Below are 144,179 nucleotides of genomic sequence, written 5' to 3'. Positions count from 1 at the left end.
AGAAAATTTGGGCGTTATCAAGAATATCTTACGATCTAGAATACAATGTTTGTGTAAAGGAACTACTATACCATCTTGCTACCAACTACAGGTCAAGAGTGGAGGAACCATGGAATGATTCAACAGGTGGTAGTATGAGCACACCTGAGCCATCGATTTTGTAGATAATAATAATAATAATTAGAAACTTGTTCATCAGTCATAGAGCAGGAAATCGTCCAAAAAATTACAAGATCCCTCGACAAGTAGCGACAGATTTGATGTGAATTGTCATGGCGTATGTAGAGTTGTGATGTAAAGGTGACATACGAAAGGTGACTGTACTGTTTTTGGTGCGTATTATGTGGGTTAGGTTAAGCTGGGTTGGGTTGGGTTGGGTTGATTTGGGTTGGGTTGGGTTGGGTTGGGTTGGGTTGGGTTGGGTTGGGTTGGGTTAGGTTAGGTTAGGTTTCCCATACATAACTGACACCTAGATTTCGTTCTTAGAAAACAAACTGCTTTTGGTATTATAATATTTAGTATATATTAGCCACTGTATCCCTGTATCGGTACAAAATACAGGTAGCTTCCCCCTCCCCTCCCCCAAGAGTCCTGTTTACCAGTTAGTTTGGTTGTTTGGCCGCTGTTTTAATTACCTTCTTCATTCTCAAGAGAAAGTTTATAATTAAGCTTCAATGGTGCAGAAGTGAAGCTTGATCTAACCTTAACTATTATTTATATTACTAATTAATGTGTGTAAGTATGTGTGTGTGTGTGTGTGTGTGTGTGTGTGTGTGTGTGTGTGTGTGTGTGTGTGTGCGTGCGTGTGTGTTTAATGAGTTATAACATATCATCAATTATTTTCTGTAAGGTGAAACGCATAGTCCATCGGAAAGGACACACACTCACACACACACACACACACACACACACAGAGTGGTCTTTCTTCAGTCTTCAATTAGATAGTTTTTGTGTGTGAATTCCTCCTTGGGGAAAATCTCAGGACCCGCCCATGACTCGTTAGCTGTCACCGCCCGCACCAGCATTAACATGAATATAGCAGTGATAGTGAAGAAGACGTGTCAACCAGGAACACCTCCCAGGCTACACCAGGAAGACGAGGATCACTAACAAGGAGTAATTTTGTGGTAGGAACTGGTGTATAGGTTTGACCCTGGTGGAGTGATAACCTCGGCCGGGCTGTAGTAACGCTTCCGCCAACAAAGACCCGTAAACCACGAACCAAAAACCACGAACCACCACCACGAACCATAAACCACGAACCACCACGAACCAAAAACCACGAACCACCACGAACCTTAAGCCAGGACCCGTCAATAGCGTCCGAGTACAATAACAACATGAGTGACGGTTTGTTGACATGAGGAGGCGAAAGGCGAGTGAGGTGACCTGCTGGGGACTCCTGCAAACAACACCAGTACATTATATCCACCTAAAATTAAAGTGTATTACCCAAGTTAACATGATACACATTACACACCCAGGATGGTAAGGGTACACATTACACCCAGCAGACAAGGAACACTGAGAAAATTACCAATCGTTTGTCCACAGTGAGTCAGTGTGTAGTGTCCCAGACCTTCCACCACAGGGTTTAAGGTGTGTGTGGACGGCCCTACCTGGTACACCACACAGAGGGGGGGGAGGGGGCTAGACCTTGGCGACACATGATGCTGCCCTCCACCACCACCATCACCATCACCATCACCAACAACCACCGCCACACACCACCACCACCACACACCTGACATCCATTAAATAATGTTGGTATTTCCAGAAGAAATTGCTCTACTCATTACACCCAACCCAACCCAACCTGACCTGACCCAACCTGACCTGACCCAACCTGACCTAACCAAACCTAACGAAACGCAACCTAACCTAACTGAGGGGCTTTTGTCCGGATCCCATATTCCGCTGATTGAAATAAGTTTTGCGTATGTAATCCGTGTCAGCATGAGAGCTTAATAAATCATTAAGGATGGTAGTGTGTGTGTGTGTGTGTGTGTGTGTGTGTGTGTGTGTGTATGTATGTATGTATATATGTATGTATGTGTTTGTGTATGAATGTATGTATGTATATGTGTGTGTATGTATGTGGATGTATGTGAGTATGTGCACTTGTGTATATGAGTGTAATAATAAATAATAATAATAATAATTAACGGTTTATTGAAAGAGCATGGCAGTCGGAAGGCTGAAAATATACAGTTACATAATTGGGGAATGGGTCTCTTGATTTACAAATAATATACAAGTAACATAAGTGATACAAATATGATATATAATAACTAGGTGGGGAGAAGCTCAAACTACAGGGCATTTCAACATAGTGACAGTGCAAAACGGTAAGATTGACTGGGAGTGAATACACTGGTTGATTACAAGTTATTGATAATTTTTACAATGGTTGGGACTGGGCTGTTCTTATAGCGATCAGTTCGTGCACGTATGGGCTGGATGCGGTTGTGGTGTCGAACAGCAATTCTCTGACGACGGGTCTCGGGTGGTAGTAGGAGCCGGTGTCGAGGATGGTGTAGAAGCTTCTCACCAAATTTGCAGATGAGGTCGTGGTGATAGTCAGTGAGAGTCGAAAGGGTCAGTGTGTTGCGCGCTTCTTGATATGTGGAGTAGGAAGGGGAGAGAATAATCTTGCATGCCCTCTTTTGCACTTTTTCTAGGTGTTTAAGTTGTGTGGCATTTAGGGAGGAAGACCAGGTAGGGGAGGCATAGGTGAGCTTGGGAAGTATGAATGTTGAGTAAACACTGAGGAGCTCGGGTGCAGGAACTCCGAGGGACTTGAGTCGGCGGAGGAGGTGGAGACGGAAACTGGAGGATTTGACAACTTCACTGACGTGTGGTTTCCAATTTGGTTTGTTGTCTATGGTGACGCTGAGGAGCTTAGTGTATGCGTATATGTAATGCAATAGTAATAATCCTTTCTAATTATCTTATAAAAGAATAACCTCAACAATTACATTAGTTTATCATCATCGCGTAATACGCACATCACCGCCTCGTGTAATGATCTATATTATATATATACAACAAAGAAGTATGTCTGTGTGTGTGTGTGTGTGTGTGTGTGTGTGTGTGTGTGTCCGCACGAGAATCTCGGAAACTACTTTACCGATCTGTAGTGATGATGGATGGTGTTATATATAGTGATGATGGATGGTGTTATATGTAGTGATGATGGGTGGTGTTATATATAGTGATGATGGATGGTGTTATATGTAGTGATGATGGATGGTATTATATGTAGTGATGATGGATGGTGTTATATGTAGTGATGATGGATGGTGTTATATGTAGTGATGATGGATGGTGTTATATGTAGTGATGATGGATGGTGTTATATGTAGCGATGATGTATGGTGTTATATATAGTGATGATGGATGGTGTTATATGTAGTGATAATGGATGGTATTATATGTAGTGATGATGGATGTTGTTATATGTAGTGATGATGGATTGTGTTATATGTAGTGATGATGGATGATGATATTATATGTAGTGATGATGGATGTTGTTATATGTAGTGATGATGATGGATGGTGTTATATGTAGTGATGATGGATGATGATATTATATGTAGTGATGATGGATGTTGTTATATGTAGTGATGATGATGGATGGTGTTATATGTAGTGATGATGGATGGTGTTATATGTGGTGATGATGGGAGGTGTTATATGTAGTGATGATGGATGGAGTTATATGTAGTGATGACGGATGATGTTATATGTTATATGTTATATAATACCATCCATCATCACTACAGATCGGTAAAGTATACGGTGCCTTTCGTTCCTATATTATTTTGCCACAAGATTAAAATATATCAAAGTATATTATTATCATCAAATATATTTCGCTCTTGAGGTACATGGGAGGAGGAAGAGGAAAGAAGTAAGGAAGGAATGAGTGGTGGGAGAAAGACGAAAGAAAAAGGAGTGAGAAGAAGTGAAGACTGTAGGACGACCTCCACCCACTCACGGGGAGGTCGTCCAGGTCTACCCTACGACGCCAGGAGCCTCCTCCTGGTCGTCAGAGACCTCCCTGCTTCACGTCAGCAGGGACCTCCTGTTGCACCTCGGCAGGGACTTCCTGTTGCACCTCGGCAGAGGCCTCCTGCTGCACCTCAGCAGGGACCTCCTGTTGCACCTCGGCAGGGACCTCCTGTTGCACCTCGGCAGAGGCCTCCTGCTGCACCTCAGCAGGGACCTCCTGTTGCACCTCGGCAGGGACCTCCTGTTGCACCTCGGCAGAGGCCTCCTGCTGCACCTCAGCAGGGACCTCCTGCTGCACCTCAGCAGGGACCTCCTGTTGCACCTCGGCAGGGACCTCCTGTTGCACCTCGGCAGAGGCCTCCTGCTGCACCTCGGCAGGGACCTCCTGTTGCACCTCGGCAGAGGCCTCCTGCTGCACCTCGGCAGAGGACCTCCTGTTGCACCTCGGCAGAGGCCTCCTGCTGCACCTCGGCAGAGGCCTCCTGCTGCACCTCGGCAGAGGCTTCGTGCTGCACCTCGGCAGAGGCCTCCTGTTGCACCTCGGCAGAGGCTTCGTGCTGCACCTCGGCAGAGGCCTCCTGCTGCACCTCGGTAGAGGTCTCCTGTTGCACCTCGGCAGAGGCCTCGTGCTGCACGTCGGCAGAGGCCTCCTGTTGCACCTCGGCAGAGGCCTCTTGCTGCACCTCGGTAGAGGCCTCCTGTTGCACCTCGGCAGAGGTCTCCTGTTGCACCTCGGCAGAGGCCTCCTGTTGCACCTCGGCAGAGGCCTCCTGCTGCACCTCGGTAGAGGTCTCCTGTTGCACCTCGGCAGAGGCCTCGTGCTGCACGTCGGCAGAGGCCTCCTGCTGCACCTCGGTAGAGGCCTCCTGTTGCACCTCGGCAGGGACCTCCTGTTGCACCTCGGCAGAGGCCTGCTGTTGCACCTGGGCAGGGACCTCCTGTTGCACCTCGGAAGAGGCCTCGTGCTGCACCTCGGCAGAGGCCTCGTGCTGCACCTCGGCAGAGGCCTCGTGCTGCACCTCGGCAGAGGCCTGCTGTTGCACCTGGGCAGGGACCTCCTGTTGCACCTCGGCAGAGGTCTCGTGCTGCACCTCGGCAGAGGCCTCCTGCTGCACCTCGGCAGAGGCCTCCTGTTGCACCTCGGCAGAGGCCTGCTGTTGCACCTGGGCAGGGACCTCCTGTTGCACCTCGGCAGAGGCCTCCTGCTGCACCTCGGCAGAGGCCTCGTGCTGCACCTCGGCAGAGGCTGTTGCACCTCGGCAGGGACCTCCTGTTGCACCTCGGCAGGGACCTCCTGTTGCACCTCGGCAGAGGCCTCCTGTTGCACCTCGGCAGAGGCCTCGTGCTGCACCTCGGTACAGGCCTCGTGCTGCACCTCGGCAGAGGCCTCGTGCTGCACCTCGGCAGAGGCTTCGTGCTGCACCTCGGCAGAGGTCTCCTGTTGCACCTCGGCAGAGGCCTCCTGTTGCACCTCGGCAGAGGCTTCGTGCTGCACCTCGGCAGAGGTCTCGTGCTGCACCTCGGCAGAGGCCTCGTGCTGCACCTCGGCAGAGGCTTCGTGCTGCATCTCGGTAGAGGCCTCCTGTTGCACCTCGGCAAAGGCCTCCTGCTGGACCTCGGCATTAACCCGGGATCTCATGAGCTTATACGCGATGGCTAAGCACATGATCATATAGGTGACGATGGCGAAAACGTTCGCCTCAAAGGATGGCCATAAGGGCTTAACCTCAAGGGGAACCCGCCCATGCTTCAAGAGTTGTTCGCGGATCCCCTGTATGGTTAACAGGTGTTTTGACACTAGCGTTAGCGAGCCTACAAAGGGGATCTTATCCGCTATTTTTAGGTCGTCGTCCACCATCAGGGTGAGGTCAGCTCCTTGAGGGGGCTCAATGACCCCTAGCTCTGCCAGGATCCTCCTGTACCCGGGGACGTCTTGGAGGTCGTGGTCAGTCTCGAGCAGCTGGTGCCGCAAATTGGCGACCTGTCCAGCGATGATCGTGCACCGCACGGTGGCCAGCTGCCACAAAGAGAGCGAGCAGGCAGTCACAAATATAATTATGCTGAGAATATTAATTTTTGACATAATGGTTTACAATTAATAGTAAATATAAATTTATAGTAAATAAATATAAATATAAATATAGTAAATATAAATTTATATATTAAACTAAGATTGTGAAGAAGAGAAAGTATGACACGTACATATTATCATTCTTTTAATTTTCCTGTGTATATATTTCCTGTACAGTATTAGTTATTATTATTAGCGTTGTTGTGACCCAGCCAAGGTGTTGATGGTAGTGTGACCCAGCCAAGGTGTTGATGGTAGTGTGTGACCCAGCCAAGGTGTTGATGGTAGTGTGTGACCCAGCCAAGGTGTTGATGGTAGTGTGTGACCCAGCCAAGGTGTTGATGGTAGTGTGTGACCCAGCCAAGGTGTTGATGGTAGTGTGTGACCCAGCCAAGGTGTTGATGGTAGTGTGTGACCCAGCCAAGGTGTTGATGGTAGTGTGTGACCCAGCCAAGGTGTTGATGGTAGTGTGTGACCCAGCCAAGGTGTTGATGGTAGTGTGTGACCCAGCCAAGGTGTTGATGGTAGTGTGTGACCCAGCCAAGGTGTTGATGGTAGTGTGTGACCCAGCCAAGGTGTTGATGGTAGTGTGTGACCCAGCCAAGGTGTTGATGGTAGTGTGTGACCCAGCCAAGGTGTTGATGGTAGTGTGTGACCCAGCCAAGGTGTTGATGGTAGTGTGTGACCCAGCCAAGGTGTTGATGGTAGTGTGTGACCCAGCCAAGGTGTTGATGGTAGTTTTTTTTGCACAGGTCAGCGACCCACATCGGGGCCGGGGAGGCATATATTGAACCATAAATAAATATATAAATGGAAAAAATATGTTACAACCCTCCAGCTCCTTTGATCAATTAATCAGGAGGACCCTGAAATATCAGCCCTGGTTAACAGTGAAATAAGTAGATTCTGATTACGTACCATAGACCGACCATCACCTAAAAACTGTTCTCTGCACTTTTCCTGTATCTGGCTGGCAGCAAAGATCATGTCACTGGTGCGACGTAATGGTCTAATCTAAAGGCACAGTGTGATTCTGGGAGGAAGTTATCCGCCTCAGGAAGAAGTCTTGTTTAGGAGGACTCGGGGTGATAATCTTGCCAGCTACGGACAGCAGCGAAATCCCACTGTAGTTGCCACAGTCTGGCCGGTCTCCCTTGTTCTTATAAATAGTGACGGATGTTGTTATATGTAGTGATGATGGGTGGTGTTATATGTAGTAGTGATGATGGATGGTGTTATATGTAGTGATGATGGGTGGTGTTATATGTAGTAGTGATGATGGATGGTGTTATATGTAGTGATGATGGGTGGTGTTATATGTAGTAGTGATGATGGATGGTGCTATATGTAGTGATGATGGATGGTGTTATATGTAGTGATGATGGATGATGTTATATGTAGTGATGATGGGTGGTGTTATATATAGTGATGATGGATGGTGTTATATGTAGTGATGATGAGTGGTGTTATATATAGTGATGATGGATGGTGTTATATGTAGTGATGATGAGTGGTGTTATATGTAGTGATGATGGATGTTGTTATATGTAATGATGATGGATGATGTTATATGTAGTGATGATGGATGTTGTTATGTGTTATATGGGTGGTCCCCTACAATCCTCTTTTGAGTAAAGCATTCAATGCGCACATCAATGTGGAGTTCTGTAATTCAGTCAAGTCCATCAAGTATGTTTGCAGATACGTCAACAAAGGCTCTGACCAAGCGATCTTTGCATTGGAAAAGGATGGAAATCATGATGAGGTGACACAGTTTCAGCAGGGCCGTTATATATGCAGCAATGAAGCCCTATGGAGAATTTTTAGTTTTCCCATACACGAACGACGTCCAACAGTAGTTCATCTGGCGGTTCACCTGGAAAATGGACAAAGAGTATACTTCACAGAAGAGTCTCTACAAAATCAAATGGCAAATCCTGCTGATACGAATCTCACTGCATTCTTCAAGCTTTCACAGGAAGATGAGTTTGCTCAAATACTTCTGTATGTTGACGTACCCAAGTTCTACATATGGCAGGCTTCAATGAAAAAGTTCCAGAGAAGAGCTCAAGGATCCGATGTTGAAGGATATCCAGGGATAAAGTCAGGCAATGCTTTGGGACGTGTCTACACGGTTCACCCCAACAACTTTGAATGCTATTGTTTGAGACTACTTTTGCACCACATCCGTGGCCCAACATCATATGCAGCACTCAAGACAGTGAATGGACAAGTCTGCAGAACCTATCAGGAAGCGTGCAATGTCCTTGGCCTACTGGAAGATGATGGTCACTGGAATGACACATTAGAAGAGGCAGCAGCTACTCAATGAGAATGAGGAACCTGTTTGCCATCATGACTGCTACATGTGGACTTTCCAACCCAAGCCAGCTCTGGGAAAACCAAGAAAGTCTTTCAGAGGATCACACAGCTGGTGGCCAAAAAGCCTTCTCCATAACCCTCAAGAGCCAGAACTATTGTACACTAAACAGTGATCAAAAGATGAGAGTATTCTACTAGTTACACAAGGACCTAGCAGACCTCTCCAACTTACACAATTATACACCACAGCATAAAAAAACTTCCTGACGCCAATAAGATAAAAGATGAGAGTTTTCTACTAGTTACACAAGGACCTAGTAGACCTCTCCAACTAACACAATAACAAACAACCCCTTGCTAGCTAGCTTAGCCTCCCCCCCCCCTGTTCCCTCGAGCTCAGGCGACCTCTTAGTGCAGCCTTCACCACAGCCAATCAAATCGTCTCTGCTAGGTGGATACCCCACCTCCTCTTATTCTCTACTACTTTACTTCCGTTTCATAACTTTCCTTCTACCTTACCTCTTCTCTCCCTTCCCATGGCAAGCCATTGCCATTTTATCTCCATTATCATCATCAGGGAGACCTTTCTACTCTGACCTGCAGGACCAGCAAGATCTATCTCCAGCACCTCACTACCCAGCTTCCTCAGAGAGCTCCTCGCCCTACAGGAACTCTGAGCAAGCTACACCTCACCTAGTAACTCCTTAGCACTACTCTGTACAACAATATATATATATACAGAAAACGCATTGTGAGTTTCTATTCTACCTCATTCCTGAGTGTGAGATATCTACATGTACGTACGTTGTGTGGCCATACAAAGAGACAATAGACATCTAAAGATAATTGACTACTGGCCACAATACAGTACGCTGCAGTCCTACCGTGGCTTAGCGGAGGGCAGCGATTCCGCTGGTACAATATATTCAGCGCTGTCGTACACTGCCCCTTCGCCATGTCGCCTTCGGGTGTTCCCAAGATATGACCCCCCTGTAGTAGGTGCTCAGTGCTGTTCTCTGTTAAGTGTATGTTTGTTCTCCTGGCTGGTGACATCTCGGCGGTGTTATCAATTCTGAAACTAATGCTTTGACAAAAAAAAAAATCTACCTTTTCGCTAAAATTTTATTCATGGCGTGACAGTGAGCGGTGTACACTAACTGAATTTTGTACTTACTTGTATTAATAAGATTAGCTGATACTAGGTGGGTAATATTAAGTTCTTCTTGATGTTCCATAAATGTCGATGAATAAAGCATATTAATCCACCTGAGTTGTTTGGCTGTATCCATGATCCACCTCACACTGCTGTACCAGACGAGTCCAGATAACACTCGGAGATGCAACTTTAGGCCTGTACTATATACCCGGTACATGACAACCTATTTTATGTAATTTGGCTTCGGTAATAAAGTAACTTCAGCAGGTGTCGTGGCTGTACAGGTAACGACGTGTTTGCTGAAGTGATCATTATGGTGGTGTGTGTAGCGCCCATAGTGGCTGTTCTTATCTAATTTCCTGTCATCTTGTAACAAACTTTGTCTCTTTTGCTCCTCGTGAGCTTGGTGGGCCATCAATGCGACGATAGACTGCTAGAGAGCGTACGTGAAAGTAGCAGCAGTACACAGGTAACAGCAGAACACAGGCCAGAAACACTTCTCGTACCAACACAGGGTCACGACGCAGGCATACACCGTCGCCTATGGTGGTTGTGTAAGTGCAGTGCTTTCTAAGTTTGTGGTGTTCCGTCATCATGTTCGCTCTGGGCACTAATGATCAGCGTGTGGTTGTGAGTGTCAGGCGTGCAGAGTCATAGGGTAGGTGTTGGTACTGGAGTGAGGTGGGGTTCTAACTTGTGGTCGTATAGTATATATACTTTATTTCCCCATTTGTTTTGATTCAGGCCGTCCAATCACAGCTCTCTCAGATTATGACATGTCTAGCATAGTTATCAGGTTTTGATTTATATATATATATATATATATATATATATATATATATATATATATATATATATATATATAGATAAGTAAATAGAATATACTGAAAAAATCAAGTAATACCACATCATAACACTGAAATACTATAGATGTAGAAGATAAAGCATTAAAAACAACACTATACTTCGACTGCATGTTACGGTCCAAATATACAGTGATGTCGATTTTCGGTGTTTTATCTTCTACAGGCTACAGTGGAAATTTAGTGATATATACTGTACTAACCTCTACACTCGCCTCTATGGTTACACAGTTGAGGTCGTGGTGCTGGGAGGGAGGGTGTGTGTACAGTAGGAACCCTGGTGGTGGCCTCTAAAACATGTCTGGAAAATAGTAGAAGATATGACAAACAAGAAGAGTTGTTTGATTTAACTGATATTACTCCATACTTTTTCTTTTTATCTTTATTTACAGCCAACGATACCTGATTGTATTTTTACCACTCAGCCACTCCCAACAACTCGGTAAAACGCATTGATTGTATTGCTACATAAATTTTTACCTTTATCAAAACAGTAAAGAAATTAGATTACTTTCCTCTGGTGAATTTGTTAGATATAAACTAAGTTATTCCATATTTATGTGAATATGTTGCATTATGTTTTGTGTTAGTTGTGGAATAAAGCGCCACTTTGAATGCGCATGTTATACTGGAAAGAGCAACATCGTTTGTGTCATTGTCTGAGCCTCTCGCATCATATTTCGTTGATATCCACCAAAAATGAACACTGTAACTTTAACAGAATTGATGTGATCATTTATGTTTGAAAGATGAGCAAAATAATAATTAGTGTTTAGTGTGGGGAACTGTCAAGTCACACAGCGTCGTAGCAGTCATTCTGTTTACTGTTTATCTTATTTCATAACCTGTGCTTAGACAAGTTATCACTGTGTACTCAACTGTACCAGCGACGGAAATATTTATGTTCATGGACAATTTTTTATATGGACAAAAAGTAGCGTAAATAAACAGATTCTTTAGCAGTGACGCCAAATATGCCACATCAGATTGCAAATTGCCAATGTCCGGATGACCAACCCGAGAAAAAAATTGCCGTCGCGATTTCACGTACAGTGAAGAAGAGGAACATCAAGCTATCATCATCACTCGTCCCGTTGTTCAAATTACGTTGGCGGTTATCTCTCGGAAGCGGCCGTTGGCATCTCTGCCATCATTCTCAAATGTGTAATACAGAAGAATAATGGGAGAAGCCTCCATAATGCTGGAGGTCCTCAGCCACCATGCACCACCGTGGCCAACACACCCACTCGTTAGATTACAAACGCTCTCAAGTCCCAACTTCTCAGCTTCTGATGATCAATATTTCCCTACAATTTCCCCGGACTTGTTAGCCACAACACACTCCAAAAGTTAACGTTATCTAGTCAGCATATAAACGAAAGCCATACATCACTAAGGGCTGCAACGTGACAACGTCGCGGTAAAGTGAAACAGGTCGACGAAAAATATATACCACAAGTGTCCTGAGGGATAAAACAGCCAACGTGTTACCTCATACCTAAAAACATAGGGGTTAAGACGCTCAAAACACTGGACTCCACGCTGTAACAGATGTTTGATATGCAGCTGAATGATTCGAGGAAGTAGAGGAAGTAAATAAACGATTTCTGGTGACGTTTAGATTAGGCTGGAAGCTGATAGCGTAGCGTAGGTTAGGTTAGACAAGTACAGTACATCAGTGTATATACTACCAAGCTAAATTGTTTAATAAAGTGTACACAAATGAGACTGGTAAAAAAATTCTTAATCTGTTTGGAGAATTCCCCACAAGCGTCATGTAGTCAAGGTCAGAAAATATGCTTTATAATATCTAATTTGGTACAGTTTACCACTATGCATATTATTGTACTTATAGCATGGGTATAATAGCTAGATTTTTTTACATATTAGTTTACATTATCACACTTGGTGCAAAGTAAACAATGAACTACGCGTGGTGTTGGCGAGAACTACGGTCATCCAGTACGAACTACGAAGAAGAAACTAGTCTAAGGTGTGTATTTGTCTAGTGCTAGTCGCTTTATAGAATGTTCTCACTGATAATTGGGAATCAGATATAACAGCACCTTACTACAATCACAAAAGCTGGTGTAACGCTCTTCACAATCCCCGTTCTGGAGCCTGAAGTGGTTGCGGTGGTGACCAAAACTGTCCTCACCAACAGTTCTCTCCTAAGTTAAATTTGTAATTACCAAATGTGTGAATATAAGCTCCGGTAATGCTAAAGAAAACGGTGAAACAGGTCGAAGAGAATTGTTAAAATGAACTTACTTTATAAAGAGGTAAATGAAAACGTTGCTATTTAAATCATGTTCGACTATTATGTTGCCTTCGTCTGTCTCGGCTTTAGAATCCACAATGGTCATGCGACTTTGCTACAGTATTCTATCGCCACACAATTCAAGTGAAACTGAATCGCATTACTCGCACATCCTGGCTCTGCGGGGACCTGGAGGGAGTGTTGGTGGTGCTTCTCATGTTATCTTTAGGTACACTTTCTATGTATCTATCAAGAAGTAAATTAACTACGGTATTTCAAAGATAATAACAGAAGGAAAAATAATTAACAAAGTCATATATTGAATAAACACTATCGAATAACCAACAACTTGAATTCAAGTTTGAAACTTTAAATTCGTGTACGTATATGAAAAATTACTCCTAAAATGTAAGTGCGTGTGAAGTATGTGTGTTGGTAGATCTGTAATTCTTCAACAAGTAATGTAACTCCCGCCCAAGAGCAGGTGATCCCTGCAGCCTATTACTGTAGTGTAAACGTCTTCACATCCCGTACAAATTCACAACTTACTTTCCTTTCATTTATCTTTCTTCCTTATTATATTTTACAAGACTTACATCATAAAACAGTTACATTTTTTAAGTACATATGAAAGTGAGCATGTAAGGCCAGTGCGTGAGTTAAGAGACAATAAGGTGACTTTCACAGCGAACAACAGATGGCGTTAGCAGTCTTTGCATGTGGTCAGCCAGTGTCACTTTTGTCACCACTAAAAAATTGCTGGAAGTCACATAGTTACGTCGCCAGCAAACATACACAATACTCTAGTTACCCGGAGTCTAGTGCAAAAGACTAATATGGATAAAATTTAATGATGTCACAGCGTAAGGAGTGACCACCTACCTAAAGAAATACAGTATGGGATAGCAGTGGCTCCATTGCAGCCAGGTCGGATAATCTCCAGTTTCTGTTTATGAAATACAACTTAATCCTCTGCTCACCTCTCAATCACCGCTTCGTGTACCCAAGACCTCTCACCATCTGGTTTAGGTGTCTCACATAACCGAAAAGAAAGTTGGTCACTGAAGATGTATTTATTGATTCTTGGTTCAGTTTTGATTTTTTTTTAAGTTTTATTAATATTGTTCATGTCAACAGTTATTAATATTTTTTCCCTAAAGATACATTAATAATAGGTAATTATTAATGTATGTTTAGGACAACAATATTCAGAATTATTGTTTAATAGTGCTGCTCGTATCATCAGTTAGACACGATTGGTGTTTAATGTCATCACTGCGGCCCACACAAGATGAGTTTCTCGAATGGAATAAGGCTATCAACTCAACGAGACATACTGCCATTTTTCTGATTTCTCTTCACACACCCACAACACAAAGAGTACACTAAAGATCCAATTCTGTGTCACGTCTTTGAAATTGCAGAGTTGGAGTAAATTTGAGGTTAAATTGGCATAATCATGGAGGCAACATCATCGTAACTTTCCTTAAGATTCGCCCTCATGGAACAGCCTCACGCTATGGATCCGCTAGGCTAGATCTTTGGAAATTCCTCACAGTCATCAACTAACCGCGCTCTAACACAACAATAGTCAGGAATACTAGAATCAGTCCACAACAACAGCCGCCAGATCATCATCACAGTAATGGTGCGCTACAATGACTTCTTGATGTACACCAGAGGAGCTTTATCTACAGACAACTGGCAGCTGATGTCTGGTTGCCTCGTCATCGTCATAGGTACAGTTGAGGAGGAAGGTAGCTTGGTGAAGAAGGGGGGTTAGATAGCTTGGCTACTGCTATTTTTTTTTTTTTTGGAACGTGGCCTCCATCCTCCCCTAATGCCCACACCTTCGCCGCCATTTTATTACCTTAAAATACAACAACCACACCCTAAGTTAACGAACTGCATGACCCAGTGTCAAGGAATAGTCCGAGAAGACAACTCGCCAACTGCACTGGCTAACCATTACCCCAGGAACACGATCCGCAAATCGATTAACATACAGGTTCCCAATTACTGCTGGGTAGACAGAGGAAAATGGCGTAAAGAATTTTGCCCAGTTTCACCCTACCCGGGAATCGAACCTGGGTCCGTTCGCTTGCGAGACGAGCTTGTGGAACATTACTTTTTTACTTCTATCCTCTTCACCACTGATCGGCTCGTTAGCCACTTGGGCGATCGGTCACGTCTCTGTTGGCAAGTACTGGGCATGCACCGGCTTCTGAATGTACCTGAACCTGCTCCAGTGTTGGTTAAGTCTGGTCTTGAAAGAACTCACACTCGGTGCCGTCACAACACTTTCTGGTAGATTGTTCCAAGAGTTCACAACTGTCATTAGACCACAGGTCGCCACCAATAACATGGTGTTATCGCACAATATAATATCAGGCGCAATGGGCTAAACGTGTTTTGGTTTCGTTGTTTTATTTTCCGGCCGCTTGGCAAAGTCACTGTCGCGGAAGGGTAGAAAATTAATATTGAGTGAGCTATCCTCTTCTAGTCTTATAATCCTTGGTATTAAAGTTTAGATTCACAACATACAGGTACTTAAATTTACGAAATACAAGTAGTATTTTTGTTTCTGAACCAGATGAAAAGTTGAAATTTGTTGACCAGTGTAAAAGGCTTGACCCAAACTAGAATAATGTTCATACGGTTGCACAAATACCTAGCAAATAGAATAATAAATGGTCAACAATGAAGAGGATGAAAACATTTATCAGAGGAAATTATCATCAGTGTGCGCCACTAAGAGACGCCAAGGAACTAAGCAAGCTGGGTTGGAGCGTCTTAGGAAAACTAGATGAAACTCAGCAGTAACACGGCCCTTGATAAAAAAGAAGGTATCGACAGCGGCATCCTTGCTAAATATTATTACGGACAACAAAAGACGTTACACACTAGACCTGGGAAGATGTTTGCTAGACACGGCATTAAAAATAGGAAAAAACGAATGGAGGAGATCTCTAACCCCAGTGTGAAATGTTATTACCAGGTGAAAGAAGTTAAGTGACAGTAAGCAGGTTATAAGGCAACACACATGCATACACACACACCCAATGTATATAAACAGTAAAACTTGTTGAGATTAGAAGGTGAGGTAGAGAGGAAGGAAAATGACACAAGGGGTGAGAGTGTGGGGGAGTGCTGGAAGCCATCATTACACCTTTCACTAAATGCCTCACCCTACACTACCCCAGACAGGAGGGTGGGTGGGGCACTGCGGTAGAGAGGGAAAAACTATCTACGTATCATACCTATCTGTCTATCTACGTGTGTATTTATGTATCTATCTATTTATCTATATACACAAATAAATGTGATCATGAACTTAGTAAAGCCACCCAGATGTTCTTGCGTGATGGATGAACGTGTGGATGTGGGGTGTAGTGCGGGTGTCGGTGGTGAAGGATGGCCTCTGGGTGTGAGGTAACGTCCGTGACGATGGTTGACTGAAGTGCAAATCAACACCCACCTACTGTACTGTTCTCTTAGTCTTTATGCTTATTTTAGTCTTTTATCATCTTACTATTTCTTCAGGCTTAAATGTCTCTCGTCTTTACTAATTATTTTGTTTTGCTAATTTTCTTTTATATGTATTTTGTATCATTTGTCAATTCATCCTGTAAATTTTTGTACCGCTGTGAATCTTTGTTTTGTAATACAAGTATAAGAACCAAGTGAGAAGATCCAGGGAGCACAGTACATGCAACACATCCAAAATATACTCGACGTACCAACTCGGTCGTCGCCTGTCAAGAAGAACGATTTTCCATGTTACTTTACACAGTTCAGTGGGAAATATTCGTAACCGAGTAATTCAGATTTCCGACATACCCGAATGTCTATAAAGCAATTAATTTTTCTCTTTAATATTTCTTGTCCGTTCTCAAAGCCAAAACTGACCTTCGGGATACATACAGTATGACGCCATCCAGCTTTAGCTTACACAACAAATGTTTTTTTGCAATTCTATTCTACCTTTTTTACTAATATTTAACTTACTTAGCAATTTACTGGTAGAACAGCGAGGTAATATTTCACGTCAATCCAATTCACCTACGTAAACCTATAATCTCATTCATTGTATTTTCATTTAAAGTATTAAAAGCAAATTCCTGCTCCAGTACAATTAGAGAAGCTTCTCCCGGAGGCACATCAGCTGCAACTTTCGGGAAGAGGAAGCCTCGTGTGTCATCCAGGGTCTTGCATAACTTACTTACCCAACACGACATAAATTACCAGGTTGAAGTGTGTTGGTGGGACGTGTGGCCAGCAGGGCTGACTAATGAGCCGCGTCTCAGCCACACCACGACACCTCCCGGCAAAATGTTTCCTCGCTCACTCTCACACATGACGTCTGGCTGGGAACGGTATTGGTAAATGTTGCGTTTTTTACGAGTGAAGGTGGCTGGCGTACCTTCACTAGGTCCATCCCTTCACACCAACAATGACGACTTCTGTGCCCTCACTCTGGCGTAATGAATAGATTGTGTAGAGAAAGGGCTGCTTTCTTTAACTTGAATCAAATAACTTTCCGGTAGAGATGAATGCTATTTATTCAACTCCATGCAGCGGACGAGTTTTGTAAATGAGACTTTATCTCCAGTTCAGTATAAGCTATACTGTATAGCCAAACACTTGCACATTAATAAAACAAATATGGCAAAGACACCACGTGAGTACATGGAACATCCTACAAAAACTGTGAAAGTGCTTGGCGGGGGCTCAACCAACACTGGTACGCACTAGTAGTATGTCCAAGTGTCACAACCTCTTACCAATGCCATTTTTCTTTTTCTTTTTATTCCATTTATTGTTATAGATCCGAGCTTCATTGGAGTTTATAACCCCTCCCCATCTGTTTTTCGCCAATATCTTGTTTGTCGCCTCTGTCTCACTGCTACTGTTTTTTTTATTTGTTACTCTCCATGATTTTGTTCCAAGATAGATAAAATACTACTGGATGGCAGCCTTTGGTTCGACACAAAAACGACAGTCTACAGCGAAATAATACTGCATACAACGAGAACAATTCGGCTATTGGCGTGCAGAAGGAATATAACAAAAGGCATCACATACGACTTACGAAGAGTTCTCAAGTTACAACTCCAACTGCAGATTTAACACATCGGACAAAGTGAAGTTATGTAAACAAAACAATAAGTTGTAATGTCGGTGTTTTGGAATGTAATTTTTTCAAAGGACGCCAAAACTATATATCAAGGTACCAAATAAACCTAAATATCAAGGTACTTAATAAACACGAATATCAAGGGACTTTGTAAACACCCATCACTCTACTATGCGCAATGGCGAAGCAAGATTCTAATCTACATACCACTCACTGATAAAATAAATACGCATTGTTCGTGCCGAGGGATTTTCTATGACGTCAAAAAGGTCTATTCATCATTATTTTCACCGCATAAGATGCTTACGCAACACCATTCTCTATTCTATTTCCGCCCATTCCATCTTATTCATCATCCATCCTCTCTTTCTATTGTCTATTTATTATTTCTCTCTTGTCTCTCCTTACATTTTCATCAACCTTTTCTTTTCCTTTCACTAACTTAAAGGCGACTGGAATGTTACCCGACTCACTATAAAAAAAAAATCTGATCTCGGATTTTTATGCCGTATTTTTTTTTTTTTTTTTAACGATTAGCCCACACGGGCACAGGTCACTAACCCATATCAGGGCCTGGGAGATGTAATAATAATATTAATAATTCACAGGGCCGAATTCAGGAGTGGGCAAAGTGGGCAGCTGCCCAGGGGCCTCCACATATTACAATATTTTATTTATTTATTTATTCATTTGGATTATTTTTATTTTCATTCTTTAAAATTCATGTTTATCTATCACTTTTGTGTGTGTGTGTGTTGGGAATTTGTACACTATCAATAAATATAGTTAATTAAAAATTTCTCAATGTTCTAATTTCCCCAATATAACTTCAAAATTCTCCAAAGAAGATGTTTAGGCTCGCTTCACTCGCCACCCCACCCTCTTGGGTAGTTATGAGGGGGGCCTCCACAAAGAGGCTGCCCATGGGCCTCCACAGGTCTAAATCCAGCACTGATAATTCATATTAAATAAAAAATTTAATAAAAATAATAAATTAAAAATAAAATAATAATTCACAGTAAATAAAATGTATAATAAAAAATACAAAATTAAAAATAAAATAATAATGATAACAATAATAATAATAACCACTAATAACAATAATAATGATAAAGAACAGTAAAGAAATGCAAAAATGAAAAAATGAATAGTGAGAAACAATATATGTATGTTGTGTTGTCATGAGTAAGAGAAACAATTGAGACCCTGCAATTGTGTAAATGAGACAGAAAGTCAGATCAGCAACCTGTGACTTGGTCATATATGGCAGCAGGGTCTACCATTAGACAACACATTATGCTTCCAATATCTTCCCAGGCGGTAGTACCTCCCTGTTTAGTAGCTGCCTACAACCTACACACTTAAGTTCAGTTACATACAGACTGACGATACACTTAAGTGAATCTCAAATACAAAGTTAATAGCCAAAATATACCCGAAAATATTATGATAAAACTACAGTACTGTTTAACTAAATGTGCTCTCTTAATTTCAGTTACAAAGGGATATTAATTAACAAAAAGTACTAAATGCAGAGTTTGGTGAGCATCTGGTACATAATGACTATGCACAGTATATATGTAAACTTTTAATTCAGACTTGATTACTTTCTACTTTATAAAATACATTAGTTCAATTAGATATTACCTGTTGGAATAAAAGATAATAAGGCAAGATGTAAAAAAAAACAAAAAACTAAACGTGTCCATTCCTTCTCGAGACTTTACCGTCCATTGTTATGTTGCCATGAGTGAGAGAAATGATATAATGTCATTCAAATTTTTGCTCAGCCTTTTCTACATAAACAAAACTGGGTGTATGTGTGTATGTAGGTGTGGTTGGTCGATTTTGCAAACCATTTGGTACTTAAGTGTAAAATCCAGCATTGACAGAAAAGATGTTGGCACTAACTCTGTGATAACATACCTGGGCATGTGTAAGCTACATCAGGCCAGTTGCTCAGTTTTCAGTCGCAGCGTAAATATAACGTGACAATTAATGATTTTTATAAGTACGAATTCTTCTATTTGGGGGGAAGGTTGGGTTAGAATAGGTTAGATAAGGATATGTTAGGTTAGAATAGGTTAGGGTAGGATAGGTAATATTGGGTTAGGTTACATTAGGTTGGTTAACCTTTAGGTGAAATAAGCTGGGGAGGAGATCCTTCAGGTGATCCAATACCTGTATTCCAAATAATCCAAAACAGAGTTGATTGAGATCCACCCCAGGGAAGAATAGCTTCACAAGATTAAAATTAAAGAACAGATATTTAATTTAAAGTCTTGCCATTTTCATTAAGTTGCTAGTCTTTAATCAGCCTTAGTATCTGCAATAGTCATTAATACTAAATATTACTAAAATTAAGAAGTAAAAGTAGACACCATGGGATATTAATTATCTAAAATAGCTAGATAATTATGATATTACAGTATAATAGCCTAAACTATATTGGACACCGAGCAACAGATAGCAACTCTTCCACTGCGGTAAAAATGCTCTTCTGAAATCTGAGAGCAAACTAAACTGTATGAGCAGACAAAATTGTACAGTGCAGAGGGAAAATGCATTCAGGTTTGTTTACAGAACTTCATGGAAACAAATCTGAACAAAGATTGAGCTTATGTGGCCGGCTGTACTTGGTCGGTCGGTGTCTTTGTTATCACCTTCAATGTCCAGTGTTAGTGTTGAATTTACTTGTATACAACAACAATTATAGCCTTATCTTCACTATGATGTTCCATATATTTGAGGCTAATAAGTACCTGTAGTTCCATTGCTGACGATTCTAATTTCATGGAGACCAGAAAACGTCATCTATTAGTTCAAACAAAATATATATCAGACACCAATTTTCATTATAAAGTCTTAATCTTATAATGACAAGGGGTTAAAAACCATGATCCCAAAGGGTTAAAACCATTGTCTTCAAAGGGTTTAAAACCATCATCATGAAAGGGGATAAAGGGGCAAGTGTCTGACAGTATAATCTAACGACAAGGAAATATTCTCGGTGAACGGAAACCCCAAAACAAAATGTTCGTACTAAATCCGTGTGGTCTGACTTTAACCCAACATTTAAATTGTAAAGTTAAAGGTAAAAATGAACTCTTCTGAAATTTTATATTGCATTTCCTTCTGTATTTTTGGTTGTATAACTGGAAGTGATGTTGTCAGTGCCTCTTATTGTTTAGAAGTTTCTTATGGGGCAAGTAGATCATACTTGCTTGAGTATAAATAAGGAAAGGAAAAGTTAACTTTAACTCTGGGAACTTACCTTATACTGCATTGTATAAAATACAGTACTATTTACATTATTGATAAATATTAGAAGAATACAGTGAGTCCTGTATCAAAACTATGTTATTTACCTTAAATGTCAATAAACATTTAAAAAATATAAGACATAACAACAGAACAATTTTTCTTAAAAAATTACTAGTCACCATTTCCCGTTACACTACATAAAATAGTATTAAAAATGAGAAGAGGAAATGAATGAACATAAAATGGGCAAGAGCTCCTGAGGCCAACTGAACGGGTCAGTTTCAGAGTCACACTGTTGATCTCTGAGACTACTGCAGTAATTAATTTATTGCAGATGACACGACCAAACAAAACTATCCCATCACAATCAAAATACTTTATAACATATAAAGGTCAGGTTAAGTTAATACAAGTTGGTTTTAGTACAGTATTCTTACATACATATATTATTTAATATGAATCACCTGAAGAATTTCCACCCCAGCTTATTTCACCTAAAAATTAAATACCCTAAATAAATTTTGGAGGATGAGGTTAGGTTAGCATTAGGGTGGTCAATCTTTAGGTGAAATAAGCTGGGGTGGAAATTCTTCATGTGATCTGTTTTCTTAATCTCTGACACCTGTACTATTTTCTACAATGTTTAATAATTTTACAAGAAACAACAGAGATACAGTACCATACCTAAATACTACCACTGTGCAAGAAGGCTTCAGTACAGATTTACTTTACAGTTTTTCTAATAAGTTGTCAGTAAATCATTGCACCAAAAATAATCACCTTCACTCATTACAGGATGCAACACACAAACATACCCACGTTTAGCATGGAAAATAGCCACCGGGTACAGCAGAGGAAACTGTGTCTAGAGGCTGCTCAAACTAGCGATGGTGTTCAGTGAATTGTGATTTAAAAAAACAAAATGAAACTGAAGCGATGCATTTTAAATTGGTATCTCTTCCCTCATGTGTTAGCGAAGGGTAAGAGAACTAATGGAAACAGGATTTACTGAATAGGTTTACCTTTAACACACTTTAATAACTAATTTTATTGACCATTATTTTGTACTAGAGTTTCTTAAATTGGCCAATTTATCCAGGTTTACTTATATCTTTAATTGATGAAAATATTGTACTGTTTTATTTTGAATTATTCCTGAGGATGGTGAAAGGTTACCAAAACATCAACACAACAAAGATGCTTAGAAATAATAAGTGTGTCCTGTCATCCCTGCAAGTACACCCACTACAGGAAGTATCTACAAGGTGGGGTCCAGTGGATGTCAAAATGAACACTGACTCCTGTTGTCTCAGTAGGGTTGTCAAAATACTTCAGCCGTTGTGTCATATTTTCAAACACAAAGTCCTAAAGATGTGGGCGGTTACATATTGTATATATTTATTGGTCTTAACTCATCTTTTCCCACTACAAATAATATTTAGAATCAAAGACTTAAATATGACTCAGGTTTACCCCACTTACAGGTCCTGAAGTACCATTCAGGTTTACCACACTTACAGGTCCTGAAGTACCAATCAGGTTTACCACACTTACAGGTCCTAAAGCATCATCAGGTTTACTCCACACACAGGTACTAAAGTATCAATATAGTTTACCCATTGCTTTACATTACACAGTATAAGCCATCAGTTGCTCATCCTTCCCAAGAACTCCTTGATCCACTTAAACTACCTACATCCTCCACCTCAACCTTCCATCTCCACCCATAATTATACTCCTCACTACAATACTCACGATTAATTATGTCCTACATTACCTTCAACTTAAACTACTGTAACTACCAAGTACATAAGACCCTGTAACAGCACTACTTACCCGTATAAACTTCTCTTCCTGTTTACTCAATAGTGGTTACCATCTGAAATTACAGTACAGAACTTTCTTTGTAATACAAGTTGAATTTTTTTTTAAAGATCAAAGGTGAAATTAAATGTCATTTTTATTAAATACATTTTTTTAATATTCTGTGGTTATATTCATAAAAGAAAGGGTAAATTTACTAGCAGTTTTAAATGGAAAATTACATCCCGTATTATAAAAATATCTGTGTAGACTGTACTCACCAGATGTACTTCCAAAAACTTGTTCTCTTTTTCTTCTTGAATATAATACTGTTGTTCATTATAAAAAAAACTTAAAGATATGATAAAGCAAAATATAGCTGACTTTCTCAAAAATCTAATTAATTTACAAATTCTCACGAGACCACTTTTAAGGCGGAGGGCAAGATTTCCGTTCATTTCTTAAAATTATTGCACTCTTCCAGACTTCAGGGGTAAGAGTGTTCTGTCCACAACTCACTGCCAACAGCCTGAAATATAATAATAAGTATCTAAGAGAAGAAGAACACTATACTTGTTCAGCAGAAGAGGGAAATGAAAGACTGAAGAACAAGAAGCAATAACAATGAGCAGTAATCACCACATAATGAAATAGGGGGAACACTCTCAACCCAGTACAGTATACTACTTTGGTCATGAGAAAAGGATGTATACAGTACCAGAATGCTAGACAATAATACCAATAAAAGAGGAGAGTGTGGAGGAGTAAAAAAAAAAATAAATAAATAATCGAGAGAAGGCACTAGTCCAGACCCCCTCCCCCCTCCTCTCCACTGCCTTGGATAGGAACCGTACCTCCATAATATTACAAGACAATTGACCGACGACAATCAAATACTGTACTAGGACAATTAACATATTTTTTATTAGAATTTTCCCCTACACCGATGCTATCTCTCTATATATAGTATCAAATAGGCTCGAAGATGATATTTTCAGAAACGTATTTAAGAGGTTACCTGGCTAGAACCAAGAGACTGTGAAGGTCGTACGCTGATATAGTATCGTCATTCTTCCGGGTGTCAACAAAGTCTTCCTGCACCATCTAAAAATATAAACAGCACATGAAATCGAGACCAATTAATCTTATTACAAATACACACATAAAAAGATAATTATTTATTTAAAGGGGAACAAACTATGTACTTCACGTGGCTGAATAAAATGTAGGTTCGCTTTTCTGTATAAAGAACTTAACACAAACTGAAGATCTGGTAACATTGTATTACCAGATCACCTGCCTCATATCATGCAGGTTATCTGGTTTATCTGGTAACACTGTATTACCAGATCACTTAACCTAACATTATGTAGGTTATCTCACGACAAACTTTCTGCTGTTGATTTGTACCTAAATAAAAAATTCTACGAGGGACAAAAGCAATAATCTTGAAACAGAACTGGGAACTGCAGATCATTAAGTTGGATTATACATTCATAACCTAAAAGTACATATCATAACTAATTCAGTTTTGTAAAGATTTTTTTCAATCTATTGACAAAAAATGAACTTCATGATCCCTCTATTCTGTGGTGGGGATAAAATAAGGAGGAATAAGACTTTAAATAATGTGAAGGTTTTGACTCCATTTGCTTAACTTTCTGAGTTGAGGATAGATGGGTTGTTGAAGTTTCTTGTAAGGAACACTTGATGGACCAGTTACATACCAATTAGCTGAGATATAAATTTACATTCTACTTTCTGATCCACAAAATCTTCTCGGTAAACATTCCTTTCCTTGGTAACTTGAATCTTTTACCTTCTGCATGTCCTCTAACAGTGTGTAGTCCATGAGGCGGGCGGCAGTGAGGTACGACCGTATCCTCTGAAGCAGGTCAGGAGTCAACATGGCCTCAACCCGGCTGAAGGCTGCCGACACATCTGAGTGTTTTGGTTCAAGTCTTACTCCAATATCACTGTAAAACATTTAAAACTTTTCATTACAATCACGACACATGGGTAAAATATAACAGCCATACCCAAGCTAAAGTACATAGTAAATAACAAATTGTACTTCACCATAAAATCAAATTATAGACATCTTTAGTGTTAATGAAGGGTGAAGTTGAAACAAACACACATCCCCTCTGAAACATTAAAATAACAACTTATAACTTTTAAAGTACTACAGTATATATATATATATCTCTTATTATAAACTATGAACAGTATTAGTCATGTATTACCTTTATTTTTAATGAAGATATTGAGGAGATATGAGACTCATTCTTTATCGTTACTCATTGTCTTTTATGGTACTGTTTCCTTTTAGTTGTCATTAACCTCTTGTATATGGGGTCCCCTCTGAGCTGAATAAAACCATCTAGCATTAGCCAAATATATTGAGAGAGGCACGTCCCCACAGTGAAAGGGTCAAAGATGAAGAAAACCCCCAACCCTCACCTGGTCATCATGGTTTGTTCCTCTGACACAATGAGAACCGGAATGTTGGTCTTCTGTTCAATCTTGTGATACTCAAAGTCATAATCAATGGTCTGGCCCCTGATAACGTTGCACATAGCTGTCAGGTTCTCAACCCCCTTCGTTTCCAGTTTACCGGCTGTGAGTGCTGTCTCGTCAACTACCAGGTGAGTGTGTTGGTTTAACTGCAGCAATCCACTCACCAATCGGTTTGCTTTGTAATCCTGTGAAGGTGAAGAAACAAGTTCACACAATAATAATAATAATAATAATAATTTCTGCTTTTTGTTTCATAAAAGCACCAGATCTTCTGAAGAATTCACAATTGTAAAAAACACTACAAAGTCAAGGATCTGAGAATAAAAAAATACTAAAAAAAAAATACACAATGAAATTCTAAGGATTAATCATCTTCATATCATCAGGGGTTATAGATACAAAGTAGAGGTACATGTATTCATGAACAGACATTGTCAAACAGGGAAAAAATATCCACTCTTGTTATGTACAGGAGTCAAGATGTAAAATATTCAGAGGCTATTGAGGAGACTTAAATAATAAGTGATGAAAAAAATTTACCAGTCTAGGAAATTTCAATGTAATACACAAAATTTAAAAGGAACAAACCTTTTTGGGGATGAAATTTATGGTATTCATATTGCTTAGGGTCATGGGTAAGATGTGGGACTGAGTGACGAGACTGCTGATCAGTTTGTAAAGCTGAGTGGTGTACTGCTGTTCTTGCAAGGACCTGTTTATACCCTTGAGGTTCAGGCTGAACTTCCCAAGAACATGTACGTCCTGCAATTGCCAAAAAATAATTAAATGCGTACACTATCATATTTTCTCTCGAGTAACCCCCCCCCCCTCCAGCCACACCCCACGATGACAGGGAGCAAAAGCAACACAGACACACATATTCACCGCCTCTCTTCACCAGTTGATGTGTTCTGTTTTGCTGGTGTACTATAACTAAAAAACATCCATCTTTTCCCATATTCCTCACTGCTTGACACATTTTTTTTTAACTTCTGAATCTCTTTTTTCTTATTCTCTGCATCCTATTTACTGCACATATTGATCTCGTGCACATCATTTGCCACTTCTACGGTACTCTTCCCTCTAGCATCCAGAGTCCAGGGGTTTACAATGAAGAAGGTTTGGCACAACTTGCACAGACCACAGACACGACTGAATGAACAGAACACGTCAAGGTGGTAAACAGTCCACACGTGTGTTGGGGTGTTTAAAGCAATATAGAGTAGCTGGCTATTTTAGGGCCTTAATGTGGAAGAGGAACAACAAAATAGAACACATCTCTTAGGGCAGAGGATGATTGAGAGAGACTGTACAGTATGCCACAGTGGGAAGGAGCTTACAAGAGTGAAGGAAAATATAAGACATTCTCCCACATAAACTCTTATATACCTTCATAATACTAACCTGTCTCCGGAACACAGAGGACACTAAATGGCAGATTAATAGTTCTGCAGCAAGTTCATCTCCAAGCAGAGCCTCCTGCAGCACCTGACGGAGCGACTCCCGTGTTTCTCTCATACTTCCCGTTAATGCTAAGACATCATCGGAGGAGTCCAGTTCACAAGGGAGGAGTGGGTTGGTGTGGGACAGTTTGTGTGCTGTAATAACATGCAATCTGAAATGGAAAAAAATTACCATTCATTTCTGAGTACAGTAGTTATATATAATTACAGTACAGGGACACAGATGTTAACCATGTTGTAGTATTTCCCTTTTACAGGTAAATAAAACTTAGTTCATAAAAAAAGTCAAGGGGTAAAATGGTTTGAGTCAAAATAAGATAAAAGAGTAATGTACAGTTGCCGCCACATGAACGTACCACGGCCTAGGAGTATGTGAGGGCAAATGTGGCAACACAGCGTCGTTGTCATGGGCGTGAAACCGCGGATTACCCTGTTTGTCAGTTCCCCATAGTTCAATCCGTCACTCGGTCGTGGCTACACAACAATGCTGCATAACATACACAAATAAAGCATCCATGTGATAAGTGTTCTTCAGCCTTGATGTGTGGTCAGGCAAACTGGGTTTTAATGTTTCATATCACACGACTATGGTGCTGCAGTGCCACATCTCGTACCAGAGCCCCCACACACTCCCAGGATGTGGAGGCAACTGTACACCAGAAAACACGTAACACTGTATACTGTAGCATCTTTAACGGGGATACAAGATATGGGCTAGAAATATGTAAGTGCAGTACAGTACTATTTTACGAACTGGGTAAAAATATATAAATAATCTTTTGAAAATAACAACACTTGCTCACTGATTACTGTACAGTATTATATTCTTGTGGTTTAGGGTTCATCATGATTAATATAACCTCTTCAATAACTGAGAAAAAGTCAATATATAATTTGACTTGAAAATAAAAGAATAAGTTGTATTGGAAGGTATTCACTCAGGATGGAATTGTGCGAGAGCTTTTAGCAGACCAGCTTACAACAGGATCACTATAAGACACTGTATAGTATTTGATATGAAGAAAACTTCCTAACAACATTATTTACTACCTTTGAATAATACATGATGGCTCGATTTGGCTACATTTACACTAAAGACAACTGATTAATGAATAAAGCAAGGTACGTATGTGGCAGTTGTGTGCAGCAGTGGTGGTCCGGTAGTTATGGGTCGCCTGAACCACCGCCGTGGACTGTACGTGCGCGGCAGAGTTCAGGTGTTGGCGTAGGATGAGGTAGGCACCAGACAGCTCACAGCCGGCTACACCACCTTCGATTCACCCCACACAGACGGTCTGGCCTCTCGAGTCCGTTGTGTGGAGCAAACTTGCCTACCTGCACCGTGGAGACAAGTCCCCGCCTCGCCTCTTACGATTCATGTGATTAATTGAACATTGTTGTTCTCACTTTTAGTGAAGTTTATGTGTGTTGTACTTTCTGTTTTTAACTTGTCATTTTAGTGTTTAAATTTAATAAAGTGCCCTGTACAAGAAAACCTAGTTCCTGCCTGTCATTTATATCTAGTGGGAAAAACACCACAAGATAATATTACTAATCAACCGGGCACATGAACCTAAATGATATGAGAATTATGGTGAAATTTCATAGACATGTTCAAGAGATCTTGTGGGAGAGGGACACCCCCCCCCCAGGCCACTCTCATCTCCCACACAATATAACACTACCCTCTTATTTTTATCTTTATAGTACTGTACAGTAAACAGTTTTCTCTTTAGTCATAAGACAAATTCTGTGATTACTTACATATACAGTACTGTAACACTTTACAGTGCATAAAAATCATCTGGGTGAAACAGTTGCTGACATCCAAACATACTGTCAGATTTTCAACTTTGAAATTTAGGTTTCATATTTGTTGATGTATTATTGTTTTAATAATCTTGTTACTGTATGCATTTAAAGACCTTAGTTCTTGAATTGCAATAATAACATTATAACAACTGGTTTTCTTTAAACAGTCCCAGATAACCCCCACCCCCCATAGATTTGCTTTTGTCGGACTGGGGTCTACCCCAATTAGTCCGATTTATCGAAGTATCGAAGTTCTACTATACTGTACACTACAGTTTGTGCCAAGTTTTGTGAAAATCTGCTGGACATATGATTTTACAAATTTATAATTAGACAAACTGATTCCTATACTGTGCTTCCTTGCATAAGGTGGATAATAGAATTTAATTTATGTTTTATCCAATCACTTTAAAACACAAATTACTTTTACAACTAAAGATGAACATAAATTATTATAATCTTGTGACCTTGGCACCAGAGAGGGTGGTGGGCAGTGTGCAGCTTCTTCCTCTACCTCCATGGCTGCTGTGTTCATCAATGACTCTCCCTCTGAGTGATCACCGCTTCGAGCCGCCAGTGATGGATCAACTGACAATATACCAACCACTTCAATGATGTCATTCAGGGAGAAGTTTTGATTATCATATAACTGAAAAAAAAAGTTATAGAAAAAATTAAAAACCAAATTACATATAACATTCAAATGACCTATCAACAGAATGAGAGCTTTAACTGCATAATACCAAATCCAATTCCAGATTCTATTCTTTAAGTTGAGGCCAGACAATAAACCTGCCCTGAAGAAGTACACCCAGGAGGAGGAAACAGATACTTGTATTCCCTCTCCTATGATTTGAAAACAATTTTACATCACTAATAGTGTCACCTCAAGATTGTCAGCCTTTCTAGGTGAGTTCCTGTATCCAATTACAGTATGCCATGTGACTGGTACAGGTAATGTTATTAGTTTTCATTATATTGTGCAGCTCACCTTCACAAGACATGGTGTGCCCTTCATTCCTGTGATGGGGAAGTTGAGGTCAAGTGTAGCTCCTGGGACACCTGTTGCTCCACTGCTGCATCCTCTGTCACCGTTTCTCCCTGCAGCCTCACCTTCCTCTGTTCTGCTGCGCTTCTTTTCTCCACATTCTACTGCTTCTGATTCCATACTGAAAAATTATTACACATTAAAATGTGTCTAAGGTGCAGAAGCTGATGCAAACAACAAACCCAGACAGTATGAATCGGTGCAAGAAATAATCCAAGAAGGAGTAACTCGTTATCTGCACTAACTAGCCATTACCCCAGAATATGGTCTGGGTCCACTATGAGTTGTCAGTTCTGGGTAAACACAAGAAGTACTCTCTGCCACGTTCATAGAGTGATACAGTATATATAATTCTCTAGAAAAACGGCTGCTATTTGCAATGACGGCACCACCTTCCCTGTAGACGACGTTCTCCAACAAATTCAGCGCTGTGTTCAGGTGAGTTTTAAGGGTGTTTTTTGTGGTCAAAGTCATGGACATTTCATAAGTGAAGAAATGTGCCGCAAAGAGCAGCTTAAGGACATAAAAAACTCCCATGTTTACACCAACTCAGCTGTCATGTACTCTTACCTGGGAGACTTTTTTGTTTTCCAGTGCATTTACAGAGTTCATCAGTACTAGATGGAGATATGAATCAATTTAGAAGTAATGACATTGTCTGGACTTTGTTTTGAGAATGCCTGATGCTAAGTAAACATGACCACATAGTGCTGTTATTGTTTTGATGATTCACTAATGAACCACTGGGATATATCATCATTTATATCAATTAATGGGCAAAATTTTACTTTAACTACCATAAGTATTTGGATGTTTAGATTTGAGATAGGCTATATTGGGTAAATTTTAAGTTTTGGTCATCCCTGTACTTGGACATGCAGACTGTATTTTTCTGATGGTTTGCGATGTGTTATGAATGATTTAGACTTAAATTTCTATCGGAAATCACTGGTTTTGAGTTACTACCCTCCCTTACATCTGTATGTTAAGCTTACCTTATAATTCATCATACCCTAACCTAACCTAACATATGGCCTGTATTTTCTTATGCGATCGAAAAATGTTTTACGACAGAAATCCTGAAGGGATAATGAGTCTTATTGTTTTAAAGTACTTAATCCCAGAGTTAGAATCTTAAGGTTCCCCAGATGACCGAAATCAAAATAATACCAATATTGTTTGGAAAGTTTATACTATGAAATTTGTTGTATGGGCAGCTAATATCCATTGAATTAGTTAATGTGCTTAGTAATATTTATATATTCAATATAGTATTACTGTGTTGCACAGTAAGGCACAATTAATTATCTTATAACATTTATTTACAGAGCTGATCAGCCGAGAAGGTTGGACAACTACATCCAGGGTTCATCAACGCAGATGAAAGAAATTGCCCAAAATAGATGTCATTATGATAGTAGAGTATTACCAAGAACTCCGCCATCCAGCTATGAAGGACGTGGTCGTCCCTAGTCCTTCCACTACATTAAAAATAGCATAGACATCAGTGACGAAAAATTACATTTTCCAAACATGAAATAGAGAACAGTGATGAAAACTTCCCTGTTGGAGTTATCGGTCTTTTGCATCATTTTGGCAGCCAGCAAGTAAATACACACGATGATACTTGAACAGCAATTTATTTTAACCTAAAAATAAGGTATGACTGTGTATATCAACATTGTATATGGCCACAGGTTCTGTATTTCTGCTGGTAACAACACATACACCACAGCTGGCTGCCTCCATGCTCCAGCTCGAGTCAACCTATGATGCCACAACCAATCAGAGCTTTTCGCAGTCACGTGACTTTTTAGCAACTTTAACCCTTATTTTTTTATACTTTTTGGCCCAATGCATTTAAGAATATCATTGCCATCCTGAATTTAAGCATTTTCTTTACCCATTGACCTGCCATCTTACGAAAAAATTCCGACCGACAACTCGTCCATTACACACACTCACTCCTGTAAGCCCCTCTGAGGTACGGTATGATGCAGGGTGGCCTGATAGGTGACGATCCTGATCCATACCCTGGCAAGATGCCGCGTCACCATTGGCAACAATCAAAACATCTGCTGTCCAATACTACTTGTGTGTCTGACATTGATGAAGTCTAACTTAACAAGTACTGGTACATGTATGGAGGCAATAAAAGTGAAAAAGCAATAAAGTTCTATTGATAAAAGCGTATAAGAGTTTTGTAAGTTTAAGATGACAGAATAAAAGAAATAAAGGTTATATTGGAAAAATAATTGGTCACCCATGATTTCACACTCTTACCCAAAATATTAAAAATAACACTAAAAATAATGATGATAAAGACCTGTCCATGCCTTCTGTCGTGTGGCCATTGTGTGTGTTCTCAGAGGCGCCATGGTCAGCGTCTTCGTCTACACAGCGTTTATTACGAGACGTACTGTAAGAGGAGCCAGGTTCTGCTATACAGGGATTCATTTCTTGATATATCTGAAAATCATCATAAAATATTAAGTAAACTAGTTGCTGTAAGCAGGGTACCGTAGGCATTCATCGTATGGCAATTTCACTAAAGTATGTGAATTCAGTAAATTTATCCCCTTCATTCAAACAATGCCACTTTTAGTAGTTTATTTAGCAGAGAGGTTGCCATACACAAGGTTGACTGCCTCTGGATGATGGCTTTAACACTACAGTATATCCAGGTCTTAACAGTTAACAGTACTAAGCTGAGGGGAGATAGTGGCTTTAAAACATATCTTCACTGTTTTCTTATCACACTTAACATCCTGAGCTGTCTAGTGGTTGTCCAATCATCTCTCAAACATAATTGTAACTTAACCACCTAAGACATACAGCTATACACACCTGTTTAACCCAGTCATTTTCTCCAGGAACAGGGACACAGTAGTAAGTGAGGCGATCACCTATCTCACAGCGAGGAGAGTCTGTTAAAATTGTCTCACCGGCCTGGAGGAGAAAAATCATACATTTAGGCACAATATCCGTGACAGATTCATTACAGACATAAGTTAGCTGTTTAATTACATAATATACCTGTAAGCTAGCAGAGGTGATGATACATTCACTATCATATAACAAGGCTAACCTCAGTAAATAGGGCTCACTACTGTTGCCCTCACCATTAGTTAATGTCAGCCTTGTCCTAACAGGGTGAGATAGAAAGAGACATGTGTATTAACGCCTTCACTAAAAGGATGACACTTTCACTATTATATTTTGCCAAGGCCAAAATTTTTTATTCAGCACAGACTGATGTACACAAGGGGTTATAAGTCAACCTGAAGAGAGCCAGCATATTCACTCTAAACTTTAAATATGACTGACTCTTAGGTCATACTGGATTGAACTAAACTTTAACAGTTATTCAGACCTTTATATATATACAGTAATGTGTTTATTAATATCTGAGCAATTTAATGTATATTGCAAACAAGGAGTTAAAAGACCCCAAAACATAAAACATCAATTTGTATAGTACACTAGTGGGGGATTTATTGCTGTGGTTCATCTCATATATACTTGCTGGAGCAGATACACCTCCCTTTGGCGTTAATGATGATACTGGGAACTGGTAACCAAAAGTTCTTCCCCCGAGTATTTGTTATGATGTTGAATAAGGCTTTTGCTCCTTTCCTAACAAACTGATGTGACCGTACGCCAAGTGCTGGTAGTGGTTAGGTACACATTTACCATGATAGGGAAAAACATAATTGAGTAATAACATAAGCTATGAGGCAGTATAGATCTGTACTCTGCAATTACTAAACCCAATGAATAATCTCACCCCACACTCTGCAATATCCTTGTAGCGTCCTGGTTGGAGTCTGGTAGCCCCGGTGATCTTGTTCTCCACAGTTATGTCTCCAAGAAGAATTCGTTATCAAACATATCCTGTATCATCCCCCTGAAGCGTACTACTCGGTTAGGCTGCAGGTGGTGTAAAGGATTGTCATTTATCCAAGGCAGCTGGCAAGTGAAGAGAAGAAATGTGGTTATTAATAAGATAATTACTTCTGTATACTTAACTACTCAACAAAAATTTTTTCTTTTCAGAAATATTCACAACTATTCAGGAAGTAGCATTAGAGGAGAGATTAACCCACTAAATAAAACATGTTCACAGTAGACACAAACATAAGCCCTCTCATGCTGCTCCACGAACCCTGAGAATCAGACTTCGCATTAGACACCCGTGCACTACTGTAAATGATTCGGATTAACGTGTCAGAATCTTGGGGTTCGTGGAGCAGCAAGAGAGTTGAGAGGACCTTAGTTTGCGACTGTACATCTTTGTGTACTAAGAGAGAGGCTCCTTACCTTCTTAAGAACCAATGGTTGTTTGACTTCATTTTCAAAAATTCTTTACCCTCTGCCTCCAGTCACCTGATGCTTCACACTCATCTGTTAACAAATCCATCAGTCATTACAGTAACCAAGATGGCATGTAAATTTGTTTTCAATTTTATATTACATTCTATTAGATACATGCATATTGTTCACAAAAGCTATACAGTACTATAGCTTGTGTAGACTTATAACTGCTGATAAATGTTCAAATATACCAATACAGGACAGTGTGTCATTAACCTGGATGTTTGATGGTGTAATAATTTAGAATAAAATCATATACAGTAAAGAGACAGAATAGATATTGTTTTGTATTGAAGAATAGGCCACCTAGGCACAGGTCACTGACCCACAACACGGCCTGGAACTAAAAATAAGAATAACAAAATAAATAAACTAAAATAAAAATTAAAGGAAAAAGAAGAGTACAGTACAGTATGTTAACACCATGAAGATGAAGGAAAACCACCTTTTTGAAGTGAGACAGATTGTAAGGAGGACACACAGCTGACGCCCATATAGCATATACTGTATTGTGCTTCAAATAATTTTTACTCTCACCAAATGTCAACAAACATGTTCGTAATATTACATCTGCTAAATAAATGATTACCGGTCTTGGGCTCTTACTTCTGCTATTTGTACAGCATTCATTCTGTCCTAAATTACTGCATTTGGTTACAGTATAGTACATTACTCTGTACTTGCAAATATGGCAGCTGAAGATGCAGATGTTTTGTGCAAAGACAATCGTTTAAATCCTTTGAGGAAGTGAAATGGGTTATTACTGGGTAGTGAAGGAACTCTCGAATTTGCTCTAGTGTTGTTGATGAAAATTTATTTACAGTATCTTTTTTTTTTATCTTTCAATTTCACTTAAAAAGTACTTTTGATCTACAAGGTGGGCAGGGCTTTGAGTATGATAAGAGGAAAATTGTCAGGTAAAAAGTCACAAAAAACTAATGAATCATAACCTAAAGTTCTTCATTACAAGTTGAAACTTCTCTACGTTCATGTTGTTAAGGCTGTATATATATATATATATATTATATATATATATATATATATATATATATATATATATATATATATATATATATATATATATATATATATATATATATATATATATATATATATATATATTTTTTTTTTTTTTTTATTGACAGTATCTGTTCTTCCAATATTAATACACTTGCTGGTGTTTAATTTCATTTGCCATTTTTCTGACCATTCCTGCAGTTTATTTAAATCCTCCTGTAGTGCATTTGCATCCTGCCCGAATTAATCTGCACGCCTATTTTGGTGTCATCCATGAACAAGTACCGCCCCCAAGCTGGAAGCAGCCATTCGTGAGGAGTGGAATAATTTAGACCCACAAATAATCCACAACTCGGCAGTCAGTTCCTTCACACCTGCAGGAGTGTATCAAGAGAAGAGGGAGGCCTATAGACTACTGGAAGTTTGTTATTTTCTCAGATTAATTTTTTATTAATATTTCATCTTGCTATTTATCTCATACGACCCCGTAATGCAATGGCGAGGAAGTACAACAAGTCTAACCTAACCAGAGAAACCAGAAGGACCAGAGGTAACCTAGTATCCAGGGGGACAGGCCCATTGTCTAAATCTAACCCAACAAGACAAAAAATATAACAAAGGAAACTAAAGAACAAACTTAACATTGAAGTAAAATGGAAAAATAATAATAATAATAATAACTTTCTGACAACAACACCAGTAAGACGAGACAGACACTTCTGCCGACTGACTAAGAAGTAAACAATGCATATCCTCAAAAACTCGGACTTTCTTCAGCGAAGTCGAAGTTAAATATACTTGAAAATTATAAATTCCAACAGAAACAATAAAGTTTTCTTTTTCATCTCGTCTCCCTAAATAGAATCAACATTAGTTCCATACATAGTAACTACGCAATATCAGTCGTGAAACTTTGCTATGGAAAAGTTAGGGTAATATCATTTTGGTCATCTACCTATTTTAAAGTAGGTCAGAATCGGCTCAAAACTCACCAAAAACCATCGGAACATACTGTCAACCTAACCTAACCGTAACCTCTTTGGCGGTTGGTAACTTAAAATCCTAAAATTCTCTCGATGACTGAAATATAAGACCAAATGTTGTATCGTTTTCTAACTTATTATCGGTATTATTATCAAAACGGTCATCCAGCGAAATTTTAGGATATTAAATTTACTATTGGTAGGTTGGGTTAGGTTGAAATGTTTTTGCGATGGTTTTTGAGGAGTTTTGACGAAAAATAATATTACCCGATTATCATCTAAAGTACATGTGAAAAATGGGCAAAAATCGAATAATTCCTTCTGGTGTTAGCCATCCGGGTACTTTTGCAGTAGTTCACACAACTTTCCTGCCCCTAAATCTATTATCATATTCGAGAAAGACGTCTAATTTTAGGATAATTTTCTTCTATTACATTACCGTCGCAAACATATAATAAAGTAGATAGCGTATGTTTCCTTTACAAATCGGCGTCTTGCATGCATTCCTGTACACATCACGAGTGCAATCAAAGGCTTTTTTTTTTGCCACCAATTGAAATTAATTGTGGTTTAATTTGCAGTATTTTTTGCCCAATCAGATTCGATTGTGATTTTGGGTCTCTCATATTTCGAAATTCAAATTCATTTCCGACCATGGAAGTCAGCGATGGATGCAATTATATGGAGCGAGTTCATTTTTTAGATCTCCGCGGTGTTCTATCGACCTCAGTAAAGTGTCCTTAAGTGTAAGAACGAATGTAAGTATCGTCAAGACCAATATAGTAGTAAATCCGACGACGAACCAGAACCAGGCCAATAAGGTAAGAAATAAGTGAGTTAGGTCAGGTTAGGTTAGGTTAGGTCAGGTCATCCCAAAAAATCAAGGTCAAAACCAATCAAAACACACAAACACACACTAGAAAAACATAGTTATGATTTTCTAACAGAGTTGTGTGAATTAATGAAAAATTTACCGCCATCCGCTCCAGTATTACCCCAAAGCTCTTAAACAGGTCCCTTGGGCTATCCATTACTGAACTGATTTAGTTTATCACATTTTGTATACAGCATTGTCTTTGTACAGTACATAATGAAACAATATGAACATGAACTACGACTCTACTCCGTAAATATTAATACATCTCTGTTAACTCTACACTACTGTACGTTAGTGAGAATAAACTTATCACTCACCAAATATTCTGTCGACGGTTCTGAGTTGGGTTATTGTCCAGTCGTCGACGCCAGGCATGTTGTGGTGCACGAGATGATAGTGTTATGGTGCACGAGATGATGGTGTTATGGTGCACGAGATGACAGTGTTATGGTGCACGAGATGACAGTGTTGTGGTGCACGGGATGACAGTGCACGTGGCCTTGTGTCCAAACAACTCCCAGAAGTTTTGGCGGGAAGCTACTTCATCAGCTGACTTGCGATTCAGAAATAATGACTAGTTTTTAAACATTAGTCATTTATTACATAACATTCTATTTCCATTTGTTTTTTTAATGTTATAGAAATTATCTTCATAATTTTTATTAAGATACATACTTATATATGTATATTTGCAATCATAAAGTTGACGTCATAACATCCGTACAAAAGGCAAATGCCAGGTTTTTATATTGTATTATTTATTTATTATGTAACTTAATATTTTCAATAAACACTTTTTTCGTGTGATCAATTTGATTTGAAACGTTTTTAGTATTAATCTGCGTTAAGCAATCGCTACATTGGCGCCAATCCACTTTGGTTCGAAAGACAAATGTCTGACAAGTGCAATACTTTCACGTGGTTTATGGCAGGCTCAGACAACAAGCAGTGTCATCTATATGTAATCTAAGTGTACTTAAGGTAAATATGACATCAAGGAAACCAACGTTGGATTAACTTTATAAAATTATATCCATTTCGCCGTATTTCGGTCAAAACTGTGATGGGTCAGGAAGTTTTGTTGGTCATGTAGATGTAAACACGTATTACTGTGCATTAACCAAATGAAACCAAAATGTCTAAAATTTTAACCTCATTAGTTATATAAAACTCAGTATTGGTGCGAAAATTGAATTTAAACTGGCTCAAATATGAGCTGTTTACCCAACGCCTGTATACCTGCAGTGTTGTATAGACAGTACAGTGTGTGAAGTCTCAAGTCAACAACCACGAAAGTTAGGAGTATGATATTGTATCTATCCAACATAATTCTTATGATCTTAACATGTTTAAAGGCGTATTTAATAATAATAAAAATACTACTTGAATTATGTACTTTACCTGGCGGCGGAGGCGGAGCAGGTGCAGCACCTAGAAATTCCTCATAACAAAGGCTTCCCTGGATTTCACCCTTAACGTTGGTATTCACCTCTGCCTGCTCTTCCTTGTTTGGTGATTGGCCAAATTGCTCGTGTGGCAGGCGCGCCCCACTGGCTGGCCAATCACAAAACAGTAATGCCGGTGCACTGTGTACTCTACCTTGAGGGACGGAGTTATTTTTTAATTTTAATTTACTTTGTTGTCGGGGGTTAGGAAGCCAGTAGTGTGTTTAACCCTCGCCTTGTAGTTCCTGACGGGTGTGTCCAGGAGTCCAATGTTAATACAGAATTAAACCTTGAGTGTCTGAGATAACGTGTCTTGGTGTGGATCTTCTGGACCGCATGTACTGTACGACTCTTGTTTCACTGTCATACAAACCTCTCAACTTGTAATGTAAATAATTTAAACGGCTAATATAAGGTGTATGAACATAAAACTCATCTTATATTTACAGCCTCGATCCGCCCCGACTTGTGGTTGACGATATTCTCTTATTAGGTTAGAAAATTATAGTACAGTACATAACACACCCCCCCTCCACACACATCACCGTACTTACACCGTGAATGTGGTTTTTGGAAATTGTTTTTATGAATGAAAAAAAAATACGTGAAAAAATAATCCGCATTTCCCGTATCGTTACAACTTAGATACGGTAAAATAGATTAGGCGATAAAGTTGGCCGAATTTTGCAAAATAATTCGAAGTGATGGTTTCAAAATAATTAATCTAAGCTTTAAAGTAGCTTAATTCTTAAACAAAATTACACTCTTACTAATTTAAATTGTCATAATTAATAACTTGGATTTGAAGACATTACCATAGAATCTAAAGTGCTATTAAAAAAAATATCTGAAGCTTGTATAGGTAGTTTAGTGCTGTGGCCACATGTACACAGTGGGCCACATCAAGTACACAGTGGACCACACATTATGTACACTGGGCCACAATACGTGCATTGGACTACATCACAATACACAATTGGGCCATATTACATATAGTGGACCACATTACGTAATGAGCCACATTATGTACTGCATACACTGGGCCCCATTACGTAAACAGTGGGCCACATTATACACTAGGCCACATTACGGACACAGTGGAGATGACAGCTTCAACATTTAAAGATCAATAGATGCTGGTGGCAGTAGTTGTCATCGCGTGATAGACCTGACATATTGGAGCACTTCATGTCTGCATATATTACATATTTAATTTTATGTAGTGTACATTGTTTTGTTATATGTTAGGTGTATTAACAATATAGAGTACAGGTAGTAGTTAAGAAAATGTAGACGAAGAAAACTTGTATAGTTAATGCACTTTCTGTCCACTTAATTATTACGTTTCTGTAGTCATTTTTGAGGAAGTAACTAAAACAAAGAAAAATCGGACCCTTCTTTCAGCTTATTTGTTATTTATATCTATTGGTATTTGGGGTATTTTGTTTAAATGACTTTTCTTATGACTTGGCCTTTTTTTATGGAAATGTTGTAAGTTCCGTCGTCCATCACACAACCTACCAGCCAAGATTCACCTATATCGCTCAAGCTGTGTTTATGGCTTGTAAAGTACAAGACTAGCAGTTTCCTCCATTCTTATGTTCTTATTGTGAGTGGTGTGACCTTGACGGCGGGATCTTCGACCAACTTTCTCCACAGTCAGACAAGTTTGTTCTGAGCCAACACCCAGCTTACCTGCACAGCTTAAATATTACCATAACTTATTTCAGTGTTGTAACTGTCCTTACACACCTCAATATTTTCTAGTACTTCTGTTTTGTACTCACAACTATCTTACTGTTAAATTAAATGTGACGGTTGAGTATCGTCTGGGGTGATGTTCTCATACAGCACAGATTAACTTGTGAGACAGTGTTCTCTGGTCGGTGTGCATTGTGCAACATGCTGGAGAAGTATTGCACGACACAGATGTGTGTTACCATTATAAACAATGACCAAATTTTAATTCATATATATACATATTGTATCTCCAATGTTTACTGACGGTGTTTTCTGGACATTGAGTTGGCTTATTAGCAATGGTGATTTTACTGACTATTTTATTATTCCAGATGGCCAGCAAAACATGCTGAACTTGTGGAGCAACACTGGTGTTACCATAAAGATTAGACACGAGGCTGTGGAGGAGCCGCTAACACTGACCGTCTACTACAGCCTCTTTATCATGGCTCACTCGTCTTACCCTCCACCCTCTACCCCACCTCGCCCGCTCTCCCCTATACATTCCTACCACAAGCCTCCTTCCACCTCCGGCCAAAGGTACCACAAGCCTCCTTCCACCTCCGGCCAAAGGTACCACGAGCCCTCTTCCACCTCCGGCCAAAGGTACCACGAGCCCTCTTCCACCTCCAGCCAAAGGTACCACGAACCTCCTTCCACCTCCGGCCAAATGTGTCACCGGCGGCAGCTGGTCAATAAGAGGCACGAGAATCGTGGAGGTGAGAGTGTCGTGTCACCAACAGGTAAAGCTTGGTGGCCAGGAGTCACTGTACCTCAGGTGCCACCGTTGCCAATGTCGTCGTGCATGGTAGTAATGTCGTCCACGGCTGCTGTACAGATAAGAGACACTGCTCACTGCTGCCGTGGCCGACGCAGTGTGCAACTCCACCCGCTATCCTCACCTCCACACCAACGCCCCGGCCCTCACCAAATATCTCTCTCCCTCAGGTTAGATTTACTCATCTGTTTAACTAATTATTATTATTTTTTTTTTGCGGGGATTAGCCCACCCGGGCAGAGGTTACTGACCCACATCGGGGCCTGGGGCGCGAAAATGTAATAATATAATAATAATAATAATAATAATAATAATAATAATAATAATAATAATAATAATAATAATTCAGATAAGTCAAATAAAAAAATAAAAAATAAAATAATAATGATAACAATAATAATAACAACACTGCAATAATAATACTAATAATAATAATAAAGAACCAGAAATAAATACAAAAATTAAAAAAAAAGATTAATAGTGAGAAACAATATCTGTACGTTGTGTTGTCAATAGTAAGAGAAACAATTAAGACCCTGCAATTGTATTTCAATGAGGCAGAAAGTCAGATCATCAACCAGGGATTTTTCACATATAGCAGCAGGGTCTACCATTAGACAACACAATATGTTCCCAATATCTTCCCGGGGGGTAGTACCTCCCTGTTTGGTAGCATTGTAATCCTGATTCTGAGATGTTTTTCACAACAAATGACAATTGTTCTTTATATATTACCTATTATGTACTGTACAGTCCCTCATGTAGTGTCTCACACGTTAGAGCTTAATCAACAAAATAACATTACTATATATATTTTTTACCAACAGATGAAGAACAATGTTGTGAGTACTGCTCGTCTTACATTTCCACACCTCAGGCTGATCTGGATCAAATCTATCCTATATACCACACACACTCATCGATCTACGGGGCAGCCAGTGACCCAGAGGACACAGGTGGCACCAAGCACCAGGCTGTGAAAAAGATCCGCCCATCGCGAACTTATATGGAAGACGGTGTTGACCTCGAGTACCAGTCAGTATCGGGGGTCATGGGGAGGCGCAGTGACCCAACAAACACAAATGATTCGCAGGATGAGGGTGTGAGAGAGGAAACAATGTACTGGGTTGAAGATGGCGGGGGAGTGATGTGTGAGGGGGAGTGGTGGGAACCCGTTGATGCTCACTACCTGGAGCAGCTCACGTGAGGACACCGCTTCTCTGCCTTCACTCTTGGACAACAATTCTCTGCCTTCACTCTTGGACAACACTTCTTTGCCTTCACGTGAGGACACCACTTCTCTGCCTTCACTCTTGGACAACACTTCTTCTTCTCTGCCTTCACGTGAGGACACCACTTCTCTGCCTTCACGTGGTGGACAACACTTCTCTGCCTTCACGTGAGGACACCACTTCTCTGCCTTCACGTGTGGACACTTCTCTGCCTTCACGTGTGGACACCACTTCTCTGCCTTCACTCTTGGACAACACTTCTCTGCCTTCACGTGAGGACACCACTTCCCTGCCTTCACGTGAGGACACCACTTCTCTGCCTTCATATGTGGACACTTCTCTGCCTTCACGTGAGGACACCGCTTCTCTGCCTTCACGTGAGGACACCACTTCTCTGCCTTCACGCGAGGACACCACTTCTCTGCCTTCACGTGAGGACACTAGACTACCTTCAGGTGTGGACAATTATCAGTCCTCGCGTATGGATACCTTGAGCACAGCACATCTTACTAAAAAAAGTAAGTGACCTCGTACTGTTGACCATTACTAGTTGTGGTTATATACATGTGTGTGTGTGTGTGTGTGTGTGTAATAATACTAATAATTAACAGTTTATTGAAAAATTTCTGCAGCCCGAAGGCTGAAAATATACATTGGACATAAATGACTTATTACTTACATTGGTGGTTTAACAAAAGCCTTCATTAGAGAAAGGTAAAGGAACATACAGATTAATGTTTACAGTGGAGGTCACGTAAATCATTTACGCTGAAGTGTTGAATAGCAGACACATGGTGTAGTAACAGATGGTGTTAGGAGGGGCTTGACGTGGTGTAGTAACTCGTCCTCGGGTGTTGATATGAAGGACCTCACGTGGTCATGGAGACACCAGGTGGTGTGGTGTTCACATGGTGCAGTAACTCGTCCTCGGGTGTTAATATGAAGGACCTCACGTGGTCATGGGGACACCGTGTGGTGTGGGGTGGTGTCACAGTACCTCACCCTACTGGGTGGTGTTGTGTTATCTCGTAGTCAGGTGTGAAGCCGACCGGCCCTCTGTTGTTCCCATGGTGGACTGATTCGTACCTCCTGGTCAGAAGATGGCGGTCACTTCCCAGGGGTGCTTATCTCACTGGTGGGTCATGGCTTTCACTGGTACTGTCTAGTGCTGAATTCACTGGCTTAACACTGTTCATCACTGTTCAACACTGATCCCATTCTTTCCGAAACGAAATTGTCACTTTTGATTATGTAGATATCCCGGTGGTGAGGATGGGTCGGGGAGAGGGACTTGGGGAATGGGCCGAACATTTTGCCGCTGCTCAGCAGGAGCAGCACCTGAATAGGTCTTGACCCTACAAGGATGTAGTGTATGTGGTGCGTGCTTGCGTGTATAAGGTATGTAGTATGTGCGTGTGTGTGTGTGTGTGTGTGTGTGTGTGTGTGTGTGTGTGTGTGTGTGTGTGTGTGTGTGTGTGTGTGTGCAAGTCTGGTATACAGTAAGTTGATGGAAGCAGTTCAGTTCAATAACCTTTATCACTGGCTGCGGGGAGCCGGGTTTGGCTCACAAGGTTAACTGATGAATTAGTTGAGAAGGAAATATAGTAATTACAAAATAAACAATGGCACATGAAGCATATACCAACAGATACGGATTTGGCAAGGAAAAAGAAAGGTAGGGTCTGCTGAGTGACCACAGAGGAGGGATTTCTAATTTGTGTTTATTACTGAATTATAAAATGTTATGGTATGTTAAATAATGTTGTTGTGTTGACAGGAGGCAAAGAAGGCAGGGTGACGGAGGAGCGTGTAGTGTGGGGCCGCCCAGGTACTACAAGGGATGAGGAGGAAGACTTGGGGTACCAGGAAGGATCTATCACAGTCTCTCTCAGCCCCGACTCCGCGTACATCTCGCCTCCCGCCTCACATCACACCAACACAAACCTTGGTGAGTCACTGTGTCCATTAATCTCACTCTTCAATCTCTAATTCACTCAATAGCATGACATTTTTCATCGTCCTAATGTTAAAAAAAATAATTCATTTTGTCTCCAAACTGTTTAACTTGTTGATGTTATAAATGGTTGTCAGGTGCGGTGATGGAAGGGGCAGTGGCAGGGGATGATGGCTGTTTTTCACACCTCTACCATACTCGCCAGCACACCTCCAGGTCAGTCAGTCTCTCGTCCACCCAAAATATCAATTTGTTTTCATGTACAGGGTGGGTGAGAAGTAACACAGAAGTGGGTCTTTAAAGTCTTGAGAATGTGTCAGGTGTCAAGTTATTTCTGCCCTACCCTGTACAGTACTTCCAGAAAAATGCAAGTTAAAAAAATATAACTGATCCCGTAGAAATGATTTCATGCGAACTAATGATGGGTGAGTGGACTGAATATCCAAATGATTGATTGTTAATTTAAAGTTACCTCCTATAGGTCATTAATCTAGTACAGTGGCCTTAATTCTTATATTCATGACGAGTGTTGTTTTCCCTCGGCAGCCACAACAACCATCAAGTGGAGAAGGAGCTGTGTCAATACCGACTTCTGCTGCGTCTCCACCAGGCAGCCTCCACCATAACTACCCTCATAGTCAAAAAGCTGTTGTAGAGTTCAACCAACAACGTTTTGCTCCCTCACTCCAACATATCACCATTCACATCCCAAGTCACCACGATTATGTTTGATACTAAAAGATCTTAAATCACCAAGATATTATATCTACCAAATCATCAAAATCATTCTTATAAGTTACCAAGATGTTGATTGCTATAACATTTCCACTAGGCACCAAGTCTATTGATTTTTGTACTAGATTTTCTTATCAAATAATACTTACATCACCAAGTAGCATTATATAAAAACAAATATATATTTTTTGTTCAATAATGGTGCCACTGATCACCAATATTTATTTACTTTGATCACCAAGTTCGACATTTTCATAGTAGTGAAGATCCCACGAACCGCACACCGATCACCATGACATTATTTTCACTTACCTAAACCCTTTAATATTATCACCAAAGTTCTTTTAATCATCAGAAACAGACGGAGGCGAAATTAGTGTCTGAATGTTTATCACGTTTAATTTTTCCCCCGAATTGGGTGTTATTATTTTTATTTGCTTGTGAAGGAACATTTAGCAAACATTGGCTAATTCTAAAACTTGAATTACGTTTAGTAAATGTATTGATCTGCAATCTTAATGGTTTGTGTTAACTTTTCCTCCTTGGTGCTGTCACATAATTCATGGCAGGGTATACCAAAAGTTCTTAGTTCTTACTCTAGAGAATTTAGTTCGGAAAGTTATATTTGTATTTATTTATTTTATTTTTATCCTCTACTATATACTAATATTAAATACGGCTGGGAGGTTAGGTTAGTTGATATTGATGCCAGCAAAACCCTTCATTTAAAATTTATTATCATGGTATTTCACATCTTATGGACGAGGCTTCTAGCCCATGGTCGTTTGGTACGCCTGCACCTGCTTTGTGAAAATATTGATGATGTGTCTATAAAGGTTTGAATATGAAGAGTACAGTACTGGGTGACGTCAACATATCTTACAGTATCGATATTAAACCACTAAGATATCGTTGACGTCACTAATGTTTTGAAAATTAAGTTTACATGATTGTATCTATATTAGAAAGTTTGTCAGCGCGTCTCTCCTACATTCAGTATCGGTAAGTTACAGTGTCAAAACAATCAGAACTCATGTAAGTCGTTAACGTTGAGTTGGGGGGGGGGGGCGAATTCATCCCCTTCCTTCGTCCCTTGAAAGGACCCTATGTACACGCCTCAAATATGCACACATGTACGAGTATATGCATAGAGACAGTCTATACGTAGTTGGACAAGGCAGGTTGTTGGCCCACATGATAAAGGAATGTGGCGGCAGGATAGATTGGCACATCTCAACATGATGACGCAGTCCTGAGCGTATTATTCAACCCAAGTTTTTCGTGCGACAACTGACATTTGGCTCCTCCTGGCCCTGGCGCCAAGGCTTCCCTCGCGCTGATTGGTCCTCTTACGGATCTGCCCATGTCGTTCATGGCGTCCTATTGGTTACCTGGGACAGTATTACTCTAATTTTAATTGATAAATAATATTATCTGGCATTCTTTCTTGGCTTCATCTATGCGACTGCGTTGTAATCTTTCTCCTCCCTGGCTTACTGTGTTTGGTTGAGACAACGTTGCCTAAATGTGTTTACACTCGTTTTTATTTCAGTATTTTACTCTACACATTATGATCAAAATATAAGTACAGTACTGTACAGCAGTAATGTCTGCCCACTGTACTACTATTTCTATACAGAATATACCAAACTAATGAGAGATTCACACCCTGGGCTGGTGGTCTCCACGAGGGTAGTAGTAGTAGTAGTAGTTTATTGACAAAAGTATAAATACATGGTAAATATATACAAGGAATTCAAAATACATTTGTCCAACAAAATATTTGAAATCAAAACAAAACATGTAAGGGGCAATTTCAAACTTAACTATAGATTCCTAGTACCCCATGTACATAATTCAGGCACATATACATTTTCATTTAACAGTTCACACTGAAGAAAGTCAGCATATGATACCTTTCACGACAATGTGCAGAGAGCGTACGACTATCTTCTTTAATGTCACCTGTTAAGACCAAAAGTAAAGAGAACATTCATGGTTTATAACTACGGTACTGTTTGGCTCCTCGCTCTACCGTAATGTTGACAGTGTAGGGCAGAGTGAGGCTTAAGGCGGTGCACCGGTAGCCTCACTCAGATGACTCACACAACAACCAAACATCCTGTGACCTCCATTTTCTGCTCTTGATTTTACTTCACTTCTCTTAGAAGTAGTTATTCCGGAGACAGACCGACTGAACTGACGAAGAAACCCGCCATCTACCACCTCATTATCTCCTGGTCTGCCACCAGCGTGTTGCCTCTCACCACCGCGGTCTTCCAGACCCCGGGTCGGTTTCTCCGGACTGCTACTGTACTAACACCGCCCAGTGAAGGTTATAACAAAGATCAGACCGACCGCCCGAACGGCTAGTGCGCTAGTAAGTGGTGAAGAAAAAAACGTGCTGTACATGTTAGGCGTGTGCACTAACGTGTTGTGTCGGGCGAGGGAGCAGTCTCGTGAAATAAACCTGGTATATAGTTCACATTGTTTCTTGTGACTGATAGATGTTGTGGAGGAGGCGCAGCAGCGTGGGTAAAGGAGGAATGTGTCTACGAGAGTTTTAAACGTAACATATAATCAAATGACATCACTGTAACCCGTTCTGAGCGTGGTGGGCGGCGGCGGCATGACCTTCACGGGGACTAGTGTATGTGCGGGTAGACATGGAGCGCCCGCCCACCTGCATCACCATAGCGACACCGCACTAATAATCTCTTCACACAGTTATTGGTTAATAGCCAAGTTATAATTATCTGTAATACGGACGTTAGCCTCCACCATGAACCTAACCCATCACGTACTGACTCCGTATTTCCTTTACATTATAATCTTTACATTTTCTTGTTTTGGGCGTCTATTATTATAACAAACTATATTTCTTTATCACGTAAATGCGATAATTATGAGGTTCCGTGTTTATACAGTGATGTCGCAATCATTGTTGACGAGTGTGTATTTAACATCTCAGTTAGATCATTAAACTATATTACTCGGCTTTCAAAAGAGTATCTTCCGGCTGATGTTATTACTTCCCGCCAGAAAACAAAGGCTGTCATCTTTCACCCAACGCGTCCATAACAGTTGCCACAGATTCTTGTACTGTAGGTCGGTTGGCCACAGTACACACGTCAGCGCTCTGCCACTTGTAACGTGTCAACATGTACAGTGCAAAATAGTTAAGTCACGTCGAAAATCATCGCTATTAATAATATTGTTAGACGTTCGACTTGTTATGATGATCGTTACTTTTTGACTGTGATGTAGTGGACAGTCCGCCAACATATTTGGCCTCTCAGCAGACAATTCCTTCATTCAACTCCTCATGATCACTGTTAAATGTAACTTTATTCCTCATATTGGTAAACCATAACACTATTATGACTTATACTGTGGCTTCATGACGACAGGTGGCGGCACATCACCACGTTTACTACCACCGCTTCAACCATTTACTGGGATACAAAAAAAAAAAAAAAATCACCTTTTGCTGGAATCCGAGGGTCACACCCACTGAGAGGCCCAAGGCTACGCGATGAATGTTACTGCCGACGACCAGCTGCTGACAATAACACCGCGGGAGTCTTATAAACCTTCTCTTATATCAATGTTGATGTTGTCAGTCCACAGACAACAGTTATGAGGTGAAGTCTGGGTCATGTGGCAAGACAACTCACTTACAACCGCTCTGGTTAACTGGAAGACTAAGAAATGGGTGGGGCCTCTCCTTCACCTACGGCACACACACTGCCACACACTTCTCAATTCTAACCTAATTCCTGTACATCTAAAGCATCGTCGTTTGTACATAATCTCTCTCTCTGTATTTCCTATATTATCTTGTCAGTACTCAACACTAGCCACTACACTACCAGTCGCGCCACCCAGCACAAAGTGGGGATTAAAGCTCTCTACTGTTACCTGCTCTTCTTCCTTCCTACTCCTTCCTCTTCCTTCCTCCTCTCTCCACACAGGCAGGTCAAACAAATAACAATACCTTACAATGAGGGTATCAAGTAATACACAGTAACTTTAGGTAACACAGTAACTCAAGCAACAGTAACTTATGCAACACAGTAACTCAAGCAACACAGTAACTCAAGCAACACAGTAACTTATGCAACACAGTAACTCATGCAACACAATAACTCAAGCAACACAGTAACTCAAGCAACACAGTAACTCAAGTAACAAAGTAACTCAAGTAACACAAAGTAACTCATCCTTCATCACACACTTCAATTTTTTTAACCAACATCTACGGTAAGATAAATTCTGTATTTAAATGAAATACAGAATACAAAATAGATTGATTAATATCTCCCATTACTGCTGCTGCTACGGGCATTAACTGTACTATTATCTTCAGTTTAATGCGACAGTTACATAGAGATTCATTGTATTGGGGTTAGGTTAAGTTAGGTTGTTAGATTAGGTTAGGTTATGTTAGGATATGTTATGCTAGGTTGGGTTGGGTTAGGTTAGGTTTGGTTATGGTGTGTTATGTTAGATTAGGTTAGGTGAGAGTCTATCTTCTCCAACGGGTCATTCTTCTTTCTTTATGGTATGTCTAAATTCATTTGAAATCTTTTTAGTTCCTTGATGGTGAGTACAACCCTAGTACCTTCGTCTCTTATCTCACAACCCCACTCTCTTTCATCAGCCCACAACCTCAAATAGTTATTACTTCCCTACACTATCACCTCACAATCTCAAATAATTTTAACCCCACACCACAACCTCAGGTACCTCCACTTAACAACTTCCATTCCTCATTAAGTTATCTACCTGGTGACTTTTTCCCTCATCCACTTTCCATTTCCTCTACATCGTTTTCTTTTACATTTCTCTTATGTCTTCCAGGATAGACTAAATCAGTTTCAATGTATCCTCGACGAGTCTTCTGCTTCTCTCCCAGCGCTTCTGTCACGGTCGAAGGCATCAATAAATTAATAATATAACACCTACATCTATTATTCCACGTCTAAAAGGCCAGCTATCAATACCCGGCAGGTACTTTAGGATCTCGAGAATGGTTTAAATTTGTTCTGATATAAACTGTATATAGAGTACAATTTCCAGGAGGTGTTATATCAGCTAGCCTCGTGTTGTGCCTCTTCGGTAGTGGTGCACCGTGACCAGACGCATCTTCAGGTAGTCTTGTGAATCCTCAGGTCCTTTACCTATAAGCATTGGCAAATCCGTTTTCTATAATCCCAAGTCCAAGGTGATAATACTAGTTATTCTGTTTGTTGTCAGTTTTACTCTATGGCACCTACAAGACGCTTCTAAACTACACTTTGTTATTGCCACCGCCACCCTTCACGTTCACTTTACTGTTAAAACGAGGATGTATACAGTAGGTCAGTCTGAAGGCTTTCCTGCAGTAGCGTTGAGGTGTTGTGCTCTGTAGTAGCCACTGTCCCTGACGTAGTGTGCAACCTTTCTTTCCTGTCTGGCACTTTACTCCTCATTATGTAAACATCTTGTTGCCCATTACAGTAACCAGGAAGTGTCTGATCCCTGACACCGTTCTAGTACAGTATCTAGGAAGTGTCTGATCCCCGACACCGTTCTAGTGTTCAATTTCACTCACGTCTGCGATTTCTAAGGTTATAGAGCCGTATAGACAGTAGTAAGAGCAGGCAGCTTCTCTCTCACTCCGAGTCTTTTCTACTTAACGATCACCTCTCGTCTGGCCAGGTCATCCCGCAACATTGTGATCATTGTCGTCAATTCCTGAGCCAACCCACGAGAGCCGTGGATAAACTCTGTCATAAATGTTTTCTTCGTATATTGTCTTAACCATGTCCTGATCTCTCTGGTACACAGCCGTCTCTCTGGGTCCTTAATCTCAGTGTTTACAAACTTGTCCCCGCGGCGCAAGAGTTTATTATGTGTTGAGGGCGGTTCTCTGGTGGCCTTTACCTGAGCTTGTGTCGCCTCACACTGCTGCTCCTCAACATCAACAACCATTCCTCTGCCGATGGCTGTAATATTTCTCCTCTCTTCATGCTCTGACAACCTCGTCTCTTCTAATCAAGTAACAACAGAGTTTCTTCATAGCTCCTGCATGGCCTCTTAAGCCTGCAGGCAGTCTACTCAGTCAACCATCGTCAATTAGAATGCAAGTCAATGAGGTTTCCTGCGGCCCACCGTGGAAGTCCACGTCACTAACAGCGTCAAGAAAGCTTCCAGGAAGTTGGTCTTATCTGCATAATAAGGAAATATTTTACATACATCAGCTTCTCATGATCTTCAGGTGTGTGCCAGAGTACAGCTCCCGTGTTGTGTTCCAGCAGTGAGTACAGATGTCCAGGACCAAGACATCACACTTTCTGACGACAACTCACAGATTGATGATAACCTTCACGTCTTGTCCCAACAGCGTCAAGTCTCCTCACTCTCCTTGTTCTACCGTTACTGTCCCGCAGCTCAGCTAGTGTTGCTCCTCCCAGGTTAGACAGTCCTTGGCAACCTCGTTTGGCCGCCCTGTGTCAACCTATGTACAGTAATTGCGAAACACACAGACAGGCATTATCCTTTGCCCCCCCCCCCACACACACGCTTCCTCAGTGTATTTCCCCTCCAGCATACAACTCTTACTCAACCTTTCATCAAAAGTCTCATTTTCTCTTAACTTCTCCGACTTGTATTATTCCTTCCTCAGATCACTGCAGGAGGTGCGTTGCTCGTGGTTCTGGGAATCCCGTCCCAATCTATCCTCTACCAAACTAAAAATACTCATTTGAACATTTAGTATTCTCCAGGGGCCAGACAAACCTGTTTTCCTCATTCTTGTTACTCGTACAGGCCAGAGGTCGCCTGACTACATGGGTGTACGCGTCGGGCGCTCTTCCTGGCCCAGGGACTGACTGTTTAACTGTTGCGATTCTGATCACGCGAGTTAGAACATAAAATCCTGCGTCTACTGTGAATATTACTGGAAGTGGCCACGTTAAGGGACACTGGGAACACATATTAGGCGTAGTAGTGGCACCCGGGGCACAGCATACATAATTCGCCTACCGAACCACAAGAGACGTGACTTTAAGAAATAATGGAAATAGTAACTTTGAAAAATCAGTCAAGGCGACACATCAGTAAGTTTCTGGCACATGAGATACACGTTTGTTATACATATGTTAAGGCCGACTGTGATCCTTGGTGTAATATTGATGAAACGGTAGATGTGACCCTCGACAGACGGACATGGTGGCAGCAACACGCTATGACCGCCCTCATAAAACAGCAACAACAAGAAAAAGCGAAGCAACTTTTGCGTAGTGTACACAATGACTCCAGGCAGTGTGTAAGAAGGGCGGCAGAGGTGACCTGAGGTGGTCACATACACCCTCACTAGTGCCCAGAAATTCAAACGTTGACTCCCAATAAACACCTCAGCGACTCACCGGTTCTTCATATATTTGTCCATTTATGACGCCAACTTCGATTACATTGCTGCTTAAGTTACAAAACACGAAGGAAATTACATAACTGACGATACAGAACTTTCCCGGATAGACGAGGTGGAATGCCATTTAGTTTCGATAGAATTTCACTAGAATATCGGGTTTTCTTTGCACTGTTGGTACGTGAGTAATTAGATACGTCTCATGTCAGCTTTTAGAGGAATATTTTAACAGAAGGAACTTGTGAAAACCCGGAGAGTGAGATGAAGTCCGCCAGGCAGGGAGGGAGTCAGCCACTCATCTAGCCGTCACTGACAACTGCCATTCTCTGCTCTCAAACATATGATTTTTTCACATACAACTTACCTCACGTCCGGATTTATAAAGTTGTCACACACACACACACACACAACAAGCAGCTGTCGGCCTTGAGTACATTGTCACATGCATTCTGACAGTTAGTTAGTTATTCACATTCGACGTGAGCCGTTTGTCCCTGCCAGCAGCTGATACGTCGTTTGATTTTCTCTTGCCAAATGTCACAAATGTGCTTTAACAGTTGAAAAAAAAATTGTTTTACTTTCTGTTTGCATTTAATAAAATTCCAAAGAGATGTTATTTTATGTTAATTATTTTACAATTAAATATTCGACCTATAAGACCCGGATTCTTAAAACTTTCTACGTTAGGTTAAAAAATTATCCCTTAAATAATTATATAGTAAGTAGGAAAACGTATCTAATTCACACCTCAACTACGATACAAAAGTGGCGGGTAAACTCTCAACACCTTATTTCAGCCTTGACGATAATATAATACGCAGAAAAAAAAAACTACAAAAAATAAAACCTGGCCTCAAAATAGAAGAATCTAGGCTCGGTATTTTTGCTCAACTTTTATTATTGTCCATAACCTAACATAACAGATCGGATAGAGTGATATATTCGTTGTAAATATGTGAACTGAGTCTTGTCATGCGTGAAGGGTTAGTACAAGGAGGAAATTTTATCCCTTGGCCGTGTAAATATTCCGTATCGTGTAAATATTTCAGTGTAAAAAAGAAATTCCTACAGACGATGGTGGTGAAATGTCAACAAGATCGCGCACACAAACGCACACGTACTTTACAGTCGTCACACACACGTACCCATGATCTATAAAGGTATAAACAAATATCTGTATGCACACACACACACACACAGAGCTGTACAACATAAACAAAACAAACGAAAACAAAGCACATGCTAAAAAAACACACACATTAATAAACAAACCCGTTCAACCTTGATATCCCGAAAAATCTTATAACAACTTACAGACTTTCCTTAGAGAACGCCGCCACTTATACACTTCCGAGGGGCCATCCTTTCCCTCACCCACCCGCGGCGTCCCATAATTGAATTGAAACAGTTTATTTAGTCAGAAAAACACAGATACAGAGTGTATAATAATAACAATATTAACATGGTTGAGCCAGTTGAGAACCTGAGCTCTCTTTGAGGCACCTGATATATACTATACCAGGATGAGACCTCTCTGTTTCCTAAACCTTATCAATGTTACCCTGAAGGATATTCCCGCTCGTTGGAAGGATATCGACGACTACACCACAGGTATTAGGACTTCTTAAGTCTACAGCATCCTCTCGAGCACCTTGAACAGCCTCCATACCTGTGCCGCCGCCGACCATGTCACTATCAACCAAATTAAGACCTCTCCTCCTCCTTTGACCATGTTCCGCCTCTCAGCGCCGGGTCACAACATTCTTCAGGTTGTGAAATTCACCAAACCCCTCAGCATCATCACTGACCACAAACAATATGGAAGGAACACGTCGGTACCATCATCACATCTTCCACCTGTTGTCTCCACATCCTTCGTCGCCTTCCTACGTTTGGTCACGAAGTCTCCCACTGTCCTGCATGGCAGTGAACAGTGACATCACCCACATGACTCTGACCTATATATACTGCTAATGAATATGATCTATTCCTTTGTGTATGAGCCTCTGTCCTGCGTGGCAGTGAGCAGTGATACCACCTTCAGTGTCAAGACCTGACTGAATTACTCAGAATAGGCAAACTTTACTCCAAGCTTTGTCAATAAATTTGTTAAACTAAACTAACCCCCCCCCCCCACCACCCGGAAAAATTTAGAAAGAGATAAAGAGAGAGAGAGAGAGAGATGCTCCACAGACAAGAAGTTGGTGTGAAAAACCATTCTGTTTGTTGGATACTTTTGATGCACTGTGACCTTTACTCTAACAGTATCCGCCACCCACATCACTATGAAGCTGGGATGCCACGCCACTGGTCCGGATGAGTAGACCAATAAAAATGTGTCTGCCTCTGTGTCTGTCTGCTTCATAAGACCGTGTGTTGTGGCCATCAGCGCGGAGCGGAACAAGTGGCCATCAGCGCGGAGAGGAACACCTGTAGTGGCCACCTGGCAGTCTTCAGTCAAGCTGGTGGAAACATTGCTCTCACACACAGAGAAAACGACCTTATGATATACAAAGCCCACAGGTGATATTACCAGTGTATTAAAGATCACGGCATTTGGATCATACTTTGCTGCCACACCAGGTAAAGGTTGCTCACGGGACCAACCAAGGACGAGTAGAGCTGTAGAGATGTGTCCTGCCACCACGAGAAAGAGTTTCACATAACACTGACATCAGGCACGGAATGACAGCATCAGATTGAACCTAAAGACACGCCATTTATAACACACTTGATGATTTTAACAGAGGATAAACTGAAACGCATATTGTACTCATCCGTTGGTCTACTTCGCTCGCCTCGTGTCTTAAAGGTCGCTGGTTCAACCCCGGAGCATCCCCAGCTGTAAGTGGGTACCTTTCTCTCCCGTTGGGGAAGTGAAGACAGTCAGGGGCAGCTCCTCCTTGTGTACCGAAGGCTTAGTTTGCCGTGTACTGCATCTACACTGTTCTCACCAGCCCTCACGACTATAGGGTCCAGTTCAAGGACAAACGAACATTACCCAACCGTACTCTAGAGTCCTGCCCTACACTCATCACCTGCTTTAAATGTACTAAATGTTTTTCTTCTAATAAAGTTTACATATTTACTCTATGTGTGTGTGTGGGTCTTAAAGTACAGAGGTTAGGTGGGTGTGTGGGGGAGATAAGGGTCACTGGGGATAAATGACTTGACTTTACTCATCAACTTGTAATTATTGTCCTTCATAACGATCTGTTGAGTGTAGGTTGTACTGCGCCCCCATTATACTTATGTTTTTCAATTCCACTGTAATTTATATGTATATGTATGTATAAATAAAAAATAATAATAAATGCAAAATAAAAATAATAAATAATAAAATAAATAAATATTGAAGTGATAACTGTGGTAACATTATGAGATGTAATTATTACTACCATGCTATTGTACTATTCCAGATGATACTAAATGTTACCTAATACTTCCCTGAGATAAATGTATAGTGTACAGTATATCAGGTGCCTCAAAGAGAGCTCAGGTTCTCAACGGGCTCAGCCATGTTAATATTGTTATTATTATCCACTCTGTATCTGTGTTCTTCTGGCTAAATAAAATGTTTCAATTCAATTAAATTAAATTCAATAACGGTGTTTGTAATTAATAAGGACTGTGACTATATACCTTTTGGTGTTGTACAGTAAGAAATTGACAGATACTGAAGATGATTTATCACGACCAACGTAAAGAAAAACAAAACACTGTCGACTTTACGCACGATGTACCAAGGTACGGCCAGGAATGTGAGGAAGGTGGGCGAAGGGCGTTGGGGGCAGGAGGAAGTTGGGCGTGGGGGGGCTGGAGGGAGAAGTCTAGGGTGGGGCTAGAGACGCGCATTGTAGGTGGGGGGGAGATTGGGCGTGGGGGTGAGGGGAGAGGGTGAGAAGGCTGGTGCACTTGTCCCCAACACACTGAGTTACGTGTTGGCATTCAGTTAACCTCCCTCCCTACCCCCGTCTCACCACCCACCCACCCTCCCCACCCACCCTCCTTCTTGCCCAGGTGAGAACATAGTTTACTCTGCCTCCTGTAGCTACGACGCCTACGTGGTGGCGTCGACCTTGCACGAAGACCAAATTTCAACATATACCTGTATCGTCACTAATCACGGGGGGGAAGAGCCTAACACACCTGAGGTTCTGTGAAGGATCTCTTTATAAATTCTTGGAAGTCTTGTAGGCTGAGTCTTCCAGGTAATTGATGGTAAGAGAGGAGAGCATCTAAACGACTCACTTAAGCTGCAGTACAATGCTGATGGCGTCTTGAGTGAGGTTGTAATCACACTCAGGCGTTAATGTCAATAGACTACCAGTTCCATCACAGCTGTTGTTCGTCTTGTCGAGGATGCTGGCGGAGTGAGAGATAATGGCCCCTTATAGTACTCAAGGGGTTTAGTGTACTCAAGGGGTTTAGTGTACTCAAGGAGTTTAGTGTACTCAAGGGGTTTAGTGTACTCAAGGGGTTTAGTGTACTCAAGGGGTTTGGTGTACTCAAGGAGTTTAGTGTACTCAAGGGGTTTAGTGTACTCAAGGGGTTTAGTGTACTCAAGGGGTTTAGTGTACTCAGGAGTTTAGTGTACTCAAGGGGTTTAGTGTACTCAAGGAGTTTAGTGTACTCAAGGGGTTTAGTGGTCAAGGAGTTTAGTGTACTCAAGGAGTTTAATGTACTCAAGAAGTTTAGTGTACTCAAGGGGTTTAGTGTACTCAAGGAGTAAATTACTCATTATCAGGGTTAAACCAACGTACTCATGTTCTACTGTAACGTTGAGTTGATGGTCGTGTAGTGAAGGTCACACACTCATTACCTGTAATTAAGTCACTGAACCACACAATGAGTACTGTTTGGGTAGAGTTACAAACCCAATTACGTCTTTTTTCTAGTTTATTATAAAAAAAAAGATTCTATGCACGATAAAGTCTGACATCACAGTAACTACACAATGGACGTGTATACCTTTGCAGATTATGGGAGCATGAGTGTAAGAGCTTCAGTATGCACACGACCGATCAGTGTCAGGTACCTGGACCAACTGAGTCAACCGCCTCTAACTAGCAAGTTATGTGTTGACCTGGGCTGTGTAGTAATGCGCTGAGGTCATGTGAAGGGCACTGAGGCTACATGACATTACTACACACTTTCTCGAAGTTTAATTACATTAGATGATGTAATTATATATATATATATATATATAATATATATATTTATATAACATACAATCAACACCTCAACCCACCAGGATTCGAACCCACGGCCCACGAGCCCATGACTGTGACCGGGGAACGCTACCTCTGGACCACCAGGATACTAAAAGCAGTCTACACTCTGTTATATTTCACACAAAGCCTGTTCAACGAGCTTATGGCGCCGTGAACAGAGTCTAGGACTGCTTTTAGTATCCTGGTGGTCCAGAGGTGGCAGTCACAATCATGGTCAGCAGAGCAGGTGTTGATCTGATCTCGTGCTTTATTGGGCTAATGAAATATATATATATGCAAGTAAATCACTGTAGGTTGCTGCATTTATAAGGTTCCTTGCAAGGAATGTAATATGTTTTACTTAGGCCAGACAGGTAAGGATCTTGTAACTGGACTTAAACAACATAAATATAGTGTTAGGACAGGCCAGGAATCCAATGCTCTGTTTGTTCATTTGAGGGATAATAAGCACTGCATTGACTGGGATAATGCCTACTCAATATTACCTTGTAATTCAATTGACAGTAGGAACATTATATAATCCAGTCTCATATATATGCTGATAGCCACAAGGAAAAAGAAATCACGAAGTTCCCAAGCGCTTTCGTGTAAGTCACCCCTGAAGATGTGAATTACACGAAAGCGCTTTGGAACTTCGTGTTTTCTTATTTCTCTGTGGTTATCAGCATATACTTGCAAACGGGTTAATAATTTTAAGGGTCGTTATCGTTAAATCATCGTACTCGTGGGGTTAAATCATAATATTCAAGTAGTTAAATCAATGTACTCCAGGGGTTTAAACATCGCATTCAAGGGGTTAAATCATCGTACTCAAGGGGTTAAAACATCGTATTCAAAGGGCTAAATCACTATACTCCAGGGCAAAATCATCATACTCAAGAGATTAATCATTATACACACTCGGGTACTTTATTTTATTTTATTACATTGGTATGAAACGAAAAACAAACACTGAGAGAAAAGCTTTCAACCGACCCAAAACACGTACATTATTTATTATTTATTATTTCGTCATCTGAATCCTAATACGGCGAGGGGCGGGCGGAGGAGCACACTCTGGTAATAAAATGTTAAATCTGGGGATATATTTTTATTTTTAAGTGTGATGACGTCAAAATAGAAGAATTAAGACCCACTTTTTATTAATTAAATGACAGACACACATATTAAGAGGTAATTTTTTTTTTTTGCTCGTTTTCTCCGTAACTCGATTCTGATGATGCTGCTCGTGTGGTTGTGTGTGTGTGTGTTGTGTGGTGTGTGTGTGTGTGTTGTGTGTGTGTGTGTGTTGTGTGTGTGTGTGTGTGTGTGTGTGTGTGTGCGTGTGTGTGTGTGTGTGTGTGTGTGTGTTGTGTGGTGTGTGTGTGTTGTGTGGTGTGTGTTGTGTGTGTGTGTTGTGTGTGTGGTTGTGTGTGTGTGTGTTGTGTGGTGTGTGTGTGTGTGTTCAGCGCCAGAACAGAACACCGACGCTGGCCTCCTCCTCCTCACCTTGAACTACCATTTATGGACAACGGCTGGAAATTACCCACCAAGGGATGGAAGTTTTGCCTCAGTGTTAAGCATACAAAGCAATAGACGGATACACAGACGTGATGACAACAGTAAAGGGAAAATAAAATCACCAGGAAAATAAGTCAGAAAAAAAAAAGTTTGGATTTTGGCTAGGAAAAAAAATCACAGGCAAATAAGTCATATTTTTATATCATTAACACGTTAGGTTACGTTAGGTTTTGAATGTTTTCTTTTGTTTTTAGAAAGTAACGAATTGTCGAAATGTTCAACATGTAAACCTAAACGGTGACTTCTTTCCTGTTAATTTTCCTAGTGACTTTCTCCTATAATTTTTTCCCGTTACCTTGCCCTATGAATTAATTCCTATTCTTTTTTTTGTGACCCTTTTCCCAGACGACCGATGCCAACACAAGCAAGTCCCGACTCCTGGTACTAGGGCGGGAAACAAGAGTAACGTCAGCGTGAAGTTCACCTCAACACCAATTGACTTTCAACTCTTGACGTAAGTGTGAAAGTATTTAATTAATACTCATCGTGAGGTAATCCGCTTCACCTGAAGATTAGACACCCCAGCTTATTTCACCTGAAGATTAACCACTCTAAGGTAATATCACATAACTTAACCCAATTTAACATAATCTAACTTAAACTAACCTAAGATGATAAAACCTAATTTAACATAACCTAACTATAGCACACAAATGGTAGGAGGGTGGCAACAGTACAGCAGGTGGCGGGCAGCCTGACAGGTGACCTACACAAATGCAGTATCTCTCTTGCATACATTTGTGTCTCTCCAGCCTACACAGATCTCCATCATACATATTTCTCCATCATACATATCTATTTCCCCATCAAATATATCTATCATCATACACAGTCAGACACAAACATGATAGAGTTGATGCCTTAGCTAAACTCACGTCTAATAAATACAGTGTTGAATATATAATCTACGTGTGTCAAACAGATCCCTTCAAAGTGCAAACAGGAAGAACTTGTTGATGAATATGAAGCAAGTATAGACAGGTGCAAACAGGAACTAGTCAATCCATTGTTTACCAGGATGAGATGAATCAAGTAAAACAGCTAGACTAAGGTTAGGATATGAGTACCTCTGGCAGTATATCCCTCAAGCAGATGTGAACAAAACTAAATGTAAAGTGTGTAGCCAGACATATGGCCACACACTTCAAGATTATGTCGTAAAATGTGAGAAAAAACAGAACCTTTTAGGGACAGATCTAAGTACACATTTTATCTCTAATAGCAATATAAGTGATATATTACGATTGTATCCACATTTTTCACCTAGTAACTAAGTCAACTCATATGTTCAGAACTAAACAAACAATGAACTGAAAACATTCTAATACTCAACGCCACAATATCCTAACCACCAGGGTCTGTTATACACCTATTGTGACCTCTACTACAGCAATCTTTTTATTTTCTTCACTACAGCTCACAGGATGAGTATTGGGTGCACACAAAACTAGCCATCAACTCTAAATTCACTTCCCCATCACACAGGGACAAGTGCAGTGTTCACAAGCAAGCGATGACGTTATTCCAGCCCGCAGCGCGTCACTTTGGTCATTGGGAGTCATAAGCAGCCACTAATCCGCTCTGCACCTGATCAACCAGCTAAGACACCTTCAAGTTGGAGAGAGAGAGAGTTGCCTGCTACAGAGTTGCCTGCTACAGAGAGTTGCCTGCTACAGAGAGTTGCCTGCTATAGAGAGTTGCCTGCTACAGAGAGGGGTGTGGTGATAGCGCAGGTGATGAGATGGTGAGGGTAGTGATGCTGATTTGTTCTAGCCCTTATGAATCAGTATTATATAAATATGGGCTAAGGACATATATTCATTGTATACATTCTATCACCCAGACTATTGAGCATAAAGCTACATAAGCATTTGTTCTGTCACACCTCCTAGGGTGGACAGCACACATAAACATTTGTAGTTTCACACAGATTCAGGTTACAACCCATAAATATATGTCCCCAGGCCTCCGTGAGAGTAGGCCTGTGGAGTGTAGCCTCTTATCTCTGTGTTGACGTATAGATTACATACCCCCTTACAAGCAGACAGAGAGAGGTTCGCCTAGTTCACAGTTTCACACAGTTCACGAGGTCACAGCCAGACACCGTACCAAAGAGATGTGTGTGAGCATAGCTCCCAAGGCTGTATCTCTCTCTAATTTTATCAGCTAATTACAAGCTAATGCTCAGTAGTCTGTCAACAAACAATTCTGTAACTACCAGAGCATCCAATATAACTAGAAAATCACCACGTGTGTTTACATTAAACCAAGGAACCACAAATGAAGATAACAGAACCTGTGTACACTTGTGTATACTTACAAGCTAAGATAATTACAAGTGTAACCCAGGTGGGCTTGGACGACTCAACGACTCAACTCAACGAGTCAACGACTCAAAACTACGACTGTATCAAAGGTGACACGCCGTGAGACTACCGATTATCTCACCCAGCTTCATCAAATGCAACTTTAAACTACAATAAACTAATGCTAACGCGTCATCTTCCATCAGCGACAATGATCGTGGAGATATATACAAAAATAAAAAGTTTTCCTTGGGTCGGTAAGTGAATCATGAGGCTGAGGGAGATGTTACCTAAATGCCGGTCTGACTACATCTTCTCTTACCGTCTTTGTCATGTGATAGATGAAGCGAGCACTACCAGCAGGAGGTCGTGCGGCGGGCTGGAGTCGAGGCGGAAAGATACATAACAGGGCGTCCTGACTTATACCATTTTATATAATATTTCGTGTTGAATGACTTTATTTCCTTCTAAAACTCCATTTATTATATTATTCCAGTTTCCAGAAGAGGTGAGGTAGACGTCCGGATGTTGGTAAGTGACTGCCTTGCTGGTGACTGTAGATACAACTTAATGTTTACTAACTCTCCGTGACACTGCACTCGACAGTAGGGTGATAGAGATGTTCCTTGAAATAATATAATGAGCGAAGAGAAGAGAAGAGAGAAGCAGTTAACATTATCCAGGTGTTTATAAAAGGTTAAGAAAATATGAAACAACTCCCAAATTACCTCATTAGTCAACGAGAGATGAGCAAGAGACGATATACATTCCACTTTTAAATTACAGTATGTATGGAGAGCTCATTACCTGCAGAAGCCATCAAGTATACAGGTGTAGAAAGATTTAATAAAAAAATACACAAGCTAATAAGACCAGGTAGATGAGGCTACATGACTATACTTGTTAATACTGTAAACAAACGGTGATAAGTAGCCCTTCACCCGGTCCTGTATAATGATCTACTGCACCTCTGTTTTCACTTCATTGATGGAAATGAATAACTGTATTGCTTGTCTATCGTCATGTTAATAGTTTAGTTTAAAAATCATTACTTATAAATATTAACCTTCGACTGTGAGGCCGCTGTTATCTACACCGTGAGTCTTGTTTACACACACAGGCCACAGCGTCTGTCTCGAGGTTAGTGACGTCATGGATCAGTAACGTAATATGGCGAAATATAATGGACGCCTTTATTGGAATTAATTTAACACAATAAACCAGAAAAAATATTAATTTACAATGTCAAAACTTAAATCAAAGCGGGGAATAAAAAAAATAATTGTCGAGAAATGAAGAGACGTAAATTTACAAGGGTACAATACTGTTGATTTTTTACGCTGGTGATATTTTAATTTGTTATCAATTTTCCTTGTTGAAGCAGTGATCAACTGTAGCCAGGCCAGACCACTGGAGGCAGGTGACGGGGTGGACGATAACAATCTAAAATAATAATAATAATAATAATAATAATAATAATAATAATAATAATAATAATAATAATAATAATAATAATAAACGGTTTATTAATAGAGTTGCAGCCGGTGGCTGAAAATATACAGACTTACATTTGATTTAGACATAATGATATAATATGCATTGAATACATTTACAGGGCTGTACAGTACATAAATCAGGAGTTGTTTATTATTTTAACAATAGATGGGATGGTGCTGTTCTTATATCTATCGGTGCGGGCTCTTATGGGCTGAATTTTGTTGTAGTGGCGGACTGCGCGAGTTGGGTGGGGGGCTGGCAGGTGGCGGCGATGGCGAGGGTGGTGCAGTAGTCCACTGCCAAACCTTTCCAGTGCTTGGTGGTGGAGGTCACTGAGGGATGGCATTTCCAGGGTGGAGAGAGCGTTGGTGTAGCCGGAGTATTCTGCGCCGAGCATGATTCTGCAGGCCCTTTTCTGTACCTTCTCTAGCTGACGTTGTTGGGTGGAGTTGAGAGAAGACGACCAGGCTGGTGATGCATACGTTAGTTTGGGGACAATAAAGGCGTTGTAGATGGTCCTCAGCTCTGGCGTGGGTGTCCCAAGTGACCTAAGTCTTCGTAGCATGTAGAGACGGTACGAGGCTGCCTTGACTGTGTTATTTACATGGGCCTTCCAGTCAAGTTTGTTGTCTATAGTTACACCCAGGAGTTTGGCAGACTGCACCAGCTGGAGAGGATGGGCACCCACTGTGACTGCTGGGGCTTGCACTGGAGTGGTGGCGGTATTGATGTGCATGACTACGGTTTTGGTGTGGTTGATGGTGACCTTGTTCTCCGTAGTCCATGCCTGTAGCCTGTCCAGGGTGCCTTGGAGCGATGAGTAGTCTGGTGCGGTGTTGTCCACTGAAACCCCCACAGTGCAGTCATCCACGTACTTCCACCTGTGAGGAGTGTCCGATAGAGCGTCGTTGATCAGGATGAGGAAGCACAGTGGTCCCATCTTGGTCCCCTGGTGTCTTCTTAGTATTGTTAGTGGTTAAGCCTTGTATAAAGCCGTGATCCAGGTTATGTTGTTAATAACTACAAAAATATAATGAACAGCAGCCAGCAGTTGTTTGTATGACGTTTTATGAGTAGAGGACATCTTAACTCTCTAGTGACCTTTGTAAGTGACCCTCATAATTATAAGCTTGGCTCAGTCTTCTCGGTTTGATGATCCTCATCTTTTTTTTAATAAACCTCTTTAATCTGACGTAGTTTTATATTCTGATTTAATATATACACGTACTGTATATATATATATATATATATATATATATATATATATATATATATATATATATATATATATATATATATATATATATATATATATATATATATATATACACAGTACGTGTATATATTAAACCAGAATGTAAAACTACGTCAGATTAATGTTTTATTAAAACAAAAACAGAGTTCATCAAACCGAAAAGATGCGCTTGACTTTTTTTATTATTATTTTTTATTCCGCCTGACTTTAGTACACATTCTAGCAGCACGACAAACAAGCCTGAGTATACTGAGCAATAAGAGTTGAGTACAGTATGTGTCTTACATACAATACAGCCTCGTAAGTTGACTGACCGGGGGGGGGTCCATCCTTTATAAACAAGATAAAACATGATAAAATTCTCCTAAATAAAAGTTACACCAAGAGCGAGTGTCGTGATGCAGAAAGACGAGCGTTGTGGAGGAAACTGAGGACGGTGGACGGGTGGCTGACGCAGCTTGGTAATACCAAGAGTAAAATTTGAAAATCTCGTCTGACATTATGAAGACGACGAGATGTAAGAAGCTGTGTGGAATTATAGACAAGAACAAAATATGAATTCGATTTTTTACCTTATCGTTTGTGATGTTAGAGAAATATGATGATGAGAGTTGATTGGTTAAAGAATGTGCAGTAGTGGTGGGTGGATATGACGGTAAATAATGACCTTTGTAAGAGTTTGTATGTTGGTAGCTGTGGACGTAACCAGGTTAATTAGTGTCTTATCAAGGTACTGTCTCAAGGTCTGTGTTCAGTGCAACTGTATGTAGTATGTAGTGATCCCCCGGTACTAGACAGTGTGTGGGTTAGATCACCTGAAGATTAACCACCCCAGCTTATTTCCCCTGAAGATTAACCACCCCAGCTTATTTCCCCTGAAGATTAACCACCCCAGCTTATTTCCCCTGAAGATTAACCATCCTAAGCCCGACCGTGTATACTTGCGTTGAACTGTTGAACTGTATCCTGTACCTCCATAGTCTATACACATACGAGAATAATTGTAAACTTTTATGGTTGTTTTACCGATTTATTGTTATTATTATTATTATTATTATTATTATTATTATTATTATTATTATTTATTGTTACTGATGTTATTATTGTTGTTGATTAGTATTATTATTACCATTTTTATTATTGCTTATTATTAGTAGTAGTAGTAGTATTTTTATTGCGAGGTCATTAAATCCGCAAAAGGAGAGACAACAGGAATAAAGGGCAATATGCATAAATGGTCGAGGGTTAATTAAGATCACCTGAAGATTAACGTTACCTGCGGGTGTTAGGTTAGGTTAGTGTTTGGTTAGCGTTACGTGGATAATCTTCAGGTGAAATAAGTTGGAAAGGGTGGAAGGAGAGAAGGGAGAGAGAGAATGTTAGGAAGAAGGGGGCAGGGAAGGGAGGGGATACTAAAGACTCTTGCCACACCTGACCTGATCTAACCAGCCTGATCTAACCTAACCTAACCTAACCACTAAGGTATATGAACTCTTAACTCCTGTATCCTCTGGTGTGTGTGTGTGTGTGTGTGTGTGTGTGTGTGAGAAGACACGTGAGATAGCCTGCACGTGTACTGGAGAACCCGGTCCCCACCCACCCACCACCCCCACACACACACACTGGCAGACGGGCGTAAATTACATCTTTGAGATAATTTAGGTTGGGTTAGGGTAGGTATGGTTAGGTTAGGTATGGTTAGGTTAGGGTAGGGTTAGGTTAGGTTCGTAGTCTTAAAAGAATCCCACCAGAACAAACTTCACTGATACTAAGGTAGTAAAGTCTCAGCGTTAACCCAAGGTCGTGTTCCCCCGGCTGACATACCAAACCTGGGTGTAGGAGTTACTTCACCTGATGAGTACACACCTTAACGTTACCTTGGGTTTAGTTAGGTTAGCTTTAGGTTAGTTTTAGGTTGGGTTTGGTTGGGTAGGTAGGTTAGGTTAGGGTGTGGCGGACAATAAGGAGATTGAGATTCAGTTTGGGATGTAAAGCAGTAATTTATTTTTAGACCAGTCGTGTGTGTGTTGAGTGAGTGAGTGAGAGAGTGTGTGTGTGTGTGTGTTGTGTGAGTGAGTGTGTGTGTGTGTGTGAGTGAGTGAGTGAGTGCGCGTGTGTGTGTGTGTGTGTGTGTCTTTGTGTGTATGTGTCAGACTATACTGGTTCATACTGGCTGCTCTCATCCCGACCTCCATTCACATGCTAATTACGTGCGCTATGGCGCCAGACTGGCCAGTGTCTTAGAGGTGCCAGTGCCCTGAGTCAGTGCCTTAGAGGTGCCAGTACCCTGAGTCAGTGCCTTAGAGGTGCCAGTACCCTGAGTCAGTGCCTTAGAGGTGCCAGTACCCTGAGTCAGTGCCTTAGAGGTGCCAGTGCCCTGAGTCAGTGCCTTAGAGGTGCCAGTACCCTGAGTCAGTGCCTTAGAGGTGCCAGTGCCTTAGTCAGTGCCTTAGAAGTGCCAGTACCATGAGTCAGTGCCTTAGAGGTGCCAGTACCCTGAGTCAGTGCCTTAGAGGTGCCAGTACCCTGAGTCAGTGCCTTAGAAGTGCCAGTACCTGAGTCAGTGCCTTAGGGTCCCAGTGCCCTTAGTCAGTGCCTTAGAAGTGCCAGTACCCTGAGTCAGTGCCTTAGAGGTCCCAGTGCCCTTAGTCAGTGCCTTAGAAGTGCCAGTACCATGAGTCAGTGCCTTAGAGGTGCCAGTACCTTAGAGGTGCCAGTGCCTCTTCTCGTCACGTTTCCCAGCTTAATGTAGCTCATGCACTCAGGGTCGTTTTAGTACACGACCCAGAGTGCATGTACTGGGAGGGTCCCGCCAGACGGAGGCCGCGGTGGAGGAGGTAGCCCCCCCCCCCCACACACACACACACTGCCTGTACTGTGCTCGCCCCACTTAATAAAAAGTGCCACGAATCACGGTACACTTAAAAGAGTAAAAGGACACTTATGACACACACGGTATACTTATGACACACAAGGTACACTTATGACACACACGGTACACTTATGACACACAAGGTACACTTATGACACACACGGTACACTTATGACACACACGGTACACTTATGACACACACGGTACACTTATGCACCTTCCTCAACCTATACACTATTTTTCTTCATATTTCCCCCTGAAGGAGCCTGACTACCGCCCGGACAGGAGCCTTCACCCCACTAAGACTTTGACGGGGGCGGCAGGACTCTCACACACACACTGTTATGGTATACCGTATATACTGTAGGTTTAATCTTTGTAAATAATAATAATAATAATTAACAGTTCATTGAAAGAGCATGGCAGCCGGAAGGTTGAAAACATACAGTTACATAATTGGTGAATGGGTCTCTTGATTGACAAATAATATACAAGTAACATAAGTGATACAAATATGATATATAATAACTAGGTGGGGAGAAGGTCATGCTACAGGGCATTTCAACATAGTGACAGTGCAAAAAAGTAAGATTGACTGGGAGTGAATACACTGGTTAATTACAAGTTATTGATACTTTTTACAATGGTTGGGACTGGGCTGTTCTTATAGCGATCACTACATGCTCGTTTGTGTGTGTGTGTGTGTGTGTGTGTGTGTGTGTGTGTGTGTGTGCGTAAAAATATCGATTGAAATTCCGACAAACAGAGAGTATATTAATGAAGGACAAAACATCTGCCTGGGAGAACTACAATTAGCGACGTCCCTCAAGGCTCCATGTTAGCTCCTGTTACTATTTATAAAACACCTACAGTTAAGTGATCTAGAATTGGGATTATGCCGCGTAGGTCTTAACAGGGATAGGAATTAAGTTCAAAACGACCAAAATAAAACTGTAGTTAGGACAGAAACTTTGTAGATGAAAATAAAACTGTAAAAAGTTATGCAATGAGGCACTACAAAACTTAAACACTTATTACACCCAGAAAGACCATGATTTATGTAATATTTGTACATAATTAATAAACGAAGCAAAGAGGATGTTAATTTAAGTTAGGTTAAGTTAGTTTAGGTAAGGTGGTTAATCTTTAGGTGAAATAAGCTGGAGTGGAGATCGTTCAGGTGATCAGAGGAAAACTTACACACACACTTATGCCCGGTCACAACCTGGTGTAGGTACGGTACGTGGCTGCATGATCTAATTATACTGTTGGGTGTGAAGGTGTGGCAGGAAGGGCGTGTGTGGTAGGGAGAGGGTGTGGTGAAGGGTGTGAAGGTGTGACGGGAAGGGCGTGTGTGGTAGGGAGAGGGTGTGGTGAAGGGTGTGAAGGTGTGACGGGAAGGGCGTGTGTGGTATACGATGTGAAGGTGTGGCAGGAAGGGCGTGTGTGGTAGGGAGAGGGTGTGGTATAAGATGTGAAGGTGTGGCAGGAAGGGCGTGTGTGGTAGGGAGGGGTGTGGTGAAGGGTGTGAAGGTGTGAAAGTGGTGTGAAGGTGTGCGGGAAGGGCGTGTGTGGTGTGTGGTATACGATGTGAAGGTGTGGCAGGAAGGGCGTGTGTGGTAGGGAGAGGGTGTGGTGAAGGGTGTGAAGGTGTGACGGGAAGGGCGTGTGTGGTAGGGAGAGGGTGTGGTATACGATGTGAAGGTGTGGCAGGAAGGGCGTGTGTGGTAGGGAGAGGGTGTGGTGAAGGGTGTGAAGGTGTGACGGGAAGGGCGTGTGTGGTAGGGAGAGGGTGTGGTGTTGGGAGTGAGTGGGCAGTAGGGAAGGGGTGAGTAGCATGAGGGGTGTGTGTGTGTGTGAGGCGAGCAGAGAGGGGGGCGTATATGAGAGAGGACAGAGGGGCCGTCATCACTTGGGTGGAGCAGGTTGTCGGGCTAGCAACAGGCGGACACAGCAACAAGGTCTTGGCTACAGTCACTGAGAGATATAACCAGTCCTCTCTCACACACACACACACACACACATACGAAGGAATTCCTATGACGACAGTGAACAAAAACTCGAAAAAACATCATTCACTAGAGATACTCGGCGCCATATCGTCATTTAGGTTCAGGACAATGGTATGTGGGCAGGATGGGAGTTGTGTGATGATCTTATAGTTGAAAGTCATAAAAAAAATCATGATAGAGTGAAGGAGATAAAAACAGTGAGTTGAATTAGACAAGGTTGACTCTATCACTGGCCCGGGGTTGACTCTATCACTGGCCCGGGGTTGAATCTATCACTGGCCCGGGGTTGACTCTATCACTGGCCCGGGGTTGAATCTATCACTGGCCCGGGGTTGAATCTATCACTGGCCCGGGGTTGAATCTATCACTGGCCCGGGGTTGAATCTATCACTGGCCCGGGGTTGAATCTATCACTGGCCGGGTTGAATCTATCACTGGGGGTTGAATCTACTGGCCTGGGGTTGAATCTATCACTGGCCTGGGGTTGAATCTATCACTGGCCGGGGTTGACTCTATCACTGGCCGGGGTTGACTATCACTGGCCCGGGGTTGACTCTATCACTGGCCCGGGTTGACTCTATCACTGGCCGGGGTTGAATCTATCACTGGCCGGGGTTGACTCTATCACTGGCCCGGTTGAATCTATCACTGGCCCGGGTTGAATCTATCACTGGCCCGGGGTTGAATCTATCACTGGCCTGGGGTTGAATCTATCACTGGCCCGGGGTTGAATCTATCACTGGCCCGGGGTTGACTCTATCACTGGCCCGGGGTTGAATCTATCACTGGCCTGGGGTTGAATCTATCACTGGCCCGGGGTTGACTCTATCACTGGCCCGGGGTTGAGAGGTTCTACACACAAAGGCAGGAGCTTGTATGGACTTAATTATAGTAACAAGTATTATATTCACGTCCTCGCCTGACCAAAGATCGTTCAACTCTCCTGTGTAAAGTAACGAGCAGTGTGAGTCGTGTTAGGTAAAGAATTCCCGCACTAGATGTAGCCCCCCACACGTGCAACATCTGTGATCGACCCTGCCGGTCCCGTATCGGCCTCTTTAGTCACCTCAGAACTCACTAACCTAGGTGACATCCTTAATAACTCATATCATTGTATCATAGCTGGATGATCGTCATACTTGATTCCGAGTGACAGCAAAGTAGTAGTAGTAGTAGTAGTAGTAGTAGTAGTAGTAGTAGTAGTAGTAGTTGTGTGTGTGTAAATGAACTCTTGTTGTGAAGATGCCCAATGACTGAATGATACCGTTAGATATCTCAATGAGTATTACACCTGGACCTAACCCGACCCAACCTAACCTAACCCGACCCTCTCCATGAAGCATTAGGGTGTTTAATCTTCATGTGAAATAAACTGGGGGAGGGACTAATTTTCACACGACCCGAAAATACCGCTAAAATGTCCAATTTCACTTGTTCTTACTGATCAATTTCTGGTGTTCTTTGTTCAGTTGTTATCCATTTATTTCTTGTAAAAAATACTGTGCAGTTATTTTTATAATTTACCTTAACCACTAAAGTTCATTCGCCTCTCCCCCTGAGCCACGAACCCCCGAGATTTAGATTCGTGAACCCGAAGCATTTAGGCATCGGGTTCACGAGTCTGAATCTTGGGGTTCGTGGCTCAGGGGAAGAGGCGAATGGACTTGACTAGTTAACTGTACACGTTGTAGGTAAACTATAAAAATAATTGTATGGTATTTATATTTTAAAGAAATAACTGAGCAAAGAACACCAGAAATTTATCAGTAATGAAAACAAAAACAAAATGGACACTTTCAAAAATCGAATATTAGTTCCTGCGTTACTGATCAAGCACAAATTACACATGGTTCCCAACTGGGCGCTGTAAACGCCTAAAAAAAAAAAATTCCCTCCCGTCGCCTCTCACTTGGGCTAGGCAACGGCTACAGCTCGACAAACGCTCAGCTCTGCCACCTCGCAACACACAGACGCTGAGGGTAACATAACGTGGTATTCAGGGACGGCCCGACTGGGGGGTCTCTGGGGCTGGTCAAGTTGCCAGAAGTTGGTCACAATGATCTAAAAAATTCAGAGATATGGTCAAGGACACACACACACACACACTCTGGTAGCAAGAGGTAACACAGTGATCGTGTTTTGAACGGTTATAATGATGCCAGACGTAAGATAAAGAAAGAAATATGAACGTGAATTAGTGAACTATGAAAAGCTGTTTCAGAAAGTAAAATTGACACACATTCCATTCGGTCTCAAACCTGTGACAGTCCAGCAACAATGTCTGGAAAGTACAATGGTGCTCAAAAGAAAGTATCTGATATGTTGTACATTCTCTGACTGATCACGGCTGTAATACAAGTGAACCAATTACTGTACACATATGTAGGATGTACTGGAATCTTGCTATGTATTTGTTAGCAGTAGCACCAGTCGTCTTGCAGCTCTTATGGAACAGTTGACACAAATTGAAGGAGAATTGTAATTAAAAAATCTGTCAAAGATGAAGTGCCAGGCCAGTCAATGGATGCCTTTTGAAAATCTTACGAAGAGATATGTGAAGTTTTAGAAGAAATCAGAAATAGCAAGAAGAAATAGGATTCACAAGCGAGGACAATAACTAATGGTTATCCTCTACTAAATTAAGACTTGATTTTATTGTTGCTTTGATGTTCATGAAAAACATTATGTACAAAACTAAGCCCATGGTAGATGTGTTGCAAACTGAGGATTTAGATGTTTCTGGAGCTCTTGTCTCTATGCATAAAGTACATTGCAAATACTTCAGTCAATACTTAGTGATGATGAGGCTCAGAAACATTAGCTGGAGGCTGCACTCAACTGTGTAATGTTGATGGAGAAGAAGAGTTCAAGAGAGTTCACCGTCAAAGGAAGCCAAAAAATTTATGATAATCCAAACTTTAGTGCTCAGTATAATTTGTATTCCTATTATTGTAAGGAAGTTAATGCAGTTTTAAATATGATTTATGTGTTGACTTCAATATGTGAAAATCTGAAATCATCATTCAAATATTTTGCGGTTGTTCTTGACCTAAATGTTGCAGACTATGACCCAGAAAGCTTTATTGAAGCCATGAAAAATCTGTCAGAAACACAACCATCTGAAATATCGAACACTAAATCTTTCCGAGGTGAATTAGAAGAGTTCAACATTAATTTTTCTGAGTATGTGGAGCAACATCCTGATGTAGAAGAAAACATTCGCTCAGCTGCAGAATGTGCACTGAATGCTCATAGAAAGTGTCATTTATTTCCTCGTGTGGCAAAAGTTTTCAGGCTATTCTTGACAGCATCACATTCAGTATATAAAAATGAAAGGTTCTTTTAGCAGGCTTATGAAAACATCCCTGAGAAACAGAACCTCAGAAAAAACAGTTGCATAATCTGATGATCATAGCTTGTGAAACTGACATAACTGATCAGTTAGATCTTCAAAAGGTTGCAGATAATTGGAAACTTAAGAAAACTGGGAGAATTACATATAAGTTTAATTTCTCAGACAACGCACACCACTCGCTCAAGATTGTCCGAGTTGGTTATTGTTCACATTACGACATTCATTTGTTTTGCCTCATAATAATACCCAGAAATTCAGTGATTTTCCCTCACCCTCATACTATTTTTCCTTCACTGTATTCATTATTTTTCCTCACATTAAAGTTATTATAAACATCTAATTACCGTTCTTTAAAACCTAAGATAATATAATAAATAAATAAATAAATAAATAAATAAGTAAAAACCCATCCTTCCTTTCCCTTTCATGAGTAATTCGCATCACATCTCACCCTCCCATCACCCCCTCCCCCACGTCGACCATCCCACGTGACTTACCGCGCTGAAAGGACCCAGCCAGGAGCAGGGTTAGGTTAAGTTAAGTGGAGAAGAACGTTTGACGTAAGCTGCCAAGGACATTAACCACACCTGTACAAGGAGGACACATTAACATGGCCGGGAGGTGTCGCTTGTTTGGAATATTGTATCCTACACTAGGGCGGAAATGGCTGATTTACCCATTACTCTGTATACTCACTACTCTGTACACCCATTATTCGGTACACCCATTATTCAGTACACCCATTATTCAGTACACCAATTATTCAGTACACCCATTACTCGGAATACCCACTACTCGGTACACCCATTATCAGGTAAACCAATCATTCGATCAACCCATTATTCGGTACACCCATTACTTGGTGCACATTGTATACCTACATCTTGTGTGCGCATGTAAACACCTTTCTTTGTTTTGTATACCTAGACTAACGTGTGTATGGATTTGTGGAAAAGAGAAGAGATATAAAAGAGAGACGGACAGACAGATAGACAAGATGTTATTAATACAATCACCATACCGGTTCACACTGACTCGTCGTAACGTAACTGGCCCGCCCACTGACCCGTACACCTCCTATAGTGAATTACACACCCGCATTCCACACCTCAAACATCACTCACGAAACTAAACACCAAATGAGTAATACTAATGTAAAGGTTCAAAATATAAACAATAAGCGTGTGGAAGACAGTAGAAGACATAGATGGCTTATAACCAAGACCCAGACAGCCATAAACTTGCTTCTGTTTGGTTGAATCCAGATTAAGTACACGTGTGGGTGCAGCTGATCTGAGACTTACACGGGAACAAAGAGATGTAGAGTGTGTGATTGTTGTCTTTAGCGTTTACGACAGTGTAAATAATCGAGTTACTTTTGAAGGTATGTAGTTTAATGATGCGCTGAGGTAGAGTTCTTAATACTTAGGAAAACAGGATTCTCATATAGGGTTCCCAGCGTTTAGGTAAAGTTGATAGGATTCTCAACACTTAGGTAGACAGAGTTCTCAGCACTTGGGTAGATAGGTTTCACAGCATTTAGGTCTCAGAAGCAATAGGGTACAGTTCTTAGAAGCTTAAACAACGAAATCATCAAAATTCACAGTTGATGAGTTCTGGGGGCGACAGTGTGCACCTCAGAGTATTAAGCGACTTGTGTCACAGCCTCAGACCATCCTAGTGTTCCGCGTGTAAGTTTGGACCGACAAAATCTTCCTAGTGACTTGAAATTAAGGTAAAATTATCGTTTCGGTCATGCACTTACTTTCCAAAGGTCAGAATCGTTCAAAACACATAAAAAAATCATCGGAAAAACGTTATTTTAACTTAACCTAACCCATCCCAACCTAAGCCTACAGTATATTCGCTGCATGACCGAAACGATAATACCAAAATTAATATGCGAGACCTAAATTATAATAGTACTCGCCTAGCACTAACAATTACAGACTTGTGAGCTTAAACATGTAACTATTGTGTATGTAAACTAAAAGACAATACAGTACTTGGAGTTATTCTGACCAAATTTCTCGCGGTTATTTACACGCGTTCAGACTAGCGCTATTTATCCTTGACTAATTCCCGCGATAAAGTTCAGCCTCTTGTTCTGATTTTCTTAGTAAGGGGAGATAATAATCTATTAACCACTTGCTGGAATTTTTCTAGGCATACTCAGTTCAATCAAAACATAATTGAAGACTTGAGCTGTGTTGAGATTACCCCTTGGAATATAGTTTTAGGTTAGAATTATATCATGTTGAATCTATACCTAACACTGATACCACACAACATCATGCAGAGGTCACAGTTGTATGTCCACACACTAATATGAAACAAAATATCTGGTAACTGCGTATTATGTAAGTATGTAACAACTTGTCTTGGAAGAAGATGGCTTAAGTGTCCCGACAAGCTGACCTATTACTGTACAAGACAAGACACGCACTGGCAGATCAACCTGTTCCATTCGCCTGTAATATAGAGCCTAATCAAGTGTAAAGCCACTAGTTGGACCGCTATATGTTCAGTACTAATTTATAACAAATTAAAGACGTACACAACACACCCCAGAAAGTTAGTATCTTTCATGAAAAAAGCTGACCACATTTTGGCTAAGAGCAGCAGCTGTATTAAATCATATTAACTTACTTACTTCCGTGCTCTTACAAGACTTGAATTTTAAACGTCAAAGAATATGGCGGGAGAATGTGATGGTCGTGTGCCACCTCTGCACACTGACTGCAACCTGTACACACACACACATGATGCTCTCAAATACAAGCCTAGTACTTTCTAACAGTGTGTAACTTAGAACAAACTGACGCCCGACTGGCTAATGAGCTGGCTAAGGGCGTAGAGGATAAATAAAGTGAGATAAAATGTGTAAACAGTGTGTTAAGTGAGACCAAGTGTGAGAGAAGATGTGCCATACGACGCAGGAGGAGACCCGCGCGTTACTCTCAAGGCCGGACAGTTTTTACACACCAGCCAGAAATAACATGAAAGTTGTGTATAACGGGTAACTTGAACCAAAATAGCTCCCTCCCGATTCCAAGGTTGAGCTCAGATATGTCCATAGCTAAATACCAATGCTTTAAGCTTCTACAAGATAGAAACATCTATTATGCTGTCCCAACACATCCTCAAGGCGTCAACCGTTTACCACAGTACTGAATTTCAATAGAATTTTAAAGTTCAACGGTAACTACCTCACATAAATACTTTGATGGAGACGACCTTTGAACGGCTTTCTTGGGCCATATTTGGTTAAACAGACTTACATTTTACCACTGCCTATATTCCCTTTTAACAAATAAAAAAATGAAAAGATCAGAATTTTTGTTGAGGGGTTTTAGTGGTACAGTATTTCCCCAATAACTTTCCTAACATGTGGACCCCGGCATGTCCAATTGGAACAGTAATGAGTGTCGTCACCTGCAAGTTACACCTTGTCAAGCAATGATCATCACAAGAGGGGTGGCGACACACCTGAGTGAGTAATGCGTGACATCTGGCCCAGAACGTGTGTAAACATCACACTCGTCAGTACGCCACGTTACGTCTTGGCACCAGACTCTACTTTACTTTATTCTCTTCGCCACTGATGGGCCTGTTAGCCACTTGGACGGTCAGTCAAGTCTCTGTTACACACTGTTGGCAAGTACTGGGCATGTACCGGCTCCTGAATATATCTGTACCTGCGCCAGTATTGGTCAAGCCTGGTCTTAAATGAGCTCACACTCGGTGCCGTCACAACACTCTCTGGCAGATTGTTCCTAGAGTTTACAACTCTCACCCCCAAAAAGTTTGCCCTGGCAGTTTTCTAAACTTATTGCTTCTTCAACCAGAGGCTGTGACCTCTAGTGGGGCGGGCGCCCGAATAACTCTCCGAACATTGTACTAACGTGTTTAGTCTATATGCTAAACTACACAGTGTCATGGTAAATCACGCGCACAAGCCAGGTGGAAGGAAGAAATAATACGGCCCTCTACTGGCTCAGAGTAATGTTATGGGCCGCATTGCTCTAACAAACTTTAGTTCTTTGGCTGAAGTGAGGATACAAACATGAGTATGTTTTGACTGGTACTGTATCTGTCACTAACTACCTGCAGGGTACCGATGGCTGATACCACTGTTTATATTGTTTGACGAATAAAAGTAATCTTAAGAGAGATGATAACATTCATATCTTCTGTTTATTTTGATTACAATGGTAAAAATATTGGCCAATTGTACTGGCTGGTGGAAGTGACTATAAAAACAGCTGCCATCCACCACCTAAAGGTCAACAGCTTCTGGTCCCACTCTCCAGCTGTTTAATGTTTACATGTAACTCTGGTCACTGTTCTCAAAGTGACAGTTGTCATACCTAGACACGGAGGCGTCCCTTTGCCTAGATTTGTACTGTCTATGTTGAACCAATGTGAACTTTGACGGTTTTACAGAATAAATATCAGATCACATGAAGAATATCCACCTTAGCTGATTTTTCCTAAAGATTAACCACCCTAACACCCACCTAACCTAACCTAACCACCCTAACACCTAACCTAACCTAACCACCCTAACACCCACCTAACCTAACCACATCCCCCCATACAGCGTTAGGGTAGTTAATCTTTACGATCAGCAACACGACTAACTACCCTAAAGCTCATCTAACCTTACACCACCCAGGTAACGTTAATGTTTAATCATCAGGTGAAATAAACTAGTGGATAATATTCATGCCATCCCAAGGACCTCCTATCATAATGGTTTTCTCATGCCAACTTTCTGTCTATCTGTCTGACTGTCTGTTTGTCTGAAGGTTGTTGAAGACTTCATACCAAAAATAAAAACAATATACATAGTTTTACCTTGAGCACACTGGCCATGAACGAACTTAGTGCAAATCCCATCAGCTCAGCACCACTTAACGAGACGCAGTGGCCCTGTAGGAGAGTAAGACACCAATAAGTATTTAACGCTTGATGCCTCACATAGTTCACAACAGAGCTGTCCTGTGTCCACCTCAGTGAATGGTTATAACTGATAGTACTCCTTGGTCTGATCTTACCTTGTCTTCTATTAGTTACCTGTGGGATGGATTAATTTATTGAGGTAATTACATCCCTGACGACGCAACAGCTTCCGTTACCTGTCACCGAATTAAAAAGTCACCTGTGGGAGACCTGCCATGATACACCAGCCGTCAGGACATAAAGAACAGATGCACCAGCTGTCAGAATAGAAAGAACTGATGCACCAGCTATCAGGACATAAAGAACTGATGCACCAGCTGTCAGAACATGAATAACTGGTGCACCAGCTGTCAGAACATGAATAACTGGTGCACCAGCTGTCAGAACATGAATAACTGGTGCACCAGCTGTCAGGACATAAACAACTGATGCACCAGCTGTCAGAACATAAAGAACTGATGCACCAGCTGTCCAAACATAAGAACTGATGCACCAGCTGTCAGAACATAAAGAATTGATGCACCAGCTGTCAGAACATAAAGAACAGGATAAAAAAGTGACCCACATCAACTGTTTACAATGCTTGGTCTTTTAACGTGGGTCTTAAGGGCTGGGTTAGGTTATATGACAGTGTTATAGGTCAGACTCAACATGATTATAGGAAAATAATATAATCAGCCTTTATGATATACTGGAGGGCAAGGAGGAGGAGGAGGAAGAGGACAAGAATGGAGGAGGAAACAGGAGGGGGCAGGGGGAGGACAAGAAGGCAACAGGAGGAAGACAAGGAGGCAACAGAAGTAAGAGACACAACCATTAGCAATTTTCCTCAACCGTATCGTTAAATTGCACAGCTTAGCGACAAAAGAGCATTTGAAATTAACGCTAACATAAATAACATGTTAAATACCAATCATAACGACTGACAGGTACGGGCATATGTACGGTAGTGAAAACAAACATTATAACATCAGAACAGCGAATGAAAACGGAAACAATGAGAAACTTTTAGTACAAATAAAAACAAACAGCGTGTGAGGGTAACTGACAGGTGTTGGCAGGTGTGTAGTATCCAGTAGTGTTGTGGCCAAGATGTGATAATCTACGCATTATCCTCTCCCTCATTCAACCAGTAACCAATTTTAATCATAGTTATCAAACTTTATTCCGTGACTAATATATCAGACAATTAAATTAACATAACTTGGGGTGGCTTGTGTATTAAGCGATGAAGGATAGATATGAATAACGCAGTAATGGCAGTTTAAAGATGAATATAGAAGGTATTTGGCACCTTCTGCAGCTAGCCAATCAGAACCCGTATTGGGTAGGCGAGGTCGTTACGTCAAAGCCCATCCAACCAATATATATACCGCCCCATCCCCCAACCATTCACCAGTTTAACGCAGAAGAGCTTAAAGAAACCTCTAGCACCATTTTCGGCGTTTAGCACCAGAACAGCCGTAAGCTTTCCTATACCAGTGCGAGTAAAAGCATCCCTGACCTCACTCACTCAACTCAAGAAGAAGTATTAAGAGATAAACTACTTCTCTACATCAACAAGTGGTCCAAGATGCTGCGTGTAGTGAGACCCAATACTTACAAGACCCACATGCCTCCCGTCAGCTCAGGTAGGTCAATAACTCCTCTCTCTTCCTCACACTAAGGTTCACACGTGTCGCTTCACATATTAAATTTTGATTACACTTAACGTATGTCACTTAAAGCATAAACATCGGAATACAAGTGTCCTTCAATTACTTGGTACACTTTTGTTGTCACTTCTATAATATTATATTTTAACGTATATATGTTTCACCACGACACATACTATACTGTACTTGTATTATGTGTCACCTCCAGAACACTCCCCGACACATACAGTATATGACAAATTTATGTTATGATACCATACATGTGTTATCCCACGATACATGTTAAGCCTCTACAAAACACATGTGTCTTTTGCAAATACTAGTATCTGGAAAATGTTATTGATTCAAAGTCTGGTGTGTTGACAGACTGAAATTCACTTAGGTTTTTCTTTGCAATAAACGGTTATTTTGTTGTGTGTAACAAAGAGAAATCCGATTATGTAGGCTGTGGTTAGTGTTGTGAAATAGTGAGGGCACTGTCTTGTGTCCGTCTCCACGTCAAAGCCTGTTTTTTTTTTTAGTGAAAAAGGTTAACTCTTGAAGGAGTTTACAGATCTTCATGAAACTTGGTAGAAACACTGCGATGTGGTGGCTAATTTTATTAACACGAAGTCTTCAGTCATTATAGTATCATAACTTGGTATCAGCGTCTGTCTCAGGGGAAGCATTTTGTTATGTTATTTTTTATCATTCATATAAAGTCATATAACATTATAAGGGAAGTCTTTGGGGATGCTTGACCCATTATATGTTGGCAGATTACTGGGTGGACAGTGACTAGCCAAGTTTAAAAAAAAATTAACTCTTCAGAAGTTATTGTGCTCACACACTGGACAGTCTATAGTCCTGGGTGTGACAACAATCATATTCTCGTACTGTATCCGATTGTTTCACCAGGACACTTAATTTATGTTTTGTTTTTGTTTTTTTCAGAATTCTATGACTACGAGGGTATTGAGGATGAGGCAGCGGCGGCACTGTTGGCCAGACACATCGTGGGTCTAGTGCGTCGTGCCCGCAAGACTAAGTTACTCAATCTGGCCCAACACCACTATGCATACCCCACACAGAACACACAGGTCAGTGTACTGCTATTATGGCAATGGTTTTTTTCGGATCATATGAAGATCTTCCCCCCCAAAGTATCCAACTGAAGATCCACCCCCCCCAGTCGCGCTCATATGAAGATCCACCTAACCTATTGAGTACATAGAAAATCTGACTATATATATATATATATATAGTGATCAGGTAAGGTCAGGTTTGGTCATGTCAGATCCCCCCATCCAGGCTTGATCATATGAAGATCCTCCCCCCCCCCAGGCTAGATCATATGACGATCCTCCCCCCAAGTAGGTTTGGGGGGGGGGGGAGGATCTTCATATGATCCTTTTTTTCTTATAACCTTCACCGAACTCTTCTAGATGTAAGGTTTTGTGAAATATTTAATTAATTCTTTACTATTGTTTTGGAAATACTGTATACTGTTGTTCCCATCTGTCTGAAGAACATATAAAGAGGATTGAATGTGTAGGAAAAAGTGAGCATGAAATAAGAGTACATGTACTGTTGAACAGGCTGGATCCGGAGTACAGTGGCTGACCAAGTTACTACCAGGGGCCAAGACCAGTGTTCCAGTGTTCCTGCCACAGGACTTCTTGCCCCGTGTTGTTAGGGACATTGTCAGGATGACCGAAGGAGAAGCTCATGGAATCAGGTCAGTTGTTGTTCAAACTTTGTTGAATATTGTGACGTTAAAAATAAAGTTTATATTTTCTTAAATATCTAACACTGGGGTCCATGGTCTAGTGGTTGTGGACCTTCACATACTTTTCTTGGTCATGATAATGGGTCATTATATTTGAGGACATGACTGCTACTGTTCATCCATGGCCATGAATAATTCTGACAATCTACTTTTGCAGGGGCTGCACCTTGTGTGTGGAGATGTGGGATGGTGGAAGGCGAGTGGTGATTGGCAAGATAAGGTGTGACCCCAAGGTTGTATCCACCTACACCCTCTACGTCAGGCTTGTCCGAGCTCCCAGCCCTGAGCCCCAGTCCACCCTCAGGTGAGTCTTCCACTAATAACTTTTACATTCCTCTTTAATTACTGATAGGTACCAAAATTTCTATGATCTAAAACGTGTTTAAGTGACGTATAAAAAAGACTTGATACTAAAATCTCTTGTGAAAGTAAGCATGGATTGGCCAACTTGTGTGCTGCACCAACTGAAGTTCATGAGTTGATGTTTCAAGACCTTTAACTTATGCATATACAGTACAGTATAGTGTTCCTCCCAACTCAACCACAGCACTGAAAATACAGGTATTTGGAGAGGTCAGATGCCAGCAAGGCTGAAAACTAAGAGTTCTCACCCGACATAAAGTGTGTTCCACAATCCTTACCGAGTTAGAAACTGGATAACAATCTCCACACTCCCCAGTTCCAGTTGACCTCAGATACCCACTCACAGGTGGTGGACTGGGGATGCCTCAGGCAAAACTCAACAGCCGTGTTCACTTGGGTGTTGCATCTTTCTACCATTATACGAATGCTCCAAAATATGTATACACTACAGTATACAGTAGCATGATGCACTCACCTGTTGAAAACATGGAACCAACTGAAAGATATTCAGTCAACATAAGAATTATCTATCTGGAACAGTAGTGTTGAGACTTGTCCAATATCTAACCTGGCATGAGTCACAGAGAACATTTGTGCTAGTACAGTAAGCAAGTCTCTTAGTTCTCATCCCTCCTGACAAGTGACTACCCCAAGCACTCCACTTTTAGGGGCTTCAGTTTAGTTGAAAAAGGTACTTCTGGATGTTTGCACTGTAATCTTAGTCACACCCTTAAGCTTGTTGATGCAGAGCAAGAGTTGTATGATCCCCAGTGTAAGAACTATTGCCTACATTACCAAAATAGTATGACAGTTCATGTTGTCCATTGTAGAATGACTGGTGAGAGTTCTGTTCATGACTTGGGTTTCATCAGTGTTATAAACATTTATGACTATTGGCTGGTGACACAAGAGCACATTGTAATTAATTGTTATTTCCTTGCAGATTCTTGAGCAACAGCACCAAGGAGACAATCTACGTGAGCCCAGGCTACCAGCTGGAGAAGAGACGTCACTCCGTCAACCTCTAACGCTGTACCCATCAGTTGCGTGTGTCTCATACCGCTGCTTCTATCCCCCCCCCCCCATGTGTCTCAATCATGTCCGTACATCCACACGTTTATATATTCTCTCGATGGTGTAGTCGCCAACTGTCATTTACATTTGTGAAAGTGAAGTGCTGTTGTTTGTGTAATGTGAGGAACACCTACACCTGTACTCATGTCAGCACTCCTTTAGCTATAAGTAAATCTTCCTATTATTATACTTGACAGTGTAATGTGTTGTGGTCACCATCTGCACCACTGACAGCTGCAGCCACTAATGTACTGTACAGGTATCAGCTTCATCATCAAAGGAATTTGTTCATCTTATGTACAGTATCAGACACATGCTCATATTCAAGCTATGGACCATACTTCATACACACACACACACGTATAATTTCACAATTAAATCACATAGATGAATCATTGTAAATCATATCATTATATTTTCATAATTTTCTAAATAAAAATATCCAATGAATTAAGGTATGTTATCCCCCCCATACACTGGTGAGAGGCGACTGGTTCAGAGGTCTGGCCATACACAGGAAGATGGTCTATATCAATAAGTCCCCCAAAACTTGTACAGTACATCCATCTTACCTTCTATACGCAATGAAGGCTTCACTCCATCGCCTATTAACCTGCCATCTTGAAATTTTTATACCGGGCTCATAACTGATAAAAATCTTCCTACAGAGCTAACCAATCCACACCATATTTCAAGATACCGGTACCTTGCCTTTTGAAGTTATCATCTAGATCAAGATTTTCCAGTTATGGTTGCAAACTCCATCTTGGACTATAAACTATTCACTGGAAGCTAACAAAACCACTTGTCAAATTACAAGGAGAATAGGCAAGGCATTATGGGGTTACCACCAAGATCAAAAATTAATAACGAGAAAATATAAAACCATTTATACATTCCATTCTAAAGGCAAGACGAGGGAGAACAGTGAAAAAAATGAAACCGAAAACAATAATTTTCATGTCATCAGTTCAATTTGGCAAGAAGTCCACATATTTTGTGCGTCCAGGATAAAAAAAAATAGAATGGGGCCAAAGGTACAAAAAGTTATCAAAAGATGACTGAAAGAACACTGTATAGTGTACCTTAATGATCTCCCAATATGTATTCCTTTAAAAAGATGTAGCAATAATGTACCTCTTCTGGTCTTCATACCTTGTCTCCAGGTGTGATGATTATACCATTCCTACAAAACTTCCTTTATTTTCTGTGTTCACTCATGCCCTTACCACTTCACTTGCAGAATGGAACACAAATAGGTCATATGTTCTAGTCATAAACCTTGCTTACAGTTGACTTTCCAATAACAACTCAACAAGTCTTTGTTCTGGGCATATCGTGCTCCATCCACTCTATGGTATTTTTATTATTTTCAACACTGAGCACCTTTTGCTTTGGGGGTCACCTATCAAGGAACCTACTGAAGCTGTGCCAGTGTTTTTGTCCATTACTATGAAGGGACCGATCCAATGTTTAAGAATACAATCAGGACAATTAAGTATAGGCAAGGCTGAAGGCACCTTGTACAGTACACTGGTTCGATAGGCAATGATTAGATCAAACTAAGACGACACCTGGTGGCTGGCTCATGAACTTCAAAAATCAAGAAGTACCGCAGATGTGCTTTTCTGAGCGGGTCTTTTTGTAAATACAGTATACAGATTTATTGAACAGTCTCCAAAACTGGGCCACCAACAACCACGTCACCATCAACCATACCAAGACCATGGTTATGCACATCAACCTCTCCTCCAACATTGTCCCACCCTCTTCCATTACTTTAGGTCCCAACACACTCCAGGTTGTAGATTCCACTAAGCTCCTCGGCGTCACCATAGACAACAAACTAAATTGGAAACCACACGTCAGTGAAATTGTCAAATCCTCCAGTTTCCGTCTCCACCTCCTCTGCCGACTCAAGTCCCTCGGGAGTTCCTGCACCCGAGCTCCTCAGTGTTTACTCAACATTCATACTTCCCAAGCTCACCTATGCCTCCCCTACCTGGTCTTCCTCCCTAAATGCCACACAACGTAAACACCTAGAAAAAGTGCAAAAGAGGGCATGCAAGATTATTCTCTCCCCTTCCTACTCCACATATCAAGAAGCGCGCAACACACTGACCCTCTCGGCTCTCACTGACCATTACCACGACCTCATCTGCAAATTTGGCAAGAAGCTTCTGCACCATCCTCGACACCGGCTCCTACTACCACCCGAGATCCCTAGCCCGAGAATTGCAGTTCAACACCACAATCGCATCCAGCCCATACGTGCACGAAATGATCGCTATAAGAACAGCCCAGTCCCAACCATTGTAAAAATTATCAATAACTTGTAATAAACCAGTGTATTCACTCCCAGTAAATCATACTTCTTGCACTGTCACTATGTTGAAATGCCCTGTAGTTTGAGCTTTTCCCCATCTAGCTATTATATATCTTATTTGTATCACTTATGTTACTTGTATATTATTTGTAAATAGAAACCCATTGGCCAATTATGTAACTGTATATTTTCAGCCTTCTGGCTGCTATACTAAGACCCTTATTCAAGAAGTCCTTGGACCAAGGTAAAGTGCCTACATATTGGAAATTAGCCAACATGCACCCATGGCTGGCAAGGCAGGGTCACAATTCTCTGAGGTATGGCAAGTGACATTTGTAGACCTGTGAATAGTTGCTCATAAAAGGAAGCTTTGAATACTGAAAATTCAATTTAGTTGCATATCAATAACCACAGCTGAGGAGGGTCAGAATGAGGTGGAATTATGAAACGTTTCCCCAGTGGTCTGAAGTGCATTACTCTACAATACAGTTAGTGTGTTCAAGGGTGTCAGTGTTGTCATGATCGTAATGACGGCTAACCTGAAAACCCTAAGGATTCATATTACACTTATACGTCCACAAAACCTTCCGAGTCCCCCAGTGGAAACGTCCTCCGTTTTCTCTGTTTCCTTGATGACGTCATCGAGAGGCCGTCTTTGTCTGAAGGGAACTTTGAATCTACTCTGCGGGTTTCGTAGCAAGACGCTGTATGTTGGGACCTGTTGCCATCCAACCCTTTGTAATCAATTTAATTCTTGCTTTTGATAGCTCAGTCAGAGCATTGTTTGTGAAGATAATAGTAGGGAATGAAACTGAGTTCATAGTCTCAGTTTCAACGTCAGAGTGTACAGTAACGTAATTCATCGAAATAGAAGTAGGTGGAATCCCTGACCTAGTTTGAGTGAGGGTGCTGCGGGCATTTCAACCGTTAGTAAGTGCTTGCCCCTTCACCCATACAGGTATGTAACTTAATCGGGACTTATACTGTTACATACATTACTGGGGGAAAAATATCACAATTGATGTTTTGTTTTATTAATATACGAACTACATTTTGGTTTTCCTTCAGTGACAAAAATCATAATGAAATAAGCCAAATTTACATATGAGATGACAATGAATTACTTGAACGCCTCGTGACCCAATTTCACTTGAGCTTCCCAAGACGACGAGCCATCCTGGTGTTTTTCCTTTTTGATATTTTTTGTTTAGACCGGTGGCCCTGTTGGATATACTGTACAATATGATATATTTGGTCTTTTAAACATCAGAATACATCATTGTAAACAAATAAAATGCCAAGCAAAATGAAGGGCGTCTATATCCAGGAGAGGGTGGGTGCTGTGGTACTGAGAGAGGGTCAGTGGGGCAACCCTTGTGAGCAGGAGGATGAGGTGCAGTAGGAGGAGGATGAGGTGCAGTAGGAGGAGGATGAGGTGCAGGAGGAGGAGGATGAGGTGCAGGAGGAGGAGAATGAGGTGCAGGAGGAGGAGGATGAGGTGCAGTAGGAGGATGAGGTGCAGTAGGAGGAGGATGAGGTGTAGTAGGAGGATGATAAGGTGCAGTAGGAGGAGGAGGATGATGAGGTGCAGTAGTAGGAGGATGAGGTGCAGTAGTAGGAGGATGAGTTGCAGTAGTAGGAGGATAAAAATGTTGGTCAAAGTCGGTTGCACAATAATAGTGTAGGTGTTTGGTACATGGAGTGGATTGGGTCTGGAGTGAAGGAAATAGTCTTCCCCACATGGAGTCAAGAGGATTCCATTGTTTAAAAGTATTGGTGAATCATGGTCTGGTGTGTGTGTGATGACTGAAGAAATGTTACAGGCAAGATGATACATAGAGCTTCACATTATAAAAGAATGACACTAAGTTCAGGTAGAAAGTGTACAAACATCAAGAAGACCAACACATCAGACTCGGAACATTGAGACCAAGAAGGTAAATTACAAACCTTTGTTGATTCTTGTCTGAGGGTAAATTCTGTTATTTTACCATCATTATTATAATTAATATATCTCAGATTAAAAAAAATTATTTGTTGTAATGTCAACTGTTTGTGGTTTATTCTATTCAAACCTTTTGGGATTCTACATACCGTACTGTAGTTTTAATTCAGTCATATTTCTGTTAATCTTGCTATACCCTACTTGTTGGGTCATACACAAGAGCCTCTACACACCAATCTTGTACACTCCTCTATCATTTTTTTGGGGCACATGCAGGTAGGTGTAGTCTTTGATTTCTGTACTGTACTTCAGGGAGTTAGTTGTGATCCTGCCTTGCTAGTTGTGACTCTGCCTTGCCAGCTGTTCCCACCCTATAGGTTGGAGTTAAGAATGGCACTCAGCCAAAACACTTTACTTCAACATGCCTGATGACAACTGGGTCACCGGAGTAGGTACCCATCCTCTGGTCTCTGCTGTATTTTCTGGGCTGTTGCTCTGAGTTTGTGGTGGTGAGCAGGAAGTAATACCTTGCTCTAGTTTCACCCAACAGTCGCCATCAGGTAACCACAGCTAACCCCCACAAGTGTGGAAAATGGCCGTAAAAAGTTGATGATGATGCTTCCTCACTTGTCCCAGAAACCTTACTGTCAGATTTCCTCAATATCTTTTTAATGGCTTCAAGGTCACTTTATATATTGTACTGCATGACTCAAAAGATTTACTCTGACACAAACATCCCTGACAGAGCCTGCCTTGTGCATAGGGTTACAGTATTTGTCTTGTGGCAGGAACAGTTTCCTCCATGAATCAAAGATAGGTTGTATAAACAGAAATTTTCTGGATGTGAAAGTTGGTCCTATAGGCATAACTATCTGTGAGAGACAGCGTGGATACAGCACACTGTATATGAAGCCTTTGGTACACAAGAGACAGCATGTCCAGTACTGCACTTGACTGTATTCACTTCCTCAAGTTGTAAACTAGTGTACCCATTTACAGCTGGGTGAATTGGAAGCACCCGGGAATCGAACTACCGACCCCTGAAACATGAGGCGAGTGCTGTATCCACTTAACTGCCGTGCAAAATTGCTTAATAAAGTTAAAATTTCAACTATAACACATCTGCATAACACTTCCTTTCTTTAAGTGCCACATTACACATCCAACTTGCTATTCTCATTTCAGCTCACTTAATGCCGCAAGTAGCATCCTCTTTAACTGCCCATGTTCCACTGCCATACACCATCACACTGATTGCATACATCATTCCTCTCACAAGAAGAGAACTTTCTCTGGCCTGGAGAACGTCTCAGAGGCAGCAGGAAAAACGTCGGCCGATAACGAGTTATTGTCCCGGCCATCAACCAGTGGGAGCCACCGATACACAAGACCCCAGCGAATATATAACAAGAGCATGTATGTCACCTTCATCAGGCCTGGAGAACGTGTGAGGCAGCAGGAGATACGTCGGCCGATAACGAGTTATTGTCACGGGGCCGGATATTCAAAACACCTCATAAGCTTCGTTTTTTAGCAAGATACAGTAACATATATTGCAGATTCCTTACAGTACCGTAAATTTAGCATACTCAAAATTTAATTCCAGTTCCTTAAGCAGTTTGTAAGTTATCATAACTTTACATTAGTGTTTACCCTTTACCCTGTAAATTAAGTTCTCTTGTCGGAAGGTAGATGTCAGTGCAGGAGGTAGTTGGCCAATCAGCGCTCAGTTAACAAAATCATCAACCAATCACAAGAGAAGGAGAAATCGGCTGAGAGCGAAGCACTATTATAATTTTGTAAACAAAAACATGGAAGGACCATCAGCCAAGAAGAGACGGCCTAATTTCAGTGAAGCTGAAGTATACGCTATTGTGTCTGAAGTGACCAAAAGACAACAAATAATTTTAGGGAAGTTGGACTCTACTAGATGTACACTTAAATTGAAAAACCATGCCTGGGGTGAAGTTTTAAATGCGGTGAATGCTGTTGCTAGATTCCCCCGCAATGTTGTTGAAGTCCGGCGGAAGTTTTCAGATTTACGTGTTAGCGTAAAGAAAAAAGCAGCACAAGATAAGGCCTAGAATAGAAGTATTATGCCTGTGAAAAAAAAAATTACGGCCTTAAGGTTTTGCCTGGCATTAGGGGTAAAATACTCAAAAATGCACAGCGTGTTAAAATCGCTGTACTCGTTTAAAAATGAATAAAATTGTTCAGTATGAAAGTAAATAAAGTGCTAAAAGCATTTAAAACACATCCTCTTGTCTGTCACATACTCGCATTTGAAACTGCTTTCTGGTAGGAACAGCAGCATTCTCAGGAGCCGTAGAGCAGTGGCGTACTAAGGGTGGGCGGTCCGCCCCGGGTGACAGCCAGAAGGGGGTGCCATGAAGCAGGACTAAAGCTCAAAAGAACTGTTGACCATGGTAATCAAGCTGCAATGGACAGAGAGGAAGAAATGGAGGGACATACTTCATCGTCTTTTGGATGTGACTATGTTTCTAGCTCGACAGAACCTTCCTTTTCGTGGTCATAGGGAGGATATGTTAGCAATGAACAAAGGCAATTTCCTGGAACGGGTGGAGTTACTATCAAACTATGATCCTGTTTTGAAAGAACATCTTTTGGAGGTTAAGCATGCTATTCCATCTCAGACATCTGGAAGGAGAGTGAGCTCTTATTTGTCACCAAATATTCAGAATGAATTCATCTGTTGTTACGAGTGAGCATTCCATCGTTGGTTGTGGATTCTTAACGTGAACGTCTTTTGTTTGTGACGTCATTTCTGCCGCGTCCGCTCGCCTTGTTTACTTTAGTATGGGCCCGGCAGTGTTAAGTTAAGTACAGAGTATCTCCTTTCTTAATGTACAGTATGTTTCTAGTGGGATAACGTGTAAACCTTGCTCGACTTTTATAACACCAAGTAAAGTATTATTTGTGAAAGATTATTGTTAATCATATTTTGAAGTTCCACGGAAAATAACTTACTTATTTATGAGGTTTCGTGTGGTGGATAGACCACGTTGTTCATCGTAGTTTCTAGACTAAATAAGTCTTTACTTTTGTGTTCATTATTTTGTCACTTGGTTGAGTCATTTATTTGATCAGATTTAACTTGTATTTGTTTATTTTTGTACATACTGATATATTTATTTTATTGATTATTTGTTAATATATTCTGTTATTACAACTACTGCATGTACTTCAATATACCCCTTAGTAATGAGGTGATAATTTGGTGGGATCTATTCCTGGACCTATAGTACAAAGTGTAATTTGTGAAATTGTGATATTGTTACACCCTTAAGAGGCCCAAGGGTCGTAACACTGTCTTCTAGGAAATAATGTTAAGGAAAAAATATTGGCTGACATCAAGAAGGCCAAGTATTTTGGAATTCTTTTTGACAGTACACCTGATATTTCTCACACAGAACAGATGTCCGAAGTGATTAGATATGTTCATATTGAAAGTGATTTTGTTGAAGTAAGGGAATCTTTCTTGGGTTTCTTTCCTATTGCTGGAAAAACTGCAAATGAGCTCACAAAGGATATCCTGAGTAATTTGTTTTGAGTATACCATCTGTGTTTTGAGTATACCGATCTGAGACTAAGTCCAGTTACGGGGTACACAATGACATACAGTCCCATAAATGTTTTTGAGTATCCGGCCCCCGGCCATCAACCATTGGAGAGGTGGGAGAGAGAGTTACCCAAGACCCCAGCGAATATATAACAAGAGCATGTATGTCACCTTCATCAGGCCTGGAGAACGTCTGAGGCAGCGGGAGATACGTCGGCCGATAACGAGTTATTGTCCCGGTCATCAACCAGTGGGAGCCAGTGTTACCCAAGACCCCAGCAAATATATAACAAAATTAAGAGTCCAAAAAAAAGCAGCAACTCCCTGAACTTCTTCCAGCCACTTCTGACCTCTGCAACTGTGCTAGCTTCGGCATCCCCTCTAGCACTGATCATGTCACCCAGGCAGAACTTTTTTTTTCTCACAAGTCGACTACCATTTCACCAGCCACCTCCACCACATCTTATGCATGCATAATTCTACTACCACCACTGCCACACCTCCCAGCCTTCCCATCCCATTCAGGTAGACCCCCAACTATCGAATTCAACATCAACAGTATCGTGGCATCAAGTTCATCAACATAATCATTAAAGGTCAGCAGTAATTCATATGGATTAAAATAGTTTAGTGTAATGTTTTGTTGCATCAATAATAACTTATTGGACAAACAGGAGAAGTCATCGTGTGAGCCTTAAATCTAACCCCCCTAATTCCCATAGACTACTGTATTTTTTTATTTTTTATGTTAATGGTTTCTACTTGCACGGTGTTTTTTAATAACAACAGTAGCATTTTGGGAAATCAGAGGTACCCCGTACTGTATACCACAAAAGACACGACAATATTAGAGTAAAAAACATATATCGTTTTCTTAGGAAACTGAAGATATAAAATTTAGAGGCCATAAAATCCCAATAAAATATTTGTACCCATCATGAGTTAAAGTCTATGGAGAGTAACTGTTGAGCCTTGGTTGTTGTCATGTAAAAGATGCTTATGGTTGTGCAGCAATGGGTGTTTGTGGTGCAAAGTGGGTGGTAGGCCCTTTAGTGAGCCAGGCTGTGGCATCACTGAGAACAGGAGGAGGGGGAGGAGGATGATGAGGCATAAATAATTTCAAATCATTCCAAGATGATGACAGAGTTGATGTGAGGCTCCACCAGCCTGGATCTCACTCTAGAGTGTTTTCCAATCATTAACTTGCCATTCTTTGTATGATTTTTGGCGCACAGCTTTAAATTCATGACGCCAAATGCCAATCGTCTTCAGACGATGGTGCAATTTCGGTAAATCAGCCGTAGACGATGATGGTAGTTAAAGGGGTAAGAACATAACCACTGTGTATAGTGAGGGTCAACTGTACAGCACTATATTACATGTACCCAGCTCACCCCATAACCCAGCAGTTGGTACAACACAACTCACCGCCAGTTGATCACCGAACACGTAGGGGATGACATAGTTACGCAGCATCTTCTGGTCCACCAACCTCCCTCTGGGACTGAAACCAGAGAGAAAAAGGAAAAAAATTAATTAAAAATATTTCTGTTGGTTTCCCTCTATGTACAGTACAGCATCCTTTGTCCATGGTCTCTACATCACACATACCACTGTTATAAAAAAAGAGAAGGTGAAAGATAGGGAGAAAGCTTGACAAAATGTCTTAAAGAAAACACACAGTTATTCTGGCAAAAGATGGATAAAAAAAAAGTGTAGATGACCTGCGGCCATTGAGGACAAACAACATACCTGTATTACAGGGAACCCTAACATATTTTACTAACAAAATGGACATTAAGAGATCTTTGGGTTCTGATATATTCAGCAGCCAGTGCATGCCCAGTACTGTACTTGCCAACAGTACGGAACAGAGATGTGACCGACTGACCAAGTTTCTAACAAGCCGATTAGTGGTGAAGAGGATAAAAGTAAAAAGGATAACTTTTGTGTTTCCTTGTGGCAAAGAGGATAAAGTAAAGTCTATTATAAGAGCCACCTGATGGAGGATGTTAAGCCAGATAATGTGCACACACCATGACACAATACACAATTAACAGAGTAAAGTACAGTACCACAAACTAGTGTCAAGTGTTTCTCAGCTCTACTGTAATGAATGTTCAGAAACAATAAAGAGCCTATACATGTCAAGTACCTGTTGGCAGTGTTTTAAAAGTAAATAACCATCTGAACAGTTAGTCAGTTAGCATCACAAAGAATATAAGTAAGTGATGATAAAAAAGAGTATGTAGAGATTTATTTTTACACCCACAAGCCTCTTTAGCTGCTAGTGTGTTAACCCAGCCTTTGGGAGGACAGCACACCACTGAAGGAGTTGTCCACTATTTATAAGTGCATCTGGTTGGGTACACACTCTGTTGCCGAGTGTGTAAGGAAGAGCCCACTCTCATAGGCAAGTTACTAACACTATAAAGCTGGGGATGACAGCTCATACATACTCATTGTGTGGTTCAGCGGCCAAGACACCTTCAGACTGCAGTCGCACCATAAGCCTCTTGCCTATGTCCCAGTTGACTTGCAATAACCGAGCCACGGTAGCAGGAGTGTGGTAGCTCTCATCGCCACGCAGATGTACCAACAGACGACGAAATAAAGAGGTTTCTCGTTTCTACGGAAAGAAAAAGTAGTATTATCTTCCTGCAGAGGAGGTCTTCTGATGAACATGGCCTTATTGATACCTCTGGACTCTTTCATTAATAATAGCAACTAAACTATTATAACAAGTTTATAAATAGAATAGAGAAAAGTATTAGAGGTGAGCACATTACCATACAGCTAACACTCACACTGCCTTCCTCAAAACCTGTATATTAAGTGGATATTAATTTCCCATAAAATCCCATGATATACTGTACAGTACATTGAAGTACTTCCTACAACCTTCCCCACGGTTTGCTTTACCCAAAATTACCTCTAATAATGACAATGATGAAATATGAACAAATAAATTAAGAATAATATTGTATCCACTTGTGTGGACTTGAGAATTAAAGGGATTCCCAGGTTTAAGAAAGGATTCTGTTGCAAAACATTTTGTAAATAGATTTTTCATAAAATGAAACATATTTTCCCACAAATTTTCTTTATAAAGCCAAGAAACCTTCCTACAAAAAAGAAATTAACTTCCCCCAAAAGTCTTCACCCTCACATGCATCATGACACAAAATGTGCCAAATCATTCAGTAATACAATTTGCATCAGTGATGCAAATCGAGTCATTAAACTTTAAAAATTCTGCCCCCAAAAAGTTTTTAAGATAATTATGAAAAATTTTTGTGCACCATATTTGATTGCCTGATCTTGTGAGGGAAGCTTCCAGAAGGTACAACAGTGTGGGTGGAGTCTGTTCTCTCTCACAATTAGTCATATCAAAATTTCAAAGTCACTATAATCAATACCTTAGTAGGTTTGTGAGAAAATATCCAAGATATGATGCTGGGAACAAACAATTTTTTCTTTATTCGGAGTTAAAATAAAAATACCCCCTACAGTAATATTATTCGGGTCGGCGTCTTTTTTCTACTTATGATTAAGCCAAAACAATAATGAAGCCAGTGAAGTATAAATCATGCACTATCACAAACCGTGCATAAAGTAGAAGTACAACGACATACTTAATATCAGCTGTTCGTTCACCTCTCTCATAAAGTTTGAGCTCATCTATCTTAACGGTGATGGCCTTATGCTTCTTAGCGCCACTGGCACCAGGTGAACTTAAAGGACTCTTCAGTGGCATGATGCAAGGAACAAAACACGTGCAGTTTACAGTGTAGTACTGTAGAACAAAATACTGTACCTCTCCATGACGTGACTGATTGCCCAAGTGGCTAACGAGCTGATCGGTGGCGAAGAGGATAAAAGTACAGTATACTCTTGATTTAGTGGAAGGATTTTTTCCGTTATTTTTTGCTAGATTTAGTGAACTAGTTCAGTAGATCGAAATTAATTCCGTTAATACGCTCACACCTACACAGACACCTTACACACATGATATGTACAGTAGCTAAAACAACTATCTGTGCATACTTTGTGGGAAACAATATGAGACCATGGACGATAAATTTGGGTATATGAGGGCTGTCACTAGTCACACGTAAAATTTCCCCGGAGCTTGTCGACCCCCACCTGCAGAGACAGTTGTTTTAGCAACTGTTTCTTTTCACTGTTTTTTCTATAATTTCCAAACTTTTTTCCAACTGATAGCTGCACTCTTTTGACTTTCTCCCCCACACCACTTCCTTTTTGAGAGACTTTCAGCATGATGGCTAAGTACAGTAGTTAGTTGACCGAGAGGTAGTAGTGAATAACACACGAGGTGGCAGCAGGACACAGACTGAGCAGACGTTAACAAACTCCACACGCCAAGCGGTGCATTTGGCGGGGAATTTAATGGAATCAAGCTCGATTTAGTGAGCAAGTTTGCTAAATTGAGCGAAAATAACGTTAAGTTCAATTTAGCGGAAATTTCTATTTAACGGAAAGGGATGGCTCGAATTAGCTTGTTAAATCAAGAAAATACTGTGAAAGTAAACAGCAACTATAGACTCTACCCACACACCAAGGACGGCCAGGGAGGAAACTGCATTACGTCACACCACCACACTACTAACCCAATAATGATGTTTGTTGATGGTGGCGTTATACCAAACATTGGCCCACATAAATTATAAAAAGATGTAAATAGAACGTGAACACTATTCTAGAAAAGGCATAAGCCAAACACTCGTAAATTGAAAGGTATCTGTAATTAAGCAATGACCAAGTTATGATATCATACCTGACAGAAATTTGTTGTTCTGGTGACGGAGGAGGAGGAGGCGGCGTCATTGTCGTAGTATAATCCACACGTGTGCTTCAGTCGTTTATCTTTCTCCAGCAATTTACTAGACTCCTGAAAACATATCTAACAAATGATTTTCTATCTAACCTCTGTATTGTCGAACAAATATATCAATGGATGACCCTTCTGCCTTGCTTGTATCTTTACCTGTAATTAAGGTGGTTAAAGATAATGTAAAGGTGATTAAAGATAGAATAAATAAAGTAAAGATTAAGTAATGTCAAATTAAAAGATGTCATTTCGATAAGACGGCTCTGCATAAACATCTCATAACTGTCAATTCCTTCCACTCTTCAACAACAAAAACCCAGAGAAGAAAAATAAAGAATACCGTACTATACAAGTTTGTGAGTCGGTCTACCACATGTGTAATGTTACCTCTATCATTAGTACTATGTCAGGAAAACATCTTGCCAGTGTCTTCCATTTATGATGATAATCTGTGTACTATAATGATACTGTAAGGGTGAAGTGGTTACAGTGCTCCTAAGGATCGCTGGTGTGATCCTAAGGCACCCACAGTACACCCAGCTGTATATGGGTATCTAAGTTTACGCATATGTAGAGAGTAGTGCTGACCATGCTGCCTCCTTGAATACAGAAGGTTTAACCCCTTCAGTCAGAGGGACCTACCTGGTACTGTACGTCCTCTTACACCAAGTATCACTAAACAGGTACATCCTTTATTCTCCATGACAGTAGGAAAAGCTGGGAGGGTAAAATTGCTCTGAAATGACAGAAGTCTTATTCTAAGACACATTGGTATCCCACTAAGCCTAGCCAGATTTGTTTTTCTTCTCTTGGGTTGGGGTGAGCATAGTACAGTACCGAGCTTATTGTATTTATATATTCTCTTACCTCTTGCTCTCAGTGGCCAGCCTGTTTTGTTTGATAAGAGTCTGACTACCATATGGTGGGTGGTGGGCTGCCATCTGAGTGTTGGGAACATTCTTTCTCATACCCACCCACCCACCCACCCCCTCCCTCACACACCCTCTGATATAGTGTTTGGTGACCATGTCGGGCCCTCTTGAGTGAAGGGGTTTATATAGTGTGCTGTATCCACATTGTTCCTAACACACCAACAAGTCTATGGGATCCACTTTTAATGCCACTGTACAGTTCTACTTTATCCTCTTTGCCATTGATAAGCTTGTTAGCAGCTTTGGCAATCAGTCGCATCTCTATTACACACTGTTAGCATGTACTGGCTCCTGAATGTACCTGTGCCAGTGTTAGTCAAGACTGGTCTAATTGACTCTCAGCCCTTCTCTTCCATCACAGTTTTCTCCTTCAGCCACTGTAACCCATCATGGTGGGTATAACTTAAATTTGGTTTAGAAATTAATATATTTGTGGTAAGGAAAAGCAATATTTCAAAATAATAAGAATCATCTCAGCAAGCTTAGCACACTTATCACCAACCCTATTTTATGACCATTTTCCATGTTTGTGTGGGTCAACTAAGTGGGTTTACATGGGTTAGCATATACAGTCTAGTATAAACTAAAGGAAAGCCAGGTAGCAGAGTAGCAGGAAGACAATAAACATAGGAGAACTATTCCACAGTTTGAAAATGTCCAACTCATTAAAAAATTAGCACAGAACATAAAAAGAACCATCAGTAGTACCCGTCCTCCCCTATAACAGTGCTCCTAAGAGTGACATAAACCTACAACAAACACATTAATCACATCAGCAGAGAAAAACTGCCGTGGGTGCCCTGTGAACCTCGTCTATAAATGTGACCCTTGACAAATCTTCCTGTATTCTAAAGTCATTTAAGTAATTCTAAAACACAATAATAAAATAGATCTTGCAATGTAATCACCAACTAAAGCAAATAACTCACCCCATGCTGATGACACCTGCACACAGCACATATAATCATGGGATCATCCTGAAGGCGCAAGCAAGGGCATTGTTTAAGGTCTCTCGTTCCACACAACAAACACGGAGAACTCTGCTTAGTGGACGTGAATGCTGACGCCAACACTTTGTCTGAGTCTTGATGATCTGGTTGATATACACGTGATATAATAAGATCGTCTAAAATTTTGATTCAACACTTTATTTTATTGACTTTTTGTTTCTTAATCGTGCAAAACCTAACACTTAACATCTGAGACATCATTACAAATCACAAAGCCAAATGATTAATCCAAAATTGAAAGCAGAACGCAAGTGATAACACTGACCAACAGAAGCACACATGACAAGCATAAGTAGTCACTTGCGCTTACACCTGGTACAGTGGCTGGTGCGTTTTGTGAGATGTGGCACCTCTGTGCTTGTTTACATTGTATTAAAACTCCTGGAATGGCATAAGGCACCTAACAATAGTAGCCAACTAAGAGTGACAGATAAACTTTCCACAGAGTTGCCACATCTCTCAAAACTTGCCAGCCACTTTACTGTACCAGGTATAAGTGTAAGCGACTGTAAATCTTATTCTTGTACTCATAATTTAACTTTCCCAACATTTATTCCCTCTAACTTACTCATTAAAAATAAGTTTGAAATAACACATTTACTTTTATCCTCTTCGCCAGTGATGTCTCTCTCTCTCCCCCCTTATATATCACACAAGATACAGAAGGGTTCAAGTTCTACTCCCATTCATATATTCCTCTACATAAATGTTACTGACACATATGATCATGTATCTTGGCCTCACAGCGACAAGATACCGTAGAACATGTAAATATTCACAGTGCCTTACTAAACCTTAACATCATGTCCGAGCCTCACCCCAGAGAAGACAAGGTTGTGTTTCTTGGCAACTTCAATGCCAGAGTTGGCAGAGATACTAACATTTGCAGGGAACCAGAGGGAGAAATAGACTAGGCAAGAGTAATTCCAACAGCCTACTCCACGCCCGTCCTTTCGGGGACAGGGGCGACGCCTCCCAGCACTAGGAGCCCAGTGACCCTCAGACACATTACATCTGTTGACTGGTTAATCTGACCTGAGATGGCACGCCACCATTGGCAACCGAGTCCTCCGAAACAGACTTCTTCCTGAGGCAGAAAACTTCTTCCCAGAATCTCAATGTGGTTTTAGACCATCACGTGGCACCACTGACAGGATCTTTGCTGCCCGTCAGATATAGGAAAAGTGCAGAGAACAGCGTCATGACCTGTACATGGCTTTCATCGACCTAATCAAGGCCTTCGACTCGGGACAACAGGGAAGCCCTCTGGTGGACCCTTAGCCATTTTGGCCGCCCACCAAAATTCATTGCCATTGTGAGGCAACTCCACAATGACATGAACGGCAGCGTCCTGCACAATGGCACCCAATCAGAGTTCTTCCCCATCCAAGTAGAGGTTAAACAATGGTGTGTACTGGCAACAACTCTCTTTTCCATCTTCTTGGCTGCCTTCCTTACTCGTGCCAGTGTCAATTTACCCAGCGGGGTGGACCGAGTACCAGATGAAGGATCTTTACAACATAAGACGACTCCAGGCAGGAACAAAGGTGTCAGCAGCTTCCATTACTGAGCTTCGGTATGTAGATGACCTCACCCTTGTTGCTCACACTGAACACGACCTACAGGAGATCCTGAACACCTACGCACACTTCGGCCTTGAGGTGAATGTATGTAAGACTCAGATTCTCTTTCAGCCTGACCCTGGTTCAGCCACACCTCCACCATCCATCCAGCTTAACGGTACTACTCTCTCTAATGTTACCCACTTTCAATATCTCGGCTCCCACCTGACCACCAGCGCAGACATCGATGAAGAGATTCATCATCGGATCAGATGTGCATCTCGAGCCTTTGGCGAACTCCGAAATCGTGTCTTCAGCTGTAGGGAGCCGAAATTATCCACAAAGTTGCACGTATATCGAGCAGTGGTCCTGCCTACCCTATTATATGGCAGTGAGATATGGGTCACATACAGGAGGCACCTGAAGGAACTTGAAAACTTTCACTAACGTAGTCTACGTTCCATCCTCTGAGTTCGCTGGGAAGACAAGAGAACAAATGCCAGTATTCTTGCTGACACCAACAGAAGGAGCATCGAGGCTACCATTATCCATGAACAACTACATTGGACTGGCCATGTTACACGCATGGACGACAGTAGACTGCCAAAGCAGTTACTTTACAGTCACCTAACGAATAGTAAACGTAACGCCGGCGGGCAATTGAAAAAGTAAAAGGATAGTCTTATGACAAACCTGAGAAGGTGCAAAATCGCCCCCCTCATCTGGGAGACGATTACTCCACACCGTAACGCTTGGAGAAGCACCACACGAGAAAGTGTCAATACTTTCGAGTTAGCCCGACTGCATACCGAGGCAGACAAGCACCAACATCAGAAAGATGTTGCCACCGCCCCTCCCACAGTAGAGGGAACCCTCCACATGTGCAACGAATGTGGATGACATTGCGGGTCCCGTATCGGCCTCTTTAGTCACCTCAAAACTCACCAACCTAGGTGACATCCTTAATTACTCATATCATTGTATCATAGCATAGTAGTAGTAGTTTGTGTGTGTCTGTGTGTGTGTGTAAAACAATTAGTACATACCACGCAATGAACGGTGGACATCTGGTTCAGCAGTAGAGGACATACCACGCAATGAACGGTGGACATCTGGTTCAGCAGTAGAGCACATACCATGCAATGAACGGTGGACATTTGGTTCAGCAGTAGAGGACATACCACGCAATGAACGGTGGACATCTGGTTCAGCAGTAGAGCGCATACCACGCAATGAACGGTGGACATCTGGTTCAGCAGTAGAGGACATACCACGCAATGAACGGTGGACATCTGGTTCAGCAGTAGAGGACATACCACGCAATGAATGGACATCTGGTTCAGCAGTAGGACATACCACGAATGGTGGACATCTGGTTCAGCAGTAGAGGACATTGGTTCAGCAGTAGAGCACATACCACGCAATGAACGGTGGACATCTGGTTCAGCAGTAGAGGACATACCACGCAATGAACGGTGGACATCTGGTTCAGTTGTAGAGGACATACCACGCAATGAACGGTGGACATCTGGTTCAGCAGTAGATGACATACCACGCAATGAACGGTGGACATCTGGTTCAGCTGTAGAGGACATACCACGCAATGAACGGTGGACATCTGGTTCAGCAGTAGAGGAAGGCAAAATATTTTCCTTCTCACTCATGGAGTCTGTCATGCTCGGCACCTGCTTGGGGTCAATAACAATAAACAGCATTAAGATGGTGTTCACACACACATTGTTTAAAGTATTGTCAGGGATAAAAAAAATCAACAGTGGTGACGTTTGATGAACTGTACTGTACACTCACCACTAAAAGTTTTCTAAGGATCATACCGTACTATGACAAAATGAATGAGGAATCTGAACATTGCTCTCTGATGAAGTTTTATTACAAATTAAATTACTTCTTTTCACCTGTAAATACTATAAAGATGAACAACATATTTTATTGAGAAATATTGAGTCCTTTCACAACCAGGCACACCAACCATTCTGAGACGACATGAGCAATAGTGATCATTCTGAGTTCTGTTGCGTCCAACTGTTAGAGAACTTTCTGTGGCAAGTGTACACATGTCCTTTGTTGTAGCTATGTATGTTAACATGATCACAATATCACCTTTATAACACAAACAAACTTCCTTTTTCATTATGCAGTGAACCTGGTTTTTTGTGCCACCTGACTTTTGAGCCTACTCGCCCTCTTCTTAAAGCAACCAAAGTAAGAACACATAAACAATAAGATTAAGGGAAATAAAAATAACCCCAAAAAGATCTGGAAGCAACAAATGAAAAGAACATTCCAACATAATGTTAAAACATCAATGATGAGCTCTGTCACAAAGCATCTAAAGTTGCAAACCATCTCTGCCTATGGGAGGGGAGCTCTCAGTGTGAGCTATGGCTGAGCGGGCACGGGAGTGCTTAGTGACGCAATTTGTGTAGAAAGACCACGAGTGTTAACTGGTTTAAATCATGTCTTAGCAACAGAAAACAAATTGTTGTTTTAAATAACACCAAGTCCACAAGGGAGTATCATAAGATGTTTGCTCTTCCTGTGTTAAGTAAACAACATACTCATTAGTGTTAACTGTAAACCATTGCTGTATGCTGATGAAAGTGCTCTTTTAGTGTGAGGTTAAGATCCAATGATACAGCTAACGAGTTATCTGAACTGGAGTCATGTAAACCAGTGGCTGATAGACAACAAATTATCCCTACATCTTGGAAAGACTGAAGAAATATTATCTGGATCAAAAAGAAAACTCAAAAGGTAAACAAATTCATTGTACTATATGGGAATGAGCCCACCTCAACTGTACCCTCGGTGAAATACCTTGAGCTAACTCTCGGCTCGTTTGTCTGTTGAATTAATCGTGGATAAAATAGACAAAAAAGTTTGAAAGATATTCTCAAGGCCTGATTCCTCAAACCATAATAAAAGTAACTGAAAACATTAAGAACACTAACACAGAAGGTAGTAAAGTAGAGGAGAGAGATATAGATGCTGTACTGTACCTGTTTCTGGGCGTTACTACTATAGAGAGATGTAGTAACACCAAGTCTCACACTGTGAAACGTTGACTGCACCATGCTAACCTGAAATAAACAAAGAACACCATTATATACTGTATATATCAACACTCATCCTTATACAGTATTATGTTTTAAGCAAATAATGGAGTATTGACCCTGAAGCACCACTGAATAATGCAAGACTGAACTGGACTGGATGATGTTTATATTACTGTACACTGCCCATGGAGTTAAAACTTAATAAATCTCTCAACACAGGATCTACCTTCATCCACAGATATAGAGAATCAGTAAACAGTGTCCATGTCATTAACGAAAATCTATAAGTAATGTCGATGATATTACAGTAAAAGTCCAAAAATACGGATGCCAGAAATCCGGACCACCCAAGAATCCGGACTTTTTGAAAACTTTCAAACTTTTTAAATTTAGTGGGCTTTTGTGGGTTACGTAAATGAATGGAGTTGCTTTAAAAAAAATTAATTTACATAATTCTAATAATAAAATTAACTAAATTATAGGTAGCTAATTTTGTTAGTTTTGTAATTAGCTTGTCCTGATGTAAAATTTGAGGCACTATAAATCTTTTGTGTATGTGTGCATGCGTGAACGCCACAGCTACACAGCGACAACAAGCGACCACGCGATAGCTACTTTAAAACAAGCAATCAAACTGTGACAACATATATAATTTTGAGTCCTACTCTTTCCATTTACAGAGTACAAGCCCATAATAATGGCTCCTAAAGTAGATAAACTTTGTTGTGTGAAGAGAAAGAAGAACACATTGAAATTGAGTGACAAACTTGAAATAATTAAGAAACAAGAACGTGGTGTGAGCAATGCTGTTCTAATGGAAACATACGACATTGGAAAGTCAACAATTTATAATATAAAAAAGGCAAAGAATAAAATTCTAGAATTCACAGCTTCTTCTGAGCCTTACAATAAAATTGCTGAAAGAAAAAGTTTACATCGGCCCAAATTAGAAAATCTTGATAAAGTGTTTCAAGAATGGTTTTTGTTAGAACGATTAGAAAGTGTGGCAATTTCTGGGCCGATGTTTATTGCCAAAGCAAAGTCTTTTAAGGAGCAAATGAACATTGAATCAGAGTGAGCAGTTAGTGATGGATGGCTTATGAATTTCAAGACTCGTCATGGTATTAGACAGTTAGATATTGCTGGAGAAAGACAGTCGGCTGATACACAAGCAGCAACAAAATATAGTGCTACATTTGAACAAATTGTAAATGACTATGATCTCACAACCGATCAAATTTATAATGCTGATGAAACAGGGGTTTACTGGAAGTGTTTGCCCACAAAAACTTTGGCTGGAAACCAAGAACAAAATGCAACAGGGTTTAAGCTTAATAAGGAAAGATTTACCGTTTTTATATGTGCTAATGCTTCAGGTCAGCATAAAATTAAGCTTTTGGCGATTAGCAAACTTAAGAGCCCACGGGCCTTTAAAGGAATTGTGCACTTGCCTGTGTCCTATAAAGCCCAAAAGAGTGCTTGATGGACAAAGACATATTTTGCAATTGGTTTGTTCATGATTTTGTTCCATCAGTTCGTCAGAACTTAAGGAAATTGGGTAAGCCTGCAAATACCAAGTGCCAGCTACTTCTCGACAACTGTAGGGCCCACCCGCATGAATCAAAATTAGTGTCTGAGGGAATATTTATGCATGTTACTTGTCACCAAACGTAACATCATTGATTCAACCCATGGATCAAGGAGTCATTAGGAACTTTAAATGTCACCCTAAAAATGATTTTATGACGAAAATGATGAATAAGAATGTCAACCCTACAGAATTTCAACGCAGTTTTAAGATCAAGGATGCAATATTTTCACTCGTGACTGCATGGAATGCAGTCAAGCCTGAAACACTTTTAAGAGAGTGGCGAAAGTTGTGGCCGAAAGTGATGTTTGCAGATCTAGAGTGTGATCAAGACAAAGATTTTGAAGGATTCCACATAAAGCAGAGGGCATCTGAAGTGCAAGAACTGATGGAGACTTAAATTATCTCGGGAAGACAACCCTCTACGCAAGCTTAATGCTGCCGACATAGAAGAGTGGATACACATTGACGATGATATTGAAGTTGCAGCCACTTTCACTGATCAAGAAATCATTCAAAGCATTACAACTCCTGAGAAGAGATTTGTTCAGAAGAATCTGGTGAAGAAGACGACAGAGTTAAAGAAAAGATATCTTGGGCTGCTGCAGAAAAGGGCATTGAAACGGTTATTAAATTTGTGGAACAGAACCATAGCTTCAGTCTTCAAGACGCCATTGCATGCACACATGGTGCAGAATAATCTTATCACAAAGAAATTACAGTCGTAAACAAGTATTTAAAGAAAGCAGTGTCAAGCAGTGCAGCAGATGCAGTAGAAGCTGCAAGTGTTCCATCCACAAGCAGTGCAGCAGACGATATAGAAGTCGTGGAAATGAACGCATAAATGTTTATTTGTTGTTTTGTACTTTGTATTTTATAGGAAAATGTTTCATTAATAAACTACAAATAAATAATCAATTTGTATAAAATAATTTCTTCTTTCATTTGTTTACTGTATTTTTCTTTTACAATGTTCATTTTTAAACATGATTTCAAGCATTACACGCCCCTTTTTTTTGTAGTGAAAAATGTTTGTTTACATTTTTGTCAAGTGTTGACTTTATTTTTCTTTAAACTGCTCGTTTTGATAAATGAAGCATGCTGTATTTGCTAATGGATAAACTATCAAAATGTACCTGTTCATCTCTTCTTTATTCCTCCTTAAATTTGAATTTTAAAAGTACTGCCTGAGAATCCGGAAAATCCGGACCAACCCAATCCCCAAGCAATCTGGATTTTTGGACTTCTACTGTATTCACATTTTGAAAGATGAAACCATCCCTGAGAAGAGTTAGGGTAATACGGAGGCCAATGTGACAAATTTAGAGGCAGAGAATACCAGAAGAAGTACTGTACTGTAATGTACTGTACTAACCTTGCCTGTTCCTAAGACTAGTTATGAATATTGAGTAGAACCTCTGTTCTACTGCACCCAAACATATTACAGTACTGTAGTTTACTTGAACATTACAACATAAGGAAGAAGTTAGTTAAGATGATTATATTATGTATACAGACTGCACAAACCTTTACTTTAGTTGGGGCTGACGAAAATTTTGCTCGAGAGTCAATAACTGGCATGAAGGCCGCAGGGTCATAGTCTGCTGGCGTCACTGTAGAGAGGATGTAACTATCAAGTAAACAAAAATGTTAAATCTAGGACATGTTGTATTAATGACTAGTGAGTATATGAAGTGAAAACTGAATACAAATATACAACAGTGTGGATAATAACTCTTAAGACACAAATCTGTGAAATATAGATTTGTTACCTGCCAGAGACAAGCTCTTAGTTCAGTGGTGTACAGAAAATAGACTGCTCTTTGTAAGCTTGGCAGCACATGGGTTACAACAGCACATGGAAGACAGAGCAACCAACTCAAGAAACTCATCCTACAACTTGGCAGCAATCTTGCATGTGCTAGACCCAGGGTTTTGGGAGTTTATTAAAAACATAAATAGTCAAGATTGTAAAATAATAACAATCTTCACAGGACTAAACACTGGCACAGGTACATTCTGGATCCAATACATGCCCAGTAATTGCCAACCGTGCATAACAGTGTGGCTAACGTGCAGATCAGTGGTGAAGAGGATAAAAAGTAAACAAAAGTACAGTAAATATACTGTACAGGTACCTTACCTCATTTACTTTTATCCTCTTCACCAGATGATCGTCATTGGTTCTGATAGTTTTGTCTAGGGCTAGATTGAACAAACACATTATGTCTTCATGTAAAAATTTAATGTTACAATACTTGACATTTATCTTCCTGATGGCCTTAAGAACTTAAATAATAAAAATAAAATGCTCAAAAAGTCCCTAAAACTTTCCTTTCCTTTATCCTCATTGCCACTCATCGATTTGTTGCTGCCTGGACAGTTATCATGTCTCTGTTACACAAGTACTGTATGTACTGAGCATGCACTGGCTCCAGATTGTAAAATGTCCAAAAGTCCCCAAACAAGGCAAAAAACTAATTCAACAAAGCTGGAACTTTTACCATCATCATAATAAAACAGCTTGAAGCCAAAAATGACAGTTTCAGGAAGCTGTACAAAAGACTGCAACATCAGGATGACTTTTCGCAGCATCTTCATTATAGGCATCTTCAAGATGAACGACTTTTCACCACTGAAAGAAATAATTTGTTATAAAACTTTTTGGTTGAAATTTCAGTCAGGTAAAGGAGTTGGGTAGTGATCAGAGCAACATAGTATTATAAACACAGTATTATTCTCTTGATGATGGAACAGCCTCTCAGGGCATTACTCCTGAGTCAAGGCTCCTGCACTGTCAAGCAGAAGAACCAACCTAGTAGGTAGTAGGCAGCTACCAAACAGGTAGGTACTACCGCCTGGGAAGATATTGGAAGCATAATGTGTTGTCTAATGGTAGACCCTGCTGCTATATGGCATCACGAAAATTGTGACCAAGTCCCAGGTTGCTGACCTGACTTTCTGCCTCATTTACACACAATTGCAGGTCTCAATTGTTTCTCTTACATGGACAACACAACATACATAATGTATATCGTCTCTCACTCTTGAATTATTTTTTTCGTTTTTGTATTTATTTATTATTTTTTTAATTTGCTATTAATTTTATTAATTGTTGTCATAAAAATATTAGATATTATTATTATTATTTATTATTAATATATTTTTGCCCCACAGGCCCTGATGTGGGTCAGTGACCTGTGCCCAGGTGGGCTAATCCCCGTAAAAAAAAAAAAAAAAAATTAAACGTTCACCCGCTACAGGCAGTGTGTCAACCCAGAAAATGCACTGAACACCAGGGAAAAGACACAACTCTGGTGGCCCAGTTGTCATCAGGCAGGTGTGCAGCAAGTTTTATGGCCGGATGTCCTTCCTACTGCCAACTTACTTTTACAGTCGTAACTGGGTATTATATGTAGGACTCCCAAACAATCACCATACTGGCAAGAGAGTCATAACTCCGAGGTAATGAAAGATTATCTACATTTGTTTAAAATTTCTCTCAAGTGGCAATACACCAGGTGGAGTGTGAGGACTGGTGCTACTGATGCCATCCTGCAGAAATACCTAACTACACTATGAGAGACTGAACACAGAATAATCATCAGGTGCAGGTGGTGGCAGCAACACACCCATCCATCACCATAATACAGTGTATTTCTAAAGTTCTTACGAGTAAAATTAATTTAAAGATAGAACTGAGTTTTCTTGGGATATTTTAAGGTTTGAAGTACAATTCAAGATTTAGATATATCATCTTTGACTCTACTTACTGTATGCTTTGACCTTTTAACTGAGAGAGAGTTGAGGAGCCATCCTTAAAGTAGCTCAAATTGAATGTGTAAATCTCAAGAGGATTATCTGGATCATGTTCATAAATAATGAGTTGCATCTCCCTCAACTGAAACACAAGAATACTGCAGTTAATATATCAACATCTAATTGTTTTTACAAGAGATAAGAAATTTGGACTGGGCCACCCTGCTCAACATATCCCTGCTCATTGTTGTTTCATTATTAAACCACTAGAGAAGGTGTCTGTTTAGCATCGTTATGTTTTGTCTTAGTGTCGTTGGTCATCGTCTACTAATATGTGCCTCTTGATATGTGGTGTATGAGTAGAGCCCACATAACCTCATACTGATCACTACAAGACGAGTCCCATTCTAACCACTGCAAAACTCATCGACAACTCTTCTTTAGTTTAATAACACTGAAACTGCCTACCAAATGACCCTCCTCCCCATGTTCTTATGTTACATATGAACCACTTATACTGTACTATATTTTCAGCTTATGGCTATGGTACTTTTTAATAAACCATTACTGTATTATTATCAGTACCATAATAATAGTAGTAGTAATATTATCCTCATTATTAAACTGTACCTCTGTCATTATGATCCTTAGGCAATAAATTATAAGCAATATAAGTAAGCACTCTTTAGTAAAATTTTAACTCACATACTGCTTCTCAATTGCCTCATAGCACCCCTCGATACTCTCCATGAAAGTGTGTGGTGCGATGTGTTGGCCGCTTCTCTTTAGAATCTTCAGGTTTATGTCCTGGATAACTTTGTCACAGTACACAGCCTGTTCGGGGGGATAAGACCATCATGTCATTAAAACATCTACTCACCAGTTTCTCTGAAAAGTCATCAGTGAATCTTCCTTTGTATGTTAACGATTCATCCATTACTTCAAACTTTCTATAATCAAGCAGTCAGTGTCTTGTCTCGTGGATACAAATAAGATTCATGTGTCAGTTTATGTTGCTATGGTCAGTCCTGTAGAGATGGTTACATTAATTAAACATCTGCTCAACAACATGGTCCTGTGCCCCGCTCTTAAGGGTGGAAGGAGCTCACTCTTTCTTGACAACTATACTGGTACAGCACTGTTATAAACAAATAATAAGCCATTGAAATTTAATTATATTCCTCAGCTACAAAAAAATTGGAGATTAATTGTGTAGTATTTAGTATAAACTACAAAACAAAGAGGAGAATGATCTTTATACTGTAGTGGTAAACAGTTAATAAAATTAACATTGTAAAGGGAGGGGGAGGTGCTAAAGGTTTGGAAAATCCTCAACTTTTGTCTTATTTTCATGTCTCTACTTTTATCCTCTTCACCACTGATCGACTCGTAGTGTATACACAGAGACACAACTTGTCACAATAGTTACCTCGGGAAAAAGTGAACGCAGGTAGGTAATGGTAGAGATGGTCACTGTGAGTAGCTGCTTAATTGCCAATGTTGACAGACTGACAGTGCCGAGTCTGTTTGTGAATAAAGATGACCACTGAAAAAAAAAAACAGGAAGAACATAATATTACATGTGGGAGGCTCAGAGCACAAAGAGCAAATCTTAACAACTTCCAACACAGACACCGAGTACCAACACAGACACCGAGTACCAACACAGACACCTACTCTATCTATTGACACTCACTTAATATATTCCTCCCCTTCGTGTTCTTTTTCTCCTCACTTAACACATCAACTACAATCATAAACTACAGTATAATTTTCACAAGCATTATATTTTGGAAGCATTGTAATTATAGTACGTAATTAACAAGAGCTGTCATGAAATAACCAAGGAACCAAGATTACTTATGAACAGTTGCATCAACCATTCCAAGATGCAGAACTGTCACCGTGTTGACATAAGTATATCTGTCTGATGCAAGTTCAATAGTAGAAGCAAAACCATAGTACAGTATAGTACACACAAGTGATCGAGGGAACGTTCGTGCCCAGTGAAAGTTTGAACGCTCGTGACACCGTACAGCGAATGAGGGTACGCCAAGTCCGTAGACTTGCATGGTTAATTAGGGTGCACCAAGTCCGTAAACTTGCATCGTTTTCCATTGTAAATAAAATGGTTAATTAATGCCATCCTAAAGAAACTATCGACATGGGACCAGGTTTGTTCCACTCCACGATTTTTTTTTGCGATTTTTCCACCAAGTTTGATGAAAAACGATTGTGCCGTTTCGGCTGCCCAGAACAGACAGACACGCCTAGTCCTATAGTATATTAGATGAGGCGCTCCGCATCAGAAGGGGGTGAAACGCCAAATTAAAAAAGCTGAGAAAAACGTATTTAAAGTTTTTCGAAGTTCAAACAACCATAACTGTTGTTTATTAAGCTAGTGGGTTCTTTTTTTATCGTGCAGCTCAATCCCTTTCCTAGTGAACAGTGAAAACTGGAAGTTAGTACTGTGAATAATTATTATTTTATCGCAAGTTGAATGAGAATAACTACCTGAAAAGAAAAGGAAAAGTAACAGACGTGACCGATCGCCCAAGCGGCTAACGAGCTGATCAGTGGTGAAGAGGATAAAAGTAAAGTGATGTACAGTGGTTTGATCTTCAAACCAACAATAATTGCATTTTTCTGCAAAATTTTCTTATTATTATTATTGGCTAATACTGTAAAACAAGTTAATGATCACCAAAAACATCACTGATGATGTACGACTGTACTGTAGTAGTGGCTGTCAAGAACACACAGCTCTTCTATACACATGTGATTTGGAGATCGGGTGAAAATGTTAAGTTTTCATGTTATAGAACGCCTACAAAGAAAGACGACTTTCTTCATTATTTGTCTACCCACAGTGAGAACCAAGACAGGTGTGGTGATTAGTTTCTTCCTAAGAGCTACAAGGATATGTCATGAGGAATATTTGAATAATAAACCTAAGTACAGTATATACAACGGCATTTAGTTACACTGTCCTAAAGGATTACTGGTAATCACAAAACTGAAGAAAGCAATCAGGATATTAGACACACACACAGGTGAGGAAGAAGTAAAGTACAGTACCTGTATATGACAGTTCCATATTCAAGAGAAGCCCAAGTTGTGGATACATGTACAGTATATTCTTACAAGATGTATCAGGGATTAAGATACACATTTAATACAGTGAGAGCAATACAAAGTGGCTAGAATATCAACAAAGTGATCAATACAATAATCCATGTGATGGTTCTTTGACAGTTTGTTATAGTCAAACAAGGTGCAGAAAAATGAAGGCCATACCATGTCAGTGATCACATCAGGATCTGTAGGAGATGCCAGCTTAGTCAACTGTGCAAGTGACATGATGCTCTTGTCCACATGGATTGGGAGATTTTCCTGCAAATTACACAGAAGTCTTCATTAAAAATTAAGGCTGCTGCCGCACTGAGAGTGGGCAGGCGAGAGCTGGTGGGCGCAGAAGACTTTGCAGCATTATAACCCTTAGACGTGGCCACACTGGCAGAGGGCGCGGGCTGGCAACAACACGTGCCCGCTCCCGCCTGCCCGCTCTCAGTGCGGCCGCAGACTAAGGACTGAATCCCTATATTAGGTTTTATAATGAAACCTACGTGGGTGACTCAAGTTATTAGCCAGCCTTAGTCTACAGTGACCAAACCTGTAGCTCACCTTTTAATAGTTGAGAAGGTGCTGTAAACAACATCCCTTACAGCAATAACCACAACCCTTTATATTAGAATGGTCCCACAAGATACAGTACTGTACTTTATAACATAAGAACATAAGAACATAAGAACATAAGAAAATAAGGAGTCTGCAATAGGCCGGTTGGCCTGTGCATGGCAGCTCCTGTCGAGAGTTACTACCACTCTCTATCATCCATGAATCTATCTAGCCTCCTTTTGAAACTTTCCAGAGTTCCAGCACTTACTACAAAGTTGCTAAGCTTGTTCCACTCGTCCACCACCCTATTTGTGAATCAGTTTCTTCCTATCTCCCTCCTAAACCTAAACTTATCCAACTTAAATCCGTTGCTTCGAGTCCTATCCTGCTCGGATATTATAAGAACTTGATCTATATCTATAACAGTAAGGCTGCCATCCCATGTATCACCTTGTGCATTGTCATAGTCACAACATGGGACTGTCGATTACTTAAACCATTCCCAGTTGCCTTGTACTGTACACCCTTAAGAGGAAGGAGGGTTACTGAGTCTCCCAGTCCCTTTTACATTATTTTTTTTTACGGACATTAGCCCACCCAAGCACAGGTCACTGACCCACATCGGGGCATGGGGGGCGAAATAATAATAATAATAATAATAATAATAATAATAATAATAATAATAATAATAATAATAATAATAATAATAATAATAATAATAATAATTATTAATAAATCACTAGCTGTGGCACCAAGCGACAAACCCACAACCAAGACTGTCACTGGAGGTTAAAGACTGGCCAACCACCGGTCACCGTCACGTAAATAATATAGCGAAAGTGGCTAGATTATGGTTGAAAATTGCTAAAATGCTACAGTGTAAAAACAAAGCCATAAGAAAAAATGGCATACTTTCAACATTTCATTTATGGCTGTAATAGCACTAAATACAAACAAAATTATAATAATGCGCGTGGCTGAAGAACAAGGAAAAGCAGTACATGGCACTACAGGCTAGACCAAAACAGGCGGACACGTGACTTATCAGCTGACGAAAACTGAACGAGATCTCTACTGTTTCCACCTCCCCTCTCTCTCTCTCTCTCTCTCGTCATTACAGTTCCTGTTTCTTTCCGTGGAGAAAATGATGGAAGCTGAAATTCCGGACTTTTGAAGAATTTTAATAATTACTTCCGGATGAAGATTACGAGACCTAAATGGAGGACATGTCCGAGAATACACAGAACCTATTAAAACTTGACCAACCTAACCTTACCAGAAAAACCTTTTAAAACATACCTAACGACATTGAAAGGATTCTCTTCTACGTTTATCTAATTAGTAGATTGCAATTAACGTTTCATATAGTTTCATCCAATTCTATCAACTAAAATACCCTACCTAACCGACAACCGGATAAATATTCACAAATATCCATGGAAAAATCAGTGTTGTTGCTAGATCAAGGAGCGGATGTTTCCTATAGCCATACAAACATAATAAATACCCATATTAACTTATTAATAAAAATTTACCATTCATTTGACACAAACATATCTTCTCATAGGTGTTAAATATCCTCAAGATACTGATTCAACCATGCAACAGGTGTTAACAATTACCACCAATAATAAGAACCTATATTTACCAAACAATATAGAAATTAATTAATACAATTTTATAACTTACGAACAAGAGAGAGTAAAGGACAGCCCCTAACACGTCCACCTTCCCTCAGCACCGGGACAACACTGATGGATGATGGGTCGTCTCTTGTCCCAATGCTCCGCTAAACATTTAATTAATTTTCTATATTACTCTGATATTATACTGTTCATTGAAGCCATTAGAGTTATTAATTATATTTTATATAAGTAATTAAATTTTATAAAGAAACTCTTATTAAGTGAAGCCGCATGAAAGAACAGTAAAACATGATTACCGGTGTATTCTAAGATGTATGGCGATTGAAGCAGTTTTTGCCTTTAAACACGTATCTTATTGCTTGTTACTTATATACCCACATTAAGGTATCACAGTAGTTCAATTAGTTTATATAGACTTACCGAACCAGTGCTAGAGGACAGGGGATGCCCAGTGAAGTGGTCCAAGTTAGAACCAGAGCTGCTAACGAGGCAAACATATGACAGCTGGTGACGCCATGAGAAATATATTCCTCATTGTTCAAGAAATGCATATAAAATGTAAAGGACCTAATAATTTTTTCTTCAGTAATATATATGACTTTTTTTATCAACTCCTTTAGTATACATCAACAGATAACGTATAGTATAAATGGATTGTGGGGGATAGATCACTATCCTCTAACTACCGCCCAATCAGCCTAACATCAATAGTATGCAAACTACTAGAATCAATCATTTCAAACTCTATTCGAAACCACCTGGAGAAGCACAAGTTGATCAATGATTCCCAACATGGCTTCACAAGCGGGCGTTCATGTCTATCTAATCTATTAACATTCTTTTCATCTGTTTTCGAGTCGGTGGACGAGGGGCACAATTATGATGTGGTATATCTCGACTTTAGCAAAGCCTTCGACAGAGTCCCCCACGAAAGACTAATTAGAAAGGTAGAAGCACATGGCATCAAAGGTAATATCCTTAAATGGATTAGGGCGTGGTTACAGGACAGGACACAGCGAGTGAGCATTAACAGCAGTAAGTCCCATTGGAGCAACGTCACTAGTGGAGTTCCCAAGGCTCAGTACTTGGACCATTATTATTTATTATATACATAAACGATATAGATATCGGCATAGACAGCAACATAAGTAAATTTGCTGATGACACTAAAATAAGACGTGTAATTAAATCTGACGAGGACTCCGCAAAACTACAGGAAGATCTAAACAAATTTTTCGAATGGTCTGAAAAATGGCAGATGAAATTCAATGTGGACAAATGTAAAGTACTCAGTATAGATGTAAACAGGGAAACCAGATATCAGATGAACAACGATGCCATAGAGAAATCCGACTGAGAGAGAGATTTAGGAGTAATGATAAGTAGGAACCTTAAGCCAAGTAAACAATGTGTTTTTGCTCGTAACAAGGCTAATAAAGTACTTGGGTTCATACAAAGGAGTGTTAGTTACAAGACTAGCGAGGTCATCCTAAAACTGTATCTTTGCTTGTGAGACCACACCTGGATTACGCAGTTCAGTTCTGGTCACCGTATTACAGAATGGATATAGAATCCTTGGAAAGAATTCAGAGGAGAATGACAAGACTAATCCCGGGCATTAGGAACCTTGAGTATGTTGACAGGTTAAAGCATCTTAACTTGCACTCCCTCGAGAGATGTAGAGCGAGGGGCAACCTGATGGAGGTGTATAAGTGGAAGTCAGGGCTAAACAAATTGGGACATTACAAAGGTACTCAAACTATCCAACCAGGAGCGAACTCGTAACAATGGTTTTAAATTAGACAAATTTAGATTTAGGCGTGAAATAGGTAAACACTGGTTTGGAAACAGAGTAGTGGATGAATGGAACAAGTTACCAAATATCATCATTAACTCGAATACACTGAATAGCTTCAAACATAGGTTGGATGCTTATATGAGCAATAGGGAGCCAACCATTTTTGGTGTAGGTGCTGGCTCTGTAACAGGCTCCACATCTCCAAAGTTCTGAGTAATGGGAGGAGAGAGATACCTTGACCAGTGTAAAGAAACTTGGCAATGGAAAGACCTGCCCAGGCACCAGGGTAGCCGAGTGTTAATCCTCTGTATATTAACGTGAATTGGGTTGCTGACCGTGGCTTTTAGCGAGTACAGTACTTTTACTGTACAGGGGTATCAAATGTAGTTTTGTACTCACATAATTCTTACAGAATAAATAAGTAAATTACACTTTCTTCCTTTTTATAAACCAGTCACTCAGTACCGACACATGGATGATCGCTTTCTATGAACCAACCACTCGCGTGAGCAAAGATTGATCAATGGTTGCCGAAATATTTCCAGTACAGTCTAAGTGTTCAGTACAGTACACTAAATATATGATAAGGTGAGACAAACCACAACTAACACACAATAACAATAAGAAGTTCCACATTACAGCAGTGCTCCAGGTGAGAGTATATTAACATTCTGTAGAGATCAAACCTTGTGTGTGTGTGTGGTGGAAGGTTTTACCTGCTGGTGTCTTCCAAACTGTAAATCTGCAGACGTCAGATTGCTAAGGTCCTTCTGTTACAATTGGCTGTCCCCATAGTACAGTATGTATCACCTTAAGATTGGTCCTTCTAAACTGTAGAGTTGTGCACTTGCTTGTCTTGGAGTGAAGACAGTTGCTATACCACACCTTTATTTTCCTCACAGTTCTGTGAAGTTCTGCTACCTTGTGTTGAGAGTTCACCCTGAGATGTGCTGGTGTTGTGTATATTTGGTGGGTGGAGATGATACTTTCAGGCAGGTTGCTAATGAAGAAAATTAAAGAATCAATCTCATTAAAACTCCACTGATTACTCTTGTACTACAGAAGACTTTACCTGCCAATGACAAGTTGGTGCAGTACTTGCTTGAGAAAATCTCCAGCCCAAGTTGCAAGTCTTCTGCTCAATTCTTTCCCTCAATTTTTACACTCCAGAAATCCACAATCTTAGTGTCTTTCAGCACTTCAACAAATTGGATTACATTCCACTGAATTTAAATGTTTTGCCAAAATATTAGGTCACTTTACCTCTCTTATTCATAATTTATACATTCAAGGATTCAAGTAAAATAGAATTGTACTCCACACATAATGAATGTCATTTTATTTCTTAACCAGTGATGTACATTACAACAAGTGCAAATTGTCTCAAAAGCTGTGTCTCTTACTTGAAAAACCATTGCACTAGAATGATTCTTTGTACCTCATTAATTTCAACAATTTTAAACTACAGTATATTTATCCCTATTTCACATATTTATCATCAATTTCCTCTCTTAGTTATTCAACATTATACTGTATATGTTGATCTAAAACTTATAAAACATATTATAATGTAGGCTAACATCAACACAATGAAATTAAATCTGTTTGGTTGAAGCAGTGTTAAATATTTCATAGCACAGTTTAATCCCTCAGTTCTAAAATTATCTTCTATACCTCGTTCTATCCAGGTCTATAGGTGTAGATACTTGTACAATCTTACCATAACACCTAAGCCACTGACCATCTCCACACCTTTTTAGTATTAAACACTTACTAAAGAATTCAACAAGCTGGTCGAGTCATCACAAAAGTGTTTAAGTCGCGACCACTTGAGTGCACTGAGAAACAAGAGTATAAGGGATCAGGGTTATTTTACACAAAGACAAAAGGAAGAGTGATAAAAAACATGAACAGTACAGGCAGAGGTGGTTAAAGCTTCCTTACAATGATGTAAAACTTCCTTATTAGAAAACCATGCACCACTTCTTCACTCGGTCATGTATTATGTTTGAGATTCCACACGATCTTCCCCGAACCCCCAAAAAAGTAAGATATGCAGCTCAAGATACAAGGTTGACGTCTAATACACCTCTAACTCAACTTACAACAATGGAAGATATGATAATATGTAGGTAGTATATTTTTACCTGTCCTATTACTCAAAATGTTAACATTACACAAATTCCCCCTTACTATTATGAAAAATACAATCTGTTAAAAATATAATTTCTTTTCTTTGCACAGCTTACTGTATATGTATAATAATGAATTAAGTAGGGCAGTCATCACTATCATTAAGAAGCTATAAAATTAGTACAATCTAGAATATATCTATCAACAATAGTATTTTTCAAGAACTCAAGAAGACACTACAGTGTGCAGTACTACCAGGAAAGAATAAAACATGGTGAAGCCTCAAATTTGTGCAAGTAAAAGAAAGTTACCCAGTGCCAAAAACCAAATACAAACCAAAAAATTATTTAAAGTCTTTTCTGCAGGAAGTCTGGTCCACCTCTTCTGCCTCAACCCTACACAATCAGTTGAGTATCATTATGCATCACAACCTCAGTACAGTACAAAACTAAATGTACAGTATCTCAAAAATGTATCTGCCAGGATGGGTCTGACGACTTCCGAAATGCTACAAGTAATTCGTGATGTCCCGGGAGGGTTGGTATGCATGGCCCTGTAATATACTGGTCTTACTATATTTGTTAACCGAACATCATATTAAGTAAGCCAAAATAAATACACATTATATTACTCGTGTTAAACTATATACCAAAGTAAGTGCAAGTTCCAACGCATTATTAATCATCAGTGGTGTCATAATGTTTCACACAGAGTGAGGACAAATATATTTTTGAGATACTGTACAACAGATACTTGGAATGTGTCCAGATACTGAAATGCAGGGTTCAACAAATATAACTACGTATAAACTACTACAGTATTATTACTGTACATTTAAAATGTGTACTTTAATTACACAAATAAAATCCGTACAGTTATAGGATAATTGTGGTACTATATCAATTAAAAACCTATATACAGTACAGTACAGTTTACTGTATATATCAAATACTAATTTTATTTTATTTTTGGAAAGGAAGACCCTGATATGAGCACACATTGACCCAACTAAGCTGTATATGCCAATATATAACAGTAAAATTTTTAAACAAATTGCAGCAAAAAATTATTCACGAATGTAAAGTCTTCAATATATTAAAAGTAACTTGTCTAATGGGACATTCCTCACACAATGATACTTTCCAATATAGAATTAAAGTGAGTGCCATTATTTATGAGTGAGTTTAGTGATGCAGCAATATAAAGTTAATCACTTGCCTCCACACGACTCAATGTACTTACCAACCGATGCCAATTTTTTCCATATGGTCAAACATATTCCCGGGCAAAGCCAAGTTACCGTTGGTGGCATGCCGGAATAAGACGAGTACAGTAACACATGATTTTGTTTAACACACCAAAGTCCTTTATAAAATAAGTATAAACATTAAAATTGACATGAAAATTATTGGGAAATAAATAAATTATAGTTACAACACTTGCAGATCTAAATCAACCAATTATTACAGATAATAGTAATAATAAAGTCAAGAAACAACATGAACTTTCTAACTGTGGCTCAGGTGTACCACTGGGTCAGGAGTGGAGGACTGACTTGTACAATAGCCACTGTGTACTTAGCAACACAATGAGTACAGTAGAGTGCCCTTGCCAAAGGTGGAACAACCTGTCAGTGGGCAAACATCCTGCCAAGAGGGTGGAGTAACTCACTAGTTACTGAATAAAAAGAATCGGCAGATGACAACACTTTTACTGACTTGGTGTACAGCTTAGTTATAACACCAAGTCCTCAATTTAAGCTGGAAAAAATTTAGAGAGAGAGAGAGATCCACAATGAAAACGTGGATAAGATAAATCTTGATAAAATCACACGGGAAAAGGGAAACAACGGAGCACCTTAGCTTTCGTCTTTATTCAAGACATCTTCAGAGGCAAGTGGATTACATGGACAGATAGAGGCTTAAATATACAGGGTGACCTTAAAGATAAATTACAACTGTTAGATTTAACTATTGAACATGATACTTTTCTCAAATTGATAGAGCTATGCGTAGCTGACAATGTGTTTAGAGCAAATGGGAAGTTTTACAAGAAAAAATTTGGCATGAGCATGGGTAATTGTCTTTCTAATCCTCTAGCCTGTATTTATATGGAGTTTTTTGAGGCTAAATTACTACCCAATATAGGGGACTTTATTCCTCCATGGTATAGATATGTAGATGATGTTTTTTCTTTGGCCTAGAAACAGTGACCCATTGGAAGTTTTAGACAAGCTTAATGATATTGTCCCAAGTATCACATTCAAAATTGAAAGAGAAATAAATGGATCTCTTCCATTCCTTGATATGCTTATCATGAGAAATGGCCAAAACTACAAATTTAACATATACAGAAAGCCCACACAGGTAGACAATTTCATACACTTTTTACCGAATCACCTGGAGTCTACCAAAATGTCAGTTTTTTCTGCTATGTTCTTAAGATGTCTGCGTATTTCTGACGCAGAATTTATTGATGATGAATTGAAACACATTCGTTCCATTGCACAAAAACTTGGGTACCCTTCTGTGTTTGTTGATCGTTGTTTTAAAAGGGCTAAAAAATCCTTTCATTCCTCTCAAACCAGGAAAATTCCTACACTTAAGAATATTTTGACTCTGCCCTATCGTAATGAATTTGTCCCGTTAGTTCGGTCCCTCAAACTACTAAATATTAATGTTGCTTTCAAGTATGACCCAACCATTACCAATATGTTAATAAAAAATAGCCCAAATTTGAATGTAAATGGAAGTGTTTATTGTATTCCATGTAGCAAATGTAATGATAATTATGTAGGACAGACAGGAAAAACATTGCAGCTCAGAATCAGACAACATAAGTACAATATCAGAACAGCATTTGAAAGCAGTGCCCTGTTCGTTCATGTTAGGAATAATAATCATCCCATTGCTTGGGAAAAAAGCTTAGAAGTATTCAAATCATCTTGTCACAAAAAGACTTCTGGTTGAAGCTAGTTTGATTAAGAAATTAAAATCATTAACCTTAGTGATGGTCAGTTCAAAACTGATATGTTACATAAATTTATTTGTCAGTGGCCCAAGGTTAAAAATGCTTTGAAAACCTTTGATCTAGATGTATGATAGTTATTTAGTGGGTCCCTTATTTTTGACCTGACCTGACCTGACAAGTCACGTCGCCCCCATCTCTTAAGCTCCTCTACGTGTGTGTTAGTGTGGGGATTAGTGGATGACATCATTATGACCTGACCTCATGTTTAATAAGGTCACTCTGTATATTTAAGCCTCTCTCTGTCCATGTAATCCAGTTGCCTCTGAAGATGTCTTGAATAAACACGAAAGCTATGGTGCTCCGTTGTTTCCCTTTTCCTGTGTGATTTTATCAATATATATATATATATATATTTCATTAGCCCAATAAAGCACGCGGACTTCTACATACAATCAACACCTCAATTACTGTCCAGCCTTGAGGCTAGTCAGCCGGTCCACTTTATATTTGAGTATTTTGGTGCACATCCACATGTTTCACTGTCCCTTCACAGCCTCTCTAGTGCTTTATCACCTTGTCAAAAGGTTTAGCTGCCGAGAGGATACAGTACTGTATTAACTTCTTCTCTGAGATCTTGCTCGTCCTTACCCGGGCACCCCCAGTTGATCCGGCTGTGAATTGGTACCCGATTTTAGTTGGGGAAGCGAAGGAAGTTGGGTGCAATGTCAGTTACACGCCTTCCTTGTGTCCCGAGGTTTAGTGTTCAGTACAATGTATGATCACTGCCCTTATTGGTCCATAATAACAAATCAATATGAATAAAATAAAAGTTTTGTAACCTGACAATGTGTCACCAAGGTCATGTCTAAGTGTTGTTACCTCATGAGCGTGGAGATCTGGGTATACTTGGCACAGTGGTCCCTCGATTAACTAACTTGATTGGTTCCACAGTCTGTTGTTAACCGAAAATTTCGTTGATTGAATCTATTATTTCAATGGGATACAGAGACCCCTCGGTTAACGAATTACCTTCCATAAGAACCTTCAATTCGGTTAACGAAAAAAATTCAGTTAACGAATTCCTTACGAATTCCTCTCAAGATGTTTTCACTTGCTCACCAACTGGAATATTAGTCCGCCAATACAAAAATCGGTTCTAGGGCTTAAATTTGTTCCCATTTGAGTAAATATCAAGAAGGTTGTACTATTCAATAATTTTCCAAGTTTTATATTAAATTTTTTAGTCATTTTAACAATTATTTAACATAATTGAAGTACAGGAAACTAGTTTTTAGCACGCCAAACAGCCACTTGACTCACCCAGCATGGCGTCAGTTTGTGTCTCTGTTCAGTGGAGTACCATCTTGCTTGAGACTCTCTTGAAGATAAACTAATTTTACATTTTTACTGCAGTGCAGTGTTGATTTAAAGAAAATAATCTTGAATTACACCAAGTGAACTAAAAATTTTATGGGTGAAATGACGGCATGAAGCATAGGGTGATTTCTCTTCCATCCCCACTTCCTTCTCTTCTCCCTTCTCCTCCACCCCCACTTCTAATTCCCATCATCATCAACCAGGAGCCTTCTACATACACACCTCAAAGTAAGTGTACTTTACTGCATTTATTTTTACTTTGTATGTAATTTTCGGTGAGCTGGAACCAATTACCCAGAATCCCATTGAAACAATGGTTTCGGTTAACAAAATTTTTGGTTAACGAACGACCTTCTGGAACGAATTGTGTTCGTTAACCGAGGGACCACTGTATTGGGTAATTGGTTCCAACTCACAGAAAAAGTATACACTACATACAAAGTACTGTATACCAGTAATAGAATTAACAAAACAATAAATATAAACTAAATACAGTACAATAATAAATAAAAAACAATAGAATACTGTACAGTATTTTAACTTATTTGAGGTGTGTATGTCGTATTCCTGGCAGTTTTGTTTACATATCAATTGGCTGATTGTAGAGGCAGTCGATGATGACATGCCATATTCTTTACAGAGTGCATTGGTTCTAATGCCTTCTTCGTGTTTCATAATTTCTGCACTGTATATTATCAATGTTAACTAAATTTCAGAATGACCAATAATTTTAATGTAAAAATTAAAAAAATATTCAAGAGACCAACAAACTCGATGTTCACTCCACTGTAAACAAAGTTAAACTGAGAAGCGTTGGTGGGTGATTCGATCAGCTGAAGGGCACACAAAAACTGTTCCCTGTACTGTACTGTACATATTATCAATATGTTAACTAAATTTCAGAATGACCAATAATTTTAATATAAAAATGCAAAAATATTCAAGGGCACAACTTTCTTGATATTTACTCCACTGGAAACGAATGTAAACATAGAACCAATTACTGTATCGGCGGACTAGTCGATCAGCTGATGCGCACAACAAAGCGTGTTTCTCGTAAGGCTGTTGTTAATGGAAGATTTGTTCGTTAATGGAACTGAAAATCCTTATGGGAGCTAATTCGTTAACCGAAATTTCGTTAATTGAACCGTTCATTAATCGAGGGACCACTGTACTGAACAAGTAATACGTCATTAACTATTACAGTTAAAAGAAACACTTATACAGTATACCTGTATACACTGTAGTGTATATTCTTTCTGAATATGTAACTTTTTTATGGTTACGCAAAATTTTCACCGTCGACCAAAAACACACAAAAAAATATTACAATCTTTAAGATTGTGGAAAATCTTGACAAAGATTTTGGAAAACTAACTACCTTGTGCAACAAGACCTCGCCAAAAGATGTAATGTATTACAATATAAAAGACAATGAGAAATACAATTACCTCATGTAACAAGACCTCACACATGATGCTATCAACACTCTTGGGATTTTCGTAAGCAAAATTGCATATGATGTAACTTATCGCTTTACGGTTTTCATGCACAAATTTATGTATGAATTGAAAAATAAATAAAAAATCTGTTGACACATGAATGCTATACACGCAAGATGCACATTTGGCAACATCGGTTCAATCTGGCAACTATGTAGACTGCACTCCAAGGTAACCACACCAGTCTCCCCTTAGTGTTTACAGGACCCAGGATATAACGTTGACCTACACTTCCCACTCATCATCTTGCAGCTCTTGCCCATTTCTCATGTTACTGGCGAGAGTTGAGGGGCGGGATATTATAAACAGGTCAAGGAGACGGTACCATGTGGTGCCTCCTGATGCCTCTCCCTGGTGAAATATTAATCTTTTCACAACTTTTCTTCTAAACTATTTTTCCTAAACATATACGCTTTATAATGGAAAAAGGTTCATATTGCAATCACACGAAATAACGAAGGTATGAAGCGAATAATACAGTAAGTCCGCGCTTAACGTTGTTTCGGTACTACGTCGATAAAGTTTAGAGAGCAAAAAATCGTTAAACGTCCCGGTGATCCGATACTACGTCGTTTTGCATCGTCATGGACTACTTTTAACGGCGCATCACCCTCTCTTGTCTGGCGGCGCTAGACTCTCTCGGCTCGGCGCAGTCTCAGTGACTCACCACCCTCCCTCCTCCACTCCCACCCTCCTCCTCCGCTCCTCCCCTCCCGTCATCCGCCTCCTCCGCTTCACTATCCACCACACACTCGCTCTACCACCTCCGCCCACCGGTGAGTACCGATACAAACTTAGTAGTTGTATATGTATGCAATATTTTATATATAAATGGCAATGATTTTCTGTACAGTATATGTAATGTATTTCATGGGGCCAAAACAGGCTCAGGATTGTAACTCCCGTATTTTATCTATTTCTTATGGGGAAAATTGATCAGCTTAACGTTGTTTCGTATAACATCGCAGTTTTAGGAACGTAATCCCGACGTTAGGCGAGGACGCCCTGTAAACATTTTAACTAAGCATAAACAAATTTTGTGTACTACTTGCACTTACAGTACATACAGAAATAATCATTGTATCATGATTACTCATGAAAATACTGTTTGTAGATAATTTATTTATAATGCTAGTGTGACAAAGACCATCATTGTATCTCATATAGCAAGTCTCATGTGCCGACCCAACAGTGTTAACATCTGTCTCTTTACTCTATTTCAATCAATCCAAGTTCCTATATTTTACAGTAATCAATAATCTTGAAGAGGATATCAGTGATATAAATTTTAAATGGAGATTTACAGCACATACAAAGAGCACAGTATAAAAAATTAAATGAATTGTAACTTCTATAATTACTTACCTCCAAAGAAAAAAAAGTTTTAGAAGATGCAATAAAGAACAAAATCAAATCTATATCAACAGATATTAATACAAAATACAGCTGTTACTATTACCCAGAGTCTGTTCTGTAACAGTACATCTGCCAACTGGTTAATGGTCATGACCCATCTCTTCAAGGTGGGCGATGGCCATCATAAGAGCTACACCACTGAGGAGGGCAACTACTTCAAACACAGACTGCCAAAACCGAGTATTTTCTAGCAGTTCTGGGATGACGGACACTGTAGCAATGTAGATGAAGCCACCAGCGGTGAATGGCAGGATCCAAGCTGTGGCAGACTCATCTGTAGAGCAAATTACCAGTCAAATACAATAGAGCTCAAAAAATAATTGACAATGAAAACTATATTCATATGCCAATGTAGGTAAGAATGAGTAGATCGCCTTAATTCACAATTTAAGAAGAAAAATTAATGGATTTCATCAAGATTGCAATGTGACAGTTGCTCGTTTTGATTTTGACCAATCGGAACAAAGATCACAATTAAAAACAAAACACGTTGCCAGTCAGCTGTGGCCTGTGAGAGGGTCCGCATGTTGCCATTGTTACTTGTAATGAAACTACAGTATGTTACGTTGTAGAAAAAAAATTTCAATACTCTAACATGACTTAAAAATAAATAACTTATAAATTATGAAATAAGAAAAATTAAGAGCTTGGGTGTGTATGTTTGGGCTGTAACTGTGTCACCAGCCAGCCAAGCTATTATTCCACAAACATTAAATGAACAACTTTTAATTTCCATCAATCTAGATTTACAAACTTTCAAAGTGATCACTGAGGGAGATAGAGATAAGGTACAATGGAAACCAAAAGATCCATACAATAGTTTCAAAGACAATTCAACCCTACTGACTGGCTACCATGAGGAGTCCTATAGAGGTACAGGGGTAATGCAGAACAAACCAGTACAGTACAGTATTGACTTGGTGCAATCCAACAGATAAGTGCCAAGTGAAACACCATTCACCTTAAACTTCCAAATATTGTAAGTGTTGTGGTACAGTACGTGGCAAAACGTTAGTAATAGTCAAATAATAAAGTACAGTATAAAAATAACAGTTATCCTCCTATGTTGATCCTAATGAAGGCAGTATAGTACAGTACAGCCTGACGAACATATACTATACTCATAAACTGATCTCATGCATCTCTTATAATTCAACCATAGCTTTTGACAAATACTAGGCCTAATCCAAGACAATCTGTAGCAAGACGCCAGTTTCACACCAACGAGTCTTGGCCGTGACCACAACAGCCGACGCTATGAACAGTGTTACCAACTCTGAAACTGAATTCCTGGCAGTTATCAACTTCTATGAGGAATAAGATAAAATAATATACACCAGTAAATGTGTGAAAAAAATGAAGTTACACATATCTACCAAAAATTACAAGTGGAAAAATAACTGTAGCACTTCACTGCCTTCACGAGACCACGCACACAATCACTTGCCACACATAAACACTCCTGCTCTTAACTTGTCTTATTGTATGGTTTGATATTATTTGTAAGCCACATTAGAGTATTGTAATGATTATTCCACATGTAATAATGGTAACATTCCACCTACATGCTATATTGTCCCTTGTTTAATGTTAGGGTTTTAGGAACGCCTCCCCATCGTTAAACGGGGGTTACCTGTATATAGTGGACGAGGTTCTGTTCTCCATGTAGCAACATAAAGAAAGAATCTAGAGGTATGGTGGCAAGACCAGGATAAAGGAGCTTACTAGCAGTGTCGGCATATACTGGGTAGCTACCATTCACTATAAATGGCCCAAGGAAATGCCTAAATTTTAACCACTCAAAAATACTATGCATATATAGTTTAACCCCATAGTTTTCACATAAAAATTTGATCATAAAAGCTCAAACTGTACACAAGTATCAATGGCAATGTCACGACAGGAACTGCTGGGGTTGTAGTACAATATAAACTTCCTTTTCAGACTGAAGGCGATCAAAATGCCTGAATCTAATTTTTAGGTTTTCATCAACAGATCAGCAGCCTCACTGATCCTTGAGACAAATGCCATAACAATGGGATGAATCTTTGACTGTCAATAAACTAGGTGAGGGGGATACTTACAGCAAAGGCTATATCCTCACCTCTGGCAAGGGTAAGTTCAGCCAGGAGTTTTACTGGCTGGTCACATGTTAATGATCCACACATCATAAAACTTCCTCACAAGAACTTCAGTATATCCAACGCTTTTGCATATCTTAAAATTACTCTTTCAGTCCAACACTGCGTCAGTTAGTTAGTGGAGGTAACTGATGCAGCTAAAAGTAAAGTGAATGTTACCTGCACCATCAGCCAATAAGGAGATCACAGTGCCTGTTAGAGCACCAAAAGCAGTTACCAGCTGCAGCATCATAGCCTGAAATAAAAGTAAATAAATAAATAAAAGTAAGTATGTTAATAAATAAAAATAAATAGATATATAAAAGTATATAAAAATAAATACTACATATATCCATCACGATACTTGATATAGAAATATGCATTATTAGAACCCAAAAAGAAAGGAACAACTTTTGAGATACAGATGAAAATTTCACAATACAGGTTGTACCCCTCTAGTCCGGCATTCTGTGGTCCGGAAACTCCCGTGGTCCGGAACGATTTCAGTTTGTCCAATAGGCAGTTTTTTTTTTTTTTTCTGAATTATTATTATTATTACAGGAGTATTAAATTTTTGCCCCTCAGGACCCAATGTGGGTCGGTGACCTATGCCCGGGTGGGCTAATCCCCGTAAAAAAAACAACAACAACAAAGCCGCGGGAAATTAAGGTTTGTTTACATCCGGCAGTTCGGCTGCTCTCTCTGCTTGTCTTTACAGAGTACAACATTTAACCCTTCAATATATATGAGCAGTAAATAAGTGTTGCTTTCATATTCTTATGTAGAGTAATGACGATATGTTTTCACATGTGTGCACTTACATACGAGCAGTCTCAATTTTTTTTTACCATTAATGGTTAGCTACTTATATTGTTCCATTTATTAACATTAAATAACATTACAGGTACTTCAAACAACCATATTAATTTTTTTTTACATTAATTTTACTACAGCTACAATCAGGGTCTTATTTTCTTCAGTTTTATATGTAGAACCAATCAGTCACTGGTTTCGTAAGCTTTAACATAAACAATGCCGGCAGCCGTCTCGTCTCCTCATTATTAATAAATTGTATTGTTAATTTTGCACACACAATCATTAATTCAATAAAAACAAATTCAGAAACATTAATTAAAATATATATGAACAGTAAATAAGTGTTGCTTTCATATTCTTATGTTTTCACGTGTGCGCACTTACATACGCGATCTCTCTTTTCTTTACCATTATCGTTAGCTACTTCTATTGTTCCATTTATTAACATAAAATAACATTACTTAAAACAACCATATTAATTTTACTACACCTACAACCAAGGTCTTATTTTCTTCAGTTTTATATGTAGAACCAGTCAGTCACTGGTTTTGTAATCAACGAAAACAATGCTGTGTCATTTCCTCATGTGTTTTAATATTCTACGTATTATTAATGAATTGTATTGCTCATTTTGCACACAAACATTAATTCAATAAAAAAGACTTCAGTAATAAACAATAATGAATCTTTTGTACATAAGAGAAATGACGCTGTTTACACGATTATGCACGTCGTCTGCACGTTGGCGGGCCGTTCAAACCCGTCGAAATTCAAGTTTCCGCTGTCAAAATTTTTATTTATTTTTTGTGTGTTCCAATAAAATACGTTGAATTAAAAACTCGCGAAATTTGAGAAGCTACTATACGACATTTAACCCTTCAATATGTCTTCAAAGAGACCATGATGTAGAGTAAGTGGTGCTAGTGCTTCCAAGCATAAGCACAAGTCACTATCTATCCAGGAAAAGGGTGAATTTCCATGGTCCGGCACCGGTCAGGTCCTGAGGTTGCCAGACTAGAGAGGTACAACCTGTACAATAATGGAAAATCTTCAAGAATTTTACAGTTTAAAAATACAATTTTTTGGTTTAATCTTAGTAAAGTCTAATAGTTCACTAAACACAAAATAAAACACACTGTACAGTACAAAAAACTGTATACAGCACAGTACTGTACAGTATACAGTACAGTACAGATACATTTAAACTACACTTATAAACTAATACCAATTATCATCAATGATTTATGGCCAGTCTTCATACTTTTATGAGTTAGTTAAAAATACTGTATAGAAATAATTAATATTCATGAAGAAAACTTACCAGTAAGCTATTTAAACCCACTTCAAGGAGGAACACACTGTGACATTTATGTAAGACAGTGATTAATAATGTAAGCAAATACTTTACATGTTTATTTACAGAACTTATGCACAATACTGTAAATAAAAGAGAAATAAAATGCAGTAAGCTGGCAGAGTATTGTTCACCAGTTTAGGCTGTACTGCAGCTCACAGTAGATGCCTGCTATGAATATTAAATATTTTATTGTCTCGTGCAAATCTCTGAAGGCTTGAATTATATATACTGTACACAGATATTCAGGGAACTACCCTAAAGGTCCCATGGTGCCTCAATTAACCTTACCAATATAATGTACTGTACTGTACTGTACTCACCTTTCTTCGGCTGCATCCAGATTGTAAAAGAATAGCAAAGTCTCCAATTTCATGAGGAATTTCGTGCAGAAAGATGGTGACTGTGGTGACTATCCCAACATTCTTGCCGGCAAGAAATGAGGCACCAATTGCAAGCCCATCAGTTAGGTTGTGTGTGAAGTCAGCAGCCAGGTTGAGGTATCCAGCAACCTTTATATCTCCTGTAAAATAACAATTCATGTCATTAAATGAAATGCAGATGCCTTACTTTTAAAGAAATAAATTATAAGTACTTGTACTGTACAAGCATAATGTACTGTACTGTACTAGCAAAACTCCGAAGTATAAATATATAGCGTATGTATTCTGAAGTGTTTTCTACTTAACCCCTTCACTACAGGGACACCAATTTTATTTAGCTAATGCCAGACAATTTTATTCAGCTGAGAGGGTAGGCCGCACACAAGGGGGTTAAGGCACGGTGGAAGGAAACGATATCTTCCCACCATTAGTTATCACCTGGTCATTTTACTCTCCACCAACAAAGGTAGAGAAACGACCTCTTTCTTTAATAATTCATACTTCCGCAGACGTACTGTACCTTCACTTTTGTTAGCAACTGGGACACTATGCCATCACGTGTTATTATTATTGTTGTTATTCTTATTATTTAATTTTTTAATTTATTATAAACTTTATTTACTATGACTAATTATTATTATTATTGTCATTATTATAAAATTTTTGCCCCCCAGGCCACGATGTGGGTCAGTGACCTGTGCCCAGGTGGGCTAATCCCTGTAAAAAATAAATAAATAAATAAAAAGTAATGACACCTAAACCATGTACAGTAAGTAACAGGTATGGGTAAAATATAATAATGATGTATCTTAGTCCATTAAATTAAATTTAAAATTTTTAACAACTAATTTGAAATTAACAAATAACCTTTTCCTATAGTAAAACTTCTGAAATACAGATACTGAACAGAAGTTACAGTGTCAGACTAACAAAGTACAGTGCAGTACTGTGTTAACCTTTACTTCCAGACTAACAAGTAACTGTAAATACCCGTAATGGACATTTCATATAACTTCAGGTAACATGTGCCGGTAACCTGAAATACTATCTGGTTGCCACGTGATTATGCCTGAAAATAATCTTGAATTTGATGCTGAAATACAAAATTGTGCATAAAGGGTTGGTCCCATTCCCTTCATGATACCAGTAACTAAATTTATTTCTGTTTGGTAAATTAGCTGTTTTACAGACCAACTCGGCCCACATACTACACGGACCATCAAAAACAGTAAACCCTCCAGTTAGGCGAATTAGAAGTTGGTGGTCTAAATTCGAAGTACCCTACCCTCCATTATGGCGACCAAACCCTCACCTTTGGCTAGAGTTAAAATTTAAATGCAATCACAACTAATAATTGTAAAATAATAAGTGCAAGATAAATATCGCTTAATACTACTGGGCACAAAGTGCCAGTCAGCTGTTCAGCAACCATTTTGAAAGCATCAATCAACATTCCCGCTGCTTGCTTGAGTGATCTTGGGCTTTGTCTTTCTTTTTTTTACTTCCTCTCGCTTGGCACAGTGTTCTCGCGTGGAATAATGGCCTCAAAAGTATCTGGGGGCAGTGCTGCCGCTTGACTGTGACGTCGTTGTACCGGCCCTTGTGGCCCGTTGGAAAAATACCAAAATTGTTACTTGGGCATTTTTTGGGGTCAAATGCAAAATAAAAATTATATAGAATAATTATGAGGTATTTTATTTAATTTCTTAATTTTATAAATGATAGTTTAGCAATACTGCTTTATTATGAGTTGGCACGAGAGGATGACGTCTACGAGGAACACAAAGCCCAAGTACAATACAGTACTGCAATAAGGTAAGGTACTACAGTACAGGTGCTCCTCTACTTAAGAATGTTCAACTTCCAAACTTTCAGTTTGGAAGAATGATAAAGTACTCAGATACCAGGTTAGTGTGCATTAAGCTCCTCAACTTTAATTTTAAGGTTGGTTTTCTATGTTTATGTTGATTAACTAATAATTCATTCTCTTTCAGCAATAAAATATTGGTTACATGTGGGTAAAACAGGAAAAAATGAAGACTTTGGGTGGCCCCTCGGTACGAATTAGGCTTTTTCCCACTGGATTAAGCCCTCTGGTTTGGCAAGTTTTTTCGGCACTAATTGGTCGCCAAACTGGAGGGTTTACTGTACCAACTCGAACCACTTGAGTTAATAAACACATTTTATACATATTTTTGCATGAATGATAAAAGTACAAAAGTACAATGAAAAAAAGCAGCATAAAAGTACAAAAATCACAGATAAACAGTCACGTGATAAACGGCTCGTAGCTAATGTTTAGCAGATCTTCGTCCACTACTGAATTCATCCCACAGTGTGAAGAGCTGTCCTTGGTGAGTTACATACTTGACCCATACCTGGAGTGTCAATAGTTTTGCTTCATTATGGAGGAGCTTGATTAACAGATAGAAGTTAAGTTGTCCTTTTCTTGCCATCCTTCACAGTCATTATTTGTATGGACACTCCTTTTAAATACACCCAGGCTGCTCCCTTTGAACAAATTCAAATGCAATTGGTTAAGAAAAAATTGCATGATGAGATCGATACATCATTGGTCACGACTGGATGATGTCAGTCAACGTTGCGCATACGTAATGTAAACACACTCATAATTAATTCGGTTTCACGCAGATAACATCTCTTCACAGACGAAGACTGAAAACTACTTAACCCTTAAGCCCCGGGTTAGGATGCTGGTGGCAGTAAAATTATCGTTTTGGTCACCCCTGTATTTGGGTGGGGGAAAACCACAAAACTAGTGATTTTTGACAGATATGAAGGTCCAAATCTTTCAAAACACCTCAAAAACCATCAGAGAAACTAAGTTTGGATATCTAGCCTAACCTAACCAGATGACCGGAACGATAATACCAAAAACAAAAAATTGTACAAGTAATATCGACACGTTTTCCTCGCTCAGATTTAGCCCTTTTCTTGAGGTAAAAATGCCTTTGTCTCCTATAGCAAAATGGTCCTCTGGCTGCCGGTCGAGGAGTGTAAACAAATACCAACATACAGACTTACCTTCAGGTTTTTTATCGGCTTGTTTTGAATTTTTCTTTTTTTCATTCTTTTTTCTTTTCTCATCATCAGTCTTCTCTCCACTGTTTGTCTTGGTCTTCTCATTTTGTACTGCAGGAACAGCATGAGAGTGGGAGTGCGAATGACTCCCCTTAAAGATGCGCACAAATTTCTCCACAACGAGGAATGCGATGATGCCCCCCAGCACAGCCAAGCCGATGCTATTATCGTGGGAGTGACCAGCCTCACCGTCAGCTTCATGAGAGTGTGAGTGTGAGTGAGTGTGTGAGTCACCACCAGCTGCTGCCTTGGCCATGAGTGCATGAGGAATCAAATGCAGGAATGCATCTCCAAGAAGACCACCGGAGGCAAATGCAAGAAGGACCTTCAGAAACGGCTCATGTTCTTTACTGTTTGTCACGGGAATAAAGAAAAGAATCAAGTATGGAGCAATACTAATAACTAGAGTAGCACAAAGTGCCTCCAGCCATATATTGTTTTTCTGTGGCGTGACAGGAGCTGAACCATCTGCTTCATGGTGGACGTGTGGTTCCTCGTGAACAGGTTCTTCTCGCTGATAAGGCTCGTTTGCTTGTTTACTCCATTTAAATGCCGGAGGTTCTTCTTCTTCTTGTACCTGCCCATGATGGTCATGAGTATGGCCATGATGGTCATGAGTATGGCCATGGTGGTCATGACTATGGCCGTGGCCACACACCATTGGAAGTGAAAAAAGAATACATATCACAAGAGTCACAGGAATGACCACTTGAATCACAAACTGCCTCATGTCTGAACATATGTAAGTGTCCTCCCTGAGCCAGACGGTCTCGCTGTTTCCTGAGCCACGGCCGGACACACAAACAAACCGTCACAGTTGGAATGACGTCATGACTTGAGTTCGATTTTCAATTTATTTTAATTGCAACGTCGCCTAGCTCATTTTGTCAATATTAAAATATAATATTTGAAATTGATAAATATAATAAGAATATAATTTATATTGATATATTCTATAACTGGAAATGTGAACAGGAATTAAGAAATAGATCACTCAACGACCCAAGTTGTCGCTAACAAGCCTCATGATCTGTTGCTTTACTTACTAGTTTGTTTTATCCAACATTTCACTACTTACCAGCTTTTAGCCGTTGGGTTAGAACTCAGTTACGGTTACAACTCCGTGCAAAGAGTTCATATACCGTGGTGGTTAGTTGATGCTTTGCCTGTCATAATTAACATTTACTATTTGTCCCTGTTGGCTCGCATGATTGAAAGACAGTCCTTGGAATGTGATTTTTTTCACTATGGATCGATTCGATCAGGTAACTGTCAGGTTAGGCTAATTTAATGTTAAGTTTTGATAAAAATTCGGAAACTGGGTACTGATACTAAATAAAACGGCAACTATAGGCAAAGCATGGACGGTACCCTAAATGATTGTAGAGGATTCCTCCCCTACAAACGCTTGTCGCTGAGTAGCCGACCCCGCGAATTCCCCAGTGTATGCCTCGTGGTCTGGGTCAACCAGCGCCACCTTACATCACGGAGGTCAACTATTAAGCCACGCCTACCTCCGCTATATAAGACCTAACCTCGTGGTGACCTCCCTCTTCTTCTAGCTACTCCTCCTCCGCTCCTACCTGGCGGTCCTCTCTCCCGCCGGCGAGCATGGCGACCCACAAGCTGGTCCTCCTCTGAGCATCCTCACCAACCAGCTCTCTCTACTCAGCGCTTGTAGCCATGCTGCCTTCCCAGCATTGTACATCGAATACAACATGTATACAGAGAGCACATTGTGAGTTTCTTTTCTCCATCCCATCCTGAGTGAGAACCAAATATCTCATAACCCCACAAATGGTGACCCCGGAGTGACCACTCACACAGGATGGAGGAGAAAGAACCAACATCTTGTACCCCACATGATCACTTGACTTGACTTAGTAATGTCCTTTGAGGTGTTTATCTTAAAGCACTCCTTGCCCGTCTATAGTAGGCAACTGGAGGTGTTCTTATCCCTCTGGGTACCTGAGGTGCCCTGTGCAGGCACCAATCTGGTGGCCTTCCTTTGGATATTTTCAGTTTACGGAGTCTTAGCATATCTCGGAGATCAATATCCCAAGCGGGAAAATCTTTAGTATATCCCAGGGACCAAAACCAATTTTACCTTATTTACCTAATGGCCAGCCACTAGAGGTGGCCATGCCGAAGGAAGGAAGCCATTGCTCTGTGAAGGATCTCTCCAGAGTCAACTGTTCTTGATAGTTTTGTCAAAGGCTATTTTGAACACTATATTGTAAAGCAGTGAAAGATGCAAGCTGAAGAAATTACAGCAACCAAACGAAGATAGTGAGACATGATTGGTAAAGTACGATTGTATTTTGATTAGAACTACGACATAAAATATATATTACACAAATTGTGTAAAATCAGAAAACAAACATTGAAAGTGCCAAATTTCGATATAGAAGCTATAGGCTTACAAAGAAGAGCACTGTATATCGATGGTAACTTCAGATGATGTTTGTGATACATGATTTACAGTTTTTGTGCATTATTTGTTGCAATATAGATGGTATCTATATCTTTGCATCACATTTACTGGTATGTTAGTTACGGTTTCAGTTAGATAATTGTAGTTTTATTAAATTTAGTTTACTGTAAAGGTGTAAAGCGTATAATCACAATTGTTCGCAAGTTAAACTTGGTCTGCGCCTCAGTGTAACTACTGTATACACTTAAGAGTGTAACCTATATGCAGTCAGTGTAGTTCTGTTACTTACACGTAAGTAGACCTCTAATTAAGTATATCATATACCTCACCATCATATACCTCACCTCACCTCACGCCGCTTGGGCGATCGGTCACGTCTGTTACTTTTCCTTTTCTTTTTTCCTCTTCACAGGATGCATACACATCTGAACGATCACTATATCTCTATTCAGATTTACTACAATTTCTTCTTGTGTGCAGGTATTTTTCTGTTAACAAACAATATTATTTTATACTCGAACGATGTGTTGTTGAGGACATGCCACGTCTCGCCACACCAGCGGTCCTCACCTCGTCCTGTGCCGTAGCGGGAGAAAGTAATAACTAACATAAAGAAGACTGTGACGTCATAGTTACGCCTTCATTTACAATTAAAATATATCTAGTGACAGCCAAATATAACACTAATAGTTAATATACTCTTTGGTACTGAAACAAAATCAAACTGTAATGACTATTAATAATAAAAAACACTTTATTACTATTGGTATAAAGTGAGCTTGTTTAATTCATGACGTTCCATGGGCAACAAATGTAAAATATGGTAATACAATTAATCCCAAATTGAGTTAGATAAAAAGAAAAATAACATGCATCAAAGATCATTCAGTAATGACTGTGGGAAAAGTTTATTAAATGGCCTTAAGTTATGAGAATAGAAAGGCTGAAAAAGAGTTCCAAAGGCTTTCTGGCCACCTATTGCGGCAGTAGTTTGACATCACTCACCAGAGGAAGACGTTATTGAGAGCCATCATGGATGGTTCCGTCTTCCCTCGAGAGAGGAAGACGGATATATATCCGTTCTTCCCTTGACGGGTTCCTACTCACCTCACTCAACTATCTCATCATCAACAGGACGTACTTACCAGAGCTATTTAACATAGCCTTCGTCCTCATTTAACACTCATAGCTACAGTTGTTAAATTATGGTGATAATCCTTTTTGAAAGTGTACATAGAAACCTCTTAAAGTAAAGTTCATCTGCAAATAATTGTAGTAGAGGTGTAATTCAGGCTTGTGGCCAAATTGTTTCTAATGAAATTTTCACAAAAGATATTTTTGTTTTATTGTACAGTATAGACAGCAAGGTTGGTGTGGATACCTGGTAGAGTTATGTTAGGTTAGGTAAGGTAAGGTTTGGTTAGGCTATGATTATTTAATGATTTATCTGAAAGTGAAATAAACTGGGGTGTCTAAAATTCAGGTGAAATAAACTGGGGTATCTAATCTCAGGTGAAATACACTGGGGACTACCTGTACCAGATTCCTGTGTACAATATTGAAGAGAGAGAAGCCAGATTAAGAGAGTTTCACAATAGTTAAATCAAGTTCCAAAAAGTTAAACTCTTCTGTATTGTTAAAGGGCTAATGAATACTGTACTGTACTGATGAGAGAATCAAATGGGAAAACTTTTACAGTGTGTTAGAGTTTTCGGTCAAGTCAGTCAGTCAGTTACTTGTATTAATTTTTCTCGGTCATCAGATTGTGTTGCTGGAGGTTCCCCAAGCTCTTGAAGGTGAAGAATATAATGGAAAAGAGACGTGACCGATCGCCCAAGCGGCTAACAAGCCGATCAGTGGCGAAGAGGATAAAAGTATTAGTTAAGGAGTTGGATTCTACCGGTGATACTTCAAACCTCTGTGTCCTGGTCACAATGTTTCACTTCTGTAATATTTCTTTAAAGATAACTAAATGATTAAGTCATGTCTAAGGCATTAGTCTGAAGGACACTTATTGTTAGATGATGTTGTGTAGGGTAACTGTTAAGAGACCGAGTGGCTGTAAACAAACCCCATGCTCCAAGCACCGCATTTGGCGCAGAATTTAAAGGTATCGCGCTTAATTTAGTGAACTAGTTCGCTAAATTGAGCGAAAATAACGGAAGGTCGATCTAGCATAAATTTTGATTTAACGGAAATGGGTGGCTCGAATTAGTTCATTAAATTGAGAAAATACTGTACATATAGGTAAACCTCCACTTACAATGGGGTTACTTTCCACAATACCACATCACAAATCAAAATACTGTATTGTAAATTGAGGTCATTATAACATGGAGTTCAATGGAATACGTTTCCCAGCCAGTCCGACACAGATGTATCACTGAAAAAACCAAATTTCTACACTAATAAAATAAATAGAAAACAAACAACACTCACCACACCACATCATTAAGAACAAGCCGGGCCGCAACACAATGCCAAGCTTTGCCTTCCTAGATGCAGGAACCTTCAGCACCAACTTGCTAGACATTTTCAAAGTTATACTGCTCACTTCATAGTCACTTGTCACAAAAACAGCAAAAGTACTTTACAATCACACTAAACATGAGGAATAAATAAAAATAACAATAGATCAATAAAAAGAAAAAATACTGCATTAACATTTGGAAATCATTTCATGGAACACGAGAGAACAGCTGAGAGATCCCCCCGCGCCACTCCCCCACTCTGAGAGCTAACGCCAGTGCACGTAAGAAATGTTTATTTCCTTTATGTTTTTGACCTTATGATAATTATTAAAAAAACAAAAATAAAATTGCACATTCTGTATAAATGATTGCGTGTGCATGTAACATAGAGAAAAAAAATAATGAAGAAAATTATGATAATGTATTTTTCCCTACTGAGTCACCTCCTGGGCTGATGTGTCACCTTTTTGGATGCTGATCACACAAATTGATTTCTGAAAGAACCTCTTCTCTGATTATACAATATTATCATCTCTTCATACAAGTCTCCCATTAATTCTGAAATTTTGAGGCATATAACTGAAGTATTTGGTACCCTTATATACCTGTGGCATTTTGTAATTCTAGCCTCCCTGTCTTACCCCCCTTTATGACCACTAACATGAAGACACAGTGGGTTTTGGATCAATCTTCAAACATGTTTAGGAAGGGTTGACAAGGTTACTCACAGCATCGGCCATATACACAACATATCCTGACAATACCATGTAAAGACCCTCTGGCTCTCTACAGAAGGTGCTGCAGATAATTCAATGTCTTGTGGGTTGTTAAAAAATTATACATACATAATGTCATCTTTTCTTGTTAGTCATATATTTAAACATCTATAGCTAAAATGAAGGGAAATAATATTGTAAAGTAAGTCATTTTTTACACAATATATTTTAGTGCTCATCAAAACAATAAATGAAGTGACTCCTACAAGACTATGGACAAGTCCTGTAGACCATCTCCCAACATCTCAAGGCCTCAATTCTTTGCATTTTCTAAAAGCTGTTGATAACTTCAATTCCAAATACAATAAAAGTGAAAATAACATCATACCTATTAAAGAGGCCAACAAATTATTATACATAGTAATTTATGGAAATGCTACATCATCTTTTCACTGTCATTTAGTACTTGATTAAGTTAATATCAAAAAAGAAAAACTATTTTGTAAACCAATTCAATAACCCCAATTAATGATTAATTCTATTTACTCAAATAATTAAACTATTCTCCCAAGATAAGAACAGTATAAAAATAGAAAACTGTCAGTGTGCTGTTCTTGTATGTGATCAATTTATTAATAATTATAAGATGCTACATGGGTTCAGGGCCAATATCTGTCTCTCCTTACAACAGAATATTGTGCATAATTGGATTTCCTATTACTTGACGCTATGCAGAAAGTAATTAATATACCACACAAATATACATAAAAAAAGACAGATTGTTACAAAGTTTTAACATTATGGAATGCAAGGTATGGAAAGTGTGTCTGCAGTACTGTGAAACCTTTCTTCATTGTCTGTGTAGGTGAAGTAAAAAAATTACTTTAGCATACAATTCGTGGATCACACACACACACACACACAGTCATAACGTGTAACTCTTAGTGATGACAACGATACGTAACATTGCACAACAATCACTGTCTTGTCAGTAACATGAAGATATAACTAGAGATCTGTGGCCAGGGAACAGGTCTGGGTGAGAAAATAAATACAATATACACACAAGGGCATCACCTCTATTGTATCTGTTAAGAGTGAAGAGGGTGAGATAGAGTAGTGACTGGGTGTGATGAGTCATGAGCAAAGAGGGAGGAGAAGGTTGTGTGGGAGTTATCACACCTGGGAAAGTACATTATAGTATGTGTACAAAAGATGATGTATAGAGGAATGAAAGATGTGCTAAGACGTCTCTCCTCTTAAGTCACCATACATCAGATACAGGTAAGCAAACACCGCAGACTCCTGATTTCTCACCGTAAAATATGGATCAATGTTCCTGGGTGAAGCATGACTCAACCAACAGTGAATTAATTAATGTAACTTATAGGGTAAAAATTAGACTGTTCCTGACTGGTCAATTAGGGAAATATATTTAGTATTGAAATGCTAATACAGTACAAGTTACTGTAAATGGTTAAATAATAATGATAGTCTACTGTATAATTATGTAAAGACTGTATTTTGCTATAGTTCCTGATAAAACATTAACCATGAGTGGATGTGGGAGGAGAGGGCGTGTACGGCAAACTCTCTAAAGTACTGACAATTTGGGGTGGAAAGTGCAGGAATGAGATAAAAGTCATGCGTTAGGTCATTAGTGGTGACCTAACTCTGAAGGGCTAACAAAGAACAACACAATTCTTAAAATATCAACCATGGTGAGCTTATTGGGTGAGAGTTGTATCAGATAAGAGCCTCTTCCACTCCTGCTAGCTGTGTACAGTGAGGGAGATTATATGAAGAGAGATAGTTAAGGTATGACTTTACTGGTTAAGGTAATGTCTCAGTATCAATTTTGAGGTTAATTTTGGACATGATGTGTATGATTCAGCTTCAGCAGTAGTTAGGTTTATTCCATAGGCAGGAGAGAGTGACATAAGGTTGTGTAAATGTATGTAGTGAAGACAATGTCAAGAGTTAATTTTGAGCTAAAATTGGTAGATATTTTTACAATTATATGTTCCCTGGACTCCCCTTGGACACAGCCTGGAATCATTACACTCTTGCCTGGCATGTTCAGCTTGTTACACCTACTCTCAATATATATAACCATCTTTAGTAACTATTAATTTTAAATACAGTACTATGATCAAAGTTCAATTGCAATGGGGGGGCCATAAACAAGTGAGTATGGATAGTTGTGATGGCCATAACTGGGTGAGTGGTCAGTCTCGGCCTCACACCACAACACTATCAATACCGTGCGATATAAAAATACATTCCCTATTTGTTGAGCCGTGATATAGCAGTTATTTACCGTTCTCATTATACAGTATGATGTACTTATGTGTGTACTGATAAATATAAACATTTTATTGGTACTGTACAGGGTATTTCAGATTCGTGGCACCTGACAAAACGTGCACCACTGGCAATATCTGTATGTATTAAAATAACGATCTCAAGTTCTCTTTTTTTTACCGTGTACAGTACAAACAATCCAGGGTGTTAAAATACAAACAGGAGTCTATTGTATACTGTAATAGTTATAATAAAGAGGCTCAATCTAAACATTCTTCATGGAGACTCAAGATGTGGGGTTTGTTACATATTCAGCCACTGGAGAAAAAAAAATTTAAATGATGAACTTTTGGAGAAATTTACAGAAAAAGAAGTACTGTGTGTCTGATAGAATGGTAACGACTCTTAATAAACAGGTAAATTGCCAAAGCACCTGAACAATAATTAAAGGGAAAATTATGCATGGGTAAAAGTAAGCAAGATTACCATGTGTTTTGGTCCTTATGGCAATGAAAGCTTGTGAGATTTGATTATGAAATGAGGAGAGTGTATACCAGTTGATTAACCCCTTCACTATGGGGACGCCACTTTCAGTATTTCACGGCCATTAGTAGACGATTTTATTCAGCTCAGAGGCGACCCCAGTACACAAGGGGTTAACAGATGGATTTTTTTAATGAGGGACGTGAAGAATAAGAGAGTTTTAATGGACACATGATTGTCTTATTTGGTTTGGCTGTAATGATAGCCTCGAGGCAGACCTCCCATAACAGAGCCTGGTCTAAGGTATTTTCACTTAAAGGACACAAAAAAACAACTTATTTTCATACATATACAGTAATAGTAAGTCCACTGTACCATGAAGAGGAAAATATCTGAAGAAAAAACCCACCGAACATATAAGAACCAATAAACATTTATGCAGCCATCGTCATTTACATCCTCTCGGCCAATCAGCATTCGTCTCTCATCTTTAACATGTACAGCCCCACCAAAAAACTGGATCTGTCTCGGAACTTTTTCACAATCTTCCGCATGTTAAGTGAAAATTACCATCTGAAAATTGACCCCAAAGTGAGTGTTGGTTAGGTTAGGTGACCAGGAAAGGTATGGGTGTAAAGAATGTAAATGATATTGAAGGACGAGTGAATGTGTAGTTAGGGATGAGGCAGCGGGGGTAAAGAACATGACGAGCTCCGATAAAATTGGCCGTAGATTCAGTTTCGTTTCATTTGTCATTTACGATAAGAACACCTCTGTTTTACCCACAATAAGTCATAACAACATCACGACCCAAAGAAACCGACCAGTAGGACCTATATGGTAAGAAATGACGAGGCCGCCGGGAATGCATCACTACAGGCAAATTTGAGATGTTTTGGTGGATGGGTAAAAAGAAATGAAGTAATAAGAGACAAATAAATAAGAAATATGATAAGTTTCAATGTGAAGATGAAATATATTGCTTGACAAATGGGCATTCACCTAAAGCCCATATAGGTCATAATATGAATAAAGAAGAAACAGCAAGGTAACTTTTGATATTTGGACCACATTTTCCATTCTCGTTGTGATACAGTAATAGGGAGGACAATAGAGTGCGGTATACAGTACTGTATATTACTTTGCTCCCGTTGGTTCACTCGTTCTGTACTTTGCAGCCAACTCCTCCTATGGATGACAATGGCCTAAACTGATATTTTTCCTATTTGTTAGATAATGTTGTAGATAAGAAGTGATACAGGAGTGGTCATAAAGGAATTTTTTTTACTAGAATGGCTGTGTTTTGAATCTAAGGTTGATTCTTGTCACTCTGTTGCCACTGGAATGAACAGCATGGCACACCTTGCATGCTAATGGTTGATCCAAAAGTATGGAAATAAAAAAAAAAATAAAAAAAAACAGGTGTATTGAAGATATTGGAATCAAATACAAGACCAAGAGGTGCAGGTAATATGGAATTGTTTGGGCTGTGAACATCAACTTTTAGGGTATTTTGGGGTAATTCTCTCGCGTAAGTATTATTCCAAGGTTTAATTACTTCAGTTTTATGATACTCTGAAAGACACAACTATAAAGGGTGATGACAGTACACTATGAACACCTTTACACTGGCGCTTTTGGCGAGTTAATTTATTTCTTTGATATCAATTTTTTTTCAATGAAAGTTGGAAAACACCGGGAAGGGGCAAGCAACTTCATTACCTTATCTCCATCTATATATTTTTCATATAAATAATATTAAATAACAAAATTGTACGCCAAGAGATCAAGAGTAGGTTAATACTGTACTTGGAGACTACCTCTTGAACTTGTCTGTAAAACTGCCAAAAATGGAAATGATCCTGAAATTCTATCTTAAAGCCAGGTGCCCTGCAGCCAGGTGGCCTGAGTAATGTGTACTTGAAGCCTGGCAAGCCATAGATGGAGGAGACCCTAAGCATTAGTGACTGGGTAGTATCCTGCAAGTGATCAGCTCTCCCCTTACAATATTCCAAAGATTATTAATACCTCCCTATCACAACCGTTGTCCCCATAAAGGAAGAACTAGATGCAAATGTTCCTGTCCGAGGGAAGACGCTGCTTGTCTATGAAGTCACACTAGTTAACACACTTTGCCACTCAGTTATTACACATCTGCTTCCTTGGATCCCAGCTCAATTCTCTTTTCCTCACTTACTTCCTATAACCGATGAAGGAGGAAGGTCTCTATGTCACCTAGTCATGGGCTGCGTTTTAATATAAGATTTCATGATCAATTCTCCATTTATCGTCTGATGCCTTCCATCATGTGGTGTGAACATGGAATGAGGTGGTGTTTAACTAACATTTCAACTGCTCAGGTGACACATCCAAATAAGGAAATTAACACAACTACAATTAAAAAGAGATAAAAAAAATATCCCCGACATGACACATCTTAATAGTACCAAGGTACAATACAACCCAACTGATGATATGCCTTCTAGAGGGACATTCTCTAAGGAATGTTGTTGATATAATGAGGTGAAATTATGCTACAAGAGAAGCACAGGAACATCTGGTGATCCCAATGTTCTAATGTGAATAAAAAACCCAAACCCATAAACTAGAACGAGTTGTACCAACACAAGACCAAATTCGAAAGACCTTCAAGAAACTAAAAAAAAAAAAAATGACAAAAAGGGACTGCCTTAAAACCCAAACATGAAGTCTACAAAAAATGGGAAAATGGACAAAAATTGTCTCACTACCTTCTGGTACACAGACACAGAGGGAATCTGAGGAGGTTTAGGACAAAGCTGAATCTGGAAACAAAACCTAACTTGGCCAATATGAGCCATAAAAGTTGAGACATCTTAGAACTCTTTGTTTCTCAATTGCAGGTGGAAATGAGGGAGAGCCAAAAACAGATAAGTCAGTACCAAAGAACTACACACCCACCCCCATGGAGCCCTTGTGAGGGGTAGTACACACATTAACTTGGAATTGATGAATATTTAACTGCAAACAACTCCACCAGTGATTAATGGGGGGTTGAGCATTATTCTAATGGTATGACCTTCCTGGATAAAGCTTCTGCTCTGACATTTAATGCTGCCACAAAAGGACTGGTTATGGCTGAACAAAAGAGCCCGAGGCAAACTGAAGCACATCTCTCGTGAATTCCCACAGGGGAAGAGGGCTGCAAGAACCCATTAATTAAGCCACACCTCATCTGTATATATTGCACTACTCAAACCAGTACAAGTCCTGAAAATATTTTAGTTGTTGTAGCATAAAAGTACTTTTGCTGTCTGCACTACTCAGAGTAAAAATATGATGATCAACGTACTGTACTGTGAACACCAACACTGTGTCCTACCAACTTGTTAACTCATGAACTTATGAAACAAAAGAAGGTTAGGAATCCAAGGTTTTTCTTTACCTCCATTAGGAGCAACAATGAAATCCCAAGCCCAGGTACAACTCAAGTGGCTACATTATAAATCATCACAGAGCACAGCATTAACCTTCTCTGTTACCCTGTGCCATCCCATCATCCCTATAAAAAATTCTCAAGAAGACAAACTGACAGCCACAGTCATCATATAAGACCTTCTCTTTAGGAGAGTCCAACATCCCTAATCAGCCACCATAAACCTAACCCCACACACCTGACAGGGTGTCACCCAGAGTTTCTTTATGTTAAGATATCTGAGCACTGTACCAGAGACATAATCATCCAGACACGGCAAATAATCCCAATTATGACTCAGAGTAACAACAACTTCTGATAGTTCCGGGCGATCTCCACCTGACCAGGAAGAACACCACTACTGTATGGACCTGGACCAAATTGAAATAGTTGTATCATTTCTAACAAGAAATAAATTTCATTACTGGACTGAACATTTCTGCAAACATTGCAGTATGTATAATGACTTAGGCTCATGACTATAAAGACTGGGACATGAAGTAGGTAATTACAGGTATGACATGGTTATAGGTGAGACATGATAACAGGTGTGATATATGATGACAGTTGTGATGTATGATTACAGTTATGTGTGATTGCATGTGTTACTTATGATGACAGTTATGACACCTGACTGCAGGGGTGAGACATGGGTACAGGTGTGATATGATTGCTGGTGTCATGTATTACAGTAGTGAGGATTAACTTACAGCAGTGATTTATGATTACAGGTGAGAATCATGATTACAGGCACATGTTTACAGGTGTGACACATGATTACAGGTGAGACAAATGATTACAGGCGAGACACATGATTACAGGTGAGACAAATGATTACAGGCGAGACACATGATTACAGGTGTGACACATGATTACAGGCGAGACACATGATTAGAGGCGTGACACATGATTACAGGTGTGATATGATACCACGAGTAGGTAGCCTCTTCCAGTCTTATGCAATGATAGGCAGAAACATGAGCAAATACAAGCCTTCATTATTCCTTCAGTTGTGATAATTCATGTATTCATTTTTACTGCTATAAGTAATGTGTTCTGCTATGATACTCTTCCACAGCAAGTCCCATTTAATCCTGTTGGTCCACACTAGTACAGCAATATGTTCTTCCTCAAAGATCAAACACTCCTTCCTATATCTCTGTCCCTTTCACTTCACCTTAACAATGCCCCTC

General features: G+C 39.9%; 5 protein-coding genes and 2 long non-coding RNA genes across 13 annotated transcripts; 3 read left to right on the top strand and 4 right to left on the bottom strand.

The window, feature by feature from the left end:
- Positions 1 to 3,923: 3,923 nt before the first annotated feature.
- On the bottom strand, positions 3,924 to 11,623 carry LOC121864535 (fibrous sheath CABYR-binding protein-like). Its single transcript, XM_042363607.1, has 4 exons — positions 11,534 to 11,623; positions 5,282 to 6,031; positions 4,458 to 5,243; positions 3,924 to 4,426 (listed from the first exon to the last, which is right to left on the bottom strand). The coding sequence occupies exons 1-4, from the start codon at positions 11,621 to 11,623 to the stop codon at positions 4,052 to 4,054; spliced, it is 2,001 nt and encodes a 666-aa protein (XP_042219541.1). The 3' UTR covers positions 3,924 to 4,051.
- Positions 11,624 to 23,044: 11,421 nt separating this feature from the next.
- Positions 23,045 to 33,919, bottom strand: LOC121864534 (mini-chromosome maintenance complex-binding protein-like). The gene is given in 13 exon segments (XM_042363605.1): positions 23,045 to 23,419; positions 23,909 to 23,994; positions 24,710 to 24,866; positions 25,354 to 25,595; positions 25,999 to 26,172; positions 26,815 to 27,025; positions 29,153 to 29,334; positions 29,677 to 29,854; positions 32,060 to 32,202; positions 32,581 to 32,682; positions 33,521 to 33,590; positions 33,593 to 33,702; positions 33,899 to 33,919. Coding segments are annotated over 13 exon segments (1,776 nt in total). The 3' UTR covers positions 23,045 to 23,319.
- LOC121864515 (HORMA domain-containing protein 1-like) lies at positions 33,564 to 112,251 on the bottom strand. 6 transcript variants are annotated; one of them, XM_042363581.1, is made up of 17 exons: positions 112,197 to 112,251; positions 110,127 to 110,222; positions 108,259 to 108,375; positions 107,535 to 107,663; positions 106,844 to 106,971; positions 105,575 to 105,705; positions 104,598 to 104,683; positions 101,426 to 101,506; positions 99,823 to 100,093; positions 99,452 to 99,721; positions 96,763 to 96,926; positions 94,848 to 94,973; positions 92,509 to 92,678; positions 91,478 to 91,553; positions 77,234 to 77,308; positions 34,054 to 34,137; positions 33,564 to 33,702 (listed from the first exon to the last, which is right to left on the bottom strand). In XM_042363581.1, the coding sequence occupies exons 2-16, from the start codon at positions 110,187 to 110,189 to the stop codon at positions 34,099 to 34,101; spliced, it is 1,926 nt and encodes a 641-aa protein (XP_042219515.1). In that variant the 5' UTR covers positions 110,190 to 110,222; positions 112,197 to 112,251; the 3' UTR covers positions 33,564 to 33,702; positions 34,054 to 34,098. The 6 variants fall into 6 exon arrangements, with proteins under 6 accessions (XP_042219515.1, XP_042219514.1, XP_042219513.1 ...); XM_042363580.1 differs by lacking the exon at positions 112,197 to 112,251 and adding an exon at positions 110,514 to 110,640; XM_042363579.1 differs by lacking the exon at positions 112,197 to 112,251 and having other exon boundaries at positions 110,127 to 110,640.
- LOC121864517 lies at positions 43,986 to 60,933 on the top strand. The gene is made up of 4 exons (XR_006088597.1): positions 43,986 to 44,127; positions 44,271 to 44,349; positions 59,422 to 59,530; positions 60,562 to 60,933. It is a non-coding gene; the product is annotated as an uncharacterized LOC121864517 (long non-coding RNA).
- Positions 78,724 to 82,648, top strand: LOC121864516 (protein charybde-like). Its single transcript, XM_042363585.1, has 5 exons — positions 78,724 to 78,969; positions 79,927 to 80,072; positions 80,571 to 80,710; positions 80,919 to 81,065; positions 82,068 to 82,648. Exons 1-5 carry the CDS (start codon positions 78,912 to 78,914, stop codon positions 82,150 to 82,152), a joined length of 576 nt encoding a protein of 191 aa, XP_042219519.1. The 5' UTR covers positions 78,724 to 78,911; the 3' UTR covers positions 82,153 to 82,648.
- Positions 112,252 to 115,261: 3,010 nt separating the features above from the next.
- LOC121864514 (protein catecholamines up-like) lies at positions 115,262 to 131,942 on the bottom strand. Of its 2 annotated transcripts, none has more exons than XM_042363576.1 (5): positions 131,068 to 131,942; positions 127,963 to 128,162; positions 125,650 to 125,725; positions 123,393 to 123,623; positions 115,262 to 117,394 (listed from the first exon to the last, which is right to left on the bottom strand). In XM_042363576.1, the coding sequence occupies exons 1-4, from the start codon at positions 131,852 to 131,854 to the stop codon at positions 123,430 to 123,432; spliced, it is 1,257 nt and encodes a 418-aa protein (XP_042219510.1). In that variant the 5' UTR covers positions 131,855 to 131,942; the 3' UTR covers positions 115,262 to 117,394; positions 123,393 to 123,429. The 2 variants fall into 2 exon arrangements, with proteins under 2 accessions (XP_042219510.1, XP_042219511.1); XM_042363577.1 differs by lacking the exon at positions 115,262 to 117,394 and adding an exon at positions 119,404 to 119,725.
- Positions 131,943 to 134,330: 2,388 nt separating this feature from the next.
- LOC121864513 lies at positions 134,331 to 139,886 on the top strand. The gene is made up of 2 exons (XR_006088596.1): positions 134,331 to 134,766; positions 135,321 to 139,886. It is a non-coding gene; the product is annotated as an uncharacterized LOC121864513 (long non-coding RNA).
- The last annotated feature ends 4,293 nt before the right edge of the window (positions 139,887 to 144,179 follow it).

Source organism: Homarus americanus, unplaced genomic scaffold, assembly GCF_018991925.1.
Source record: "Homarus americanus isolate GMGI-L3 unplaced genomic scaffold, GMGI_Hamer_2.0 scaffold25860, whole genome shotgun sequence".
In the NCBI taxonomy this organism is placed as follows: domain Eukaryota; kingdom Metazoa; phylum Arthropoda; class Malacostraca; order Decapoda; family Nephropidae; genus Homarus; species Homarus americanus.
The sequence above is the reverse complement of the archived record's forward strand: the minus strand, read 5'-3'. Positions and strand labels throughout refer to the sequence as shown.

Excerpts from the sequence above, each read along its gene's own strand:
- LOC121864535 (XM_042363607.1), bottom strand. The coding sequence starts at position 11,623 with ATGGAGGCTTCTCCCATTATTCTTCTGTATTACACATTTGAGAATGAT. Across the intron at positions 6,032-11,533 it reads TCCGAGAGATAACCGCCAAC|CTGGCCACCGTGCGGTGCAC; the intron begins GTAATTTGAACA and ends TCTTTGTGGCAG. Across the intron at positions 4,427-4,457 it reads AGCAGGAGGCCTCTGCCGAG|CAGGAGGCCTCTGCCGAGGT; the intron begins GTGCAACAGGAG and ends GCCGAGGTGCAG.
- LOC121864516 (XM_042363585.1), top strand. The coding sequence starts at position 78,912 with ATGCTGCGTGTAGTGAGACCCAATACTTACAAGACCCACATGCCTCCC. Across the intron at positions 80,073-80,570 it reads ACCCCACACAGAACACACAG|GCTGGATCCGGAGTACAGTG; the intron begins GTCAGTGTACTG and ends ACTGTTGAACAG. Across the intron at positions 80,711-80,918 it reads GGAGAAGCTCATGGAATCAG|GGGCTGCACCTTGTGTGTGG; the intron begins GTCAGTTGTTGT and ends CTACTTTTGCAG.
- LOC121864515 (XM_042363581.1), bottom strand. The coding sequence starts at position 110,189 with ATGTCACTTGCACAGTTGACTAAGCTGGCATCTCCTACAGATCCTGAT. Across the intron at positions 100,094-101,425 it reads GTAGTAACGCCCAGAAACAG|CAGGTGCCGAGCATGACAGA; the intron begins GTACAGTACAGC and ends ATTGACCCCAAG. Across the intron at positions 96,927-99,451 it reads TGTCCACCGTTCATTGCGTG|ATCATCAAGACTCAGACAAA; the intron begins GTATGTACTAAT and ends TATATCAACCAG.
- LOC121864514 (XM_042363576.1), bottom strand. The coding sequence starts at position 131,854 with ATGAGGCAGTTTGTGATTCAAGTGGTCATTCCTGTGACTCTTGTGATA. Across the intron at positions 125,726-127,962 it reads CTGGATGCAGCCGAAGAAAG|GCTATGATGCTGCAGCTGGT; the intron begins GTGAGTACAGTA and ends CTTTTATTTCAG. Across the intron at positions 123,624-125,649 it reads CTTATTGGCTGATGGTGCAG|ATGAGTCTGCCACAGCTTGG; the intron begins GTAACATTCACT and ends TTTGCTCTACAG.